Source organism: Eptatretus burgeri, chromosome 9, assembly GCF_056783735.1.
Source record: "Eptatretus burgeri isolate ZD-2024b chromosome 9, Ebu_testis_v1, whole genome shotgun sequence".
NCBI lineage: Eukaryota > Metazoa > Chordata > Myxini > Myxiniformes > Myxinidae > Eptatretus > Eptatretus burgeri.
The window spans coordinates 59,054,159-59,198,337 of NC_140969.1; the positions used below are offsets into that span (position 1 = coordinate 59,054,159).

Below are 144,179 nucleotides of genomic sequence, written 5' to 3' on the forward strand. Positions count from 1 at the left end.
AAAAGCATTGTCTGACTCATCTTTTTGTTCTGCATCACTATTCTGAAGCGAAAATTCGTGATTTTATTAAAATAGTGAGTATTTTAGCTTCAAATTCGCAAAACGCTGCATTTCACAGTAAAAATAACTTTTGTCACCTTTCCAACACTTTCACCTTTCCAACTCTTTTCAGCTTTCCAACTCTTGTCACCTTTCCAACTCTTTTCACCTTTCCAACTCTTTTCACCTTTACACCTCTTGTCACGTTTCCAATTCCTTTCACCTTTCCAACTCTTGTCACCTTTCCAACTCTTGTCACCTTTCCAACTCTTTTCACCTTTCCAACTATTTTCACCTTTCCATCTCTTGTCACCTTTCCAACTCTTTTCACCTTTCCAACTCCTGTCACCTTTCCAACTCTTGCAACCTTTCATACTCTTGTCACCTCTCCAACTCTTTTTACCTTTCCAAGTCTTGTTGCCTTTCCAACTCTTTTCACCTTTACAACTCTTTTCACCTTTTCAACTCCTGTCACCTTTCCAACTCTTGCAACCTTTCATACTCTTGTCACCTCTCCAACTCTTTTTACCTCTCCAACTCTTTTTACCTTTCCAAGTCTTGTTGCCTTTCCAACTCTTTTCACCTTTACAACTCTTTTCACCTTTTCAACTCTTGTAACCTTTCTAAGTCTTGTCACCTCTCCAACTCTTTTCACCTTTCCAAGTCTTGTTACCTTTCCAATTCTTTTCACCTTTCCAACTCTTGTCACCTTTCTAACTCTTATCACCTTTCCAACTCTTTTCACCTTTCCAACTTTTTTCACCTTTTCAACTCTTTTCACCTTTCCAACTCTTGTCACGTTTCCAACTCTTTTCACCTTTCTAACTCTTGTCACCTTTCTAACTCTTGTCACCTTTCCAACTCTTTTCAACTTTCCAACTCTTGTCACCTTTATAACTCATGTCATCTTTCCAACTTTTTTCACCTTTTCAACTCTTTTCACCTTTCCAACTCTTGTCATCTTTCCAACTCTTTTCACGTTTCCAACTCTTGTCACCTTTGCAACTCTTGTAACCTTTCTAACTCTTGTCACCTCTCCAACTCTTTTCACCTTTCCAAGTCTTGTTACCTTTCCAACTCTTTTCACCTTTCCAACTCTTGTCATCTTTCCAACTCTTTTCACGTTTCCAACTCTTGTCACCTTTGCAACTCTTGTAACCTTTCTAACCCTTGTCACCTCTCCAACTCTTTTCAACTTTCCAAGTCTTGTTACCTTTCCAACTCTTTTCACCTTTCCAACTCTTTTCAGCTTTTCAACTCTTGTCACCTTTCCAACTCTTTTCACTTTTCCAACTCTTGTCACCTTTCCAACACTTGTAACCTTTCTAACTCTTGTCACCTCTCCAACTCTTTTCACCTTTCCAAGTCTTGTTACCTTTCCAATTCTTTTCACCTTTCCAACTCTTGTCACCTTTCCAACTCTTGTCACCTTTCCAACTCTTGTCACCTCTCCAACTCTTGTCACCGTTCCAACTCTTGTCACCTTGCCAACTCTTTTCACCTTTCCCACTCTTGTCACCTTTTCTACTCTTCTCACCTTTCCAACTCTTGTCACCTTTCCAACTCTTCTCACCTTTCCAACTCTTGTCACCTTTCCAACTCTTGTCACCTTTCCAACTCTTGTCACCTTTCCAACCTGTCCACCAAGTTTCAGCCCAATCTGTGCTGCTCACAGACAGGTAGACGCACGACTGTCTCCCATTCCTCCCAAACCGTGGATTGTATTAAAATCTGCACAATACCCGTCATTTCTAAAAGAAGGATGTATGTTTGAGCCAAATGTTATCTGGAGTGATTTCAAAATGAAGGCTTGGCACACAAACACCCTTCATCTCGTGACCAATTTTGACCTTTGACCCGACTGTGAAATAGAAAATGCGACACTGGACCGATATCTGTTTAGTTTTTAGATCCTCGTGGAGGATCTCTAAGTCTTACTCACTTTGTTGTTCTTCATCTTCTTCTTGTGGACTTTTTTGTTTCACAGCCTACAGTTTTCATCGAAACTTCCTGAAACTTGGCATATATATGTAGAAATACCCTGCGCAGACACTAACGATCTCCGATTTTGAAAATTTCTCCTAGAAAAAAAGTTATGACGTCAAAATATCTCCGCTAATGGAAATCGCCTGAAAAATTATCTCCGAAACTAAGCAAGCTTTTTGAATTCTGTTTACGGGAATCGAACAGGGCATTAGCAGAGATTAATTACCGCACATATGATACATCACTATTACGTCATATCAATTTTTTGACGTCATTCTTAATTTTTGATATTTTTTGTTTCACAACCCAGAGTTTTCATCGGATCTTCGTGAAACTTGCCATGTATATGCAGAAAGCCCACGCGCAGGCAGTAACCATCTGCGATTTTGGAAATTCTTCCTAGAAAAAAAGTTGAGGGCATAATATCGCCGCTAATGGAAATCGCCTATACCATTATCTCCGAAACGAGGCAAGCTGTTTGAATTTTGTTTGTGGGAATCAAGTTGGGCATTCGCACAGATCATTTATCGCAAACCTGATACTTCACAATGACGTCATATTCGTTTTTATGACGTCATCATTAAGAGGACGAGGATCTTAGCTCATTCGACCTTGTTTTTCGAGGGGTTCCAGCAAGGTATGTTTAAGCCAGGTGTTGTCATTAGTAGTCAAAGAATAAAAACTAGGTGTGTCACAAAAACATTAATTTAGCGACCTTTTGACCTTTTGACCTTTTGACCCCGGGTATAATTCCTCAAACATCTTTAATCAGAGTATTATTTTTCTTTGCATCCCACATTTACTGAATAATTTGAATGTACTGGCAGAGTACCCTCCCGACAGGTGATCTTGTTTCATCCATGCAACATGTTCTTCCAACGCAGACCATTATTTGGGTGGTGTATAGGCAACTCATAGCTCTGTATAGAATATAAAAATAACTCGGGTTAAGTGCATCAAGGAAAAGCATACGTACTGGTTATAATTCAAAGCACCTCACAGGATTGGAAAACGTGGGGAGAGGAATACTCTACTGTAAACGGGAGAGACTTGTAATACCCTCCTCCACCTGAAGGTGGCGCTACATGATACACATTTACATTGAGAATTTACACCCCCTCTCCTCCCAAGACCAACGGTAAAGATAAAAACACCCAAACACACATAAGAAGGTCATTGGACCGGCGAAGAAGAGGATGTTCAATTGGAATGGAGAACGAATCATCATAAATGCCCAAGACCAAGAACACCACACAAATGGCTTCAAAAAGTTGATGGGACTGAGCCAATCAGACAAGTGTCGATTCTGCAAGGCAGAAACAAAAAGCATGACTCACCTCCCAGCGGGATAAAACAAACTCATGTCAGAAAAGCTGTACACACAAAGGCACAACAGGTATGTAGATCAACAATCAATGACACACATACACACACACACCATACACACATACACACGCACACACATACACACCACACACGACACACACACACACCAAACACCACACACACACACACACACACACACACACACACACACACACACACACACACACACACACACACACACACACACACACACACACACACACACACACACACACAAATAAACAAACAAACATTGGTCTGTGAATTACAAGCAAGAAAGGATGATTCTTCAAACAACTACTTCAGAATGCGCTGGCCATGACGGTATGGTTGGACAGTGTTTTTGTGTGCTGGGCATGACGGTATGGTTGGAAAGTGTTTTTGTGTGCTGGCCATGACGGTATGGTTGGAAATTGATTTTGTATGCTGGCCATGACGGTATGGTTGGAAAGTGATTTTGTGTGCTGGCCATGACGGTATGGTTGGAAAGTGATTTTGTGTGCTGGCCATGACGGTATGGTTGGAAACTGATTATGTATGTTGGCCATGAAGGTATAGTTGGAAAGTGATTTTGTGTGCTGGCCATGACGGTATAGTTGGAAAGTGTTTTTGTGTGCTGACCATGACGGTATGGTTGGAAAGTGTTTTTGTGTGCTGGCCATGATGGTATGGTTGGAAAGTGTTTTTGTGTACTGGCCATGACGGTATGCTTGGAAAGTGATTTTGTATGCTGGTCATGACGGTATGGTTGAAAAGTGATTTTGTGTGCTGGCCATGACGGTATGCTTGGAAAGTGATTTTGTATGCTGACCATGACGGTATAGTTGGAAAGTGTTTTTGTATGCTGGCCATGATGGTATAGTTGGAAAGTGTTTTTGTATGCTGGCCATGACGGTATAGTTGGAAAGTATTTTTGTATGCTGGCCATGACGGTATGGTTGGAAAGTGTTTTTGTAAGCTGGCCAAGACGGTATAGTTGGAAAGTGTTTTATGTATGCTGGCCATGACGGTATAGTTGGAAATTGTTTCGTTGCAGACCATGACGGTATTGTTGGAAAGTGACTTAGTATGCTGGCCATGACGGTATAGTTTGAAATCGCACTGAGTGACGTCGTTTGAGGCCCTTGTAACCTCCCTGTTGTTTGGAGCGTTTTTATGGATTCGTGTTCGCTTTTGGTTGAACATCGATCCATATATTCTGAATACAATGTGTAAATTGGAAGAGTAAGGCGAGAATAATCGGTCTTTGGTCCCTTCACGTGACAATTATAGGCGGCAGGCGAAACACGGAATGCTGGAGGTGAGGAATGTCCGTTTGGATGAACTGGGTTCATCAATCTCTTGTACGTGGTACACTTGGACTGCATCGCGGCTGCTGTGTCTGTGTTCTCACGGGATAGTCTCGGTTCTAGGTTCTAGATTGTCGAAGTAAGCACAGCCGCCTTTGAGCTGTCTATAGCTTGGTTCGAATCTCGACCCGGCTGTGAACCGTCATGCTGGTGTTTCCACGCGGAGCGATTCATCGACACGTGCGCCGGATGAGCCGTCTCTGCCATTACCGATTGTTGATGGACGGAAACGATCCTTTCCGGTATCTTTCGTGAAGAGAAGGCGAGCTATCGCCGGCACCCTGGAACAAATTCCAAAACCCTGCTCATCGGTGGTAAAGCCGTGTTGGTGGTAATCGGTGGTTAAGCCGTGTTGGTGGTAGTCGGTGGTAAAGCCGTGTTGGTGGTAATCGGTGGCAAAGCCGTGTTGGTGGCAAAGCCGTGTTGGTGGTAATCGGTGATAAAGCCGTGTTGGTGGTAATCGGTGATAAAGCCGTGTTGGTGGTAATCGGTGGCAAAGCCGTGTTGGTGGCAAAGCCGTGTTGGTGGTAATCGGTGATAAAGCCGTGTTGGTGGTAATCGGTGGCAAAGCAGTGTTTGTGGCAAAGCTGTGTTGGTGGTAATCGGTGGCAAAGCCGTGTTGGTGGTAATCGGTGGCAAAGCAGTGTTGGTTGTAAAGCCGTGCTGGTGGTAATCGGTGGCAAAGCCGTGCTGGTGGTAATCGGTGGCAAAGCCGTGCTGGTGGTAATCGGTGGCAAAGCCGTGCTGGTGGTAATCGGTGGCAAAGCCGTGCTGGTGGTCATCGGTGGCAGAGCAGTGCTGGTGGTAATCGGTGGCAATGCCGTGTTGGTGGTAATCGGTGGCAAAGCCGTGCTGGTGGTCATCGGTGGCAGAGCCGTGCTGGTGGTCATCGGTGGCAAAGCCGTGCTGGTGGTAATCGGTGGGAATGCCATGTTGGTGGTAATCGGTGGCAAAGCCGTGCTGGTGGTCATCGGTGGCAGAGCCGTGCTGGTGGTCATCGGTGGCAGAGCCGTGCTGGTGGTAATCGGTGGCAAAGCCGTGTTGGGGGTAATCGGTGGCAAAGCCGTGTTGGTTGTAAAGCCGTGCTGGTGGTAATCGGTGGTTAAGCCGTGTTGGTGGTAATCGGTGGTAAAGCCGTGTTGGTGGTAATCGGTGGTAAAGCCGTGTTGGTGGTAATCGGTGGTAAAGTCGTGTTGGTGGTAATCGGTGGCAAAGCCGTGCTGGTGGTAAACGGTGGCAAAGCCGTGCTGGTGGTAATCGGTGGCAAAGCCGTGCTGGTGGTCATCGGTGGCAGAGCCGTGCTGGTGGTCATCGGTGGCAAAGCCGTGCTGGTGGTAATCGGTGGCAAAGCCGTGTTGGGGGTAATCGGTGGCAAAGCCGTGTTGGTTGTAAAGCCGTGCTGGTGGTAATCGGTGGTTAAGCCGTGTTGGTGGTAATCGGTGGTAAAGCCGTGTTGGTGGTAATCGGTGGTAAAGCCGTGTTGGTGGTAATCGGTGGTAAAGTCGTGTTGGTGGTAATCGGTGGCAAAGCCGTGCTGGTGGTAAACGGTGGCAAAGCCGTGCTGGTGGTAATCGGTGGCAAAGCCGTGCTGGTGGTAATCGGTGGCAAAGCCGTGCTGGTGGTAATCGGTGGTAAAGCCATGTTGGTGGTAATCGGTGGTAAAGCCGTGTTGGTGGTAATCGGTGATAAAGCCGTGTTGGTGGTAGTCGGTGGTAAAGCCGTGTTGGTGGCAAAGCCGTGTTGGTGGTAATCGGTGATAAAGCCGTGTTGGTGGTAATCGGTGGCAAAGCAGTGTTTGTGGCAAAGCTGTGTTGGTGGTAATCGGTGGCAAAGCCGTGTTGGTGGTAATCGGTGGCAAAGCAGTGTTGGTTGTAAAGCCGTGCTGGTGGTGATCGGTGGTAAAGCCGTGTTGGTGGTAATCGGTGGCAAAGCAGTGTTGGTTGTAAAGCCGTGCTGGTGGTAATCGGTGGCAAAGCCGTGCTGGTGGTAATCGGTGGCAAAGCCGTGCTGGTGGTCATCGGTGGCAGAGCAGTGCTGGTGGTAATCGGTGGCAATGCCGTGTTGGTGGTAATCGGTGGCAAAGCCGTGCTGGTGGTCATCGGTGGCAGAGCCGTGCTGGTGGTCATCGGTGGCAAAGCCGTGCTGGTGGTAATCGGTGGGAATGCCATGTTGGTGGTAATCGGTGGCAAAGCCGTGCTGGTGGTCATCGGTGGCAGAGCCGTGCTGGTGGTCATCGGTGGCAGAGCCGTGCTGGTGGTCATCGGTGGCAAAGCCGTGCTGGTGGTAATCGGTGGCAAAGCCGTGTTGGGGGTAATCGGTGGCAAAGCCGTGTTGGTTGTAAAGCCGTGCTGGTGGTAATCGGTGGTTAAGCCGTGTTGGTGGTAATCGGTGGTAAAGCCGTGTTGGTGGTAATCGGTGGTAAAGCCGTGTTGGTGGTAATCGGTGGTAAAGTCGTGTTGGTGGTAATCGGTGGCAAAGCCGTGCTGGTGGTAAACGGTGGCAAAGCCGTGCTGGTGGTAATCGGTGGCAAAGCCGTGCTGGTGGTAATCGGTGGCAAAGCCGTGCTGGTGGTAATCGGTGGTAAAGCCGTGTTGGTGGTAATCGGTGGTAAAGCCGTGTTGGTGGTAATCGGTGATAAAGCCGTGTTGGTGGTAGTCGGTGGTAAAGCCGTGTTGGTGGCAAAGCCGTGTTGGTGGTAATCGGTGATAAAGCCGTGTTGGTGGTAATCGGTGGCAAAGCAGTGTTTGTGGCAAAGCTGTGTTGGTGGTAATCGGTGGCAAAGCCGTGTTGGTGGTAATCGGTGGCAAAGCAGTGTTGGTTGTAAAGCCGTGCTGGTGGTGATCGGTGGTAAAGCCGTGTTGGTGGTAATCGGTGGCAAAGCAGTGTTGGTTGTAAAGCCGTGCTGGTGGTAATCGGTGGCAAAGCCGTGCTGGTGGTAATCGGTGGCAAAGCCGTGCTGGTGGTCATCGGTGGCAGAGCAGTGCTGGTGGTAATCGGTGGCAATGCCGTGTTGGTGGTAATCGGTGGCAAAGCCGTGCTGGTGGTCATCGGTGGCAGAGCCGTGCTGGTGGTCATCGGTGGCAAAGCCGTGCTGGTGGTAATCGGTGGGAATGCCATGTTGGTGGTAATCGGTGGCAAAGCCGTGCTGGTGGTCATCGGTGGCAGAGCCGTGCTGGTGGTCATCGGTGGCAAAGCCGTGCTGGTGGTAATCGGTGGCAAAGCCGTGTTGGGGGTAATCGGTGGCAAAGCCGTGTTGGTTGTAAAGCCGTGCTGGTGGTAATCGGTGGTTAAGCCGTGTTGGTGGTAATCGGTGGTAAAGCCGTGTTGGTGGTAATCGGTGGTAAAGCCGTGTTGGTGGTAATCGGTGGTAAAGTCGTGTTGGTGGTAATCGGTGGCAAAGCCGTGCTGGTGGTAAACGGTGGCAAAGCCGTGCTGGTGGTAATCGGTGGCAAAGCCGTGCTGGTGGTAATCGGTGGCAAAGCCGTGCTGGTGGTAATCGGTGGTAAAGCCGTGTTGGTGGTAATCGGTGGTAAAGCCGTGTTGGTGGTAATCGGTGGTAAAGCCGTGTTGGTGGTAATCGGTGGTAAAGTCGTGTTGGTGGTAATCGGTGGCAAAGCCGTGCTGGTGGTAATCGGTGGCAAAGCCGTGCTGGTGGTAATCGGTGGCAAAGCCGTGCTGGTGGTAATCGGTGGCAAAGCCGTGCTGGTGGTAATCGGTGGCAAAGCCGTGCTGGTGGTAATCGGTGGCAAAGCCGTGCTGGTGGTAATCGGTGGCAAAGCCGTGCTGGTGGTAATCGGTGGCAAAGCCGTGCTGGTGGTCATCGGTGGCAGAGCCGTGCTGGTGGTCATCGGTGGCAGAGCCGTGCTGGTGGTCATCGGTGGCAAAGCCGTGCTGGTGGTAAGCGGTGGCAAAGCCGTGCTGGTTGTAATCGGTGGCAATGCCGTGTTGGTGGTAAGCGGTGGCAAAGCCGTGTTTGTGGCAAAGCCGTGTTGGTGGTAATCGGTGGCAAAGCAGTTGTTGCGAATTCGCGCCCGCCGGCCTGTGGACGGCCACATAACTCGGATCACGGCACGTCGCCCACCGGAGGACAATTCAGTCGTGACCCTCTCGGAACAACACCGGGAGCTAGTCACGGGTGGGCGTTTCGACCTCACCACAATCGTGCCAATCGGCCACCCGCGTAGGATAGGGTTGTTCGCCAAACTCGACCTACCTAAGTACCCACACGGATGGTAAACCGGGCGATCGTACCTCGCCGCAGGTCGACTCCGGACACGAGCCGCTTGGGCGGCTCGTTCCGTATTTTCGGGATAACCGAGCGGTGTTATCGTCGACCTTGACGGTTCAGATTATTTACCGGGCGTTTTGCACCCACTACGAACCCTTTACGTGAAGCAGGATGGAGGGTCAATAGCGAAACGGGAAAACAGTTCACACAATGCACATTTATTTCCCGGCACACGGAAAGCACATATATACAGCCAAACAGTCAAAATGCAGATATAGCAACCAAAACAAAAGCAACGACGACGCAGGGTTACTACCGACTACGCGCACACACGGCAATACTTATACAGTTCTACTTTACAGACGGCGTCAACACACATTTACTCAAAAGCAAAGGAAAGAAGCCACCCTCATAGACAAGAGGGCAGACAGGACTGTAGGCCAATTGTGCGCGTGACCTGGAGGAGCGGCCAGGTCCGCGAGACCAGGGGGGGGGGGGTCCTACCCGCATCCTCGTGACGCATTGGCGGACGAGCCACAGATGTAGCCGCGTGGCTGTGCCCCAACTCCGTGCTCCTTGGCGGGTTTCGTTGGCACGACGTTTGGAGTGGGGTGGGAACGGGGCCCCCTTTTTGCACTATCTCAGCGCAGAGGAAAGGGGGAATTGTTGATGCCCTGGGGGAGGAGAATGGCTGGCTGGCTTGGGTCCTGCGACGAGCGATCCCACACCGCGACCTCGTCGCCGACCGCCGTCCTTCTCGCCTCAGACCCGAGCTCCTTTGCCTCTTCCCGCAACTCTTCTCAGTCGACTCCAGAACCCAACTCTTTTGCCACACCGATGACTTTTGCCACCTGACTCGACTGACTTCATTCGCCTTGCGCTCGCCTACTTATAGGCTGGCAGGAGCAGCTAATAAGCAAATATCCGGATCAGGATGACCTCGGGGGCGGAGCCACGCTCGCCCATTGGTCGGAGGAAAGGGGCGTGAATCTCCCCTGATCCTCGAATTTGCATATATCGATTTCACACAGACGCGCCTGGAGGCGGGGCCAAGCCGCCCCGTGCTTGCTAATTGGATGGAGGAAAGTGGGCGTATAGCGTTCTTGATCTGAATTTTCCCTCGGAAAGGCCGCTATTTGCGCCAGCGGCTCAGTGCGTTCGGCACCAATCGCCGAACAGGCCCGAGACAGCCTGACGCTCAGTGTTCACAGGTGGTGCGGGAATGGCCGTAGAAGGAGAGAGGGGAAGGTGGTGGAGGGTTTTCGATGGTGTTTTGATGGTAATGTTGCTGTTTGGGAATGGCGGTGATGCGATGATGTGGGAGCGAGTTGTGAAGGTGAAGGTCATGGCTGTTGGCGTTGTTGTTGTTGTTGTCTGAGGGTTGGAGCGTGGTTGTAGTTGGTGACTATGGCTGGCGTGGTGGTTAAGGTGGTTGTTGTGTGATGGCGGTTGAGATGTGGTTGGTTCAAAATAAAGATAGAACAGAAAAACGGCTATCTCAAAGCGTCGCAGCCCGGATGAATCACATAAATTCCCTCTAGACAACGGGTTTGGGGCTAACTACATATGTACTTAGAGATATCTCACCTACGAGCCCTGAATGGTGGTTTGCGAATTTCCACAGCCGTAACACCTTGTTGTTGGTAATCGGTGGTAAAGCCGTCTTGGTGGTAATCGGTGGTAAAGCCGTCTTGGTGGTAATCGGTGGAAAAGCCGTGTTGGTGGTAATCGGTGGTAAAGCCGTGTTGGTGGTAATCGGTGGTAAAGCCGTGTTGGTGGTAATCGGTGGCAAAGACGTGTTGGTGGTAATCGGTGGCAAAGCACGGACACAGCAGGTGTGTGTTCAGTTAGCAAGCAGCTATCTAGCGCTTGCCAAGCCAGCCGTTCCTTAACAATTTGGATTAGAGTGTACCTGAGCCACATGACAAGCGCTCTCCAAGAAACTTGGTCAGTGAACACACCACCAGCAGCCACGTGCTGCACACTGTTTGAATGTGGTTTCCAGGAGTGTTGCATTTTGTTTTGTGAACTAACATGCATGCTTTCTCCATGACGTCATTACGTATTCATGATGCTTATTATGTCAAACTCATGGTTGTTGAACGTGGTTCGTCCTCTTTCATAGTGTTACACCTCTCAGGTGATTGGGGGGCAGGGATGGGGTCCTTTATATTGTTACGGCTGTGGAAATTCGCAAACCACCATTCAGGTCCCGTAGGTGAGATATCTCTTAAGTCCATGTGTAGTTAGCCCAAATCCATTGTCTAGAGGAACTTTATGTGATTCATTCGGGCTGCGACGCTTTGAGATAGCCGTTTTTCTGTTCTATCTTTATTTTGAACCAACCACGTCTCTACCGCCACCCTCACAACAACCACCACCATCTTCGCCACTACCCCCGCTGAAGAACGCCATCCTCCACGGTCCACACTACGACGGTTACCGCATTGGAAACCGTCGAGAACGCAGGGAGGGAAACAAGAAGGCACAACGGTGGCGCGTGGATTTTTCCTGCCTGTTTTTCGCGCCATTCTTCTCCGCGCTTGGTGTGAGGGAGGAGAAGGGGGAGGGGCAGCTCGCCGCCGATTGGTGGATGACCAGCGTGAGGCGGTCGGGGTGAGGGAACGCCCCTCTTCGAGAACCCTCTCGAAGGAGGGTGGAGCCGAAAACGGGGGCGGAGTGAAGGGCGGAGCCCCGGGGATAAAAAGTCGCACACGGATGGAGCGCTGTTGTTGCTCTTGCTCTCTTACTGTCTTCCGGCTCGCTCGTCCTCTTCTCTTCCTGGCGGCTGCTGGCCTGGTCTTTTGTGGGGCGGTCACGAGACCCCGCTGGCGGGACGGAGCATCTGCAATTTCCCACACCGCGACCTCGGGCGACAACGTTTTTCCCCCCCCCCCCTTTCTATCCGCGCTGGGATAGCGCTGGAAACTCTGTCCTTGGCGTCGAGCGGCCATCATGTGCCGGTGCGAGGCACGCCGGAGAGGACGCGCGTACCACGCCAGGGTACGGAGTCGCAGCCAGGCGCGACCACATTGACGGACGAAGGAGAGATACTCGACGGCCCAAAGGGAAGTCACCATTTCTTTTCGGGGTTTTGTCTGAATGTGTGTTGGCGCCGTGTCTGTAAGGTAGAATTGTATAAGTGTTGCCGTGTGTGCGCGTAGTCGGTAGTAACTCTGCGTCGTCATTGCTTTTATTGTTTGGGTTGCTAAATGTGCATTTTTGACTGTTTGGCTGTATATGTGTGCTCTCCATGTGTCGCGTAATAAATGTGCATTGTGTGAACTGTTTTCCCGTTTCGATTCGTTTTTTCTTTATTGACCCTCCATCCTGCTTCACGTAAAGGGTTTGTAGTGGGCTTAATACGCCCGATAATCGGAACTGTCGAGGCCGACGATAACACCGCTCGGTTATCACTGTAGCACGGAACGGACCGCTTAAGCGGTTCGTGTCCGGAGTCGGCCTGTGGCATGGTGCGATCGCCCAGTCGACCATTCGCGCAGTTACTTAGGTAGATCGAATTTGGCGAGCGACCCTATCCTCCGCGGGTGGGCAATTGGCACGATCATGGTGAGGTTAAACCCCCACCCGTGACTAGCTCCCGGCGTTGGTCCGAGAGGGTCAAGACTGAATTGTCCGTTCCGGTGGGTGAGTCGAGCGGCCGATGGCACGCCGGCGGGCGCAAATTCGCAACACTGGTGTCAGGAGTGGGATTCGAATCCCTCCCGCCTCCCAGCTAAATTCACGGGGAATCGGTTCAGGGGTGAGAGGAGCGACCCCCGATTCCCTCCAAATTACGAACAGGCCAAATTTACCCGTTACGTGAAATAAGATGGAGTCTCAAGGCGAGCGGGAGCCAGGGGTATTAGAAATGTATATGTGTAGAAATGTAGGATCCATGGCCCAGGATGGAGACCCAAGCAGGACATTGGTGTACAGGTACAAGAACTCCCCCAATCAAACCCAGAGCCCGAAATGGGTGCGGCAACGGCCGCGGTATATGACGCCTCCCCTTCCCTCCTCCGAAACCCTCCCCCGATCCCTGCTGAAACGGCTCACCCGAGTGCATCCGACATGGCCCAGCTATTCGCCATGTTGGCAGAAATACAAACAACTGCACGACAGTTGAGAAATGAAATGAGAGGCATGAACGAAAAAATGGATACGAATGCCCAACAGATGGAAAACAAAATGGATGGAGACACAAACAGAATGAAAGAGATGCAGGGTGAGATGCAGCAAATGGGCCAATGTCTGAGGGTGGGCATAATGGCGACGCCACGTGCTGGGACGAACGAACTGAAGGGGAGTGCACCGGCGGTGAAAACAAAATAATTCGGGGGACGTGTTGGGCGAGAAGTGTGAAGGTGACCGAGAGGGAAAAACTAATTGGGGTGACGGAGATGTGCACGATGGAGATAACAAGGGAAGAGACGGAAATAATAGAGACACGGGAGATAGAGGGTGAATTGGACGGGATTGAAGACGAGCACACACACAGAGTTGGTGGAGGATAATGGGGGTGAGCTGGCGGACCGTGTAGGGACCCGGTGCGAGCAGCTGGATAGCCTCCTCCAGGAACGAGGGGAGGGAGTATGCCCCCTTGAGGCGACTCACGACCAGGTGAGTTCGGTCGTGCCAGGCGAGTTCGAGGGGACGGGTGCTGCGAACGGGTGCACGTGAGCTTGGGGGGTGTAGAGCACAGATGCCAACCCTCCCGATTTCATCGGGAGGCTTCCGAAAATTCACCCAAACTCCCGCCCTTACGATCACTATCCTTATCCTCCCGAAATTTTGATATTTTTGCACTGTTCACTAATCAGAATGTACTAGTATGAGAATTGAATGAAAAGCATCGTCTGCTACGTATAGCATGTGGTAACTCCATAACGTTCGCTGCTACCAAATTGTATGTAAAAAATTGCAAATTCAAATGAGGAGCAGCGAAACATTGGGTCTGGATCTCGCTTATGCGATCATGCACTGAGATTTAGTGCATGCGGTATGTGTGCAATACAGTGCATGCGGTATGTATGCACAGTGTATATGCATGCGATACGCTCACTGCCTGCAGCTGGGCCCCGTACCAGCCCGGCGGTCGCGACCACCGTGCGGTGTTTAACAGCCGCTAGAGTTCTACGAGTCGCGCTGCAGCTGTGGAACATCGACTTCGAAGTTACTGATGCTTCAAGCCCTCGATGTTGATTACGAAATGGCAGAAAAGAAGCTTACGAAGACCAAGAAATGGTCTCAGAAGTACAAGACCGAATACAGTCTCCAATACCCGTGTATTCGAAAGTCTGAAAGAGGAATTCATCATGCGTATTGTACAGTATGCAGCGTTCATATTTCAGTTGAGCACGGAGGTCGCGATGATATTCGGAAGCACGTTGGAAGCAAATGGCACACAGACATTGCAAAGGAGAGATCTTCGAGCACGAGTACCGGTACACTTCTGAATTATTTCACCAAACAAGGGACAAGCGAGGAAGAGGATGTTACCCCAGCGGAACTTCTCTTTAGTGGATTTATTGTGGAACATAACTTGCCCATATCAGTCTCACATCATGCTGGACCTCTATTTCAAAAGATGTTTCCAGATTCAAAAGTTGCTTCAAAGTATGGATGTGCAAGAACAAAAACTTCAGCAATAATTGGTGAGTTGTCAAATGTTACTGCTTCATCTATTGCCGATATTGCTAGACTAGCTCCATTTAGCCTAGCTACAGACGGTAGCAATGACAGTGGTGAGGCCCAACTATATCCTGTCCTGATTTCGTACTATGACAACAGTGCTGGGATTGTGAAGCAAGGTTTGCTAAGTTTGCCTGCGTGCAAACAAGATTCCACTAGAGAAAACATTTTCAAACTGCTTGATCATGAGTTCAGTGACAGGAAAATTCCGTGGGGAAATTGTGTTTCCTTTTGTGCTGATAATGCCTCTGTCATGGTGGGCAAGCACAAAGGAGTCGCTGCTTATATCCACAAACAAAATCCAGAGTGCTACATCATGGGATGCCCTTGCCATATGATGCACAATACGGCCAAGAAGGCGGCTCAGGCCTTACCCATTGAATTAGATGACTTTCTCATCGATATTTACTACTACTTGGACAAAAGTAGTAAACGCGTCAAAGGAGTGAAAGCACTGCAAGAACTCTGTGATGCCCCGACACACAAGATTCTGAAGCATGTCGCAACAAGGTGGCTGTCCCTTGGTCAGTGCCTAGACAGGCTGATTGAACAGTGGGAGCCACTTCGCCTCTTCTTCAAAGAAGAAGTACGAAGAAAAATGCAACCAACTGTAGCCAAGACTCTAACAACGAGCAAGAAGGACGGCACTGTATCTACTGCCAGTACTGGCACTGCAGGATCAAGCACAAGTGGAGCAGCATTCACCACTACCACTGCAGTATCTGCTGCGAAGAAGACAGCAGGGACAGCACCAAAACCAATGCTGAGAGCAGGTAGCATCACCGGCCCTTCATCACGTTCATCTACAAAGCAGATCCCTTCAGAGTCGAGAAAGACTGTGATAGTCCCATCTACAGGCAAAGAAGGACCCAAGTTAAGTTCTGCTTTTGCCAAATCACTTGATAGAAGCTCAGCAAAACCTTCGAATCAGAGGTCTTCTTCCTTGGCTGCACCTACCTCAAGCTCTCTCCTCAAACGTAAAATTGGATCTGGTACTACGAGTCTGACCTCTTCTGCTGGCAGTAAACGCAAGTGTGATCGCCCTGCGGCTAAGTGTACAACGAGTTCTACAACTAAAAGCGCATCTTCCTCAAACACTGTGCAGGAATCTAGAGAAAAACGTGTCAACAGGATGTTCTTGTCTCCACAAACAAAACTCTGTTGTTTCTTCCTTCGATATGCTAACAAGCTTTTTGAGAAGGGGAATCTTCTGCTCCAAAGAGACGAACCCTGAATTCATCTCCTGCACGGAGAATTGAATGGTCTTCTGAAAGATATCTTCGTACGGTTTTTGAAACCATCGGTGTCATCGGTTGCTCTGGTAAATGTACCCTTCTCTGACAGAAATCATCAGAAGAATGATGAGGACCTCATGATTGGGAACGATGCCAAACTGTATATAAGGGAACAAAGGAGTCTCAAGAAATCCACCTTCACTCTGAGTGAGTCAGACATCCAAGGTTTCTTCAGTGCAGTTCGCTCATATTATGTGAAAGCCTGCAATTACATCTTCAAAACCTGGCCGCTAGATGATGAATTAGCCAAGCATGCTCAGGTGCTGGATGTTAAGCTACACCAAGAAGTGGGGTTTGACTGTGTGGAGTTTTTCATCAAGAAATTCCCGTCTGTTCAGTGGCGGTGATAGTGACATAGACAGTCTTGAGAGTGAATTCGCTCACTACCAGGCAGACGCCTCCATAGCTACAATTGCTACTGAGACAGTGAGAGTGGATGAGCAGTGGCAGCGGATTTCACAGCTCACAGATCCCTGCACTGGTGCCAAGAAGTATCCTAATTTGAGCAGTGATGAAGGGAATCTTGGTCATTCCTCATTCGAACGCATCATGTGAGCGGGCACTCAGTCTTGTACGGAAGAATCATACTGAATTTCGTTCCAATTTGAGTGTCAAAACCCTGGAAGCTCTCTTAATTGAAAAACTAGCTCATAGCACCCCTTGCTACCAGAGAGAATACAGCAAAGACATAATCAGAAGGGCTAAAAGAGCCACACAGCTGTCACTCAGCAAAGCTGCCATGGAAAAAGCAAGCAGCAGTAGTACCAGCCAGTAAGGTAAGAAAAATATTGCTTCTTTTGTGCTTTTTGTTAATCTTTGATTGTCCCCTAACTTACTAATATTAACATACATGTAACATTAAAAAGTGCACAATTTTCCCCTTTTTTGTTCAAAAAGTGGGAATTCTTAACATGTTAAATGCTCCAAAATAGGGCTCAGAGGGCACTAGAGAGCGTCTAGAACCTCAGAGCTTCCAGGGCCCTAAGGCGGGCCCTGGACCCCGCCGCAAGGGTCGAGCGCTCCACGCTCGAGATGTGCGCTTCACGCACATTATTTGGTGTCGGTTGCAAATCCTCCCTAATTCTGATTTCCAAAAGTTGGCATCTCTGTAGAGGCCCCGGAACCCCCTTTTGGCGACACGAATCCCCAGTGTGGTTGTCTCGGTGTGTGTGGTTACGAGTGTTGTCCCGGTGTGTGTGGTACAAGGTGTGAGTGCGACCCCGTGTGTGAGTGGTGTGGTGGCAAGTGTGCCGAAGGGCGTGCTTCCCAGCACGCCGTGTGTGGATGAGTCACCGCATGTGAGTGTCACCGCGTGTGTGAGTGAAAGGGTCCGTGTGAGAGAGAATGTGTATGTGAGGGAGATGACGGTCGGCATGCGGGAGCACGCAGTCGCGTCTCCGAGTGTGAGTGTAATGGAGTGGAGTGTGAGCGTCGTGACACGCAGCTGTGCGTGGGTTGAATGGCGACGGAGACTGCGACAGAGAGACAAAAGCCGGGTAGCGGCCGTAGCTATTTTGGGAACCGCGCCGGGTTCACCCAGCAGCGAGCGCGAGGTCCGTGCTGTGCAACGCGCGAGGCCACCACGTGCTCGCTTGCGGGAGTGAAGCCCGTCCGGAAACGCCCGCGGTGGATGTTGCCGATCCCGCGACGGACAAAGTTTAGGCAGGATTTCGAATTCGGACCGGACGGGTTCTCCACGCGGGCGTGTGTGTTAACCTCCAACGGGCAGACCACATGTGTTCGCGTGGGGAACCCCTCGAGACGTGGGGCTTGTGTTTTATTTTTATGCGCCGGGTGACGTCATGGCTGCGTGTTTGGTTGGAATCCGGCAGGAGGGTGAATCCCTGCCGGATGGTACCGTCCAAGAGGGACGAGGGACGCGAACAGCTGCCATGACATCACGCTAAAGGTGCGCGGCTGAATTTCCGCGCTGGTGCGCAGGTTGCGAGTTGCCGCGCTGGTGCTGCGCGAGAAAAAAACAAAAACAAGCCTTGCTTTCGGGTGAACAGGATTCCCGGGCAAGGGGTGGAAGACCCCTGGCCTGGGCACAGGATGGAACTAGTTAGGGGGAAGGGTTAGCGAAGTTAGACCGGCTTCATGGGGCAGGGGTAAGTCCTCATGGAGCCCGTGGAATGGATTAGGTAGAGGGTTTTAATTGATATTTAGGTTGGAAAAATGGGACATTTGGGGACAGTGACAGACTTTGGATGTGTAGTGGGGACGTAGCTTAGCTACGTAGTGTTAAATGGAACGTGCTGTAGTTTAAGGGACGACGTGGGAGCACGAGGTAGTTAGGGGAGGTAGTTAGAAGGATGGCAGAGTTCAGCGGTGGGTGTTGAAGAATTGATGAGTTAAGTGGAAGCATGTGCTTGGTCAGTGAGTGAGGCCAGCGGGTCTGTGTGAATGGACGAATGTGGAATGCATGGTGCGATGAGTGATTGGGGGGAGGAGTGACTCCCGCCCAAGGGACCCCGGGGTCAGTGTGGAGTGAGTTAGATGGGTTAGTCAAATTGACAAAATGGAGGTCGTTTTGTTGTTGGTGGGAGCGTAGGCTCGAGACCCATTTGGAGGGGTGCAGGAGCCCTGTTTACAGGCTGGGAGTGTGGCTGCGAAAGGTGAGTATCGCTGAGTGGGTACCCCGGGCACCAGGCTAGTCGGCCGTAGTAGGCCAAGGGCCCATGGGGGCCGGGATAGCGTAGTGGGCACGGGTGCGCCCGCATGATGCGGGGGCGCCGTTAGCCGCGTGGGCAGTGTTGTGGGCACGGGTGACCCTCGGAAAGGGGCCTGGGAAGCCAGCCTGCCACGTGAGCGTTTCAGGGGAGTCGCCAGGAGGGCACTCCCCAGTGTTTAGGGAGCTGGTAGGCTCAGAGGCAGTTGTAGTGCCCGGAGTTGCCATGGTTGGAGTATCGGCAGAGGGTAGTTCCTGCCAAGGGAGCCACGCATCCCAGCCACAAAACCATGCGAGGGCACGAGGGAAAATTCGAGGGCGAGGCCCGAAATTGTGAGGACACCAACACAGGTGACGGGAATCTTCGTTGGTAGAACCAGTAGGTTAAGCGAGAGGTGCTTTTGGAAAGCCCCGTGGTAGTTAACAGTTAAATGGTTAGGGTAGATAGGAAGTGTACACCTCCGCACCATCCATCCCTTCGCTCTTTGTGGGCCGCTGAACCCACTTTCGGTTAATAGATCGCTGAAATCTGAGGAGGCCATTCTGTGGCTTCATTGGGCCTCGACGCAGGATAGCTCTCCCTTATTCCCCTCCAGGAAGGGAACGTAGGGGTTGGGAGTTGGCTAGGATGACTATAGGTTAGCCAGACCGAGACGATAAAGGGGGTTCGGGAGACGATTTGTAGAGGGGGAAATAAAAATAAAATAAAACAAAAAAAAAAGTTGGGGCTAAATTTGGATTTTTGCAAACTAAGGGGATGGGTATGGACAGAGACAGGCAAAGGCGATAGGTTGGGAGGGAGACAGTAGAGCAAGTCTGAGCCTGCCTTCTGAGTGGCCAGCACCACCGCACTCCCTCCACACACTTGCAGGACAAGGCCTGTGCCGACCAGCTTCATCTGCCGGCTGTTTTGCTACAAGGCCTGCCGGTCAGTTCATCTGCCGGCTGTTTTGCTACAAGGTCTGTGCCGGTCAGTTCATCTGCCGTCTGTTTTGCTACAAGGCCTGTGCCGGTCAGTTCATCTGCCGTCTGTTTTGCTACAAGGCCTGTGCCGGTCAGTTCATCTGCCGGCTGTTTTGCTACAAGGCCTGTGCCGGCCAGTTCATCTACCGGCCTGTTTTGCGAAACGGCCTTGTCTTGCTTTTCCATGCCTTGTCTGCCTGCCTTTGCCTCGACCCCATGCCTGCTAGCCCTTGTTGCATTTCCCCATCCATTCATTACCATGTGCGCCAGGATCATCGCGCATGCTGCAGGGACTACCCTGTAGGCAGCCGCATCATGGGACTGCATTGGTGGTCCGTGCATCGTGTTGTCCATCCATCCATCTACACCACGGGACTGCATTGAGCAGCCCGTGCACCTTTTTGTGTTCACTGCGCTCATTTCACAGGGGACGCCGAGGACTGCATTGGTGCAGCCGGGCACATTCCCTGTCACCTGCATTTGTTTCACGAGCCAGAGACTGCGTATGAGTAGCCTGGCTCCCTGCTCTTCTTTTCCCGCAGAGTCCATCAGTCCTAGGCCATGGTTTAGTGTAAAATTACAAGGTTAAGGGTAAAATTGTAAATGAGTTGCGCCCGCTGCATATTTGTCGTAGCGCCGGCAATTTATTTAAGTCGTCTGCATGAGTGGGTTTTAGTTAGTTACTCAGCCCGTAGGTTATTTATTTTTGGAACACGAATACACTAAATGTCGCACTCAGGGATCCGAAGATAAAACGTACTTGGGGAAACTTACACATGATGGCACACAAAAATTTGACGACTCGAGACGAGTCTGTAAAAAGGGGAGGGGGTAGTGTTACAGCTGTCGAAATTCGCAGAGCACCATAAAGAATATCCCCAAGATCAGTTATATCGCTAAGTGTGTGTTCAGTTAGATTTCCCCACCGTTGTCTAAAGGGATTTATTCGTGTGGGCAGGATTGTGATCTTTGAGTTAGTCGTTATTCTTTGCAATCGTTATTTTGGACCAACCACACCACCAACCACCTTTTTACAAACACCCAACCACACCACCAATCACCTTCTCCACACCCACGCTACAACCCTCCCCGCATCGAAAACCGTCTCTGCCATGGAGAAAGAAGAAGGCGTTCCGATAACGCATGGATTTTTCCTCTTGCTTTCCTGCGCTTTGGGTCGGGGGAGGGGCGAGTGGAGGGAGAATAGAGAAGTGCTACCAGGATGATTGCTACGAAAAACCCCGACCCACGAGGGAAACGCCCCCCTTCTGGAAGTTTCCCGCAGGAGCTGGAAGGAGGGCGGGGCGAGAAGGGAAGGGGAATAAAAGGGCACGCTGGACGCAGCGTAGCGGAGCTGTGTGGAGAGAACCGAGTCTCTGTCGGGGTTCGGAGTGTGTTTGTCGGGGTTCGGAGAGTCTGGAGAAGCCAAGGAGCTGCGTGGAGAGAACCGAGTCTCTGTCGGGGTTCGGAGAGTCTGGAGAAGCCAAGGAGCTGTGTGGAGGTCTTGGCTCGTGTCAGAGTCGGGAGCTTGGAACAGTCAGTCGGTGGAGGTCCGGGCGTCGCGAAGGAGATGCGGGCTGGAGGCACAGCCCTGCTGTGTTGCGCGAACCTGCGCGTTTGTGTGGGGAGAGCCAGAGAGAGCTCGCCTGCCACGCGGAAGGCCCGAGCTCAACCGCGGCTACGCTAGCTGCCGTGGGGACGGGACGTCACGACTCGCCCCATCAAGGCACCACGAGGGTGCAGGTAACTGGCAACGGTCTCGTGGGGCCCTTTCGGTCACCAAAACTCCACGTTATAAACGCCCACAGGCCCAGTCTGACTCCCTTGTCTATGAGGGGGTCTTTCTTGCTTTTCTTTTGAATGAATGTTATGGCGCCGTTTCCCGCCAAGTAGAAACTGTTCAGTGTACATTGATAATAACTAATAGACGGTGGTAACTCTTGGTCCTTGCTCGTGTTTTGTGCCCGTCCCGTACATTGCTTGTTTGGTTGCATGACTGCATGCATGTTTTTGCATACCTGCATGGCTGTATATGTGCATGTGTGTAAATAAATGTGCTTAGTTGATTGTGAACCCGTTCGTCATGTCATTTTCCCATATTGAACCGCCGTATTGCATTTCGGAATGGTAGTTTGTTTTTGAATACCGATAAAGGAATCGGGTCCGGTGAGGTCTGGCGATAATACCCTGCTCAGTTATCCCGGAACGGAACGAACTGCTTAAGCGGTTCGTGTCCAAGCAGGCTTTCGCCGAGGTACGGTCTCTCGGTAGGTTACCCGCGTGAATACTTAGGTATATCGATATTCGGCGATTGACCCTGTCGCGCGCGGGTAGAATACGGACTAGGCCGTGGTGGGGTTAAGAACCCAGCCGCGAGAAGTTTCTGGCGTTGTTCCAGAAAGTCGTGAATGAATTGCTCGTCCGGTGGGCGTGCGGCTGCTATTAGTGAAAAGCGGTCGTTCGCACGCTGGGCGGGCGGTAGATTCGTAACTATATATATATATATATATATATATATATATATATATATATATATATATATATATATATATATATATTTTTTTTTTTTTAAATAAAAATACAAGAAATAAATATTATCTATATAATACATTATAAATAAGCATGAATATAATTTATTGGTGGTTGCGAAGAAACACAATGCAGTCAGTTAAAATCGGTTGTTAATGACAGTTTGAGGCTATTATTGGATGGACGTGCTGTGTGATGGACATGCCAACAAGGTAAAGTGTTTATCACTTAATTTATTATCATATAAAGTGGTGTATGATTAAAGTTATTCATATGTAGTAATACTTTGAATAAAAGTAATAATTAAATAAGTTTGAGTGAGGATGTTGTATTGATGTTGACGGTTTATTTTAAGGAAATTTTCGAACTGCAGGCTGGTGCCATGGTCCAGTGTTTGAGATTCTATGAGTCTGAGAAGCATTTGTAATGGCTATTTTTTAACATTTTATAGATTTTAAGTTCCTTTATATCCTTTGACATGGTACACAACACAGGATACCTCACTGGAGTCTATAATATTAGTATCATTAGCTGAAAGTATAACCGTAAATATCCAAGTGCATTCAAAACACGCAGAAATTTGGAACATCCTTGCACACTACTCAATGCCTCGTACGCCAGTCGCCCAAACCTGCGCGTGAATTATTCGGTCAGTGCATGTTTACAGAACCATCGCTCAGATGATCGCTGGCAGAGCCTGTAGGCCTAGCCTTGCGGTACAGGTTTGTCAAGCAGAGTAACCTATTAATGGTACGGCAAGTATTTTTTATAAACCTAATGTAGTTGAAAATATCCCAGTCGATCTATTCCATAATTCCATATTGTTGAAACAATGTTGATGAAACTTATACGACACTAGAGTCTAGATCGAGGCCTACTTCGTCATGTTCGTGCCTGTGAAATCTGTGTAGGGGAGACAAGGGCAATTGTAACACTTTTGTATATTCTGTCATAAACTGTCTTTAAATAGTGAACTGCTAATCACAACATACAGCATCTGACATCTGTTAACTCATTCCATACCAATATAACATTTATTTATTAATTTCACGTGTTTGCAATATTACGTAATTAGATCTACGTGCCAAGCATTATTAGGCCTGCGCTCGTTCATCCCCAAGACTTGAACAAAAATCAGATGTTTTTTTTTTTTAAACAAGTCTAACGTGTATAGATAGTGGATATCTCTGCTAGATTTTCAAACTCCCTAAAGGAATTTTCCAAGAATGGCATTGATGATTTTATTAATTCAGTAATGATTTTATGATTTTAGTAATTTCAAGTAATGTTAATTTCTTAAGAGTAATACTAGTATGTTTTTTGTTTCAGGTTGTCCAATATTCAAATTGAGTCAAATTTCACCCCAAAATGGACCTAAGAAAATGGTTGCAATCTTCAAAGGAGAGAGGGGAAAGGGAAAATACTGACCCCAGGACTACTAGTACACAGGTAAAGCCAGTCACAGAGCCCAAATCCAGCACAAGTTCCAGTGGACAGGACATGCCAACCACTGATCCTGAGCCCAGCACCGGTTCTAGTGGAGAACACATGCCAAAATCACAGAAAGGGGAAGAAAATACCAAGGGAACTCCCGGTACTGCAAATGTAAGAGAATCTGTTGTGGAAGCCCATTTTCGTTCTGATGCCCATAAAGCTGTGTTGCTTTAGAAAATATATAATAGTCTTTCAAAAACTCAGGTGATGAAAGAAACCCCAATGCGTAAGGCTATTTAAAAAACGAATGAAGAGCTAGCTAATTAGATTGGTAGTTTGTTTATTCATGTTTATGGAGAAAGCAAAAAGCTCACTTTATCTGCAAATTATTTTCCAATGAGAGTAGTGGTGAGCAGGAAGTCACAGTCTTTTAACTTTAATGATGAATCTAAGGAGGCAAAACTTTATCAAATCTTGCAGTATGTCTCACATGTTAGCCACCTGGAGATGCTAAAGTGTATTGTGGAAGCAGACAGGGCCTCGCTTTCAAAAAAGATAGAACAGTCCATAGCAATATCCCTTAGATGCGATGGGTTGGTCAGTTGACCGAACTAGACAAGTTCTTTGTGATGGTAAAGGGAGTTAGCAAAACTGGTGAAGATGAAACGGTGTTCTTAGGTGCAGCAGCAGAACCTGATATCATAGGCGCACAAGGACATTTTAATGCAGTTAAGACGCCCTGCAAAAGCACAGTTGGTGAACCCACTACAGAATATATTTTTCAAAATATGTCATCAATAGTAACTGATGAGCCAGTGTTAATACTGGAGAAAGAAATGGTCTGTGGGCATTATTTGATTCCATTGACTCTGAAATCCCAAAACTGAAAATCTGGTGTGCTGTTCATCGCACTCAGTTAGCTTGGAAGTCAGTCATGGATATAGTGTCCGAAGTAAGCCACTTGCTGCAGAAACTAAGTGGATTGTCAAGCTTTTTCACACTTCTGGTCTGAGAACTCGACAGCTGAAAGAATTAGCCAGTACAAATGATCTAGCATGTCGGTCCCTTCCAAAAGTATTTGAAGTTCGTTGGAATTCAGTACACATTTTTCCCTTGTGAATTCTGTTCTAGAATCATGGCATTCATTAGTACTTTTATATGCAACAGTCTCACGACAAACAAGCCAAAGGATTTGAAACTCTCCTGACAAACAAAACAAACCTAGAATTGCTTGCATTTATAGCTGATGTGCTGGCAGTGTTTTCAAGATTAAAGAAGAAAATACAATCTGATAATGTCCCACTGCTCGACATTAAACGAGAGGTGACACTTGTGAAGACAAGTATTAGCAGCTTCCAGAAGACGCCTCTTTTAGGGGGTTGGGTGTCTAGTCTTCAAGCACAGTCACAGCTAGTCGAACATGATGAGAGATTAAGCTAACTAGTGATGAACCAAGGCGGAGAAGAGGTCATCATCTTTTTGTTACAGACAGATGCAATTTATCAGCAATCAAGGTTGAGGTCACAGAAGCACTAAAATAATTTTTAACTCAACGGTTTGGCACTGACAATGAGTGTTTGGAAACTTTGGTTCCTTTTCTCAAATTTCAAAAGGATGCAAACCTCGAGGCAGTCCACAAACTTATGTGTCCAGATTTAGATCTTATGGCTTTGGGCATGGAGAACGATTTCACAGATTAGGGGCAATTCTCTAACCTAACCCTGTCAAAAATAATCAGCCAGCTTTTAGCTGCAGGTTGGCACTACGATAATTTGCCCAGAGTTTATGCAAGAATTTTAGCAGCAAAGCCGCATTCAGCAGATGTGGAGAGACTTATCAGCTCCAGCAATGCACTGAAAAGCATATACCGCTCAAGAATGTCATTAGAGACAGAGAATTATTATTTATACGTCCATTACAATATGCCTGCAATTGACTTGTGGGATCCACGGCCTGCTGTTCTCACCTGGCTTTCCACAAAGGCACGTCGAACAAGAGAAGTAACCAAAGCAAAGGAACAAAATTCCTATAAACGTGTATTTTCTGAAGTGCAGAAAATAAATGCTGATAGTCTTGATGCAGAATCAGATACAACTGAACCGCCATTGAAAAAAAGATGTTTTTAGATTATATGCTCGATACAACTTTGCAAATCTTGCATTTATGAAAGTTTCACTGTTTTAGCCATCTTTTACCATGTACTGTTTGACACAAAATGTAAATCAAAGTGCAATTCAGCATGTGTAAGACTAAAATATATATATATATATATATATATATATATATATATATATATATATATATATATATATATATATATATATATATATATATATATATATATATATATATATATATATATATATATATCTAGTCATATAAACAGTGTTTTAAGTTTTAACCATCTTAGTATTTGACAAAAAAATTAAAACAAAGTACTAATCAGCATACATTTGTGTATGTAAAATTAAAAATATATTTCCTATCATATAAACAGTAAATATAGGTACTTTTGCTTTTCAGTATCATGGTCATGCATTGACTTCTTTTTTTCTTTATACTTCTTGTGCATGCCCGTAGGTGCGTGCCCGTAGGTGCAAACAAAACAAAACGAAAAACTTTCAAACCGCATGCCAGAAACAACTACACAGGCCGTTCCTTCGCTCTCACGTGGCCGTACATGCAAAAAAAAACTTTCAAACCACGTGCCAGAAACAACAACCACACAGGCCGTTCCTTCGCTCTCATAAACGACGACTGGATTGGGGCATTGTGTTTAAGAAAGTACGGAAATCGAGAAAGAATACAGTAATCGTCACTATCCGGAAGTGAAGTCCTCACTCCGGAAGTTCACATATGGCAGTTACGATTATTTGCAATTTAGTTTTAATGGCCAATTATTCAATTAGCGCCAACGTATTTTGCCTTTTATCGCAAGGAAAAACACAAAGAGAAGAGGAAAGAGGAGAAAAAAAAAAGTGAAAAAAATAATTTACTTCCTGCTTCGGAGCATACCCGCACTCTGATGTTACCGAAATTTATGCACTGTCTAATATGAAAACGATCATAACTTGGGGCATTGTGTTTATCTATAAATGTGCATAACTAATCGAGAAATTATTAGAATACACAAAAAAAATGTGCAAAAAAATAATTTACTTCCTGCTTCGGAGCATACCAGCACTCTGATGTTACCGAAATTTATGCACCGTCTCATATGAAAACGATCATAACTTGGGGCATTGTGTTTATCTATAAATGCGCATAACTAATCGAGAAATTATTAGAATACATGGTCATCATTATCCGGAAGCTTGTACATTGTAACCCGTAATGGGGAACGCGGCTGCCCGTAAAAATTTAAATAAGATAAAAAAAAATTCATAAATAAATATTCAAACCGCGAGCAACAAACAAAAACCACACAGGCCGTTTCTTCACTCTCGCGTGCCCGTACGTGGGTGACGCGGAAGTTCGCATATCACCGTTATGATGACTTGCAATTTAGGTTTTAATGGCAAATTATTCAATTTGCGCCAATGTATTTTGCCTTTTCGCAATGTCCTCACAAGGAAAAACGAAAAGAGAAGAGAAGAGAGAAAAAAAATTTACTTCCTGGTTCGGAGCATACCAGCACTCTGATGTTACCGAAATTTATGCACCGTCTCGTATGAAAACGATCATAACTTGTGGCATTGTGTTTATCTATAAATGCGCATAAGAAATCGAGAAATTATTAGAATACATGGTCATCATTATCCGGAAGCCTGTACGTTGTAACCCGTAATGGGGAACGCGGCTGCACGTAAAAAAAATAAAATAAGATAAAAAAACATTCATAAATAAATATTCAAACTGCGAGCAACAAACAACAACCACACAGGCCGTTTCTTCGCTCTCGCGTGCCCTTACGTGGGTGGCGTGGAAGTTCGCATATCACAGTTATGATGACTTGCAATTTAGGTTTTAATGGCCAATTATTCAATTTGCGCCAACGTATTTTGCCTTTTCGCAATGTCCTCACAAGGAAAAACAAAAAGAGAAGAGAAGAGAGAAAAAAAATTTACTTCCTGGTTCGGAGCATACCAGCACTCTGATGTTACTGAAATTTATGCATTGTCTCGGATGAAAACGATCATAACTTGCGGCATTGTGTTTATCTATGAATGCACATAAGAAATCGAGAAATTATTAGAATACACGAAGTCATCACTCTCCGGAAGTCCGTACGTTGTAACCCGTAATGGGGAACGCGGCTGAGCTTCCCTTCCACATCGGCCACGCCCACGCAACAACGTGTATTGTCATTGGTTTGGTAAATAAATGTCAATAACTTGGGAAGCACTTGTCCGATTAATATCAAACCTTGAAAAGGCACATCCTCAGGTCCCCAGCAATATATCTGGCAAGTTTCAATTAGATCGGACCAGCGGTTGCCGAGAAACAGCGGTCACACACACACACACACACACACACACACACACACACACACACACACACACACACACACACACACACACACACACACACACACACACACACACACACACACACACACAGATTGCTGGAATTATGGATCGATGACATTGGAGTTTTTATTATAAATTTTAGAACTGCACAAATTGACTTGGAACTGCACAAGTAGGGGTCTACTGCACGTTAAAATAAACCATGGATGTTGAGTAACCTACTGATGTGGACCTGAGACCGGGGCTGTGGATCCGCCATTTGGAGACGTTCTGCGCTGAAAGGATCGAAACCTCGATGAAAAACTGTGCCCAGCTGATGATCTGAGCAGTTGGGAAATCAGTTGATTGTATATAAGTTAAGGTTATAAGTTCAAATAAAATATATTTTGTAAGTACTTACCAGGTGTGTGTGTGTGTGTGTGTGTGTGTGTGTGTGTGTGTGTGTGTGTGTGTGTGTGTGTGTGTGTGTGTGTGTGTGTGTGTCAGGGTGTCAATCACCCTTTACGAAGGCATGAAGATGTCGATATATTTGAGAGAAAACTGTTTATTATAAATCAATACGTGCGCACGGAAAACACACACCAGGCACCACAATTCTTGCTTTGAGGAACCCGGAGAGTACTCTACTCGAATGGTTGAATCACTCCTTCATATATACGCGATTTTATCTCCAGAAAATAACAATGCAAAATTCCTTCTTTCATCCCAGGAGTTAGCTGGATTACCAGCTGGCTTATGTCCTGGCGATATATATCAAACAGATAAGCAAGATCAGAGGTTTTCCTCCCAGATTCTGCTACACAATGCTCCCTTGAATCACTCATGGTTAAACCTTCCTTATCTCACACACAATGTCCCAAGCGCGGGGATCTCCATACTTTTGAAATCACCTGCATGTATGGAAAATTTCAGGTGGCTACCGAGCGTAGCGAGGCAAAAACAATAGCTGGGGTCTGGGGGCCTATGGCCCCCAGCCACGGAAATTCCTCGACCCTTGGAAATGCATTCTCAGCGATTTTAAGCAGTTGCAGAGTACAAGCAAACTGTTACCCAAATCAATGACATTTTTAGTGAAATTGTGGTACATTAAATGGAATTGTTTGTAAATGGATATCTGGAGAACTCTTTATTTGTTGATCTACTCATTGGTACATGTACCTAACGCCTTACTTCAAAAACTTATTCAAGAAAGTAGTGTTCACATACAAATGATATATAAATGAAGTCAGTTTGAAATGAAAGGTCACACGAAGCTGCTTCCAAAAATGTTAAAATTTAATGTTTGCTTACTTATTTATTTATTTTGGATTTCTTGGTTTGAACTTTGACAAAAACACCCGGCGGTGCAACCGAAAACAGCTGTATGTAAACCGCTGTCCGCAGGCCTTTATGGAGAACCCCGCAAGCAGGAATATAGTTAATTAACTGTAGGCGAGTGAAGTGTGTTCAGAAGAAACAAAGCTTTTGAGAAAAAGGTACAAATCCCAACATTCCCTCCTATTGTTACTTTAAGAAACAATGTTTATTAAATCACAATCAAGCATCTTCTTAATTCAGGCCGGCAGATAACCCAGCTTCGCGGTGCAGATAGATCACTCCCTGGGAGGAGTTCCATCCTTCGGGTTAGCTCCAGATGGTCTCCATGGTGGTCGAAAGGCTCCCCTGCACCGCTTAACCCAGGAAGAGAGAGCTACCTACCCCACTAAAGATGGAATCACATGCCAAACCCTCTGATTAACAAATCACTCAGTAAAATCTCCATCCAAAAACTGCTCAAAGTCTGAGTCTGAACTCGTACTTAACTGATGCACATCTATTTCCAGTTACATTTTAACATTTATGCCAGAATCTGCAGCATCTTTGTCCACATCCACATTTACATTTTCATCTTCCTTTCCAAACATTAAATGCAAATTATCATTCTCAAGTATAGCTGCTGCGATCAATTGAATAAGTTCCTCGTCTTTAATCACAGGTGCCTGGTGCACAAAGGTATACATATTTCAAGCAGGTGATACATCGGGAGCAAGGGTCGCGGGGGGAGGGGGGGGAGTGTACAATAGTGGTTGTGGGTGGTGTGGGGAAACTGCCACTTTTATTGGAAAGTCCCTTTCCCCAGCACCAGTTAAAAGTGTCATCTCAGGTTCGGGCTTGGTTTCGTGCTTCTTGGGTGTTGACTGCAGATCAGGTCAGGTCAGGTATGGGAGCATGCACCAGAGCAGTGCGTCGCTGCATCCACTTTCTGCCGGTACTCCAGGGGCCTCTGTCTGGTCATCCCCCAGGCAGATGCCTGGCCCATCCCCATCTCCTTGAGATGCCGATCAACCTGCTGCAACCACGAGGCATGTGGTCAGCCCATTGGCCTCCTCCACTCACGAGACTCCCTCGCTGAGAGAATCTGGTGAGCAGGATGAGCGTCAGGAAAACGAGCCACATGTCCATACAGCCGCAGCTGACGCTCACAGACTATGCAGGTAACAAATCTCATCTGAGTCTCTCTCAGCGACTGCTCGTTGGACACAAAGTCCGCCCAGTGATAGCCAAGGATTCTCTGAAGAGACCTGGTACAAAAGGAATTAAGTCTCCGTCTCAGATCCTTGGTCAGAGTTCAAGTCTCGCATCCATAGAGCAAGACTTGGAAGCACCAAGTACCTGAAGACTCGGACTTTCGTCCTCCCGCACAGGTACCGGCAGCGCCACACTCCATTATCCAGTGAATCCATGACTCCCCAGGCCCGACCCAGATGTCTATTGACCTCTGACTCACAGCCGGCAGAGACATGGATATCACTGCCAAAGTAAGTGAATGGCAGTGACTTCAGATGCCATCCTGTCATGCACTTTTGCAAGCCAGCCATAATGGCTGCTTTGATTATAGATAATATAATGAATATTCCAATTAACACAGCCAATCCTGTCAGCAGGAACCTGAGAATGGCTCCCCCCCCAATCTCCAAACAATCCCTGCAACCATGCTCCGATCTTCCATCCTGGATTGTAATCATGATATTTTGCAGCCTCCTTTCTTATGTGTCCTGCTAGGTCATGGATTTGCTCTGAATTATCCGGGATATACGTGCAACACTCTTTGCCAATCACAGCACAAGCTCCCCCTTTTTTTTCAGCGAGAATCATATCCAAGGCCATTCTATTTTGCATTGTTGTTGCCCTCAATGCTACCATCTCCGCATTAACCTTATCAAAGCCATCAGCAGTTTTGTTTCCCATTACTTCCAATGATGCTGCCATTTTAATAAGCTCTCTCCCTGCTGCCCATGCTCCATATCTGGGGAAGATTATCATTGCTGCAAATTCCCCATTTGAAATGCTCCTCTTACTTCATTGTTGAATCACCTTAGATAATGGGCCGCTGATCAAACGCATGTGCGGCACGACATAAGCCAGGAAACAAGACCCGGTCCAATTTAGTGGCAACCAAGGATAGGCTCTAAACCCACATACAAAATAAGTGCCATTGGATGCGACTTTAGGATATGTTCCATTGTCACCCTTCCGGCTATCTTCCATGTCGTTTACCTCTATGGATGAGTTACAGGCAGAATCTCCTGCATGGAATTTGCTGTTAGGATTAGTCCAAGTCAGACAAAGGAACCCAGCTTGTTTATAATACGGAGGTCTTTTCTCTAAGTTTTATAAGGGGGATACCTCGCACCTGTAAAGTCCATACATAACTCTGTACTATTTCTAGTCAAATTATAGTTGTGGTACCATGCAGCCCCACAATAATCTATTTCCCCAAATGGGATCACTGATAATGGCAAACCTGTTTTTGAGGAGTGCGGGAGGTAGGCACATACCCAGCACGAGTCTTATTGCTCAGTGTTGCATATCTGTGTGACAGGAGTAGGAGCGTATTAATTCCATGTAATCCTAACTCATGCAAATGTTCTGCATGGTTCTCAATTATTCTTTTTTTCTCTCTGCTTGATTGGCCAATTGTCTATTTGCCCTTCCACTTCCCAACTTCCTTTCCAAAGGGCAACTATGGCAACTAGAATTTGCTGTGGCACATTCATTCTTGCACACCCTCCTATTCTGTCAGGAAGGCAAGTTTGCAGTGTGAAGAGTGTATCCAAGCTGGTTTCCCTTCACACTTTACAGCAGTTGGGGTGGTCAACAATACCTGAAATGATCCTTTCCACTGAGGTTCCCAAGCTTTTTTCCTCGTGAAGTGTTTCACCAACACGTAGTCTCCCGGCTGGAAGGTATGGTACGGCTCCTCCTCCGGTTCCGGCAGCGCCTCCTTCACCCGCGTATGTATCAAGCGAGCAATCCTGGAAAGCTGTTTGCAGAATGTCAGCAAATTTTCGTCTATCATTGCAATGTCCAATTTATTCATATCAGCTGGAGCGGTTACAGGCAATCGCATTGGCCTTCCCATGAGTACTTCGTGAGGGGATAACCAACCCTGATTTTTGGTTTATGGTCGACCGCATGCTTATTAATGCCAAAGCTAATGCGTCAGGCCATTTTAACCCTGTTTACATTGTTTTCTTTGCCAACGTATTCTTCAGAATTCTGTTCTGCCTTTCTACAGCGCCCGCTGACTGTGGGTGATAGACACAGTGAAACGCTTGCTTAATTCCCAACGCCTTACACGCTGCTTGCATCACTTTCCCTGTAAAGTGTCCCCCTTGATCATGTGACATCTTATGGGGGATGCCAAATCGACAGAAAAGCTTTTCATCAAGTGCTTTACCACAGTGACCGCGTCTGCCTTCGCACATGGGTATGCTTCTACCCATTTGGTAAAAATGTATACCACTACCAAAACACTATTGAAAATGCATGATGGAGACATATTTATAAAGTCTATCTGCAGGTATACGAAAGGACCCCAAGGACTAGGATGAGGCCCTAACTTGCTTGTTTTACTTGTCTGTTGATTGTGCTGTTGACATACCAGGCAATTCCTGCAGACCTCTTCGGCTGCTTTCCCAATTCCTGGTGCATACCATGATTCTTGCACCTGTCTCACAATCCCCCTCTTGCAAACATGCCCATTCAAATGGGCCATGCATGCAAGCCACGGCAGGATCTCTACTGGTGCTATAATTTTCCCATTGTTTGTCCACAGTCCATCTCCATCCATTATTCCTCCTTTTGCCTGCCATTTATCATGGTCATTAATTGGTGCCACGGCTTGGATAGCAATGATATCCAGCAAGCTATATTGGTGTAGCTTAACATGCTCATTTGCTACATGTGCCGGCATTACCAAGGGATTGGGTTGTTCTGCAGCCGCATTTGCGGCTTTGTCTGCTTTATCATTTCCCTTATCCACGTCCGTTGTTAATTTCTGGTGAGCGCGACACTTGATGACAGCTTCCGCTTTGGGGCGCATGATGCTTGTGAGAAGTTCAGATATTAAACTGCCATTCATAATGGGTGTGCTAGGCCATGGGCCAATCACCCAAAATGGACCTCATTACCATCTCGGGTGGAAAAGGTTGACTGTACTTTTTGGAAAGATCTTTGTCTGGGCCAACTTTCTGGGTATGATTGCCACTCCAAATCGGTAGCTTTATTGTAGTTTTTTGGGAAAATAGGCATTTTTGGGTAAAATCGTATTTTTTGAAATTTCAACTGTAGAAAAAATATCTGCAACAAAACAACATATTTGAGACTTGGAATAAATAGCTATGTCAAGTACAACCATTTTGGTGTGCTTTGTGTTGTGTTTCAATCGCCGGTTATCATGGCAACAGCCATTTTAAGGTAAAAAAAAACATGGTTTTTGATAGTGAAACTTTAAAAATTCATGTCTCAGAAATGAAAAATGATTTTTGAACCATTTAAACGATAAACACATACTGATGCATCTGGGCAGTTTTTAAATTCCATAGCATGAGGGTAGGTTTAAGATAAATATATCGTTTTAGGGTAAAAACATCACATTTTGAATTGCATTTCTCAGTAAATGGAGAGAAAACTCAGTTTTTTGAGCATTTTAAATATTTCTCAATTTTATAAAGTATCAAAAGTCCATTTATCACTGTAGATGTATTAGCATACTAGGTTGGATGAGATACCAAGTTCAAATAGATTGACATTGCCATGGAAACGACCAATTTTGGGATAAAACATTTTTTGATGGTGAAAGTTTAAAAATCCATAACTTGGTAGAAATGTAATATTTTTCGAGCAATTTGAACGCAAGCTACCACCCTGACACCCTAAGGTTGTTTGTTTGTTCAATAGGTAGAATAACCTGCAGGCAGCTGTCGTGTAAGTGTCTTAGATTTACATTCCTTGATCGCTATCATCATCATCACTTTCATCATCTGCATATACAGTTACATCTGTGTCTGCTTCATCATCCTCATATTGGTTGTCACACATCTGGTTTTTACACATCTTAGTGCATTTCAGTCCGTTTCGGATGCACGTACAGTCCTTTGCATCACAGTGGCGTACACAGCTACAGCTCATGAGCTCCAAAACAGCTGATGGAGCTGGTGGACCAGTCATCCAGAGAATCTCAAGGTCACCGCTGTCATCTGTAGACCATCCACAATCTGTTGGTGGGATTACTTCAGGAGTGCATTCAAGGGATCTTCGCCATATGGCTGCTTGGTAATTTGCCCGCTTGGCATGCTGGAACAGGCAATCTCTGCATGGTGGCAATTGTGCTGAAATCATGTTGCCCCTCTTTGATGTGAAGAGCTGATAACGACACTGGTTGACTTCAACTATAGCTCTGTTAGAAACATAGAGATGGCAGGTGAATGCTTCAAGCTTTGCAAACAGTTCATTGGACATTTGCCATGACCGTCCAAGCTCACTAAAGCACTGCTGATAGTCCACGGTCTTCTTTGTAAGTTTTTTAGTGTATTCAGTTTTCTCTTTCCGGCAAATGCACTGACCGTATCGCACCCCGTAAAGGCGTGCAAGCCAATTAAGGACTTGCAGACATCTTCACCAAGGGTGTTGGCAATCTTGGTTATGTCATTGTACTTTTGCCGAGTTTTTGTTCCAACCTTCTGATACATGGGTGAACGGATGTTTTTGCTGAAACCAATGCAAAGTACCAGAATGTCCGTGTCTTCAGCAGTTATCACAATAGCGTTGCACCCATTTTCTGCTGCTCTGCCGGCATGCAGAAAGATACGAGTGTCTGCCTCTTCCTGAATAGACTTCATTTCAATGACTTCTTCCCATTGGTCCTTGACAAGCTTGAAGCATTGTTCCTCGCATGTAACGTACAGAACTTTCATTCCCAGTTTGAGTCGGTTCTCTGGCCTTTTCCATTCATCTACGACGAATCGGATGAAACAGGTTTTGTTTGACGAACTGCGCAAGAATTTCCACCATTGCCTAATGTTGTGCCCTCGACTGATATTCTTGAACTCTCGACCCTCCGTTGCTCCACGATTCGATCTTTCTGCATTGTTTATACATTGTTTGCGGTAAACGTCAAAAACTACGTCGATTTGTTGGCTATTTTCACCTTCATGAAGTGCATGAGCCAGGCAACTGTCTGCAACTTCTGCGAAAGTCTGATTGTCCCCTTTCAAGCGCTGAACTAAACTCATTCCATCGATAATGGTTGCAGACAGCCTAGGGATATTCTCGGCTACCATGCCATCATTGGTCAGCGATTTGGCGAGAGCAGCTTTGTTTGTTTTCCTCAAGGACCATGGAATGGGCCCCAGAGGGTGTCCTAAGACTTCCTGCAAATCAAGGTGACGGCTCTCAGCAGCAAGAATCATGTGGGCGAACAGTTGACTGTCAGCCTGAAGGATTACCTCTTTACCATCTGCTTTTGTCACACGCTTCTTTTTAATTAGGTTGGAGAAAGTTTTCAGGTTTTGTTTCGAGATTTTGCCATGGAAGGCTTCAACTAGAGGCGTTGCTTCTAGCCGGTTCTCCTTGAAAGTCTTGTATGATTCAGTAGCAACCTCATGCGCACTTGTCAGGTCGTTCTTTATGTCAGGAGTAGCTAGCCGTCCAGTTGAAATACTTGTAAGCTCAGGCTGGTTTATTACCTTTAATTACCCAGTTAATCTCAAGCAGATCTACCAGTGCCTTGTTATCAGCATTATCCTTTTGGATTCGTGGAGCATGTAGATCAGAGTGCGAAAACGTTTGACTTGGTTGGCGCACCATGTCACGCATCTGACGTAATGCTGTGCTGCGATACTCTCCAGTCATGTCATATCGGCTAAGGGCTTTGAATCTGAGACTAAACCCTTTCGTACCGCCGGGTGTTTTCGTGTCCTTATTGACAGTCTCTTCTATCGTCTGGTCAGCGGGAATTTTACCAAATGGATTTTGTGATCCTTGCTGGACAGAATAACCTCCATTTAGCATATGAGCGTAGATTTCTGGGTGGCTTGTTGGTAACTGGGACATATGAGCATAGTACATTGGTAAATAACGGGCATAGTTGATTTTATCGTAAGCAAATGCCCAGGGGATTGCCTCTTTAATGCAGTACATATGCAAAAGCCAATCTCCCTCTCTTGATGCACGTATCAAACCCAGAAGAATCTCCACCATGTCCAAGTACGACATCCAAAATCTGGCCAAGTCACCATTTCGTCCATCTCGCAGTGCTTGCAAGAATGCTTCAAAGAGATGTAGAATGCATTTTACACTAGGCTTATGGAGAACTGTATTGAAGGAGTCTTCGTTGATATCCTCACTCAACTCCTCGATGCAACGGAGGGCACCATCTAAGAGGTGGCAGTCAGCAGTATCATATGTGGTTGTCCACCATGGGAGAAATTCCTTCCATGCCAGTAGTAGTATTGCTTCATAAACCAGCTTGTGACGTCTAACAGCTCGGTTGTATTGTCGCCCGTCCATCACCGCCTGCACAGAGCCCTCTGCGATTAGGCCAGACTTGACAGCAAGTTTTCGCAGACCAGCATCCTGGAGTCGCTTGCCTATGACAGACAGGAAATTCATCATGGTGTGGAAGTCTCCCATGCGGAGAACAAGACCGTCAAATCTGTCTCGATGCTTCCAAACGATCTCTGCAGCCTTCGCATAGAGTGCTTGGTCGAATACGACAACCAAACCTGGAAGCTGTAATTGAACCCGGAGTCTTTGAGACTGAGTTAGTATCTCCAAAACCGTAGTCATCTCAGTTGCCGGTGCGTTAATTGTCGGCAAGTAGCTGATCTTGTTTGGACTAATGGTGGTTTCACCCCGTGTCAGGATGTTGAACCCCATCCGGTTTGGTGCTTGGCGATTCTGCAGGCGAAATAGTACCCAAATTCGATTCTTTCTCTTGGCATCCTCAACCAAATTAAGTGGATCCACCTCGAGATTTGACAGGTGCCGGACCAACTCGTTCTCCAGCATTGTACTGTGGAAGTAGTGATTCTTCTATGTCGATCGATCTTTTTTTGCTCTTCACGACGGGTGTGCTTGATTCTTTTGGTAAAGGGCCAATAAACCTGTCCTGGATGATAATGCCATTGACGCGATGGGAGGTACCACCACCACTCAGAGTCTCTTCAAATTTATCTATGTTGTCCCACATAAGAGTAGTAATCATAGAGATCAGAATGTTTTCCGGAAGAATGACGTTGTTGGTGCTGTCAGACAGCGAATGCAACTTCTGCATACACAGCGCCGTCTCTATCTGTTCCATCATGGAGTACGAAATACAGTGTCCAAGGCGGTTGAGAATTTGAATCAGCTCAACATTTCCTGTAAGACACTTTAAAACAAGAGCCATCAAAATATGCTTTGGCGGGCGCTGACAACCATTAGTGACAACATAGATCAGATATTGGCCAATCGAACAAATCTGTCTTTCGGCACAACTAGTCACATTTGACTCACCTTCTTGACCAACTATTAACATTTTCAGAAAGTGTTTCATGGCATCAGGTATATTTGCAGTTTCGGCTCCAAGCTTTGAGGGTTGCGGCGGCCATTCAGCCATTAGTTCCTGCCTTTTTATGTCACCTCGCAATAGCAGGGCGCCCCTTGATAGCTCTGCCATAGAATTACTTTATGTAGCCAGCAATGTTTCAACTTTCGTTCTAATTTCGATGATGCTGCAGGCAAGTTCGTCCCTTGTCAAGGTGTCAGGGTAAACCAAGACTCTGCGACCGTGGTTTCGGACGAAATGGAGTGACTCACCAAACTCATTCTCCAATTTTCGACGCATGTGTCTTAGTTGAGTTGCTGATCTCGTTGAAACCGTACGAGTTCATCAGTGAAATTAAATGGGATGTCAAATCAGTGAGGTGCAGAACCTTTGGATTTGGAAATGTTTCGTTCCTGATGAAGTCAAATAACTCTTCGTAAGCAGTAGTTTCAGCTGATTCATAGAGAGTTTCTGCTGATGCCTAACTGGTTGCAGCAATTCCACTGTCCGAGGTAGTCGATGCCTTTGTATACTGCTGGTAGCAGGACCTATGGTAATGTGCTTCAGCTGCAACAATCTCTCGACTGACTATGCTAAGAATCTTATTGTCCATTTTTTGCACAGCAACTTGCCTGACAGCTGTGTCCACTCGCAGCTGTTTACACTGCACAAGGGTTTCCTTAGAACGCTATCCTTTCAAATATTTTGCAACTTTATCACAAAATATGCACTTTGCCCCATACACGCGAGATGTGACAGCCCCTTGCCGAGGTGTCCCATGTCGGCTGGGTTGCTCGTGTATGTCTTTTTTCTCACGTGTTAGTCTATTGAGGTGCTTTTTGTTGGTAAACACAGAACGGCACCTGCGATGATATTTCACTGGCACAATCTCTCCCTCGGATAAACCTTTTGCAGCAGATAATGTTTGTCCATGACCTCGAATTTCTGCAGCCTTTAACAGAGTTGTCCATGAACCGAAATCTATTGGTGACACAAGATCAGTGTCGTCATCCGTGCAGTGGATAACACAGTCGGTACGTGGCCGCTTTGGGGGAGGCAATGACTCTTCCATGATCAGTCAGTCACCTGCAAAGAAAAAAAAGATGTAAAAACACTGTAATATTTAAATAGACTTCACAATGGTTTCTCCACAAAATTACCATTGCCATGGAAACGTTAGTCTAGTTCAACTTATTGATTGCCATAAGAGAGAATTCATATAAATTGTTAGCCAAAATGTACTTTTTATATATGGTACGATTGAAAAATCTTTAAAACCAAAGACTTCTCAAAATCTCTGCTTTGACAATTCTATCGAGGAATGCTATTGAATAGTTATTTGAAAGTTATTGAAACGAGATAGTTTGTTGACAACCTGCCCTATACATTGAAATAAACAACTTTCTGTGTGCATCGGGGTGGTTTTAGCCTTCAGATCTCTGAAAAATATTATTTCACTTGCAAGCTATGAATATTTCAACTTTTACCGTCAAAAAACCTGTTTACCCACAAAATTGATTGTTTCCATGGCAACGCCAATCTATTTGAACGAGGTAACTCGTACAACCTATACTAGTACATGTAAAGTGATATATAAATGCATGTAGACTTTGGATACTCTGTGAAGTTGATAAAATCAAAACACTCCTCTTATCTCAAAAAACGGGGTTTTCTGTCAGATTAGCAAGAAATGCAATTCAAAATGTGATGTTTTTACCCTAAAAGGATATATTTATCTTAAACCTACCCTCATGCTATGGAATTTAAAAACTGCCCTGATGCATCAGGATGTGTTTATCGTTTAAATGGTTCAAAAATCATTTTTCATTTCTGAGATATGAATTTTTAAAGTTTCACTATAAAAAAAAACATGTTTTTTTACCCTAAAATGGTTGTTGCCATGGTAATCGGCAATTGAAACCCAACACAAAGCACACCAAAATGGTTATATTTTACTATTTATTCCATATATTTATATATACTATTTATTCCAAGTCTCAAATATGTTGTTTTATCGCAGATATTTTTTCTACAGTTGAAATTTCAAAAAACACGATTTTACTCCAAAAATGCCTATTTTCCCAAAAAACTACAATAAAGCTACCAATTTGGAGTGGCAATCATACCCAAAAAGTTGGCCCAGACAAAGATCTTTCCAAAAAGTACAGTCAACCTTTGCCACCTGAGATGGTAATGATCACCCATCTGGCCCATGGCCTATGCCTGCAGATGTTAAAAAACCTGTCATTTTCCAAATGGCACCTTTATCATGTACCACGCCAAATACATAGTTGGAATCAGTGTATATATATATATATATATTAACTGCCTGACCAGCTGACAACTCACAAGCCCTAATAAGGGCACATAGCTCCGCCTGATGTTTAGAAGTGTGGTGGCAGACTAGCTGCTTCCCTAATTGTGTCATCAGTACAAACAGCATAACCTGCATGACCCGAACCATTCTGGCCTCGGTAAGCGGACCCGTCAACAAATAAGGTTGTCGGGATTCTCCAACTGCTGGTATTTTAGGTCCGGTCGCACTGTCGATACCACCTGGATCACTTCGGTACAATCGTGAGGATTGCCCTCTTCCTCTGTTGGTAACAAGGAAGCTGGATTGAGAATGTTACAACGCTCTACCTGAAGGTTCGGTCGGTGGAGCAAGGTCGTTTCATACTGCATCAGATGAGTATTGGTTAGGTGTTGCATCTGCTTCTGTGTCAAGTGAGATACTACGCAATGGGGAACCCTCATGATTAGAGGGTGACCCATTACGATCTCCGCCGTGCGTTTAACAGCATAACTCGCTGCAGCCATGGCTTGTAAGTAGAGTGGCAGGCCGCGTTCAACCGGGTCTAGCCTGCGGCTAAAGTATGCTATTGGGCATTGGTGATCACCGTGCTGCTGTGTTAACACCATTTGCGCAAATCCTTTATCTCATGAGAATAAAGGAAAAACGGCTTTTCGTAATCTGGAAGGCCCAGAGCCGGGGCCGTCGAGAGTGCTGCTTTCAATTTATTAAAACACTCCTCCACTTCTTCAATCCACTCGATTACATTGGGCTGATTCTTACCTACCACAACATATAGTTCCTTAGTCAGAATTGCATAATCAACAATTCACTGTCTGCAATAGGTTGCCATGCCGAGCAACTGCATCATATCCTTCTTTGTACGGGGGCAGGGTATTTTTGCAATTGAAGTTACCCTTCCCTTGTCCAACTCTCTTTTCCTGTGTGAAATGTGGTGCCCCAAATACTTAACCTTCTCCTGCACCAACTGCAGCTTGTCTCTGTTTGCTTTATGGCCTTTCTTTGCCAGGGCCTGGAGCAGCTGCAGCTGCTCCAGGCCCAGTTTTGCACGCTTCCTTATTTGGGGAACAGATCAACAAATCATCCACATATTGTAACAGCACTGAATTTCCTCTAAACACTACATCATCTAGGTCCTTATGCAATGCACGCAAGAACAACGTAGGGCTATCAGCAAAGCCCTGCAGTAGGACCGTCCATGTATATTGGTGGCCATTATACGTAAAGGCAAACAGAAATTGCGATTTCTTTGCTATCGGGAACGAAAAAAATGTGGAACGCAAATCAATTACAGTGAAATGGGTGGAGTTTGCGGGGATAGATGTTATCAGCACCTCTGCACTAGGTACCACTGGGTGAACACTTTGGATCACCTCATTTACCTCTCGCAGGTCTTGAACAAATCTCCACTTATCCTTCTGTGGCTTTTTAACCGGCAATATTGGTGTGTTACATGGACTTGAAGTTTCCACAATTACCCCTTGTTCTTTTAGTGATTTAATCACTGGTGCTATTCTGGCTTCGGCCTCCTTTCGGAGAGTATATTGGCGTACTTTTGGCCAACGCGCTCCAGGTTTGAGTTTGACCAATAAGGGTGCTGCCTCGATGATGTGACCCACGTCATTATCATGCCGGGTCCACAATTCTTGCGGAACCTCTTCTAGCAGGCTTTCTGAATCGTTCGTCTCACTTACCGTTCTCGTCAGCATCTCACGTTTGGGAGGCAATTCAATTTCCTCTACCATACCTTGTAGAACCCGTTTCTTTAAATCACAGATCCACCCTTCGTGAGTCACCAATCGATGCACTTGCCAATGTAACAGAGTTGCAGAGCAGTTCACCACTGCCCCCTGCAGGCAATAAACCATAAAGCCTAAATCTTTTGGGTGATATCCCATCGCTCAAGTTATTATGTGCGTTGTTACCTCTGACGTATACTTCGTCAATTGCCTCTGATCCTCTGTGGGTTCAACTTCCACTGCAATGCCTTCTTTCCCAATCATTAAATGGCAGACAGACAACTTATCACACTTTCCCAAATGTGGAGCTATCTTCTTTGCAATTTCAGCATCATTTCCCGTTGCATCGTAGTAAATTGGACAATGTGGAGGATCATAATAAATGCATGTCGTTACCTGTGCATGCTTTGGCTCTCTGCCAAGATCGCATCTAGGCACTTTAAAACATCACTAATCGGCTGCCTCGGCAACCTCCACCAATAAGCGACCGGGTGCGGTGTCATTAAAACCATCATTGCTAATTGTACTTTCTTTGGGGGGATGTCAATAAATACCCCTTTCTCTGTGCATGCTATCTTGCATCCTAACTTACATAGCAAGTCTCAACCTAATAAGTTCAATGGTGTGGTGGTTGTGAGAAGGAATGCATGTTTCTCCTGCAGTGGTCCACATCGTATCGGCAATTGTGCTGTTGTGTCTAATGTTTGAATCTTACCCCCTAAACCCACGACCTGTGCGCTATTTCCAGATTTCTCAATTCCTGGCAGTTCTTTAACTGCAATTGTGGAACGAGTGGCCCCCATATCAACCAAGAAGGAAAGCTCTTTGCCTGAGACGTTCAGAGTATAGGTCGGCTCCTCTGTCAGGCTCAATGTCAGCATTGCTCCTTCCCTCGAGGGTCCACTCTCATCCTGTCAATACCTTCGTGAGTTCGCAGGTGGGGGGCCTGGTTCCCGTCTTCTGTTGGGACAATTTTGTTTCCAATGCCCTCTCTTTCCACACACAAAACAAGCATCTTGTGGGGAATTGTCCCTTTTCCCTCTTCTTTCCCGACCCTTATTTTGCAATCTATTTTGGGGTCTCCATTCCGACCGTTTGCTGGGTCTTGGTGGTCACCTTCCCCTTTCCAGTGAGGAATGCCGTCGACCCTCATCCTCTCCCGACTCAGATTCCTCTTCCTCATCTAAAATTGCAGGCCTCCGGGAACGGAAAGGGGGAGGGGGGGGGGGGCTCGTGACTCTCCTGCCTTATCTTGCAATGTCATCTGAAACACTTCTTCCTTAATTTTTACCTCCTTCCCTTCCTTTTCCTCATGTCTGGCCAGACATTGATCAGCCGCAGTGCAAATAGCTGTGGGAGGGAGGGCCTGCCAACCTAGCATCACATATTTTAATTGCTTTTTCAGGGGTGGGCACAAATCCTCCATTAGGAAATTAGTCAACAAGCAATCAGGAATTTCTGCCTCTGTTGGAATTCCCCCATGCACCAAGAACCCTTGTATTCGGCGATGTTTAAAATCCCCCGCTCTTTCTCCCGCCCTTTGCTGAATGGCATACACTTTATTCCAATCCAAGGTTTTGGGTCTGAGAGCAGTCTGGATAGCATTATATAGTCTATCTCTAGCTCCCTGTCTATTCTCGTCTGTCCCCTCCACCCCTTGGCTGACCACTCCGCTTCTCTCCTAGTCTCTCTCCACACTGTCGGCGAGAGAATTGCCTGACACAAAATGCCAATATAGCGGTGTGTACATTGGTGTGTTTCTACCCATTGGGCAATCAAATCACGAATCGTCTGCGGTTCATTTTTACATTCCAAAATTCTGTCACGCATTGATCTCAGTTCATGTTCTTTAAACGGTTGACGTACTACGACAGCGGCTTGCGCATCTTGCCCTCTTCTACCTTGCGCAGCTGGTACTGCTGGCATACCTGGAACAATTTCTCGCATGGGATAAATAGGAGCGGGGATCACCGCTCCTTGAGTTATTTTACTTTCCCCAACACACATGTCGTCACAAGACTTATCTCTGATCTTAGGATATATGGACTTGTACGGCCGCTCAGACGACGGGTCGAACAGCTGATACTGTGCAGCTGACTGAGGTAGTCCCAGTGGTTGATATGCCAGGGGTTGGGGTGTCGCTGGTACTGTATCGGTGTTGAAGTACCCCTGCCCCGATGCTGCAGACACTGGGACAGATGATGAGCCATGTCCTGTTATCTGGCTCGGTGCCGGTGCTGATGCTCCTGCATCCTTCGCTCACCGCTCCGCACCTTCTAATTGACCCTGAAGCTTTAGCACCTTACCCGCCAAGGTTGCTTGCTTGGCTGTGCCTGATCTTTTAATTGCTTCCTCTTGCCATAACCCAAATCCCAGCCAATTCACTGGCGTTTTCTTATTGGAGAGTCTATGGCGTCTTAGCAACTCTTCCCGCAGATTCTGCACTACTGGGAGGTCAAACGACCCGCCCTCTGGCCACGGTGAGCCATCCACTGTCCATTTTACCCAGCAATCATTCTGTTCCACTGCTACCATGCCATGTAATTTCAACATATGGTAAGTTGGGGGTAACCCGAGGAGGTTCTTTCTTCTCCTCTCGTCTTCCCAATCTGTTTCCCATCACTATTGCTGGGCCCTTCCTGGAGTTTTCTCGGGTTTGACTAGTATAGGCAGCCTCAGCCATATGCCCTCAGCCCTCAAACTCTCCTTTCCGGACCTTAAGATAGTTACCCCTTGATATGTAACAAACAATTCTCTCTCCACACTTATCTTTACCGGTTCTTGGGCGAGGACGAGGGGCAGAAGCAGGGATGGATAAAACCTGAGGTGAGAAAGATAATATATAATTCAAACTCCCAGCACAAAGGCTAACCTTATTCAAATTGGTCACTGCAGCTTTTCTCTTTGGTCACCAAGGGTCCATCCCCACCTCTCCTCCACCTCGTCTCGCCCCTGCTCGCTGCGCCAATTGTAGGGGTGTCGATCACCCTTTACGAAGGCATGAAGACGTCGATATACTTGAGAGAAAACTGTTTATTATAAATCAATACGTGCGCATGGAAAACGCACCCCAGGAACCACAATTCTTGCTTTGAGGAACCCGGAGAGTGCTCTACTCGAATGGTTGAATCACTCCTTCATATATACGCGATTTTATCTCCAGAAAATAACAATGCAAAATTCCTTCTTTCATCCCAGGAGCCAGCTGGATTACCAGCTGGCTTATGTCCTGGCGATTATATATCAAACAGATAAGCAAGATCAAAGGTTTTCCTCCCAGATTCTGCTACACAATGCTCCCATGAATCGCTCAAGGTTATACCTTCCTTATCTCACACACAATGTCCCAAGCAGGAATATAGTTAATTAACTGCAGGTGAGTGAAGTGTGTTGGGAAGAAACAAAGCTTTTGAGAAAAAGGTACAAATCCCAACGTGTGTGTGTGTGTGTGTGTGTGTGTGTGTGTGTGTGTGTGTGTGTGTGTGTGTGTGTGTGTGTGTGTGTGTGTGTGTGTGTGTGTGTGTGTGTGTGTGTGTGTGTGTGTGTGTGTGTGTGTGTGTGTGTGTGTGTGGTTCTGGCTTCCTTCTTGGGACAACGGTGCAGCAATTGGTCTTTATTTTGATGATTGTGATTTCTGTGAGAGGGTCTTATCAAAAGGTGAATGTGTGTGGTCAGTGTTTGTGGGTGATTTCATCTCTTTCTGGAGGAAGCGATGATTAACTCTGCCTTCTGGTGAGAAAAGGAATAAGTGACGTTCAGAGTCAGGCAGTCAGTGGGGTTTTCTTAGAGAGCTCTGACCTGGGAAGAGAGACACCAGGGACGAAGTGAAAAATAGAGAGGAAAGAAGCCATGGAGCGTGAAGAAGAGAAGCAAGGAGCAGAACTGAGCTCGAGGGAAAGTCTGACTGAGAAGAAGGATGTGATTAGGTCAGTTCCTTGGTGGTATTATAGCCACCGGTACCGAGTATATTATGAGAGGGTTAATCCTCATTTCTCCTCGGAAAAACCGGACCTGGGGCCACCGCTCACAATTAACTTTGTGGCGCGGTGGGTTGCTTAACAACCACGAATGTCAATCAGTTAACCACGAGTTCCAGTGTCCACCGTCTAATTTTCCGTTTAACTTGAGGTCACGTGGCCCCTGACCAGGGAACGCGCCATCAGCGATGCACCAATCTTATCTTGATTGGATCTCAAGTAATGCGGCCGAGCATTTACCATTGTTGCACGCCGATGACAGGTTAATTAGTTTGGGAATTACCTCCTGGTCTATCTAGGTTTGGACAATGCTGCATCAATGGAAGGAAATGACAATCACGGACAGGTTGAAACGTCGAGGAATTTATTAATCAGAAAAATATCTAAACTGAAGGACTTTTTTATTTGCTTGTCGATTTAAAGAGATGAATTCAAATCAATCAAATGTTCAATCAACAAAATAATCTCAAACAAATACAGAATTCAACAAGCATTCATGGAAAAATAGACAAACAGCAGATGCTTATCACTATGCCTTATTTAACAATCACAAGACATGGGTACCCAGCAGACCATTTGGGGGAAAAAGAAATCCGGTCTCGGCTTACCAAGGCAGAAGTCGTCGTGCGTCAAATAAAATTTACCAAAATGTTTTGAGCGTGCCTTGATCTACCTCTCCAAATGAGCTCACCATTGCTTGGCTTGTTTCCGCTGACAGCCCCCTGCCTCGCCATGCACCTACCCACAAACATGCTCGAACACCAATCGACATCACGTCGCCACCGCCAGGAACCAGGAATGCCAAGAGCCAGGTATACTAATAGCCAGGTACTGAGCAGAACCAGCAGCTCACCAGCTCTGATCTAATCTGATCAAGGTCTCCCACCGACTATCAACAAGGCAATCCTGCTCTCCTTTTATAGGCGACCAGTGTGGGCGGAGCCTCAAGCACAACGTCAGTCAAATTCTCTTCTTCAGCACCCCAATTCTCTCTGTATATTATAATGTTACCGGTATGTCACCAGGTCACGAGTGGCCTCTCTCAGACCCTCTTCCCGACCTTTGACCCTGAAGCTGGTGAGCTGCGGATAACTCTGCAACCCGACGGGTTGTTAAGCAACCACAGATGCTGTCTGAGGTGACCAAATCTGGCAGGGTCCCCATATCAAACGTTGTTACCTTATCAGTGATTTAATTATCCCAGATGGGAAACCATGCTCTCAACGCCCCACCTTGTTTATTAAATTGGTATGGCCAAGCGGGAACCGTAAGAGGGCCGTCGGCTAGTTTAGCATTGCGAATCAGTGGGATCCAACCTCCTGTTTGTTTATTCCACGCTATGTCCAACCAATGAAGGAAAGCCACAATTGTGCTGGTTTGGAAACAGCAGATCTTGCATTGACAGGCACAATTTTACAAGCGATTGTAGTGTCACGTAAGAACAGTCTTACCCCGAGTACTCAAATAACCCTTTATACAACCGGCATTAAAGGAAATACAGACAGGTGCCACGTTCTTCATGGGAAATTAGACAGACTGGGGTCAGAAATAAAAAAATAAGTCGGGGCATGTTGGCGACCCCTTCCTCACCCATACGTGAGCAGACTTGGTCCCTGTGCATCTCAACGAGGTGTCGATGCAGGTGAGAGGTGTGCTGTCATGCAGTATAGTGTGGTGCTTGGCTCTGAAAAGAACTGTTGGGGGTCTTGTGTTGTTCGTTGACGCTCCGAAACAGGTGAGCCCTGAGGTGTATGCGCTCAAAGATGCAAGGTATATGGTGCATGTGCGCAAGATGTGTAAGAAGTCAGTTATACTGGCTTATTCTGCCTGTCGCATTGGGGAGCACCCTCCTTCACGCCTTTGCTTTCCGCTAGGAGCTCCTGTCCCACTTGGCGCTTTGTGCTCTGCTCAGAAGTGCTTTGCGAACCGTGAGTAGTGCTCGTCCCACTTGGCGTTCACTCGTCCTGTCTGACACTCCGGAAGTACCTTCAATCCAGCCAGGTCTCCTCCCCTCAGGGTTGGACTCACTCTGCCCCAGACTCTGGCTGCTCCAGATCTGCATGAAAACTCTCTGGTGTGCAAATTATTTTACAACCACTCCGTCCCAGGTTTTTATTGTCCCATGCACAGTGTCTCCTATCATGTCCGCTTTTGGCAACCGACCCGATTGGCTGAGGCGTGCTGCGATCCAGCGGCTGGGATTGGTTACCGTGTAAAGAAGCACCTCTTTTGATCCGCATTGGCTGGGATGCTGGAACGGCGAAGAACCACGACCATTACAACACTAATCCATCCATTAGGACCATACTCTGTGCAGAGCGTTGGTGCCGCCGAAGCAGTCTCCTTGGCTATTGGGAACAATCCTGGACGGGTCGCCACTCCGACACAGTATACCAGCATGCTGGCACTCATTTTGCTGACCTCGGAAGGATGACAGGCAGAGTCAACCCCACCTGGTGTTAATTCAACAGCTGAGCGGGATTTGAACTCAGGACCCTGGGATCCCAAGCCCACTACCTTAACCATTAAGCCAACACCAGGCATTACAACACTAATGTGGTGATTTATCTGGCCGAAATACTGCTGAGGTGACGTGTTTGAGAATGAAGCATGAGAACGGGGGTTCGAGTCCGGGTGTTGAAAACTAAGGGTTTGAGAATGGATGTTTGAAAATGGCGGTTCAATGTGGATTTGGAAATTGAATGTTTGGGAATGAGGTTTGAAGGAAACTGAAGGTTTGGGAATGAGGAAGAGAACAATGGAGAAGGTTCTACCAACAATCCCAACGCATCTTCCTTTCCCCTGATTTGAGGGGATGGTAACCTAACTAAGCAATCACGATGGTAATCTCGAAACTCCAGGGTTCTTTTATGTGTTGGATGTAACTTCCCAGGTTTTTTTTCATAACCGCAACAATATGCATCATGTAGCACTGTTCCAGGTGAGTGTGCATATTACGAGCCATCCTGTCCATAATTCTAGGGGGAATTGACTTGTCCGTGAGGACTGATTCTTTGCTAGTAAGAGTAACAATATGTACATGCAATGTGATCTTGCATACTCCTCTTCATCTCACCCAGGCAGGTTCATATCACTGAATTGGCATAAACAAAGGAATTCATCTTATTTGCTTCTTACTGCATTTGCAGTTCTTATCCATCATATGCAGGCATTATAATATTTTAAATGGTGAGTGATTTGGCGAAATCATGATTAATACCATATGGACTGCAATTTTCACACTATGTACCGACCCTTTCCAGAATGCAGAACGAGCATCAAGGTCAGCACGCAAGCTTCCTTGCCGTCCAGGCATCGTTTTTGAGGCTGGGGCACGTCTGGAAGCACAGGACTACTTGCACAAATGGTAAAGTGATTCACGAAGTCCATGACCAAAATGATAGGTACAGCTTACTTTTTTGTGCAAAGCTGTAAGAAATCTCGTCATCTAGTTCCATCAAGTCGTGTTCAACTTCTGGTGACATTTATGATCAGATTTATCCAAGCATCCTGAATCCCACACTGCTTTTCAAAGCTCAGGTAGAACGAATATTAAATATGTATTGGCCTTTTTTGTTGTGGCTTTATCACATTAATTTGTTCTTTATCTTCCCCCTTGCCCCCTTCCTCTTTTCTGTTTTTTTTTTTTTAACAGGTACCCTTCACGCATAGAAAAAGTGGATCTGGAACAAGGGAAGATTCTGATTCACTTTGAGCGCTGGAATCACCGTTACGATGAGTGGTTGAGCTGTGGAAGTCCTCGGCTGCGGCCTCTGCAGCGCACATCTCTACGTCGAGAAGGGCTGCGGGAAGAGCAGTTGCCAGTAAGAAACATCACATCAAAAAATCTAGAGATATATTTTTTTGTAATGCATTGCAAGGCAATTATCCCCACACTTTTTGAAAAAAAAAAAAAAAAGGAGGGGATATTGTAATCGTCTCCGTCCGTCTGTCTGTCCGTCACACGATTTTCTCAACAGTTGGGCAGAAATTCAACAAATTTGGTACTTGTAATCACCAAATGGCACAAAAGTGCAGGAGCAGTATCATTTTGGCCCTGCCCCTGGGGTGTGATCAAAATGTCAAATTCCAAAAAATGCAATTATGGGCACATTTTAAAATATATTTTTAATGAAACTTTGTACATGCAATCGACATGGTGGCATCTTGTTAAGTTTGTCTCTGGAGTATGCTCCCCTTCCATCCCTTCCTTCTCTTTAAATGGCTCCATAGCAGGCTCTGCTCATGAGAAGGCCAAATACCTCAATTCTGTTTGCTTGCAAATCTTGCCTTCAATCCCTCACTCTCGGTACCCATCCATTCCTGTCGTACCCAGCTGTTCCGGTGCTCTGTGTCTTTTGCACCTGAGAAGGTGGAGGTTTTTTTTCAAACCTTGACTCTGACTCTGCTGCTGAACTGGATGGCATCAGCTCGCATGTCCTAAAAACCTGCTCTGCTGCTCTTGCCCACCCACTCTCTCTGCCCTTTTCACCCTGTCATTTGTGTTAGGTCATCTATCTGCTTGGAAATCCACCAACATCACTGCATTACATAAAACATTGCAAAAACGGATCCCCTCAACTACAGACCTACCAGCTTACTTACAATCAGCAAAGTCATGGAATCTCTCATTGTGGTTGATGTGAAATCCTTCCTATTGTCCAACAACCTCATCTCAGATCGCCAATTTGGTTTCAGACCATGTCACTTTACCTTGAACATGCTGCTTCGACTCACCCAACAATGGATGGAGGTTATCTATATCAGACCTGAGTTCAGAGCCATCTCTGGCCATATCTCGTGCTTTTGATACAGTCTGGCATCCTGCCCTGCTCGCCAAACTGTCTGCTTATGGCATCCAAGGCCAACTCCACACATGGCTGACTTCCTCAATGCTCATAGCCAACGTGTGGCACTCAACGGAATCCTTTCATCTCCTCACCCTGTCAAAGCCGGAGTGCCCCAAAGCAGTGTTCTTTGCCCAGTCCTATTCCTGATCTTCATCAATGATCTCAATGATTCTCTCTGGAAAATCCTCTTTATCTATTTGCTGATGACTCCACCCTCTGCATGGCATCCCTCATCCTTCAGACATGCAGCCCACAGCCACTTCCTTCTCTCCAGACCTAGAAAATATCACAAGCTGGTCAAACACTTGGAATATGTCTTTTGATCCTGACAAATCTCACACTCTCAACATCTCTCTCTCTCTCTGAAACGACTGTCTGTCAACCCCCCCCCCCCCACCCCATCTACTTTCTTAATCCTCTCAAGGAGGTTCAGTCATTCAAACTCCTGGGTCTCACGATCAGCCATGATCTTTCTTGGGCAAACCACATTTCAATATTGTCCTCCAAAGCCAGCCGCCAACTGGGCATCCTCCATCGTACAGTCCTTTCTTGGCACACCTGAATTCATATCCACCTACAAGGCCTTCATCCGCACATTGATGCTGTACTCATCTCACATCTTTCTCAGCATGACGCTGTGGAAACCAAGGCCTTCAAGGTCATTGGAACCTCCCATGCTGAAAGTAAATCTATCACTTCACCATTTTTTTTTTTTTGTATACCTTGGTCGAGGCTCGTATGAGAGCAAACACACAACTCGCAGCAAGGAGGCATGAGACAAGAGGGGCGGGAGTGGAAGGGACAAAACAGTGGGGAACAGAAGGTGAACTGTGCAGAAAGGTCGGTGGTCTCTGTCTTCTACCGCCGCCTTTCTAGTCTTGCACCCTCTGCTCTTTCTGTGCTTTGTTCCCCATCCCATTTGCCCCCCAAACCCCAGGTTTCTGGAGGACTCACATGGTCCACCATCAATCCTCTTCTGAAACAACTACCTAAATACAGGATCACTACTCACCTCCACTCATTCGTTCCTCTTTTTTCCCTCCTGTGGAATCAACTTCCACATCCTCTCCAATCTCTAGTCTTCCTTCCAGGTCTTCAAGACAGCTGTTCACCACCATCTCAGATTGTCCCCAATACAAAACCATGATATTTTCTCCCCTGTTAACCACACCCATATTCCTCCTCATACTTTTCCAGTTTTTCCTCCCTGGAGTTTCCTTCTCCATGCGTGCGTGCTTTGCGTCCCGTTTTTGTCTGTTACGTCCTGATCTGTTTGGTGTGTATCTCTTCCACGAGCCTCGACTGTTCACGAAAAAAATTTAATTCCAAAGTTTTTATATTTGGTCCTTCCTGCTGGAACTTTTTGCCATCTTTCACCTGTGTTTTCGGTGGGAAGGTGATGGTGTGCCATCGACTTTGCTGTAGTTATTAATTACATTTATGTCCCATTGGACCCCACGTATTCATGGTTGATAAAATGTAACTTGCTTTGCATATTCGCGGGCGTTTTTTTTCACATTTTCATGTGTGTATTTGTGTGGGTTTTTTCATGTTTTCACGGTTTCATGGCTTTTTTTTTTGCATTTTTGCGGGGTTTTTTGCACAGCCTTATTCGTGTTTTTTATTAGGATTTTTTTCTTTTCTTTTATGAATCACGAACTGCCGGGAACCTATCCCAATTTTCCCTATAGAAACAATGACCCGACATTCGCGGCATTTTCCTGGAACGTATCCCCTGTGAAATAGCGGGGTCCGACAGTACTTCAAACAGATTACGACTTCATATTGATTATAGGTGAACCAGCTTGATTCCAAAATGTCATGTACACTACAACATGGAGGGAGAAATAAATGACCAAAATATTATGAGAATGAGACTGCAAAGAACCAGACTTGCTTACATAGCCGGTTAGGTACGGTTTGAAAACAAAGTTGCCCAGGTTCCTTTATTATTCCTTTACTGCAGTGACTTATTCCACGTAATTTCCTTGTTTTTGAAATGCTTGCTTCCTTCAGACCACAATCATGATTTTAAAAATTATTTTTGCACTGTGACAGGAGTTCAAGGTGGGTGAGGAGGTATTGGCTCGATGGATTGACTGTCGCTACTATCCGGCAAAAGTTGCATCGCTGTGTAGAGAAGGTAATAGATCGGCCTGTCGGACTCGTAACATGTAATGAAATTTGCTGTTTACAATTCTTGTTTTGTCATGCTAATGTTGAACTGTTTGTTTTATTTTGATGTTCTTAGGCACTTACACTGTGTGCTTTTATGACGGAGTCACCAAGTCTGTGAAGGGGATGAATGTTAAGCCGATGCCAGATGATCTACGTGGCCAGGTCTAGTGTGCCCCTATTTTTTATTGTATTCTGTTTTTACAAATAGCAGTTTGTTTGGTTGTGGTGACCTACAGTCATGGCCAAAAATATTGGGACCCTTGCACTTTTTTTCAAATAATGCACCATTTCTTCCAGAAAATTGTTGAAATTATAAAATATATTGGTATCCACATATGTATTTCTTTGGTTTACAGTGGAACAAAATAAAAGCTGAAAAAATTACTAAATCTTAGCTTATTCCACACAGAAATCCTAAAATGGCTCGGACAATATTATTGGCACCTTTTTAGAAGTTGTGAGAAATAATTGTATTTCAAGCAGGTGGAGTAAAGAAGTTTCACTCCTTTACTTTGGAATTGAACTCACCTTTGGTGAGTTGCAGGTGCCTGCAATATAAAAATCACTCATTCATCCAGTTTGAATGGAGAAATGGAGTCATTCTGCTGTTTTATGTCACTGTGTGTCCTGCAATGAGCATGGAAAAAAGAAAGAAAACCAGAGAATTGTCTGAGGGGTCAGACACAAGATGGTAGCCAAGCATGGACAACCTCAAGGCTACAAGTCCATATTCAGAGACCTTGATGTTCCTGTGTTCACCGTACACAATGTTATCAGGAAGTTTAAGGCCCATGACACTCCAGCCAACCTACCTGGACGTGGCCGCAAGAGAAAACTTGATCGAAGATTGTGGCGAAGGATTGTTTGAATGGTGGAGAAAGCACATCGATCAACTGCCAAACAGATTCAAGCTGTCCTTCAGACACAATGGGTGACAGTTTCAACTCCGTACCATCTGTCGCCAACTCAATAAAAGGGGGTTCTATGGTTGGAGACCCAGGAGGACCCCACTGTTGAGAGGGAGATGTAAGAAAGCTTGACTGGAGTTTGCCACAAATCACCTGCACAAGCAAAAATCCTTCTGGGAGAATATCCTGTGGACAGATTAGACGAAATTAGAGCTTTTTGGTAAAGCTAATCATCTCTATGTTCATAGAAAACCAAAAAAAGCCTTCAAAGAAAAGAACACCTTCCCTACAGTCAAACATGGAGGAGGTTCAGTGATGTTTTGGGGTTGCTGTGCTGCCTCTGGCACTGAGTGCTTTGAATGTGTGAATGGCATAATGAACTCAGGAGATTCCCAAGGCATTTTGGAGCGCAATATTCGACCCGTGTCAGAAAGCTAGGTCTCCGTCGAAGGTTATGGGTCTTGCAGCAGGACAATGACCCCAAACGCACTTCAATAATTTTGTCAATGCCATTTATTTTATTTTCTGATTTAAAAGGACATAAGTTCTGAATCTAAAACAAAGGTTCTGCAATATTAACAGTGAAATAAAGAATTGTGTGGACCAAATACTTTTGTCAATTTTAGCTTATTTTAAGAGAAAATTGTGAGTTATTTGAAAAAGGGACAAGGGTGCCAATATTTTTGGCCACGACTGTACTGGTTATCAGATGTGAAATTTCCATTATAATTTGTCAAAGATAACTCCCCCCCCCTAACAATAACCTTATTTGCTAAAGCTAGTACATTATATGGAAAAGGTAATCTTTTTTGTCAAAAGGAAAACTATACAAAAAAGAACATACTGAAACACATATGAGAGCATGCAAGATTTCAACTGATATTGCACAGGTGTTGAATGGGAGCAGATTTGATCACATGCATTTGCAGAGTCGTTCTGTAATTGGTGCTTGAAGAATTGCCTCATTTGGCTGGGAAATCTCAACAACGGGGAGTACACACACGAATCATTTTGTACTACACAAACAACTTCAATCCGTGTTACCAATACAGGCTAAGAGTTGATGCTGCACCTAATTCTGTTCAGTTAGTCTTGAAGCCAAAAGGCAATGACTGCTCCATAATTAACACCACATAAAACATTGCTTCACCAGAACGGCACTTGGTAGAGTGCATGCCATGTCACAGCACTCGGTGAACAGTTTACGTTTTTCTATATTCCACTGCACGTATGCAAAATTTTGTGGAGATTGGCCTGGCCAAGCCATTTCCAGTTCTATAAGGTTCAGGCTCTACATTCCCACAGAAAACTTACGTGCGATTTAAAATAATTATTTTAGAATTTCTGAATGTAGTTTTGTTTCATTTTTGCTCAATTCCCCTCACACAGGATGTAATGAAAATATCTGTTGCACCATTCATCTCAAGGTGGAATGTCATTCTCATTAATGAGGAATATTAAACTGCATTTTACCTTAAACTGGGTATAGTAGATAGTTGTTCAAATGGTTTTTAAAATATTTTTAACAAAAAAAATGAACTTTTTGCGTTACATTAAAAATAAAATAATAAAACGTACTTTCACTTTCCCTTTTTAAAGACTGCATTTGTCACAAGGCGAAACTTCCGGCCTAAAAGCTTACTTTCTATTATAAACAAAATCATGGAATCTATCATTGCAGTTGACTTCCAATTCTTCCTTTTCTGCAACGGCCTGATCTCAGAGCATCATTTTCGGTTTCAGACCCAGTCACTCTTTCCTGGACATGCTGCTTCAGCTCTCCCAACAGTGGATGGATGCCATCAACCTTAGACTTAATATCAGGGCCGTCGCTCTAAAGTCTAGACCTATCTCGAGCATTCGGTACACTCTGGCAATCCTGCCTTGCTCTCCAAACTCTATGGCATCCAAGGCCAACTCCACACATGGCTTACTCATTCATTCAGCAAGTTGCTCTCAATGGGTTCCTTTCATCTCCTCAATCTTTTGAGAATGGAGTGCCCCAAGGCAGTGTCTTGGGCCTAGTATCGCACTTCATTTTCAGCAATCTTTCCGATACTTTGGACAATCCTGCTTATCTCTTTGCTCGTGTGAGACCCTCTGTCATAACATCTCTCATCCTTCAGATAGGCAAGCAGTCGCCTCTTTCCTCTCTGCAGACCATGATAAAATCAGAAGCTGATTCACAACTTGGAATATGACTTTCCCCAGGCCTTCCAGGGCTAACATGGTCTGCCAGCAACCCCATAACTGTAAAACTCCCAGAATCCAGAATTATCACTCACCTCCACTCAATTTTTCCCTTTTTTTTTTGTTTTTTTTCCCCCCCGCCTGTGGAACCGACTTCTTCACTCTCCTCAATCTCAATTCTCCCTCCAGGGCTTCAAGACAGCTGTACCACCATCTCAGATCATCCCCCATCCAAAACAATGATCTTTTTTACCCCCGTTAACCCTCACCAACCTCACCTCTTTCCAAGTTTATAGTTTGTTTTTTTTCCTTCCTCATACCTGCTGTGTTGGTGTGTCCCGCATCTTTCTTCTGTTCCTTTTGTTCTGCTATGTCCTGATCCATGAGCCTTGACATTGTAGTTCCTCCATAAGCCTTCACATTGCATACAAAGAAAAAAAAAATCTCACTCACTCTGTCTCTGAAAAGACCGTCTGGTGAAATTTCGATATATTTTCCTGACAAACTTCTTGAAGACGTTGATTCACTCAAACCTTTGGGCCTCAACATCAGCCATGATTTTTCCTGGGCAAACAATATCGAAGTTTGTTTCCAAAGTAAGCTGCCGACTGGGCATCCTGCATCATGCCAAGTCGATTTTCTTGGAAAATTTGAGCTTTTATCAGCTTGTAAGGCCTTCCCCAGCTCTATGGAGCACCCCCTTCCCTTTGGGTTGGTGCCCCTGCCTCACACCTTGCACTTATTGATGCTGTGAAAACCAAGTCCCTCAACATCATGGGAATCCTCCCTGATGTACCTGAATCTCTGGGCCAGTTGTTATTGCATGGTGAGTGGCAGACCGATTGTGACCTCTCTGGTTTTGCACACACTGCCCTTTGTTTTCTCGCTCCCTCTCAGGTTCCTGCTGGGCCCACCATCTGCCAGTAACCCACTTCTGATGAAATTCTCAAAATCCAGGCTCATTTCTCCCCTCCTTTCATTTCTTCCTCTTTTCTCTCACCTGTGGAACTAATGTCCTCAGTCTGTTCAATCCCATTCTTCCTTCCAGGACTTCCATGCTGCTGTTCACAACCAGCTCGGGTCATCCCCCATTTTTACTCATGATAGTTTATATTCTCAGTTACCCTCCACAAGCATACCACCGTTCTTTCTTTCCTGATCAATTTCTTTCTCTTTCTCTCTTTCTCTCTCTCTTGTTTTTTCTGTGTTTTACCTTTTGTCCAGCTTGTTTATCCCCTGTGCCCCCACCCCCCTTCCTCCCCACCCCCCCTTTCCTCCCCTTGATCTCATTCTTCTCCACATCCAAGCATCCCTCTGTTGTATCTCTCTACCCTGCACTTGGTGTGTTCTTCGTTCTGTGTTCTTGTTCTTCCACGAGCCTCCACTTTCTATACAAGAACCAAAAAAAGGTCAACATGGTATATGGGATTGAACTTGATGCCACAGTATCATAAGGTGTTCTCAGACTACAACATTAAAAAGACTGCCTGGTTTTTATCTGAAAAACAACAGGGTGGGTATATTTTTGTCATGTGAAAGCCAAGATAACAACTCCACTATTAATGTATAAAAACTGACTTTGAACATATACCATATATCTGCTGCCTATGTATTTCATGTGATGTAGGATTTGAGCACTCTAGTGAAGAGTGTGGGCCGTGAGGCCTCCAGCGAACTGGGGAGCAAGGAGCATGGTGGATGTGTGGACGACGATGAGCAGGAAGAGGAACAGGAGCAAGAACAGGAACAGGAGCGGAAGCCAGAGCAAGAACAGGAGCAGGAGCAGGAACCAACTGAGGAAAGTGACATCAGCCTGCATCAAGCACCTCTCTTTGAGCACCCAAATAGTGGTATGTGGCCAAAGTGTCAAGCATTTTACTATGATTTGATAGAAAGTTTGCACATAATGCCAAGCTTTGGGGAGCAGCTTGCATTGTGTAGTTTGTAAATGCTTGCTCTCGGAAACTTGCATTGATTATTGATGAAATTATAGAGATAAAATATATTACACATAACAATTCTGTTTATTGTTTTTTTTTTATTATTCTAATCTGACACACTTCAATGACAAATTCTCTTCTTGAGGAGGAGCCACAATTGAAACTAGAATGGCACTTGGTAAAGTGCATACCTCCGCCAAGCTGACCAGTTTGTTTTGTATTTCACTCGTAGGCCGGATCTGCATCCTTAACCAAAATCGAATCGGCTTGTTCTTTTCAACTACCCAACTCATCCACCAAGTTTTGTTATTATTTTTCCACAACTTTTTGAAATATCATGCAATATGTTGTTTTTGGCCCTATCTCTCAATGGTGAAGAATCACTTAAAAAAAAAATTCTCTCAGATCTCGATCCAGATCTGGTTCTTCACCAAAATCAAATCAATTTGTCCTCATCACGCACCCAAACTGTCCACCAAGTTGTTGTTTTTTGTATGAATCCGGCCATAACTTTTTGAGATATCGTGCTATATACTGTCGTTTTTTTTTTTTTTTTGGTCAATGAAGGTGAAAATGAAGAATCACTTTAATAATGGTGAAGAATCACTTTTAAAATCTAGTATCCATATCCACATCTTCACCAAAGTCGAATAAAATCCTCATTGTCATGCACCCAACCTGTCCACCAAATTTCGACTGAATCCATCCATAACTTTTTGAGATATCCTCCTCGCAGACAGACAAACAGACAAGGGTGAAAACATAACTTCCATTCACCTTTGGTGACGGAGGTAAAGAGAGATTTTGGTGATGGAACCCAAACGGTTTCCCTTTTTATGCATCCGTTGACGAAGTCGCCGGAGGTATTATGTTTTCGGGTTGTATGTGCTAATTTTAGTCCATCCGTGTTAATTTTCTCTCTTTTTCTCTGTAACTGCTAATCTGATTGACACAATTTTCACAATAGATGCGAAGGGATGGATGGTGCGAAGGGGTACATCTCCTAACTATCCTAGCATTTATTACACCTGAAACTACTCCGGGGCTTTCCAAAAACGCCTCACACTTTTAAACTATCGGTTATAAAAACCATGATTCCCGTCGCCTGTGTTGGTGTCCATTATAAATTTGGGCCTTGCCCTCAAATTTTCATTCGTGCCCTCGCACAATTTCCTGGCTGGGCAGCGTGGCTCAACTGGCAGGAACTCCCCCTCTGCCGAACTCTAACCATGGCACCCCCAGGCCCACAGGCTGCCTCCGAGCCTCTGAGCTCCTACAATGCGGGGGGTTGCCTCCCTACAATGCCTCCCTACAATGCGGGGGGTTGCCATCTCTGGCATTGCCCCCCTTCGATGCCCACGTGGCGTGTTGATGCCCCGGGTCCCTTTCCGAGGGTTGCCCGTGCCCACTACACTGCCCCCATGGCATTCTGGCGCTACGGGTCCCGTTTCCGACGGGTCGCCCGTGCCCACTACACTATCCTGGCCCCTCTTGGTCCCTTGGCCTACTCTGGCTGACTAGTCCGGTGCCCGGGGTGCCCACTAAACAAAACTCACCTTTCCACATCCATGCTCCCAGCCGGTCCATGAACTCCTGCACCCCTCCAAACGGGTTTCGTGCCTTCTCTCAACACCAACAAAACGACCTCCTGTTAGTAAATTTGAATAACCCACGAGCTAACATTAATCTGACCCTGTGGTCACTTGGGTGGGAATCACTCCTCCCCCCAACCAGTCATTCGCACCATGCATACTACATTCGCTCCACTCGCACACTTGGGCCCACTGTCCTACACTCATTCCTCACACACTTTCCATTTCACAACTCACACCAACACTCTATACTACCATCCTTTCTAATTAAATTCCCTAACTAACTCGTGCTCCCTCGTCATCCCTTAAATCAATGCACATTCCTTTTACTCTACGTAGCTAAACTACGTCTCCACTACACATTTCCAGTCTGTCCATGTCTCCGAAAATCCAAAAAAATTCCCATTTCCTAAATCTATACTGAAATCCCTCCAACTAATCCATTCCACGGGCTCCATGAGGAACAACCCATGTCCCCATGAAGACGGTCTAACTATCGCAAACCCATCCCCCTAACTAGTACTTCCTGTGCCCCCGAACAGGGGGGGTCTTCCACCCCCTGCCTGGGGCTCGTGTCTACTCGAAGTGGCGAGGCTTGCTTTTTTTTTTCCTGCGTACACCAGTGCGGCAATTCACAACCTGCCCGTGACGTCATGGCAGCTGTTCGCGCACCTCGTCCCCTTGGACGGTAACATCCGGCAGGGATTCCCTTCTGCCGGATTTCAACCATGCAGCCACGACGTCACTGCGCATCCCAAAGCAAGCCCCGCATTCGAGGGGTTCCCCACACGACCACATGTGCTCTGCCCATCCGTAACCCGTGCCGCGGAATCCCCGATGACGTCACTCGCACCCCGAACCTGCACGATTTCTCTCGCAAGCCGGGGTACGCATAACGCTTCGGGGAGCCGCTTCGCATGCTCTGCGAACAGAACGTGCGACGCAGTCCACATGGAACTTTACAAACACACTCGCCCGGAGAACCCGTCCGAATCAAATTCACAATCCAGCCTACCATTTGTTCGTCCGCAGGATCGACTACATGCACCGTGTGCGTTTCCGGACCGGATTTCACTCGCGCAGGCGCGCACATGGCGGCCTCGTGCGAAGCACGGTAAGGACCCCGCGCGCGCTGCTGTGCCAATCCGGCACAGTCCTCAAAACCACTACGGCCGCTACACGGCCTTTGTCCCTCGTCAGGCACCGTCTTTGTCACACTCTCACGCGCACATTCTCACATGCCCTGACGCTCACACACTCCACCATGGCACTCGGACACGCGGTTGTGCCCTCTTGCATACCAACTGCCATTTCTCTTTCATACCGTGACCTCACGCACGCGGTTTCTTTCATACATGGCGCTTCTCCCTTAAACACCTTTTCACTCACGCATCGTGCTTCTTCCATACACGGGGTTTCACTCGCACATGGGGAATCGCTTACACACGCCATAACACTTGCACACGGGGTTTCACTCGCACAATGCGTGCTTTCCAGCACGCATTTTGCCACACTCGTAACCACACACACCGGGACGACCACGCTGGGGATTTGCGCTACCTCAAGCGCTCCCGGGGTCTCCATACCCCCCAAGCTCCGCGTGCACCCATTCACAGCACTCGCCCCCTCTACCTCACAAAGCTCGACCAGACTCACCTCGTCGCGATCCGCCTCAAGGGGGCACAGTCCCTCCCCTCGTTCCTGAAGGAGGCCATCCTGCTGCTTGCATCGGGTCCCAACACATTCCACCAGCTCACCCCCATTGTCCTCCACTACCTCCATGTGTGTGTGTTCATCAATAGTTTCGTCCACCTCACCCCCTGTCTCCTCTATCTCCGGTGTCTCTGTTATTTCTATTTCCTTCGTCATCTTTATTATGTCCCTCGTTTCTACGTGTCTCGCCATACACGTCTTAGTCACCCCATTTAATTTTTCCCTCTCTGTCACCGTCACTTTCTCCGTCGCCTCCACGAGTCGCGCCCAACATGTCTCCCTTATTATTGTGACCTCGCCCATCTCCATTGCGGGTCCGACACAATCCACACTCCCCCCAAGCTCGTTCGCTCCAACACGTGGCGCCGCCATGATTCCTCTTATGCCCGTCCCTATTGCCTTCAATTCCCCCTTTGTTTCCTGCTGGAGATTAAATCTCATGCTCTGCATTTCACCCCTCAGTGTCTGCATATTTGCATCCATTTTATTTTCCATTCCATCCATTTTGTCATTCGTGGCTTGTATATCGCCCCTCATCTCTTGCATCATCCGCATCAACATTTCCCCCACCCGGTTGATTTCAGCCGACCCCGACGAAGCTGAATCGCCTCGGTCGGCCGCGGCTTCGCTGGGGACCGGGGAGGGAATTTGACGGAAGTGGGGGGGGGAGGTGTCAAAAGCCGGCGCCCCCTCCTGGCTTCGGGCTCTTCATTTATTTGCGGGGAAGGTTCAACCTGCATAACTGAGTCCTGCACGGTGAATTCGTCCTGGGCCTCTGGTTCCATTAACTCTACATCCACCTCACTACCCACCTGGCTCAACTCGCCTTGGCTGAACATTTTGCGTGCTGGGAATAAAATGTAAAATGCTCGTAATTTGGGGACACGGGGGTGGGGGGGGGGTTGCTCCGTATACCCCTGATACGACTCCGTGAATTTTGCTACGGAGGCGGAGGGGTTCGTATCTCCATTCCTGACAACCACTGTTACAGCGCCGGCGCATCGGCAGCGAACCGACCGCTCTGAACGGTGAATTCGTCCTGGGCCTCTGGTTCCATTAACTCCACATCCACCTCACCACCCACCTGGCTCAACTCGCCTTGGCTGAACATTTTGCGTGCTGGGAATAAATAACTGTGCCCCCTCTACCTCGCAAGGCTCGATCGGACTCACCTTGTCACGATCCGCCTCAAGGGGGACACAGTCCCTCCCCTCGTTCCTGAAGGAGGCCATCCTGCTGCTTGCATCGGGTCCCAACACATTCCACCAGCTCGCCCCCATTGTCCTCCACTACCTCCATGTGTGTGTGTGTTCGTCAATAGTTTCGTCCACCTCACCCCCTGTCTCCTCTATCTCCGGTGTCTCTGTTATTTCTATTTCCTTCATCATCTTTATTATGTCCCTCGTTCCTACGTGTCTCACCATACACGTCTTAGTCACCCCATTTAATTTTTCCCTCTCTGTCACCGTCACTTTCTCCATCACCTCCACGAGTCTCGCCCAACATGTCTCCCTTTTTATTGTGACCTTGCCCGTCTCCATTGTGGGACCAACACAATCCACACTCCCCCCGAGCTCGTTCGCTCCAACACGTGGCGCCGCCATGATTCCTCTTATGCCCGTCCCTATTGCCTTCAATTCCCTCTTTCTTTCCTGCTGGAGATTAAATCGCATGCTCTGCATTTCACTCCTCAGTGTCTGCATATGTGCATCCATCTTGTTTTCATTCCATCCATTTTGTAATTCGTGGCTTGTATACCGCCCCTCATCGCTTGCATCATCCGCATCAGCATTTCCCCCACCCGGTTGATTTCAGACGAAGCTGAATCGCCTCGGTCGGCCGCGGCTTCGCTGGGGACCGGAGAGGGAATTTGACGGAGGGGGGGGGGTGTCAAAAGTCGGCGCCCCCTCCGTTCTCTCTTCGGGCTCTTCATTTATTTGCGGGGAAAGTTCAACCTGCATAACGGAGTCCTGCACAGTGAATTCGTCCTGGGCCTCTGGTTCCATTAACTCTACATCCACCTCACTACCCACCTGGCTCAACTCGCCTTGGCTGAACATTTTGCGTGCTGGGAATAAAATTTAAAATGCTCGTAATTTGGGGACACGAAGGGGGAGGGGTTGCTCCGTATACCCCTGATCCGACTCCGTGAATTTTGCTACAGAGGCGGAGGGGTTCATATCTCCACTCCTGACAACCACTGTTACAGCGCCAGTGTGTCGGCCGCGAACCAACCGCTCTGAACGGAGCTGCAAGTCGAGTCGGCCTGAACGATTGCCCGGAATATAGATCGCCGCCCGGATAAGTCCGAGTCGATGGGTCCTTGTACAAGAACCGAAATACGCCAATGAGCAGACCACGTGGGGTAGGGTCGATTGCCAATCTTCAATTTACCTAAATACCCACGTCATCCAACTACCAGGGTATTCCACCCTCGACGGAACTCGTATAGAACAAGCCGCTGAGGCGATCCTGTCCCATGCGCGATTCCGAGCGGCTTAATCGCCGAGAACCATCGGTCCAAATTTCCCCCTTTTACGGCAAACCAATGGCTTACTAACTCCCAACACACGAAATGCTGTCAATGAAAGAATCGACGCGACGAGCTGAAAACATTTAACAATTAGGGTATTTATTAATAATAATGGGGAACTTGGGAAGCACATAAGAGCAGAACTATACCGACTATACGAAATGCAATGCAAACATTTACAGCACACAAAGCACTTAACAATTTCCTACTTATTAGACGGGGCCCACGGACACACATATGCGCGCGCATGCACGCGCACACACACACACACACACACACACACACACACACACACACACACACACACACACACACACACACACACACACACACACACACCCAAAAAATGGTGGCTGAGGCCTTTAATAACAGGCTCTAGCTCGGAGGACAGGTGAGCTGAAACCCAGGATCTATCTCGAACCTCTCCACCTCATGTGGTCTTTAAGTTGTTGGGACCCAGGCTCCAGCGAGAGCGAGCTGGACCCAATCGCCGTGAGCCACGATCCTTCCCGAGCTCCAGCGAATCCTTCCCGAGCTTCTCAACACGTGCTGGTGAGACGAGGCTCCGATCCTTCCCGTCGATGCGCCGCTTCCCCGAGGAACCACCTCCAAGATGAGTCGCACCAAGCTGGGAACCAAACGGAGAACGAAGAGCTCCACGAACCAAGAAGGAGAAGAACCACCACCAGTAGCTCGAGCCGAGCAACCGGCTCAACCCTCTTCCAAACGATGCAGCTCTCCAAAAAGTCTCCACCCGAGCCAAGCCGAGGCCGAAGCTCCCTGAGCCACAAACCCACTTGAACCAAGCAGGACCTGAAGGCCTGCTGAACAACCAAAGCAGAAAGCCTTCACAAGGCCTCCTCCCTAACCCAAGCCAAGCAGGACTCGACGGCCTGCTGAACAACCACTCAGCAGAAGCAAAAAGCTTCCGAAAGCCTCAACCCTAACCCGAGCCAAACAGGACCCGACGGCCTGCTGAACGAACATTCCACCCGAACAAAGAAAGGATCTCCTCTTTATCCTTCTCCGCCCCCTCCCACGTGCCTGGCGTGACTCATGCCCTCGTGATCCATCCCCCGCTCGACCACGGTTGGGAGGGAGTTGTTGACGTCATGAATCACGGGACGGAAGGGCTCTTCTTCCTCTTCGCAGAAGAGAGGGAGGGACGTCTCCATTGTTTTGTGATCGCTCCCGAACTATTGAATTGAATAACACGGCGCACTTAATCGATTTCTAAACATTTAAACAATGGAAGGTGCGCTATCTAGGGAATAAGCACTTATCGACATAGCTGACTAAAGGAACCTGAATGTTGTGTGCAATCGAATTCCCAAATTCGTAACAATATTTCTTGGTGATGTAATTTACCCAGCTTGTCGTGTCTTTTTCTCCATTGGTCTAGCATCGTCCGCGCGTGTTGTTAGGCGGGAAGTTCTACCGCACGTGATTTGCTCTTGTTAGCCAGCGTACACTCACTGCATCACTCGGCAGTAATCTGAGTGTTTGCTGAGGGCATGAGCCGCCTTAATGCTGTCCTCAAAGCGAAAGATAACATGGTGAAGTGGTGAAAACCCTGCCAGGATTGGCGGCGGTACCAATCGGTGCTCATGGTCGATTAACAACCCACCCATCCATGGAGTTATCCATGGCTGGTGGCCTCAGGACTGGGCGTTCAAGAGGAATCCGAGCACTTTCTCAAGCAGCGAACCTTGAACACTGGGCCGTAGCAATTTGTCACGTCTAATTTCTTCTTGCAGAAATTACAAGACAAAGTTTCTTGTCAGCACCAACATCTTCATTTGATGTCTTCACCAACATCAAGGCTGTTAAAATTTATTGTCTTGAATTAACATCAAGGGAATTCCTATACTTTGTCATGTGCTTGTATGTTTCATTTGCCCTCCATTCTCTTTACAATAGTACCGAGGGCAAAAGTGAAGAAACTTGAATAGTTCGAATGCACAAACGTTTTAGAAGTGCCAATTTCTTCATTGTTTTGTCTGTCTGATTATGATGTCTCTGTGTTATTGCATTTTGTGTTTTCAGGTGAAACGGCATCAAGTCTACCATGCCAATCAAAAGAAAGCAAAACACCTGAGGTTGGTCATTGTTCTCAATCTGGCTCGGTTTATTAGATTTGTTAAATCACTTATTTTCTTTACATGTTCTGACCTACAGACCATGACGAGCACCTGTGCATCATCTGAAACAAATCCTATGAGTCCCTCTCTACTTCATAGTGAGCAGGCGAAGCCCACAAGGACACTTCCACCGAGAAAGGCAACCCGCATAGGTACTGTTGAAACTGCAGGTCCCTCTTTATAAACAATCAAGTCTTATGATGTATTGATTCTTCATCCAACCTTCAGTTCAATGCTTTAGGTGTGTGTGTGTGTGTGTGTGTGTGTGTGTGTGTGTGTGTGTGTGTGTGTGTGTGTGTGTGTGTGTGTGTGTGTGTGTGTGTGTGTGTGATATATATAGATATATATATATATATATATATATATATATATATATATATATATATATATATATATATATATATATATTGTGGAGTTGGCCTTGGTTCGAATCCCGCTCCTGTCAGCAGTTGTAGGGGAGCTGGGGCTCCATTCCCACTCGCTAAATTCGTGGTAGCCAGGCAGCCAACACCGACCAACCTCCTTGGACGGTCGAGCGGTCCTTATTTCTAGGAGGCGGACATGCTGATTGACATGGATTCTTTAATAAAACACAAATACTTATAAGGATAACAACGAACAAATTAAAATAAAAAACTCCGACGATCGAGGCCTCACACACAGACACAAACACAGACAAAGGGTAACAATGAAAATAAAAACCCCCTTCCAAAGAACTGGTACTCTGCCTGGCTCTCATCGATTTGGTGCTGGGAAGATTCGGCCGGCACGTGCACCCACCAAACAAAATGGCGCCGTCTCCCACTGAGACCGGGAGGAAAGCGCCTCCACCATCCACTGGGAAGTGCAGGCAGGATCGCGCCTCGCCTATTGCAGCCTTCGAAACTTCAAATGCACAAATCGTGCCACACCACCTCGATCAGCTATAGACGTGCTCCATTCTGCTCAATCTGCTCCAGGCATGCACCCTCACCAAGCACATACATTTCGCCTTTTCCAAACACACACACACACACACACACACACACACACACACACACACACACACACACACACACACACACACACACACACACACTTCACCTTCTCCAAGCACACCCTCCACGCCTTCCGCCAAGCACACTCTTCGTGCATTTTCGCCAAACACCCTCTCCGCACCTTTCCGCCAAGCACACCCTGCAGTAGTAATCTCCTCTCTTATCCACTATCCTCGGCGCGTGACCTCCTCGCCTCCAAGCCCGGGAAGGCGAGGCTTCTCCTTTTGTTGTTTCAGGGACTCTGTTCCTAGCTTATGGTCATACTTGGAAGATAAAAACGTAGGGAAAATCACAGAGGGTAATCACATGCAGCGGAATTTATTTTTTTATTCCCAAAGCTCATTGACACCGCACCACCCCTCGTGTGGTGACACGTAACACTTAAGCTGACAGTTTCCCTGACTTGTATACATCGAGGTGCTTCTTCCCATCCACAGACCATGCTGCACTATGCAATCCTATCTGGACTATTAATTCATTTCATCTATCCCCAAAACCATAACATGAATATATATATATATATATATATATATATATATATATATATATATATATATATATATATATATATATATGTACACACACACAGCTCTGGAAAAAAAAAAAGACCACTCCAAAAAAAATTTGAATCCTCATCTCTACATGTATGGCAGCCATTCCATTCCAGTGTCTATTGAATTCCAACACAGGCACACCTCATTCTACTTAGTAAGGTACTGATTAGGGGATCACCTGAACCAAATCTTATTTAACAAGGAAAAGTATAAAAACCACTGCTGTGGTCATCACTATCCTCTTGCAATAGGACCAGCTGGATGGCAAAACAGTGCTAGTAGTCCCTCAAAAGTAATTGGAATCAAAAAAAACTATTGATCATGCCAAAAGAGTTGAAAATAAAAGTTTTGAGTGAGGAAAAGTTCAATTTCAAAAAAGTTCAACGGGTTCAATTCTGGCTTTACTGGCAGAGGGATACAGTGAGTGTCATGTTGCTTCCATCCTTAAAATTTCAAAGATGGCGGTTCATAAGAACAGGGTCAAGCAGCAGACATTGGGGACAACAAGCTACAGACTGGCAGAGGGTGAAAACGACTTTACACTGACCGGGATGACCGCCAACTCATTCGAATGTCACTCAACAACCGGAGGATGACATCAAGTGACCTACAATAAGAATGGCAAACGGGGTGAAGTGCACGGCGAGGACGGTTCGAAACAGGCTCCGAGGGGCAGGGCTGAAGTCTAGAAAAGCTATAAAAAAGCCCTTCATCAATGAGAAGCAAAGAGCCAGGCTGTGGTTTGCAAAAGACCATAAGGATTGGACCGTAGAGGACTGGAGTAAAGTCATCTTCTCTGATGAGTCCAATTTTCAGCTTTTCCCAACACCTGGTTGTCTAAAGGTTGGACAGAGGCCTGGAGAGGCCTACAAACCACAGTGTCTCGCACCCACTGTGAAATTTTGTGGAGGATCGGTGATGATCTGGGGGTGCTTCAGCAAGGCCGGAATCGGGCAGATTTGTCTTTGTAAAAGACTCATGAATCAAGCCATGTACAAGGTTGTCCTGGAAGAACACTTGCTTCCTTCTGCTCTGACAATGTTCCCCAACTCTGAGGATTGGTTTTTCCAGCAGGACAATGCTCCATGCCACACAGCGAGGTCAATCAAGGTGTGGATGGAGGACCATCAGATCAAGACCCTGTCATGGCCAGCCCAATCTCCAAACCTGAACCCCATTGAAAACCTTTAGAATGTGATCAAGAGGAAGATGGATGGTCACAAGCCATCAAACAAAGCCGAGATGCTTGAATTTTTGTGCCAGGAGTGGCATAATGTCACCCAACAGCAATGTGAAAGAATGGTGGAGAGCATGCCAAGACGCATGAAAGCTGTGATTGAAAATCAGGGTTATTCCACAAAAAATTGATTTCTGAACTCTTCCGAAGTTAAAACATTAGTATTGTGTTGTTGAAAAATGAATATGAACTTGTTTTGTTTGTTCTATTTGAGGTCTGAAAACACTGAGTCTTTGTTGTTATTTTGAACAGTTGTCATTTTCTGCAAATAAATGCTCTAAATGACAATATTTTAATTCGGAATTTGGGAGAAATGTTGTCAGTAGTTTATAGAATAAAACAAAAGTGTTCATTTTATTCAAACACATACCTATAAATAGTAAATCCGGAAAAACTGATAATTTTGCAGTGGTCTCAATTTTTTCCAGAGAGATATATATATATATATATATATATATATATATATATATATATATATATATATAAAGTTACGAATTCTCGCCCGCCGGCGTGTGAACAGCCGCGCTTAGCCGAATCTCGGCCGTACGCCCACCGGACGGACAATTCAGTCGCGGCTTTCCAGAGCAACGCCGAAAACCAGCCGCGGGTGTATTCTTAACCACACCACAACCTTGTCCACACTCCACCCACGCTACAGGGTCAATCGCCGAACTGTCGATATACCTAATTATTCGCGCGGGTAGATTACCGAGAGATTGTACCTCAATGGGGCCGCTGGGAGATGAGCCGCTTAATGCAGCTCGCTCCGTTTTGGGATAACCGAGCAGGGTGTTATCGCGACTCCCTTTGGACCCAATCGCTTTACCGGCTATTTAAAAACCAACTATATTCCGAGGGCAAGATGGCAGTTCAATTGGGGAAAGAGGACACAATGAACGAGTGACATTTGAACAAGCACATTTATTACACACTTATGCAGTCAGGTATTCATGCAAGAAAAGCATGTATTCGAGCATGCACATATGCAATTATACAGCCAACAAAAACAATGCAAAGGAACTATGACCGTTTATTTATTATGTGCAGTCACTTATCACAGTTCTACTTAATGGACTCGGCGCTACAACTTTCATACAAAGAAAAGCAAGGAAAAACCACCTCAAAGACAACGGGGTAGACTGGACTCCTTGGGATCTTTATACTACGGAGCCGTGTAGACCGCAGAGGCTCCGCGAGACCGGGCTGGCTACCTCAACCTCGCTGGGGCGACCTGCGCCGTCCCGTCTCCACAACCCACGGTAAGGCACAACTCTGCGAGCGGCCACGACCTCCAGACCTGCAGACAGAGACCTTGACCCTCTCGACCTCCAAAAGGACGTCCTTCTCCTCAGCTCCAAAAAAGACCTCGAGAGAGACTCCCAACAACAGACAGACCTTCTCAGTTCGTCCTTTATACCCACGCGTGCATCGTCCCTCCCTACTTCCAGCACGCGCGGGAAACTTCCAGAAGTTCGGGGTTGTTGCCGCCAAGGGAGTGTGGCGCCAGGGCCGTTATCCACCCAAAATCAGGCCCCTCCTTTACTTCAACTTAGAACCCTGGCCCGATTCACTCCTCCCCCGTCCCGGCGCGTGGAAAAGCAAGAAAAAGGGGGAGGGGAAATCCTTGCGTTATCGGAACTTCTCTCCTCGGCGCTGTGGTTCTGCCCGCACTCTGCGGGGGCAACAGGTTTTCCTACCTTTGCCTTTGTTTCCTTTGGTGTTGAGTATCCGTGGTGTAAATGTTATCCGATGTGGAGAGGTTTGTGGTGTGGTTGTTGAGGTAGTGGTGTGGTCATTGAAATGTGGGTCTGGAGAAGGTGGTTGTGGTTGTTGTGGAGAAGGTGAGGCTGGCGTTCATGGTGGTCATGAGGGTGGTGTGGTTGGGCATTTGACGAGAAGGTGGTGGTGGTGATCGTGGTTGTTGTGGGGTGGTGGCTGTTCGTTGTCTGTGAGGATGTTGGCGGTTGACGAGAAGGTGGTGGTGGTGATCGTGGTTGTTGTGGGTTGGTGGCTGTTCGTTGTCTGTGGGGATGTTGGCGGTTGACGAGAAGGTGGTGGTGGTGATCGTGGTTGTTGTGGTTGGTGGTGCTTTGTGGTGGTAGTAATTGCGGTTGGTCCAAAATAACGATAGTAAAAGAAAAACACTATCTCAAAGATCACAGCCCTGATCACACGAATAAAACCCATTAGACAATGGTGGGGAAATCTATCTGAACACAGACTTATCGGCATAACTGAACTAAGGACCTAGATGGTGCTCTGCAAATTTCCACAGCCGTAACAATATACAGTAATCCCCAGCTATATCGCGGTTCACCTATCGCGCCCCCGGTTCATCGCGGATTTTCCCTTGGAACCTCACTAATTTTTTCTGTGGATTCCCCGGTATATCGCGGTAATAATATATAAAATATATATTATTTAAGCAATAAATTATAACGCGTGGTGCTCGACCAGTCACACAATGCACGAGACAAAGTTTCGCTTGTGAACTTCGAATATTTTCTTCGTTTTTTCTCCAAGCCCTATGATGCCGCCCAAACGCCCTGCACCTTCGAAGGCTTCTGGCAAGGAACCGAAGCGCCAGAGGAATGTCCTGACGCTCCAGGAGAAGGTTAAGGTGCTAGATATGCTTCGGGAAGGAAAAAGGTTTGCCGCAGTTAGACGCCATTATGGTTTGAATGAATCGACCATACGCTACGTCCTTCATCAAGAAGGACGAAGCCAACATCAGGAGCCTATCAAACCCAATCGTGTTTATACACCGCACAGCGTTTAATATTCACTCGATTATAAATCAAACCCAATCGTGTTTATACACCGCCCAGCGTTTAATATTCACTCGATATAAATCAAACCCAATCGTGTTAATACACCGCACAGCGTTTAACATTTGCAATATAGAAATCAAACCCAATCGTGTTTATACACCGTGTTTATAAAAAAAATAGGCATTTTTTGGGAGGCATCCATCCATCGCGGATTTTCACTTATCGCGGGGGGTGGGGTTTGGAACTTAACCCCCACGATAAATACATATATAGAATATACATACATATACAGGGTGTCCGGAAATGAATATACCAAAAAGAACTTTGAATCGTTTTATTGTTATCCGAGATAGACATAAATTTGATATTAGAACATGCAATTTATTTGTAAGTTTTTTTGTTGTGAATATTGATTGTTATCTTCTTTCTGTTTCAGGAGAAACCCCATTTTCAGATATAATGACAAGTCCTCAAGAGAAAGCAAAAATTGTGAAATTTGTACATGAATGTGGTTCAATCATCAAAGCCCAAAGGCGTTTTCGGCATGAAATGAACAAACCGGCACCTGAAAGACACTCCGTATGAAGATGGGTGGATCAGTTTGAGGCTACAGGATCTGTCCTGAAGGAGAAATCTGCTGGAAGGCCAAGAAAGTCAAATGAAAGGGTGAATGCTGTTGTGGTGGCATTTACTAACAGTCCAAAGAAGTCAATTAGGAGAGCATCACTTGAGTTAAACATTCCGAAAAGTTCTATTCATGATATCCTTCATTGATAATTGAGGTGCAAATGTTATAAAATATATACGGTTCATAAACTTTCCGAAGAGGATTATGAAACACGAGTAAATGTTTGTCAAAATTTAATTGAACGGATAGAATTGGATGAACATTTTTTTTTTGTCAAACTTCATTTTTAGTGATGAGGCTACCTACATTTCACACATCAAGAAAAGTTAATCGTCACAATTGTAGGATATGGAGAGAAGAAAATCCACATGAATTGTATGAACACAAAAGGGATTTACCAAAAGTAAATATCTGGTTTGCCATGTCTCGTTCTCACATCTATGGACCCCATTTCTTTGATGAACGCACTGTCGCCAGCATTTTGTACCTCATCATGCCACGGGAGTTCTTTATTCCGCAACTCCAAGAAAATCCCGACTTGTTACAAAGAGATATCTTTCAACAGGATGGAGCACCACCTCACTTTGCTCGAATTTGTTGAAGTGTTTTTAAATCAAACTTTGCCAGACCATTGGATTGGTCAAGGAGGACCTATGAAATGGACTGCTCTTTCATTTGACTTAGCACCTTTTGAATTTTATCTCTAATGCTTAAAAAAAAAGTAAAGTCTACACTAGCAAACCAAGGGAGCTTGAAGAAATTAAACATTGTATTGTTGATTCTGTGTCATCCATCGCTCCAGCTGTGTTGGAAAATGTTTTCTCAGAATTTGAACACCAAATTAGGTTGTTTATTGTGATTGATGGACGACATGGAGAAGTTTATTAACAATTCGAGAATATCTAAACAATACTAAACTCAAGGAGTTGGCGCCAATAAAAAATTAAATAACCTAAGATGTTCAAGTCTAATGTATGTATTCATGTCAAATTTTTGTTATTGTCTCGAATAACAATAAAACTATTCAATGTTCTTTTTGGTATATCCATTTTCAGACACCCTTGTATATTACATGTGTGTATATGTTCGTTAGTTATTTTGTTAAGAATGTTCGCATGAGCCCAGCAGCAGCCAGAATCGGGTGTATAGAAAGCTCATTTTCACCCTAGCCCCTCGTGTCTGTCTCTTATACCACTTTGTCCCTCTGCAATTAATGTACTTGATCCTTTCCCATCATATTTTCTCACCTCCACATGTGGCCGCAACAACATTATGGTAGGTCTGCATGTGCAAGGTCAGACACAACTATGCTAACTTGATTATTTGACTTGTGCTACTTTAGCAGGTGGCGTGGATATGCTGGTACTATGTGTATGAGGTTCGATACCTGAAACCAACATGGCTGAAGCATGTGTGTGTGATGCTCAGGGAGGTGGGGGGAACCTCATTGTGGTCGTGAAAAGCTTCGCCATGGGGAGGGGATGTGGGGGAGAGTGCGCCCTCGGAGCATAGAAAACCCAGCAGGGAGAAATGCTGTGGCCAGTACTAGCTGGGGTGAGTACTGCCAGGAGTCAGGCCAGTAACTGCACATCAGTCAGTCGACACCCAGCCGGGGCAGTCTGTCAGCCTGACAGCCATGGTGAGTGAGTCGCAGTCAGTCGGGTTGGTCGAGTCTGTCCTAGCCGAGGAGTTGGCACCAAGTCAGGGTTCGTGCAGTCGCAGTCTGTCGTTGGTAAGAGTGTGAAGTGCGCCAAGTTTCAGAAGTGGACGAGCGACAAAAGCTTTGGACCCCACCACATGAGAACAGCCCCAATCAGCTTGCCCACCATGTGCCACCCCTCCCTCCAGCCCCTGGAAAAGGAAAGGCCACAAAAGCCTCTGACTACATTTCTGTTTCACTCTTTCATTCTCTCATGCCTCTGAAAGAGTATGCGTGTTAAGTCCGTCTTTGAGATAAAGTGCATTGTGCTGATTGGGTCTTTCCTTCTTGTTTTTCTTCACTGATTAATTTATTGCTGTGCTCCATATATATATATATATATATATATATATACATATACACACATCACATCTTCTTCTTCCTCTTTCGGCTTGCTCCCATTAGGGGTCGCCACAGCGGACCAACTGTCTCCATTTCGCTCTATCCTCCACATCTTCCATTGACACTCCAACCACCCGCATGTCCGCCCTCACCGCATCCATGAACCTCTTCTTTGGCCTTCCTCTTCTCCTCCTGCTTGGCGGCTCCATCTTCAACATCCTTCTCCCGATATACTCCGTTTCCCTCCTGTGCACATGTCCAAACCATCTCAATCTCGCCTCTCTCACTTTGTCTCCAAACCGTCCTACCTGCGCTGTCCCTCTAATATACTCATTTCTTATCCTATCCATCCTCGTCACTCCCAACGAGAATCGCAGCATCTTTAACTCTGCCACCTCCAGCTCAGCTTCCTGTCTTTTTGTTAGCGCCACCGCCTCCAAACCATACAACATCGCTGGTCTCACTACCGTCTTGTATACTTTCCCCTTCACTCTTGTAGCTACCCTTCTGTCACAAATCACTCCTGCAACTCTTCTCCACCCACTCCATCCTGCCTGCACTCTCTTTTTCACTTCTCTCCCACACTCTCCGTTACTTTGGACAGTTGATCCCAAGTATTTAAACCAATCCACCTTCATATATATATATATATATATATATATATATATATATATATATATATATATATATATATATATATATATATATATGTATTTTTTTTTAACAAAGCCTGGTGTTGGCGCAGTGGTTAGGGCAGCGGCTTGGGATCCAAAAGGTCCTGAGTTCAAGCCCCGTTGGACTAATGAATTAATACACCAGGAGGTTGACTCAGCCTGTCATCCTTCCGAGGTCGGCGAAGTGAGTACCAGTGTACTGGGCCCGGTGTATGCCCAGGTTACAATAGGTGTACCATATCCTTGTGTAGTAAGAGGCGACCAAGGTTGCGTCAGGAAGGGCATCTGGCGTAAAACCTGTGCCAAATCACTATGCGGATCATTACGGATCATCTGCTGTGGCGACCCCTAATGGGAGCAGCCGAAAGAAGAAGATATATATGTATTTTTATGCCTGTTAATTTATAAAGCATTGTCACTGTGTTATTTGAGCTGTGGAATCACAATCTGACGTAACCACATTAGCATTGAATCCTCGCAAAGTTTCTGTGCACTGGCCAAATTATTTAATTATTCAACCATGTTGCACTGCAAAGAACGCCTCAGCTCTGGAATCCTGGGAGTGGATCTTCAGCAGTCTTGGGTGCACGTTCGGGAGACTGTGTCCGCTACAATATATGATTGTTATATTTTTGGGGATGAAGTCAGCTGCAAGAATGAAGCCGTAAACCCCCGTTCGTGTTCTTATAGATTATTGGACTTTACCACCATGTAATTAGGACATGTGGATAGGAATATGTCATCCTGTTTGTTTGTACACCGCTGAGATCGTGTTGTAAATTGTAGGGTCTGGAAATGTTTTGGGTGTCTTGTTCCTTCGTTCTCAAGTGTTGAACTGGGTTAGAGCCAGATGAGAGAGAAGCTTTTCAACCCCCTCCCTTCGTGCCACTGGGAAGATGAAGAAGCTCCGCCCTCCCACATGGCCACCCCTGAATGGTGATGAGCAAAGTGACACAGAATTGGACCATGCTGTCCGATGTGCACAATGCCCATTTCGTCTGGGCCGGTGCCACCAATTAGGTCACAAGGCTCTCTCTAGGCATGAGGTGGCCCGTGGTTGGTGAGGAGGGCTGTCATGCATGCCTCAATGGTGGGTGAATGTGGATGTTCTCATGGCTGAATGGGAGACTGATCAAGGACGATTAGAGCAAGTCCGAAAGAGAGGCACTCCTGTTGGCTGTGTGGCTCGCTGAGCTCATGGCATGTTCTGCTTTATGAGCTGCTGCTGCTACTGTGGTACATTGGTGCCCACCTGCTCTTTTTTTAATCTCGTGTGTGTGTGTGTGTGTGTGTGTGTGTGTGTGTGTGTGTGTGTGTGTGTGTGTGTGTGTGTGTGTGTGTGTGTGTGTGTGTCCTTAGCGGGTTTTTAGTTTTACTCTGTTAAATGTAATTGCTTATTCACTCACCTCTAGGACTTCCATCCTTGCCATTTGTGCTAAATAATGTGTTTGTTAATTTCCCACCTTAACCTAATCTTGATCTATATGTATGCACATGCGGCATTTACAATGTTTTCAAACTTAGGTATCAATAAGTTGGCAGACTTCTTTATGTAGGGATAGCCCAGCCACTCCATTGTCTCAATACAACATACTGTAAATCCTCAAAAAAAAATCTACTAAGATATAACTTGTAAACCTATAAGTTACCTTCCAGTCATCTGAAAATGATTTCCCATCCAATAGCACTCATTTAACTTTGGGACATCATCGTTGAGCAAGAAAAAAATGAGACCCAAAAATGCCCTTTTTGTCATTCTTATTATTATTTTCTGACAGACAAACTCAAAATTGGTTTAAGTTACGAACTTGGTTTAAACATGAATCAACCATTTTGTAGTGGGAAGGTGCAAACTGATCGAAATTTTAATAGCTGGAAAGGATTCCACAAAAAGTACACAAAACTGCATTCCTTTGCAAAGGAATAGGAAGGGAGCTCTCCCCTCTCCCCCACCAAAACAGGCAGTCACGGGGCCAATTGACAACAACACACACATTTCTCTAAAGTACTTACTATTTAGAATGTTAGATTGCACATAAAGTATATACAATACCATTACAATATGAGCACATCTATAAAATTTGTAGTACAACATTATTTTGTAAATCAGTACTGTAGTAGAACATAGTTAATAATGGCACTCTTTTCACATACTCTTGGCAAAATGCTTTAGAACCAGAAATTACCATTACATCAATTTACCCACTAAATTAGCTTCAACAAAGATTGTTCTCCACTTCAAATTTCCCTGCTTTACCCGTATCATTCCACCCAAAAGATGGATGAGGGTGGGAGAAGAGGGGGGGGAGGATGGGGGAATGCTCATGTTTAATACAACACAAATCGTAAGAATAAAAAAAAATCTGTGCAATAAAAATGAAATTCTCCAACATGTAAACACGTTTCTACAAAACAAAAAACAATTGGTAAAGAAACAAACGGGTTACAAAAACATTTTAAAAAATAAGTGCAAAAGGATATAGGGATGTAACTCCAAAAAATATGTAAACAAGGTGGAGATGGTTACAAGAAATAATCATGTCAAACTCTGTGTATGTGTTTTTTGGCTCACCTGGACTTTATTCAGGTGAACTTATGTGATCGAACAGTGTCCGCAGGTGAGCGAGTCAGTGAGTCCATAAACACTTCAGTCATTATTGCTTGAACCAATTCACAATTTTGACGAAACTTGGCCACCCGCTTCATATCTGATTCCTCACGAAGGCCTATCGAACACATCAAAATCCGTGCTCATTAAGGGGTTCTACCGGGTGAGGTTTGACACACCTCCCCTCCCCCCCCAAAAAAAATAGGTATTTGCTCTCTTCTATGAAACTACACCCACTCTTTGATGATGACTTCCTCCACTCTTGTAGCAAATGTGGGGCTCTTAACGGAATCCTTTATTTTCCTCTCCCTGTCAAAGCTGGAGTGCCCCAAGGCAGTGTTCTGGACCCAGTCATATTCCTGATCTTCATAAATGATCTCCCTGACTGAAAAATCCTCTCTATCTCTTTTCTGATGACTTCACCCTCTGTCGTACCATCTGTCATCCCTCAGACCGGCAAGCAGCAACTTCTTCGCTGACTGCAGATTTGGGTAAAATCACAAACTGGTCCAACACATGGAACATGTCTTTCAATCCTGACAAATCTCACATTCTCACTATGTCTCTCCGAAAGGACCGTTTGGACCCCCCCTCCCCCATCGACTTTCTCAAAAATCCTCTGGAAGAAGTTCCTTCTTTCAAGCTTATAGGTCTCACTATCTGCCATGATCTTTCCTGGGAAAGCCACATTTCTAACCTGGCCTCCAAAGCCAGTTGCCGACTGGGAATCCTCCTTCGTGCAAAGTCCTTCCTCGGCCCACCTGAGCTCCTGACCACATACAAAGCTTTTGTCCGCAGCCAGATGGAGTACTGCTCTCCCCTCTGGGCTGGTGCTCCTGCTTCCCACCTTTCTCGGCTTCACGCTGTGGAAACCAAGGCATTTAGGATCATTGGTATCTCCCACGGTGTGGCTGAGTCTTTGGGCCTCTCACTCTCTTCCCACAGGCAGGTCAGTGGTCTTTCTGTCTTCTACTGTCTCCTCATTGTCTTCTACTGTCTCGCCCCCCCCCCCCGATCTGTCTCGCCCACCCCCCACCATTTTTCTGCAGTGCACTCAAGGTCTGCCAACAACCCCCTTCTGGTAAAACTACCAAAATCACGAATCACTGCTCACCTTCACTCTTTCATCCCTCTTTTTTCCCGCCTTTGGAATAAACTCCCTCACTCTCTTCAATCCCATTCTTCCCTCCAGGCCTTCAAAACAGCTGTTCACCACCACCTCTTATCCTCCCCCATCCAAATCCTCGATCTTTTGTACCCCCGTTAATCCACCCCAAACCCACCTCCTTCAAATTCCCTGCTTTCCTTCCTGAAACTCCCTGGAGTGTCCATCTTGTGTACCCCATGTTCCCCACCCCATCCCTCTCCCTTCCACAGATCTCTTCATGTCTCTGTTCCCCACTGTTTTGTCCTTCCCACTCCTGCCCCTCTTGTCTCATGCCCCCCCCCCCTTGCTATGCGTCGTGTGTTAGCTCTCATACGAGCCTCGACAATGTATACAAAAATAAAAAAAATTTTAAACAAAAAAAACCAGCGTGAGGTGAAGGGAAGGCAGCATACTGTGGCGTTGCTGGGGAATAAGTGCTTTCAATTGTTGATTGTCAAAATGAACTTGTTGCTGTTGCAGACTTTGGTTTCTTTAATTTCGCATTCTCAACCGTTAGTCCATGGGCCCAGGCCAGAAATTCCACTTGTCGGTACCATCTAAGGAAACCAATCCTACTTATGATTTTTGAATTGGTGTGTATATATATATATATATATATATATATATATATATATATATATATATATATATATATATATATATATATATATATATATCATATTTTGATGTGATAACCATTGCAGACTGGCAGCTTATTGGTAGTTATCATCTCTGGAATGTACCCACCCTCCGCAAAATGAAAGCGAAAAGGCAAACAAATCTGGATATCCTGAGCTGTTATTGAATGATATTACCTTCATGGGATGTGTCAATAGTCCATTGTGTGATTTTCCCCCAAAACGTCAATATCTCAGAATGGTAAAAATGCAAAATACATACACTAAGCTGCTCTTCTGGAATGGTTATCACATATTGAAATAATCATATAGTCCCTACCAATAACTTAGTAGCCCTAAAGTTTGGTTTCCCAGATGGTACCGATATATGCCTGGGCCCATGGACTACGTCACTAATTGGTGCTCTCTCTGATGTTTGGTTTTCAAATGTTTTAGCATATTTGACATATTACAATGATGAGCAATGTCGATTGAACAAAGTGAGAATGCAGCTTTCGGACTGTCTTCTTTAACCTTCCCCAAATAGTTCCATATTGCATTTCTGGACCTTTGGAACGATATATTGTCAAAATTGAACCAATGTATTACCTACCCATCCATCAACAAAGCAGTCAGCATGCTTTACCGGCCAACTCTAAATACCTTGCTATTCATTGAAAAAGAACACACCCTTAGGGTGTGTTTAGTTTGCAGGTGACTTGCTTTTGCTGCTATATTGTAAATGGGACACCCAGATGGCATGCTCCTTTTCAATTAATGCATTACCAGGCCATGTGTAACCGGAACATGCACAAGAGTGACGAAAAAATGATTATTTCTCAGAAGTAGGAATTACTTGGAATCGACATCGATTCCCATTCACCACTCTATTCCTTTCGATTCCATGGTTGGAATCGAGTACTTTGGAATCTATTCCACCCATCACTATTAAGCACTCAAGCAAGCACGACAACAAAATGGTTGATAAGGAACGGCTGGCTGGGCAAGCGAGTAGCGATCGCTTATAACAAACACCACACGTAGACTCCCAGAATGTCAAACAATGTGCGAATTCGACAAATGAACACTTTTTTTTTTCTTTTCTTTTTTTCTTTTATTTTTTTTGTTAGCAGTCGGAAGTGCTGCTCAAGTCAATTCCTTAGTTTAAATTTTGAAATTCGGCTTAGGTTAAGAGGTTCTAGAGCTTATCGCATGTGTAGAAATTAAATAAAGGCACAAACACTGTCATCTTTGGGCATCTATAAGCATTGCAATTTTTTTTGATCCATCTATTGGGCATCCAGCGATTTGTTTGGGCATCCAGAAATTTGTTTGTTTGAAAATCAGACATTTGATGATGTGAATTTGAGTGAAAAAAGCGAAAAAAAAAAAATGAGTGCTTTATCCTTAATAAACCATTGTAGCCTGTTCCAAGTCAAGGCGTTGTTGAGGAGGCCCCCCCAAAAAGGCAAATTAAGATTCCTGTGAGGGAGAGCAGGCTGACCAAGGATGACACCTGATAAAGGATATAATTAAATAAGGCCATTAATGATCTTCAAAAGGGGTGTTTTACATTAACCCAAACACCCAGTTTTTTCATTCATGCACTCCCTTGGGGTCCCCTGAGTATGCATGCAAAGTTTGGGACCGCTCGGTTTTATGGTTTTGGAGTTATGGAGGAGACACTCTTACTGACACATGCTGACATTTATTATTTTAGATAATCATATATTCTTGAACAATATAGAATACAAATCACCTTCTTGGCACTTTCAAAACCCTTCTGTTTAACAGTACTTGGTCAAAATATTACAGCATTTTACATAATCTCAATCAATCAAATCTGCTGCTCGCAGACCTTGCCCATATCCTTTTTACTAGAGACTATCAATAAGGTGTTTGATGAACTCTAGTTTTTCTTTGTTTTTATTTCTTTGAAGCAAGGAGGGGAAATAGTATATTGTTGAGGAAGTAGAAAGTGCAATATTTCACAAGAAAGAAGCAAAACGAGAAAAACGGAGACAAAAGGGACACAGATTTTTTTTCACAACAGCTGTCCACTTCCAAAATCCTCTACTTTAGCAGGATTTGGGCAAAATGTTATGCCGACTTAACCAACCTAATTTGCCGCGCGATCTGAAGGCAGAGTAACAGCAAGATTTAGACAAAAATGGTTGTGCATAGCGATGCAACCACAGAGTTAACTTCGTCCAAAAGATGTTCGTTTGGTGCATCATTTTTTTTTCAAAGATTGTTCCAAATTCGTCAGTTTCTCGAACAAGAATTGGTGGAAAGTTCAGCTCTACTGTTCCATTTTACCCATCAACTTTGTCTGAATGCCATTGCGCCTGTTATTCAAAGTTCATGAACAAAGCTAATTAAGATTGTGCTCAGAAACGCAAAGCAAGAGCTGAAAAAAACATTCTCGTGTCCTTTTTCTCAAGTCTGCGTGGGGTAAGGTGTTAGATGAATACTTTAGTTTGTATTTGGGTTTTGTTGTTCTTTGTTTCGTTTTCATTTTTGGTTTTGTTTTTTGGTTTGTTCACTTGCAGTGAACAATAACTGAGCTCACTCCTGCAGGTTTGCTTCGGCTAAAACATGCAGGGTACACATTGGATGCACGAGGTTCCTGCGTAGACACTGACGTTTCTCCAGATGATGCATTGCTTGCAGGTAAGCAAACTATATGCTCAGAGAGCTGCTGTATATTTCATAAAAATTTAAGTTTTATTTCGTCATAATAATTATCATATTTGTGTAGTTCTCCATGTGGAATGAGTTTTGTCCATTGAATAGCAATTGTGGGAGTGGGGAAAGTCCTGCTTTAGCAGAGGTCTGGTAGGAGGTTAAGAGGCTTCATGTGCAAATCCAGATTTAAGAAAAACAATCATTTGTACCGTTTTCTATTTGTGTTTTTAATGATAGTCAGTTATATTAAAGGGGTCAGTGGGTGGTTTTGGGGATATTGGATACTGTAGTTGTCTGAAGAATTGTTTTTTTTTTCCTTTGTGCAATATTTATAGTTTGATGGTGTGTTTTGTTGGGCTATTGCTATTGTTTTTGTCATAGTTTATGATTTGAATTGCATTTGGAAACTAGAACGACACTTGGTAGAGCACATACCTCCTCCAGCCTGAACAGTTTACATTTTGTGTTCCATTGATGGGCATCACCCAACTCATCTCGTCCAAGTTTTTTTTCATAACTCGTCCATAACTTTTTGAAATATCATGCTATATATAGTTTATGGCCCCATCTCTGAATGGTGACAAATCGCTTTAAAAATAGAAAAAATCTTAGTATCCGGATCCAGACCCAGATCTTTACCAAAATCTAATCAATTTGTCCTTGTCAAACACCCAATCCGTCCACCAAGTTTCATCTGAATCCATCCATAAATTTTTGAGATATCGTTTTTGGCCATATCTCTCAATGGAAAACAATCACTTTTTAAAAAATTCCATATCCGGACCTTCACCAAAATCGAATCAATTCTTCCTTGGCGCACACTCATCCTGTCCACCAAATTTTGTCTGAATCCGTCGGACATCTTGAGATATCCTGGAGACAAAGACAAACAAGGGTGAAAACATAACCTCCATCCACCTTCAGTGATGGAGGTAATGAATTGTGCAATATTCGATCTTATCCAAAGATTGGAAACTGTGTTTGCCAGTACAATTTTCCATTTTTTGTGAACAAATAAAACATTTCAGTTTCATTTCAATGACGTCCATGGAAAGTAGTTATTCGTTATAATGAGATTCCACTGTATATATATAGATTTCATTACCCTGTTACTTCCAAGAAGCAAGTAATATATCTGCCAGAGTCATTTGAACTGTGACATCGGTAGGGCACACACGAGAAATTTGCCAACATGAGATAAGAGATTGAGATATACCCCGGTATAAAAATAGGTGTACCAGATCCCTGTGTCACAAGAGGCGACCAGGGTTGTGTCAGGAAGGGCATCCGGTGTAAAAAATGTGCCAAATCACTATGCGGATCATATGGATGATCCGCTGTGGCGACCCCGAATGGGAGCAGCCGAAAGAAGAAGAAGAAGAACAAGAAGAAGAGATAAGAGATTGAGATAAAGTTGTCCCCTGCAAACTCGAGGAGGTGTAATTGCCTCCCTTTTGTCCATTTATTGCAGCAATCCATCTCCATCTGTGCTCAGTAACCGCAGAAACGCAAGTGAAACTTTATCTTCTCTGGTTACAAATTGAAACCACAAGGCCAACAATTATTAGGCACAGTGCTGCATTGGACTACTTTACAGACTGCCCAGCAAAATGCTGAGCTAAAGTTAGCCACATGATGGATGAACTGCAGTGGGCCAAAAACATTAACGGAGTTGAAATTTATTTTTACCTTTTATTTATTGTGCATTTTCCTTTACTGATGTCATGACAGAGCAATAGTGTACTTATGGTATACTATGAATTGTTACTTGAAAAGCATAACAATATAATGATAAAAAATTAATATTATTATTGTTATTGTTGTTATAAACTACTGCCATGATGTAATTGTATGATCTTTAGTTTTCTTTTTTTTTTCTCAATTTGCTCTCTTCATTCCTACATACATTTTTCAAACTAGCAAATACTACCTGTCATTCGCTGACGGGAATACTAAAAGACGGAGGGGGGGGGAGAAAGAGGAGGGTGAGAGAGAGAGTTATCAGGTCAGGCCAGATTGGATCTGTGACTTGCTATAGGTACCATGTAAACCTGTACTAACCTGTTTCATGTTCGGGTTGTCGGCGATTAAACCGTCTCCCCCAACCAGGTTTCCTGGTGAAGAGAGTGTATGATATGGACACCCAGCAGGATTAAAAACAAAACTTGTCAAAGGGTGAAGGAGCTCCTTGTGAGACAACGGCCATACATATCTAGTGCCCAACTGTGTCTGCAGCCGTCCTCCTGGATGTAGTTGGGTTACTTTTTTTAGGAGGTTGGTGGCAGGATTTGCACTCTGGCCACAGTAAAACCCTACACTGCAAAACACAAAAACGCAAAGAAATCTGAAAACCCACTCCATGGGAGTACCTCCTGTGCAGCTGCCATCTGCAGGGCAGCTCACCGGATGACGGGATTGGGGCAAAGCCTTCGGGACCCCCCCCACCCCCCACTCTTTGATGATGGGAGGAAAACCTCGTGGTAACCTTCCCAGGTCAGATTGCGGTAGTGTCTGTCGGGGTGGTGCTGAGGTGTCGTGCACCAGACGGCAGTCTCCTTGGGTTAACCTGAGGTGGTCCCTTCGGGTTGGTGCCTGGAATGTCCTATCCCTATGAGAGGATGATCACCTGTCTCTGTTATCATCTGAGCTCAAGTGTTTGAACATCAGCATTGCATCACTCTCTAAGGTTGGGAGACCGTATAGTGGTGAGATCATTGCGGGTGGTTCCACCTACTATTGGTCTGGTCGCCCTGATGGTTACCATGTCCAAGGAGTTGCTGTAGCTGTGTCCAATAAACTGACTCCAATGATAATTGAGGTAACACCGGTCAACGAGCATATTATGAGACTAAGGATTCGTAACTGCTTGGGTGTCATTTTCCTGGTCTCTGTATATGCTCCAACTGAGGCGATTGATCTCACCATGAAGGATGCATTCTATGCCACGCTCGAGTCTGTGGTTGTTCAGTGCCCCAGGCGAGATACTCTTCTAGTCTTGGGGGATTTCAATGCATCTACAAGAACTGATCGGGATGGTGATGAGAAATGTGTTGGTCCCCATGGGTCTGGAACTGTGAATCAGAATAGTACCAAGTTACTTGACTTTGCAAGAAGTCATGGACTGAGGGTGGCTGGTTCATGGTTTCAGCACCCACAAGCTCATCGTTGGACTTGGTATTCCAACACTGGTGGTGTGGCAAAGGAGATTGACCATGTGCTCATTGATGGTTGCTGGAGGATGATCCACAACTGCAGGGTCTACCGGTGTGTTCAGTTCCTCAATACCGACTACAGGCTTGTGGTCGCAACTAAGAAGTTGCAGCTTAAATCCGGGAGAATGGTACAATCCCAGCCGAAGCTGGATGTTGGCAAAGTAAAGGATGAGAGGGTAGCTGAGGAGTTTGCAAACAGGCTGAGTGGGGAATTGGGGAATCCTGAAGAGTTGTAGAGTGCTTTCAACACCACCCTCCTTGATGTTGATCTCTGCAATGTGTTTGATTCATTGAATCAGGATGCCCTCTGGAGGATTCATGGTCTTTGTTGGGGTACCACCAAAACTGATCAATCTGATGTCTGAACTACACTCTGGTACTGAGAGTGCTGGGAGATGTGGTGATACCATTTCCAACTTATTTCCAGTTTTTACTGGAGTTTGTCAGGGGTGTGTACTGGCCCCCACACTTTTCAGCACTTGTATGGACTGGATTCTGGGGAAGATGTCTGAGAGATCAAGCTGTGGTGTATCGTTTGGGAATGTCAAGATCTCTGACCTTGATTTTGCAGATGATGCAGTCATCTTTGTGGAGACTCTAGATATCCTTTTGGGGCCCCTCAAGGTGTTGATTGAGGAGTCGGAGCCGCTGGGATTACGGATTTCCTGGGTCAAAACTAAGATCCAGGCTTTCATTGACATCGTGGAAGCTGCTATCTTATCTGTACGTGTTTGTGGTGAGGATGTTGAGGTCGTAGAGAGATTCACTTACATTGGCAGTGATATTCTTGTCTCTACTGACTATGAGCCAGAGGTCAATAGACATCTGGGTCAGGCCTGGGGAGTCGTGGATTCACTGGATCATGGGGTGTGGAGCTGCCGGTACCTGTGCGGGAGGACGAAAATCCGAATTTTCAGGTCATTGGTGCTTTCAGTCTTGCTGTACGGATGTGAGACTTGGACTCTGACCAGGGATTTAAGACAGAGACTGAATTCTGTTCGTACCAGGTCTCTTCGTCAAATCCTTGGCTGTTGCTGGTTGGACTTTGTGTCCAACGAGCGGTTGCTAAGAGTGACTAAAATGAGATTTGTTGCCTGCATAGTCCGTGAGCCTCAACTGTGGCTGTGTGGACATGTGGCACGTTTTCCTGATGCTGATCCTGCTCACCAGATTCTCTCAGCGAGGAAGCCTCGTGAGTGGAGGAGGCCAATGGGCCGACCACGTGCCTCCTGGTTCTAGCAGGTTGATCGGCATCTGAAAGAGATGGGGATGGGCCAGGCATCTGCCTGGGGGATGGCCAGACCAACGCCCCTGTAGTACCAGCGGAAAGTTGTTGCCTTGACTCGCAGCTCCATTGCATGCTCCCATACCTGACCTGACCTGACCTCAGAGAAAGAGGGGTGGGGAAGGGAGAAAGAGGAGTGAGTGTGAGGAAGTGGAGGGGAAAATAAAGAGGAAGGTTGGAGGAACGGAAGGAAATGTGAGGGCAGGGGAAGGCAACCCATTGCGAATCGCTTGCCAAGCCAGCGTGGTCATATTACATAAACACCGTCTGAAGTGTCGAGCAATGTTTGAATTGGACACATGAACACTTTTTTAGCAGTCGGAACTGCTGCTGAGGTAAATTAAGAAGGTGAAATTTTGGAATTTGACTTGCATGAAGAAATTCTCGAGGCTATTGTATTTGCGGAAATGAATATGCCATGAACACTGGCGTATCTGGACGTTTATAAACATTGCAATATATCCAGCGATTCATAGGTACGATGAGACATTCGATGCTATGAGTGAGGAAAGTTGGCAAAAATAATTTGAGTGCTTTATTGTTACGAAATCATTGTGCCTGTTTCAAGTCGAGGCATTGTTGAGCAGGACAAATAAAATGGCAATTAATACCCCAGCGAGGGAGAGCAGGCTGACCAGAGATGAGCCTTAACAAAGGATATAATTAATTAAGGCCATTCATTATTTTCAAAAGGGGTGTTTACATTAACTCAAACACCCAGTTTTCATTCATGCACTCCCTTGGTATGCATGCAATTTTTTTCAGGCTGTTCGGTTTCATGGTTTTGGAGTTATGGAGGAGACACCCACTGACTGACTGACACATTGATTGACTGACACACACTGACATTTATTATTTTAGACTTCAATTGGAGATTTTAGACTGAATGGGATTTTTAATGATGTCAAAGATGCCATATGTTGCCTTTCCTTTAGAAATTGTTGCCATTGAATAAATTGCCTTTGCCAGCTTATTCATTTGTCTTGGTGTAGTGGAGAGACTTTCAATTCTCTTGAAGAAGGACTTTTCCTGAGGTTAGCTTTTAGGCCTTCGGACATGTCTTTGGGAGTTTCAGTGGGATTCCAGCCTGGAGAATCCAGTCCTGCTGTACGGATGTGAGACTTGGACTCTGACCAGGGATCTGAGATGGAAACTTGATTCCTTTCGTACCAGGTCTCTTCGGAGAATCCTTGGTTATCGCTGGTCAGATTGCAGCAGATGCTTCAAGATAAACTGTTCAAATAAATAGAACGGGCGTTTTAATCCCTCCTTTAACTCTATATGGCGACATCTTCCAGTTGGAGGACCTTAAAAATCCCATGGTGTCATCCGCAAAGAGTAGGTGAGCTGTTGTCGGCATCTTGAACAAATTTAAAATTCGTACCCCACCGTCAGAGGGAATTGAATCAGTGGCATAGTTGTGCCATCAGGAAATTATGCAACCAGCAGCTATGTCCATCCATCCATTAGGACCATACTCTGTGCAGAGCGTTGGTGCCGCCGAAGCAGTCTCCTTGGCTATTGGGAACAATCCTGGACGGGTCGCCACTCCGACACAGTATACCAGCATGCTGGCACTCATTTTGCCGACCTCGGAAGGATGACAGGCAGAGTCAACCCCACCTGGTGTTAATTCAACAGATAAGCGGGATTTGAACTCAGGACCCTAGGATCCCAAGCCCACTACCTTAACCATTAAGCCAACACCAGGCATAGCAGCTATGTGCTGCATACAATAGAAGAACACTTTGCGGTTATGTAAAACATGTCTTTACCTGTAATTGTTGAAGACTTAATACTTTTGTTTGAATCGATTTGCTTCATCTTACTTTATTTGCCCATGATTTTTAATAACGAATACTTTGCTTTCTTTTTTGCTTCCCTTTACCCTTCTGTTTGCTTATTTATCTGTAAAACTGTTCGCATCTTTGCAAGGACGTTCGTGTGATTCACCTGATGGGAATACCGTTCCAACGGCATTACAGCCAGCCGGTTCTGTTCCAACAACAAGATCTGGCTTTAGTTCTACCTCTGAGCTTTGCGGAGATCCACCGGCACAGCTCCAGCCTCCAAGTAAGTCTAGTTTGGCCATTGAAAATTTCAAAGAAGTTCTGAAGGAAGGATTGAAAAAGATAATGGCTGGGTAGGTAAAAGGAAAGTGATTTAAGATGATAGATAATGTGAAATAATATTTGGTCCAGCAATAATAAATTGAGTGCGGAGCAGTTTGAGCGTGTTCTTCTTGTGGTCTTTGTATGTATACATCTATGTATGCAATTACGTATGTATGTTCCTTTAGGCTCAGACACTACAAAGAAAGCAGAGCAAGTGCCTTCAGAGCAAAGGATCGTTCAGGGTAACACACTTGCTTTCAGGAATGACGTCCATCACCTGTTTGTCTCATTAATACTTATTTGAAATGCCATTTAATAATGTCTCCATATTTTATTGCAATTTCAGGTAAAAGAAAAGAGCGAGAGAAATGTTTGAGCAAGGAAAAGGAGTTTGTGAAATTGAAAAAGAAGAAGAAGAAGAAGAAGAGGGGTAGGAGAGGTATTTTGAGAAAACTCAAATTTATTTATGTATTTATTTATTTATTGAGTGTGTGTTTGCGTTGGAGGGATTCGTTGAGACAGACTGCAATGAGCCGGAGGTCAACGACCTCCACGGATGCTGAAACGATGTTTATAGTTATTGCGTTCTTTGCCATTTATGTTCCTCCAAGGATCACCCAATTAATAACCAAAATTGGTGGTGTTCACACAGAAAGGCAAAAAGGAGGGAGGCGTTTCTTAGAATTAAAAGGGGTTCATCTGCAATTAAATATGAGGGATAAGGAAAGACAGAACATTCAATAAATACATGGAACAAATTTGGCGGTCGACAGACAAAAACGGAGATGATTGGACATGCACTCTCTTTATACAGGAGAAATATGGCCTAACCCCCAAATGTGGCACCAGATACCGAACTCTCACAAGAACCAAAGGGACAGTTCAGGTCATGTGTTGTGGCAGGAGCAATGAGCGACGATTGTGGATGCAGCAATGCGTCTCTCCAAAAGCTCATTCATGTTGGGGCAATGAAACAGAGATGTTATCTCTGCAGAGGTCCAACTGCAACTGCCATGTGCAAGTGATTCCACGGCCCTTTCCACCTCTGGGACCGCCTTCATGCATGACGGGTCCCTCTCGCCTACTTCCAGTGGGTGGCGCTACATTTTTGGCCTTCCCGCTTAAGTACTTTAACTTTAAAAGTTGGCTCCCCCCTCTAAAACCTGGTGGTTCCTTGTTATGTCTGTCTCTGGAATATGTTCCCCCTCCATCCCTTCCCTCTCTTCAAATGGCACCACAGATAAATCTGCTCGTGAGAAGGCAGAATGCCTCAATTCTGTTTGCTTCCAAATCCTGTGCCCCCAATCCATTACTCTCTCCAACCATCCTGCAGAGTTGCACCCAACTGCTCCTGGACTCTTTATCATTTGCACCTGAGAATGTGGAGAAGTTTCTGATAACCCTCGACTGATCCTGCAACAGGACTGGACGGCATCAGCTTATGTGTCCTAAAAACCTGCTCTGCTGGTCTTGCACATCCTCCCTCTGCCCTTTCCACCCTATCATTTGCCCAAGGTCATCTTCCATCTTCTTGGAAATCAGCCAACATCACTGCATGACATAAAAAGGTGCAAAAACTGATCCCTTTAACTGCAGACCAATTAGCTTACTTCCAACCATTCGCAAGGTCATGGAATCCATCATCGCAGCTGATATGAAATCACTCCTTTATTCCAACGGCCTCAATTCAGATCACCTATTTGGATTCAAGTGAGGCCACTCCACCTTGGAGATTCTGCTCCAACTCTCCCAACAATGAACGGAGGCCCTCAGTGTCAGACGCGATCAGGGCCCTCTCTCTCTCTCCATATCTCGAGCTTTCAATACAGTCTGGAATCCTGCCCTGCTCAACAAACTCTGCTTAAGGAATCCAAGGCCCACTCCACACATGGCTTACTGACCTCCTCTACTCTCGTAGAAAACATGTGGCTCTCAACGGAATCCTTTCATCTCATCTCCTTGTTAAGGCTGGAATTCCCAAAGGTAGTGTTCTTGGTCCAGTCTTAATCCTAATCTTCATAAATTATCTCTCTGACTCTCTCGAAAATCCCCTTTCTCTATTTCCTGATGACTCTACCCTCTGCCGTGACATCCATCATCCTTCAGGTAGGTAGGCAACAGCCTTTTCACACACAGTCCACCATCAGTCTTCTGGTGAAACTCCCAAAATCTAGGGCCACTGCTCACCTCCCCTCATTTGCTCCTCCTTCCCCCCACCTGTGGAACCAACTTCGACATTCTTTTCATTCTCATTCTTCCCTCCAAATCTTCAAAAGAGTTGTTCAAAACCATGAACTTTTCTACCCCCTTTATCCACCATCCCCCAAACCCACTTCACTCCTGAGAGCTTGCTTCTGTATCCATCTGGCGCACCCCATGAATTTTGTGAATTAATTTATTTTTGGTTCCTTTTTGACAACATTCAAATTGTTTTTGGGTGCCCTTCTTATTGATAACAACAGCAAGAAGAAGAAAATATATCAGACCCTCACCAGGACTTTTTTTTGTGGTGTTTGTGTAGTTTTGTGTTGTGTTTGTGTACTGGTGTGTTACATACTTAATAAGAGACATAATTAGAACTGCCACTTTATAACTGCTGGCAGTGATGATCGGGTACCTAGACGTCCCGCTTTGCAACCCCACTTTGATCGGATACCTGACCAGCACCCATGACCTTTATTATTATTCAATTGAATTTAGAATGGGATTTAAATGAAATCAATTCAAATCAAATGGAAGACCAAATAGGTGCAGTCCTGCATTGGAGTAATCAGAAGGAACCCAAACAAGGAAAAAGAAAAAATGAAGTCATCAGGAGGAACCTGGATAGGATTCGCATTTCATCTGCTTCTCCTTTACCCTCAAACCCATCCAGGCACAGCCAAGTGAGTCTTATTCAAAAAAATAATTTAAAAAGAACCCAGATCAAAAGATTAAATGATTCTGGCTGCCATACCAGGCATCCAATCAGGTTGAAATTGAAAATGCATATTCCTCATCACCACTAGATCATATTTGTGACGTTTCACGCCGATCGATGAAGCGGTTCAAGAGAAAGGATTTTTTTTTTCAAGGTTTTCACTCAATCTAATATGGCTGCCAGACCATGTGACATCAATTATTTGTGAACACCTTGGTATACCCAAGGCTTGCGGAACATGTGTGTGGAGTTTTCCCTCGATCTGTCCAGCCATTCTGGAGAAGAATACTTTGAAAGGTTTGAGGGTAAATCCAATATAGCCATCAAACCATGTGACCTATGACATCATAAGTGTGACCGTTTAGTTCCTCATGGATAGGCGGTCGGTCATACATGCAAAATTTCGCCTCAACCTGTTCAGTCATTTCAGAGAAGATTTTGAAGGTTTCAAAAAACACAAAAAACAACATGGCTGCCAAACCATGTGGCTGATGACATCATCATTTAATTTTTTTTTCTGTAGACCAATTTATCCCGAGATGACCCTCAAAATTTTTCATACTGATCGAACGTCAGATGTAGCGTTCTACATATGCAATTATGATGTCATAACGAAGGCACTTAAGATGTGAAAAAATAAAAATCAACCTATTCCCCACGTGGAGTACTTGACATGTCCCAAGTTTCAATTTTTTCCTTAGTGCGGTTTTGAAGACAGAGGTCCAAAGTTTTTACTTTTTTTTTTCCAACATGGCTGCCACACCATTGTGCATGAGTCGTCGCTCCTGTGGTGAAAATTTTGTGTCGATCCGTGTGAGGAGACACACGGTTGCAGAGAAAAACACTCACGTTCTGTGCACACACACACACACACACACACACACACACACACACACACACACACACACACACACACCCACACACACACACACACACACACACACACACACACACACCCACACCCACACACACACACACACACAAACACACACACCCAAATGCAATACCCTCTCCTCTGGCGAGGGTAATAAGAAGGTTTAATAAATAATCTACTCCTGTTACACCCTCATCTTTTTCAGACTTTAAGAAAACCCTCCAGTAGCCTGAAAAAGCATTCACCCCCTACCATTAATACCACATCTGGATAAATTTCGAATTATGTAGAAACCATTTTTCCAAATGAACTTTACTAAAGGGATCAAACTAAACACCGCTATAGTTGAAGGAGGTTACAGTTACATGTCAGGAATCCCTGCAAAAAACATGTACAAATCAGAATTCACTGGTTGTAAAAGTATTCAACCCCTGGGGTCAGTACTTGATGGAATCACCTTTTTCAGCAATGCTTGCTATGAGAGTTTTTGGGTAGCTGTAGGTCTCTCCGAGCTTTGCACGGTGAGATGGTGAAATCTTTGCCCATTCTTCACGTGAAAATTGTTCTCGTTCTGCCAAGCTTGATGGGGATCGTCTGTACTGCAATCTTCAAGTCTTGCCACAAAGAACATTTATTTTTCTTATTATTTTCATTGTTGCTAATGTGCTGTTGTTATTGTTACTTCCGCCACCAAAGGTGGCCGGAAGTTACGTTCTCACCTCTGTGTGACTGTCTGTTTGTTTGGCTGTGAACAGGTTATCTCAAAAGGTTATGGACGGATTCGGACGAAATTTGGTGGACAGGATGGGTCAGACAAAATTCGGGCAAGGACGAATTGATTCGATTTTGATGAAGATCCGTATCCGGATACGATAATTTTGTTTTTTAAGTGATTCTTCGCTTCAGAGACATGGCCAAAAATGCAATACATATCGCACGATCGCTCAGATGACAAATCTTGTTGGGTAGGTGACAAGAACCAACTTATTAGATTTTGGTTAAGGTCTGGTCACAGATCCTGCCTATCAGTGGGATACAAATCGTAAACTATTCAGCCTGGCGGAGGTATGTGCTCCACCGAGTGTCGTTCTAGTTTATTTTTGAAATGATGAGCACTTTGTGGCCTTCAACATCAAGCACCCTATGGATGGATTAAACTGGTATGTCTGACCAAAATGTTATTTTGCTGCGGCTATATTTCATTGACGTGCACATTGTTCAACACCATGGTTTGTTTCTCTGGTATATTGACCATCGGAATGGTGTTTCTTGTCATCAGACAGCTTGGATGGTGGCTCGACTAACGATTCCTGTGAGAGTGAAGTCCTGAGGGTCGATACCGCAAACCTGGAAGCCGAGTCGTCCGCGGAGGATGAGGGATCGGGAGGTGCTGGAGGAAGTGAGGTTGTACGCTGCTCGTGTGGAATCAATGAGGAGACTGGATTCATGATTCAGGTTCTCATCGCAACACTGAACATGGAATGTGTTTTCGGGAGTTTGAGAGAGTACGACTGGTTTGCAATAGTGATTAATCCGACAGGCAGCGCAATATTACAAATTGGGTTCTTGTCGGGGAAGTGAAGTCGAAACTGCTCGTCATTCTGGGAAGGGCAATGGTTCTCAAACATGAAAGAGCTCAATGGTTCCATCCAGTTGTACAAGTTTTTATTTATTTATTTTTCTCCTCTTTAAAATATATCGTCACACACCTCCTGGTGGTGGTTTATGGTCACCCAGAGGTCGTAGCTCATTTTCCGGATCGTACAGACAGTCATAAATCCATGAAAATCTTTTTCTGCCTCCACTGATGAAGTTGCGCAGGAATTGTGTTTTCGGATTGTCCGTACATCCATCCATACTAATCGTGTCTGTTTTCTCTGCAACAGCTCATCCGATTGACAAATTTTCACCATAGGTGACTACCCATGGAGAATGTTTTAATGATAATTATGTCATAGGTCACGTGGTGTGCTAGCCATGTTGGAAAAAAGGAAAAACTTTGGACCTCTATCGCCGAAACCGCTCCATGGAAAAATAATTGAAACTTGGCACATGTCAAGTACTCCACAAGGGAAACAAGTTTGATTTTTTTTTTTGATGAAGTCATAGGTGGCTTTGTTGTGACGTCATAATTGCATACGTCGAACACTTTATCCGATCAGTATGAATTTTTGAGGGTCATCTGGGGCTAAATTGAATGGGGGGAAAAAATCGATGACTTCATCGGTCCGTGGTTCGGCAGCCGTTTTTTTATTAACATAAACACCTTCATAAATCTTCTCCGAAATGGCCAAACAGATCGAGGCGAAACTTTACAGGTATGATCGCCTATCCATGAGGAACAAAAAGTTCTCCACCTATGACGTCATAGGTGACATGCTTTGGCAGCTATGATTTTTCTTTTGAATGATATACCTTCAAAATTTATTCTCCAGAAAGGCTTGACAGATAGAGGGGAATCTTCACCCACATGTTCCCCAAGACTTGGGGATACCAGAACGTTCACAAATAATTAATAGGTCACTTGATTTGGCAGCCATATTAGATTGAACAAAAATCTTTCAAAAATGTTTCTCTTGAACCGCTTCATCAATTGACGTGATGCATCACAATTATGATCGAGTAGTCACGGGGAGTATATGCCAGCCACCTTAACCGTTAAGCCAACAACAGGCTTACATTTCTGTCATTAACTTGTGGCAGCTGTCATGATGACATTTAATATAACGACAGGTTTTGTTGATTTTAAATAATTTATGAACCGTTGTGGATTTTTGGAAAAAAAAAAAAGATTTAATAAAAACTCATTGTTCCATATATAATACATGCATTCACATAAGGTTTTCAAAAAACACTTTCAAGGTCGATAATTGGTAAAAACAATAGTTTTTCAGGTATTACTTCATTATCGGTATTCCTAGGAAGCACTCTGCGGTTGTCAATGTGTCACAAGTTGATTGTTATAGAAGAGGACGGCCACTGGTGTTGATGTGTGGAAGAATTAGGCCACTGAATATGGAAGAATTAGGTGGAAAAACATTATTTTGTGCAGCTTGTAAGGTTTCCCACCGAAGAGAGAAAAAGGGTTTGGAGATTTTTTTCAAATTGTTTCCCGATGGAGTCGATGGAATCAAAAAAAAAAAAAGATGCAGGAAGTTTCAATTGGAGAATTTCACTCCAATAAAAACACACCAACCATTGGATCTGGCAGAGAGACATTGAAGATCTGGCAAGAACTGACAACCATGGAGAGAAAAACCGACTGAAACCACATTCAATGTTAGTGGTTATGTCGAGCTGCAAACAAAATATTTTAATATTTTAAGAAGCGCCAAGATCAGCCATTACAGGTGGGTCACCACCTTACCATTATTACCATAAAGTGTGCTACTGTGCAGTTGGTACTCTACCGGTCTAAATTTTTAGAACACCCCCATTTTTCCAGTTTTTGCTGAAATTTAAGCAGTTTAATGTTTCAATGTACTCTGAAATGAAAGCATAGAACAAATAAACAATATTAGATAAAAAAAGAAATCACGGAATCGTTTTGTTGAACAAAATTTAATCTAAATTTTTGACTCGTCAAAGTAGCCACCTTTTGCAGATATAACAGCCGAACATACTCGTGGCATTCTTTCTGCAATGGAAACCAAATATTGTTCGGAAAGTTCTTCCCAACGCTGTTGCAGAAGTTCCCACAAATGTGTTCCACTTGTAGGTTGCTTTACTTTCACCCTTCTGTCCAGTTCATCCCAAACCAGCTCGATGGGGTTTAAGTCTGGAGATTGTGCTGCCATTCCATGATTTGAAGCCTACCGTCTTGTTCTTTTCTTCTAAGGTAGTTCTGATATATCCTGGAGGTATGTTTTGGGTCATTATCTTGCTGTAGGATGACCCCCTGACCAACTAGGCAGAGACCAGAGGGTATTGCATGGCACTGCAAAATGCTGTGGTAGCCCTTTTGGTTCAGGGTGCCAGTCACTCTGTGCAATTCGCTCACTCTGGATTCAGCAATAGAGCCCCAGATAATCACACTTCCTCCTCCATGTTTGACAGTTGGTGTCGCACACTGAGGAACCATCTTTTCGCCTACCCGACGGCGTACAAAAAACCCTGCGTGATGAACCGAAGATTTCAAATTTTGATTCATTGGTCAACAAGACCTTCTTCCAGTTTTCATTAGTCCATTGGCGGTGCTTCATGGCCCAGGAAAGCCTCTTTTTCTTATTTTACCATCTTAGCAATGGCTTTCTTACTGCCACTTGACCTGTCAAACCTGCAGCTCGAAGTCTTCTCTTCACAGTTAAAACTGAGACTTCCTTACTTCGACCAGTGTTAAGCTGTGCTTGAAGCTGCTGTCCTTTGAGCCGCCTATCATGCAAGCTGTTGACTCTCAGAAACTTGTCTTCTGATTGTGTTGTGGCTTTGGGTCTGCCAGACCTCTTCCTCTCAGAGTTTCCTCCAGTTTCCAAGTGCCTTTTGATGGTGTAGGAAACTGTACTGACTGACACTTTGGCCCCTTTACAATTTCTCGAAAGGAAATACCTCCACTTTTAAGGGTTATAATGGTCTGTCTGTCTTCCTTTGTTAATTGTCTTTTTCTTGCCATCATGATAGCAATATACTACTTCCTGCAGTGCAATATTGTCCAAATAATGCTTCAGATGGTGTAGCAACACAGTCTGTTTCAACACTGCTTTTATACAGACAGAGGGTTTGTAACTAATCAACAAAAGTTGGGACACCTGTAGCAATTGTTTGCATCAACTTTCAAGGCTTAATTTACTTCCATTGCTGCAGAACAGCTGCAGTTGCTAACCCAATACTTGTTCCCTGAAAAGGGCCTTTTTAGCAACTCTGAAATTTACATTATTTTTCAATTTTTGGTAACCTAAACTTTTTTTGTTTTTTATCCTCTGGCAGTTTACCGCTTAGCTTTGTACCATATCAGGTTATTCACTGGACTTGAGCTGTTTAAATTTCAGTAAACCTGGAAAAATGGGGGTGTTCTTAAACTTTTGACCGGTAGAGTATATCTTTCATTTTGAATAACGAGGCATGTATAGTGGTTTCATTAATTTTGTCCACAGCATGTGACTGCTGTTTTTGCATCATTGCTGCTGGAGTGTGGCTGTACTGCTGATGATGTTACTCCTGTCGATTAGAGCAGGAATTTGTTCAGGGTGTCGGAGATTGCTCGCCTACTTTTCACGAAGGACACAGTGGAATCTTTAACATCCACAAACTCATGTCGCTAGACAGGGCATCCACTTTAGTATCTTTCCGAGGGATGTTTTATCCATACCGCTGGCATGTTCCTGAGCTGGAACCTTGGCTCGAGATTGTTGCTGGTATCAGCAGGTCATGTAATGCCCTATCACTTTAACTTTTGAGCTGAATCAAAATGCTTCTGCTTCTGTTGTTTTTTGTTGTTTTTTTAAAAAACTCCTATGACTATATGATGTACTATCCTCTGACTGTCCATTCTTGCAAACCATCCCCCAAAAATGGCTCATTCACCCTTTTAAACATGAAGCACATTGGCCTGAAGAAATCCATACATGCCACGTTCTTGCTGCAGATGTCGGTGTTAAAAGTGAATGTATGAAATTGCCTCAATTGTTCTTGCTCTGTTCGTTTTTGATGCTGTAGTGTGAATCGTGCTGTAGCTGGCAACACAGTGAGTGCATGGGATTCTCTGAGGATAATGTTCCTGACAAGTTCTTCTGCCACGAATGCCGGGACCCACAGGGTGAGCCATGTGTTTTGCAGTTTGTAGAGTTGTGACGATGTTTCTTTACATATTTGTGGGGTTTTTTTTCTTCATTAAAACATGGTCTTGAAGATTTTAACATGTCCTGCTTTTTGGTTGGTTTTAGGACAGCATTGGAGCTCCAAGTTTGCTTTTGATCCAGGCTGGCTGTGGGAAGGCAGCCTCACCGGGTTAACGTGTCTTGGTCATGGTTGCTGGGGTCGACAAGCCGCAGGACGTGCTGCCCTGCAGCACCTACTCGCTGAGTTGTTACATGTGCGGAATGCTCTACGTACCTTACAACTTCATTTACACATTGCTCAGTAAGTACATTGCGGTTTCTGCACCTTTTAGAATGTTACTATTTCAGAAGTGTTGAATAAATGTGTGAGCCCACCTGCTGCGGCAAGCACTTGTAAGAGAGAGGTGTGTTCTTCATGATCAGATTGAAAGGAAACTTGTAATCTGTTTTAATTAAATATATGCTACATCGGTAGAACAAAATCATCATCATTCTGCTTGTTTGATTCTTGAAGTGTTGTACATTATTTTCCTGCAATTTAGAGAAACTATCTGACATTTGATGATAACTTTTATTTTCATTGCCCTTTGAAGGACTCAAGACCATCCTGATTTGAAGCTCTGGTCATCCCCTTGGACAGTATCACCTTCCATCTTGAATCCTCAACTGCTCGAACTGCCGGTTGATTCAGTAGTCAGAGGTTTCCATGCGTTGGACCTACCATATCGAGTGCAGAGTGAGAGCGAGTACATCCGAAGTGAACATTGCTACCAGAAACCGGTGGATACCGGCCTGCTTCCCGAAAGCCGCAGACTGTGGCTGCAGCAGTTTTGCACGGGTTTAAACTATTCTTGGTGCCAAGAGGAGGAAAGAGCAGCCCCATATGCTTCCCACAATCAGGTTTGTTTTGGGGTAAATGTAAAACGATTTTTTTTTCTTTTAAGCTCCATGGAGAAACCTGTGCATAAATTGTACAATGGATGTAGCATTGGATTAACAGTGGTGCACTTTAATACAAATGACAAGGGCATGAAAGGACTGATCCTTTGACCTAATTGATGCACTCAACTACTAGAGGATATGCGCTTCAAAGCTTGGGCCTCTCATGAGGAAAATCCCAAACCAATCCAACAAACAGACATGCTGAACTAAATTTCCTGTGTAAGAGTAATCGAGAGATAAACTGATTGCATTTTGGTTTTAACAGGTCAAAGGTCATGTGCCCTTTGAAAATCGCTTTGCAGACCATAACTTGAGTTAGAAGCATTTGATGGTGTATCTCTTATATTTATCCCTTTCTTCCTTTTCTCTCTCGCTTTCTCTCCATATCCATCGGTGCATTCACAGCAAATTATATACTTTTTTTTTAAAAATTTAAGATTAGTGTTGCATTTTTTTTAATTTTGTTTTGTATACATAGTTAAGGCTCGTGAAAGAGCTAGTCTGCTAGTGTATCAGGACACAGCAGGACAAAAGGAGCAGTTGAAATAGGGGGGGACCAAGAAGGCTAAGACAGTGAGGCGGACAAATAATGGTTGTTCTGAAGAATTGGTGGCAGGAGAGGATGCATGGGGTGGATAAGATGGTTATAGAAGGAAACTCTCAGGAGGAAAAACTGAAAATTTGGAAGGAGGAGGGATTGGATGGTGAGTGGTGGGGATCAAGGAGGACATTATCAGAATTGAGGGTCTGTTGCATAAATTTTAAAAAGCACTCGTCATAATGCCGATGTTCCTTGGACAATGTTATTCCTAAAATAACATCCATTCTGTCTTTGCACACTTTTCTCTGGTTAAATGTTTACATGGATTTGTTTTTTGTTATTATTATTATTGTATAAGATATAAAAATATTTTGATGCAAATTTTATGCAATATCGTCCATGCTGAGAAAGTTACACAGGAAATGACATCATTCCCGGTGAATGTATTCTGGGTGAAACCAAAATGGTCATGTTTGCTGTGGAACAGAGGTGCATCATGTAGTTCCTTGTGAAGAACGTCAAACGACCTGAGAATCACACGAGACTGTCTGCGCAGTTTGGTGATTGCATGTCTTTCGCTTGATTGTTTGTTAAAATGGTGCAGGGAGTTGAACAATGGCTGTGGATTGACGAGTGACGCTGAGCATTCTCACCTGCAATTGACTGACACATGACGACACATGTTATTGGAAAAAATAATCGATTGTCTGTGTTGGAAGTGTGGAAGCAACTCATTCTCACTTGCAATTCAAGAAGGTGAGTACCAAAATGACTGTTTCGTGAAAAGGTACCTTTTTGAGCCATCAAAACAGAATTCCTGGAATGTTATCGAAGGAAGAATTATTTCTTGAAGAATAAATTGTGACATGTCATTAGACTTGTGTCCATCGTTTGGTGACAGTTGAAGCAAGCGAACACAGAGTGGAAGCTTTCTTGGTCCCCACCACCTGAAAAAAAAAGTATTTACACAGGTGTTAGCGGATTCAAAAAATCTAATATCATCATAATATAATATAATCATAATATTGTTGCGGGACGGGGGTCGGGTGAGAAGACCACCAGTAGTACTGCAGCATAGCAAACCAATTGTTCGACTTTTCATAAAAGCACCAAAATTGGTACATATGTTGACTAATGTATTCTGGATATGGAGCCACTCGAGATTTTGCCTTGGTTAGCTTTGGCGGCCATTTTGGAAAATGGCCGCCATTCTACTTTAACAACATGGGATATCTGTCATTGTTATTCTCTTTGTAGGTTTCTCAGATGTGATAAATACTCCATGTGATGTGCATTTACAAAGTAAAACAATACAAATATCATTTGTGTTGATTTATTATATTTCCAACCATTGTATTGGGGAAAAATGGTCATTTTTATGGGAAAATCCATTTTCGCACACAGCGTCAGTGACAGGTTCAGTAGTATTTCGTTGTGGTGGTGGTGGTAGTGGTGGAAGTGGTGTTATAATTGGTAATATTGGCTACATGTGGCCCATGCTGCAGAACATGACCACCGTCGGATTCAAGTTCGAACCGTAGACCCCCACGTCGTCGTCTTGGCGGTGATGGTAGCCCAGGCACTACCATGCGTGGATGAGCTCTGGATTGCCTTTGGGACGGGCAAGAACTACCACAACATCCCTGCCCATGAAATAGCTGCCTCCCTCGGTCCACAGAAGGCACGTGCCCTCCCTGTCTTCCACGCCATGACCGGATGTGACACTGTATCAGCATTCGTGGGGCATGGGAAGAAATCTGCCTGGGCCACATGGAACTCGTTTCCAGAACTGACAAATTCTCGTGACCCTGACCACCACGCCAGTCAACATCCAGGATGACACAATGCACTGCATTGAAAGGTTTGTGGTGCTCCTCTATGACCGCACCAGTCCATATACGGATGTCAACGAGGCCAGAAAGAAACTCTTCGCCAACTCCGTCCAGCGCATCCCACCTACCTACGATGCTTTGGAACAGCATGTGAAGAGATCAGTCTTCCAGGGTGGCGATGTCTGGGGGCAGGTCTTGGTCCCTCAACCCGTGCTTCCATCAGCAACAAGCTGGGGCTGGCGGCAAACAGAGGATGGGTCCTACGAACCGCTCTGGACCACACTCCCTGAAGCTTCAAAAAGCTGCTTCGAGCTGGTGTTGTGCGGCTGCAAAAAAGGCTGCAGAAACCGCTGCAAATGCAAGAAGGCTAATCTGCAATGCACTGGACTGTGTGCTTGTGAAGGAGAATGCCAGTAGACAGACGCAGTAGACACAGACTGAGATATCGGCCTAGCTTAGAATGTGCAAATGCAAAGTCACATTTCTTGTAAAAGTGTTGACTTCTTGATCCAGAGCCAGTTAAGTACACTTGAGCTCAGAAACTCATATTGTACTTGACTGATGTATGCGTGTACCATGTGTCCTGGTAGAATGGTAGTAGACAGTAAACCGTCGCCGCTTCAAAGTGAAGTGTGCAATAATTTGACTACATTTTCTGAGTTTGTCATTATCATGATTATCAGTTCCCTTTTCAAAATAGATAAAGTATGTAATCTATAATGCAATTTTTGTTGATTCCAAACCCATTGAATGTGATGAATATCATTTGACTGTTGTTCTCCAGGCAATAATGGGTACTTTTCAACGCAAAGTTTCAGGAAGACAGCAATTTACAAATCAAATAATGGCTTTTTTACCGGAAGTACTGGCTCATAATATTTGAATATGCCTTTTCATGATCAATTTACTGAATTTTACACTTTCCTTATATCTACCACCAATACAATAAGAAAATAAGAGCATATAGCCAATTTCGCTAAAGTAGAATGGTGGCCATTTTGGAAAATGGTCGCCGAAGCTGACCAAGGCACAATCTCGGGTGGCTCCATATATAGAATTGTTCGCAATACATTATTCTACATGTGTACCAATTTTGGTGCTTTATGCAAATTTGAACAATTGATCTGAAATATCAGACTACGCTGCAGGACTACAGGGGGGAGGGGGGGGGGGGAAGCGATGTCGGTTCCCATCAGACTCCCTGGAATTGTAGGCCGTTGCACACGGAAAATTCCGTGACGCGGCTCGTTTCTTAACCGACCGTGGACGCCAATAACTCAAACGCGTGACCAAGGGTCCTCCCGTCTATGGGTTAATCAGGTTACCGAATTAATCACGAGATTTAATTACCGGGGAACACGCCCTCGGTACGCCTTGTCCGAACCGGAATGGATCACTTTACCAGATCGGATGCAGCCGAGCGACACTGCCAAGGACGCACCGGCTAAAAGGAACGAGTTGTTGGGAATAAAGTCCCGGCTAAGTTAGGATTCGGACCATGCTGGATCAATGAAAAACCACAAAAACAAGCTGGGAACATTTCTAATAATAATTTATTAACAATGGGCGAGGAATGGTATGTGGTACAATCAAGATTTATTGGGGTGTGTTGTGCAGAGATAAGGGGGAGAGGTGTGGTGCAGCAAATAAACAAGCAACTTACAAATGCGGACACAGAGCAGACTTAACACGAAAATAACAACAATAATAATGGTAACAATAATGATCTTCTGCAGTCTTACTTAAGCAGACAGGCGCCAGAAAACACACACACACACACACACACACACACACACACACACACACACACACACACACACACACACACACACACAAAACCCGATGAAGAGAAAGTATTGAAACAAGAAGAGAGAGGAGTTGAGGCTACGATCTCGGTACATTTGTACATCAATACGTTGAACACGCCACCAATATGTTTCGGGAGGGGGGGGTGCTCCGTGGTGTGGTATCCGACAGCTAGCGCGTCGTCTGGCTTCAGCAGCGCGTGTGGAGACCGTGTTCGTGAAGGAGGGCTTGAGTGGAGAAGGGGCAAAGTCCAGAGTGCGTGGATGGAGTCGTAGGTGGGACCAGGGAGGCGGGTGGGGTCAATGTCATGTGGGCAGAGACAAGGAGGCGGAGTCCAGTCAGCAGGAGGTGGGTGGTGGCGATGTCGACGAGGGCGAGGCGAGAGAGAGAAAGGCGGAGGGACCGCTCCGACCTTTATAGGACTTACAGCGTGGGGCGGGGGGGGCACCACGAAGCGAAGCGTCATTACCTGAATCGGGCGCTCCAATTGGTCCCGACCCCTCACGCGGCCCGCTAAATTTGGCCGGAAACCGCACCACTTCGTTTCCGGCAAGGTCATCTCAGATAGCGAAAATATTCCGCTCTGACCCCACGACATGACACGAATTGCCCACACCGAAATTGGCGCGCGAATCGTCCCGCAAAAACCCCTGGGCCATGCCCTGGCTAATGGCTGAGGGTCCCGCATGCCCGCTCGGGCGTCCGACCAGCGCTGATCAATACGCTGCTCCACGTGCGCCAACGTCGCCTGCACTGCACAAAATTCCCCTGCTCGATTGCAGCTTTGCTGGCCGTAGAGACGAGAAGACATTCACCATCTGTGCGGAATCCGCTGCCTCCCGTGAGGGCCAAAGGTATCTTGTTATGGATAAATCCATACATGTTTTGTGCAGAAGGCGCAGATCCGCCATGGCCCACGTTGTCGGTGCTTGTGTTCGCCCGGTTCTGCTAACGTGTGCCCGGGGCGAACACTAATATGTATCAGGTATTTGGTTGAAAAGGAACGCACCGCTTTTACTTCAGGAGACCGTGTGATCCTGCCCAGCGTGGCGTGGAGTCTCCTTTATCGGCCTCCGTACACGTTTCGTGCAGCATGGACATCGTGCTGGCTGTGTTTCCTGTGTTGTGAAAAACACCATTCGTGCAGCCTCCTAAGAGATATTCATTTGTATGCCTTCTTTAATGCAACCGGCAATCTTCCCCCGATCATCGGAAGCTCGAATCGATAATCCCGGACTGCCAAGTGTACTCTATGACTCGCCGCACACGTTGGGTTGAGGGCTCACTTGGGAACGAGGGCTCTGCGCTGTTCATGCTTGCACGTCATAGTTTCCTCGCAGCGGCGCCACACGCGCAGCGCGCCACACGCCTGATGAGGGCCCATCTCACAGCGAAGGCGCACGTGGCTCAGATTTACCTCAGGAATAGTCAGCAAAGAAGAGTAGGGACGAAATGAAGAAAAAATGATATAATCAAACCGAGTTTTGAGATCATCGCAACGCACGTCCCTGTTGTTCCGCTAGACAAAAGAGAAGGGACTATCTACACGTATAATAATGGAATAACTGTCTTGGGACCACTATTTGTTGGATGCATGCGGTTCCGAGAACCGCAACAATATAATGGGCGAAAGCCTGGAACTTCGAATACACTTTTCTCCGAACATATTCTGTTCATACTTCCGAAATCTTCACATGACGTGTTTCATGTATTTACGCAGGTGATAGTGTTGTGGTGCCGGGTATCGGCGGCGAGCACGACTGCGAAAGGGAGCAGTAGAGTCGGCTCCACCAAACACACCGGAATTTAGGTCGTGACCTTCAGATAAGTCCGGAAGGCACTGGTCCCTTACAGGACCGTGGTTACCAATACTTCGACCGCATGGGGTAGGGTTAATTGCCTAATTTCAATATACCTAAATACCCACGCAGTCGAACTACCGGGAACCACACCCTTGGCCGACTCTGTCCGAACCGAGTCGCAGGTAATGACTCGGATCCAGCGTAACCGAGCGGAGTTACCAGAGCCGGACCAAATGAACAATTTACCCTTGCTATCTCTCAATACACAGCGTGCCAAGCCAATGAAAGAAACACAGAAACGAGCTGGAACATTTAACAAAAGGGATTTATTTGTAACAATAATCGGGGAGGGAGATACAGAGCAGAGTTGTCACAAATAAAAGAAATGTAATATGAAAAGAAAACACTTAAACAGCTCTACTTAACAGATGGGGCCCATGGACACACACACACACACACACACACACACACACACACACACACACACACACACACACACACACACACACACACACACACACACGAAAGAAAAAGAAAAGAAACGTGGGTCTATCTCGGTCAAGCTGGGCCAGGGTACCTATCCGCTTCGTGCGGCCACACCGACTCCGAACCACTGGTGGGACTCGAACCCATGACCCGAAGTCCACGGATTAGGATCCTGGCTGCTCAACTACCAGACCTGCTTTCCAAAGGACCGCAGACCGCTCCAACTACGACCACGACCGTCTGCAGAACCCTCCGCAGTTGCCACGATCACACAGTCTCCCGGAAAACTGGTCCAGACCGAGCCAATCTCCGACCATCTTCCGCAATCACCACGATCCTCCGAACTGTCGTCCTCTCTGCTTTCTTGAGGAGGGAGGGGCTCCTTCTCCCCGCCACTCGCCTCCTGATTGGACTGGGTTCTCAGGTGACTCGTGGCGGCCTCCCGATTGGCTGGGGTGCGCGTGGTGCTCGCCCTCCGCTCATTGGCTGGAGGAAACTCTCTCTGCCCCTCCTCGGAGCGGAGCTTCGACCCGAGGCGACGCCCACATCCTCAGTCAAAAACACGTGTGTAATGGTGACCGGTCGAGTGCGGGAAGGTGGCGTTGTTGTCGTGAATGTAGTAGTAGTAGCTGTAGTTGTTGGTGTTGAAGAAGCGAAGATGGGCGTTGTTGTCGTTGTTGGTGGTGTAAAAATCCTAACTATAAAATAATTCACAGTGCACATACAATTTCTTCTTCTTCCTCTTTCGGCTTGCTCCCGTTCGGGGTCGCCACAGCGGACCAACCGTCTCCATTTCGCTCTATCCTCCACATCTTCCATTGACACTCCAACCACCCGCATGTCCGCCCTCACCGCATCCATGAACCTCTTCTTTGGCCTTCCTCTTCTCCTCCTGCCTGGCGGCTCCATCTTCAACATCCTTCTCCTGATATACTCCGTTTCCCTCCTGTGCACATGTCCAAACCATCTCAATCTCGCCTCTCTCACTTTGTCTCCAAACCGTCCTACCTGCGCTGTCCCTCTAATATACTCATTTCTTATCCTATCCATCCTCGTCACTCCCAATGAGAATCGCAGCATCTTCAACTCTGCCACCTCCAGCTCCGCTTCCTGTCTTTTTGTTAGCGCCACCGCCTCCAAACCATACAACATAGCTGGTCTCGCTACCGTCTTGTATACTTTCCCCTTCACTCTTGCAGCTCCCCTTCTGTGACAAATCACTCCTGCAACTCTTCTCCACCCACTCCATCCTGCCTGCACTCTCTTTTTCACTTCTCTCCCACACTCTCCGTTACTTTGGACAGTTGATCCCAAGTATTTAAACCAATCCACCTTCCCCACCTCAACTCCTTGCAACCGCACCATACCACCACCACCCTCCCTCTCATTTACGCACATGTACTCCGTCTTACTCCCACTGACTATCATTCCCCTTCTCTCCAGTGCGTACCTCCACCTCTCAAGGCTCGATTCAGCCTGCTCCCTACTCTCCCTACAGATCATGATGTCATCCACGAACATCATAGTCCATGGAGACTCCAGTCTGATCTCGTCCATCAACCTGTCCATCACCAATGCAAACAGGAAAGGGCTCAGAGTCGATCCTTGGTGCAATCCCACTTTAACCTTAAACCGGTCCATCATTCCTACCGCACACCTCACCGCTGTCACACTGTCCTCATACATATCCTGCACGATCCTCACATACTTCTCCAACACTCCTGACTTCCTCATACAATACCACAACTCCTCTCTTGGCACCCTATCATCAGCTTTCTCTAAATACACAAACACACAATGTAACTCTTTCTGGCCTTCCCTATACTTCTCCATCAACATTCTCAAAGTAAACATCGCATCAGTGGTGCTCTTTCCTGGCATAAACCCATATTGCTGCTCACAGATCGTCACCTCTCCTCTCAACCTAGCTTCCACGACTCTTTCCCACAACTTCATGGTGTGGCTTAACAACTTTATCCCTCTGTAATTTCCACAGCTCTGCACATCACCCTTATTCTTGAAAATCGGAACCAGTCCACTTAATTTCCACTACTCCGGCATCCTCTCACTTTCCAAGATTTTATTAAACAATCTGGTAAACAACCCCACTGCCATCTCTCCTAAGCACTTCCATGCCTCCACTGGTATATCATCTGGGCCAACCGCCCGCCTTTCCACTTTTCATCTTCTTCATAGCAGTCCTCACTTCATCCTTACTGATCCACCCCACTTCCAGATTCACTATCTCCACATGTTCCAACCTTCTCTCTCTCTCATTTTCTTCATTCATCAGCTCCTCAAAGTACTCCATCCACCTTCTCAACACACTCTCCTCGCTCGTCAGCACATTCCCATTTGCGTCCTTTATCACCCTAACCTGCAGCACATCCTTCCCAGCTCGGTCCCTCTGTCTTGCCAATCGGTATAAATCCTTTTCCCCTTCTTTTGTATCCAACTTCTCATACAGCTCGTCATATGCCTTTTCCTTGGCCTTTGCCACCTCTCTTTTTGCTTTTCGACGCCACTCCTTGTACTCCTGCCGACTTTCTTCATCTCTCTGACTATCCCACTTCTTTTTCGCCAACCCCTTCTTCCTTATACTTTCCTGTACTTCCTCATTCCACCACCAAGTCTCCTTATCTTCCTTCCTCTGTCCAGATGTCACACCAAGTACCTTCCTAGCTATCTCCCTCACAACTTCTGCTGTCGTTGCCCAATCATCCCACCCATCTTTACCACCATCCAACGCCTGTCTCACCTCCTCCCTAAATTTCACGCAACAGTCTTCCTCCTTCAGCTTCCACCATCTGGTCCTTGGTTCAGCCCTCACTCTCTTCCTCAACCTCACCTCTAAAGTCATCCTACAGACCACCAATCGATGCTGTCGAGCTACACTCTCCCCTGCCACAACCTTACAGTCACTAATCTCTTTCAGGTTGCATCTCCTGCTTAAGATGTAATCCATCTGTGTGCACTTTCCTCCACTCTTGTATGTCACCCTGTGTTCCTCCTTCTTCTTGAAATACGTGTTTACCACTGCCATTTCCATTCTTTTTGCAAACTCTACCACCATTTGCCCTTCCACATTTCTCTTGTTGAGACCGTACCTCCCCATCACCTCCTCATCCTCTTTATTCCCTTCCCCAACATGTCCATTGAAATCTGCTCCAATCACCACTCTTTCATCCTTGGATACACTCTCCACCACTTCATCAAACTCACTCCAGAAATCTTCTTTATACTCCATCTCACACCCCATATGTGGGGCATATGCACTGATGACATTCATCATCACCCCTTCAATTTCCAACTTCACACTCATCACTCGGTCAGACACCCTCCTCACCTCCAATACCCTCTTGACATGATCTTCCTTCAGTATTATCCCGACACCATTTCTCCTCCCATCCACACCATGGTAGAACAGTTTGAAACCACCTCCAATGCTCCTCGCCTTACTCCCCATCCACTTGGTCTCTTGTACACACAGTATGTCCACCTTTCTTCTCTCCATCATATCAGCCAACTCTCGCCCTTTGCCAGTCATCGTCCCAACATTCAGAGTTCCAACTCTCACCTCCACACTTCTACCCTTCCCCCTCTCCCACTGCCTCCAGACTCGCCTTCCCCGTCTCCTTCTCCTCCTTCGCCCAGCAGTAGCACAATTTCCACTGGTACCCTGCTGACCACCGGTACCGGTGGCGGTCGTTGGTAACCCGGGCCTCGACCGATCCGGTATGGAAATTCGTTTTGTTGTCCGCATAATGATTTGGCATAGGTTTTTACGCCGGATGCCCTTCCTGACGCAACCCTGGTCGCCTCTTACGACACACAGGGATATGGTACACCTATTCTAACCAGGGCATACACCGGGCCCAGCACAACTGGTGCTCATTTGTGCACATACAATTGTACAATCAGTGCACATACAATTTATCACCCATTAAAGATAGGACGGGACCCTACCTAGAAACACATACTTACCCATATAACTGATCTAAAGGACCTGGCTGTTGAGTGCTCATGGCTGCTAGATTCGTAACAATAGGAGATTCAAAAAATCGAATATAGATAGAATTTTCAGAGGGAATTGATGACGTCACAATCAGCAACATTCGGTGGCAAACCGACAGCCGGGTCCCAGATGACGTGCTTTACTCAACTAAGTCCATGAGTTCAGGACGTTTGTTCAACTCAGTATTTGCGACTTTTATCCTTCCATGTTGTTAATCTGTTGATGAAGGTAATATAGAAACGATGAATATGTCAAATCGTTCGTGTTACTCATCCGGCACTGTGTCAAGGCCAACAATCTAAAGCGACCGGTCTCAAACGCAACCATGGGCACTCGGGTGCTTCATAACAGGGGGTAAAAAATAAAAGTATGAATATTCATGCTCCCTGGGTGTGCCTTTGTTCCATTTGACAGTAGAAACATACACACCAAGCATGAAGCAGATTGGAGGATGTTTAGTGGTTCCTCAAGTTGGCAAAATATTGTTGAAATTTGCCAAACTGTAACTGACAACTTGCTGTCAAATGTGCACAACGCAGTACACTTCACAATTAATATGGTTGTTTGATATTTTCATTGGAATTTACATACCTTCCTTTTTCAGATTGTGTCATGGCAGCTGCAAGCACCACAAGGAGTTCTTTGTCAGTATGGTTGGTTGGCAAACCTACAGCAGATATTCACTGTGCTGGCTTGCCAACTAACGGAGCAGTTCTGTGCAATTTCTTATACCACCACACGGAGCATGGAAGTACTATTAAGGAAAGTGCAAAACGGACCATTGAGACTGTTTCGGCATTTTGGGAAAAGGCCCGGATTCCCATCCAGCAACTGGCCAAATGTCAGGAAAGGGCGATGAAGCTTTACCATCTATATCAAGAGCTGAAAAAGAATCGTCAAAAACCACAGCAGTCATATAGGATGAAAGAAGAGTTTTTCCAAGGAGACCCAGATGAGCTTTTTGACATTGCAGTGCAAAATGCCCTCTCCATAATGGACAATGAACAGGACATTGTGCCAACTTGAGGAACCCCTAAATATGGAATTTTGTTCATTTTTGACCTATAAGTTCTTATGGGGTATTGGAACAAAGGCAAAATCGGGGAGCAGCAAAAATCAAACTTTCATTTTTTTGGAACACCCTAATGGGCACCCAGACATGCCACCAATATGAACTGAGCTGTTGAATGTGGTGCAAAACTTCCAAACTAGCTACCGTAACCGAGCATTGTGATCCGTCCTGTCCCCATACCCGTCGTAGATGGGTATCTGCTAGTGTATATGAAACATGACATGCCCAGACACGGGATAGAACCCAGGTTCTCTGGAAAACCATACCAGTGCACTGCCATCTGAGCTATCTGGATGACCCACTGGCTGAAGACGCAATTATACCACTCTCTTTCCCCTGCTGCTTCTGGGGCACTCGCTGCCAACCATAGGAGCAGCAAAGGCCTGTCTACGAGAGGGTCTTTTCGGTTGTTTCTCTGAAATAAGCTCGTAGAGTGGGTCCCAGTGTCCGACCATACGTACACACATCCGTTAATATTTGATTGAAACATCTCACAAACTACCCAACCATATGGATCAAATTTGGTATGCTGCATCAGGACAGCAAGGTCTGATGTGGTTGTGCTCCCAATCCAGATGCACCCCCTATAAAGGGGTTAAAACAGGGGTTTTTGACCCAAATTTTGGTATTTTATTTTGAAATCTTATCAGAAACCACCAGACAGATCCTGACAAAACTCTCGATGAGGCATCGGGACCATGCCTTAACATTAAGTTGTGCTCCCCTGGAAATGGGGCCACAGGCCCCCTCCCCGAATCCCTCATTTTCAGAAAAACCTCTTCCTCTCCACAATTGCCTGAGTGATACGGACCAAATTTGGCACAATGCATCAGGACAGCAAGGTCTCATGGGGTTATGCTCCCCATCTGGATCCTCCCATTTAAAGGAGGTAAAAGTTGTAGTTTTACTTCCCATGACCGTACCAAGTCTGAAAGGGGGGCCATTGCCCCTTCCCCCTAATCCCTCATTTTCACCCCGCCTGTTGGGGAAATAACCGTCAGTCACCAACAGTGCGATTTTCTTATATTGGCACATTTACATCCCACCAATCAGTGTTGCTCTCTGCCATTAATCATTCCTGGGATTGAAAGTAAATGAATAAAGTTTGCATAAAAAAAATATTGTGTGAACTAACCCGTGCCATGTTCCAACAGTTTACCAAGTGAGCAGAGTGTTGTTTATCGATTACAGACTTCATAGGAGCCAAACATAACTCGGTGTTGCATTCTGAATTGATGTTATGTGATTTTTTTTCTAGGAAGCTTGCAGAAAAGGCACACCATCTTCTTTGCAAGGTGTTTCAAAATTTGGAACATCGGGGGAACAGTCGATTTCTTCGTGCAACACAGATGAGTCAAGTCCTGAGAGACCAGCAAGCCAGCTCAAAATGTCAGTCCTGAGGGGTCTGAATAAGGAATCTGAGCTTGAAAGTCACGAGGGAGAGTCACGGCAGGGGTGCAGCATCTCGGCACAGGAGATTCAACCCAAAGATGCGGGCACGAAAAACCTTCAGGAAAGCGTTTGTCAGCAGAACCTTCTTAAGCAAATTGAAATGCTACAAGAAATGGTGGCAAGAAGGATGGACTTCATTGCAGAACAGCTCACAGGTAATTATTACTTCTTCTCCTTTTTCTTTCCTATGCAGCATAAGGCTGTGGGGTAGCATCACTGGCTGAGGGTGTGGCTGTGTCACCTATTGCACCGCCCTCTGCAGGTTAGGACTGGAATTTGTAATTTGTTAATGGTTCCATCAATAGGTCGCCTGCTCTTCGCAAAGGACACTGTGGGATCTTTCAACGTACATCAATTAATGGTGGCAGATGGGACACCAGTTTAACGTCCCTCTGAGAGAAAGCACAAGCATTGAATCAACCTGGCTGTGAAACAGTGGGATGAGTGTTTATAGCTGTGTCTCAATTTGAACCCAGGCTTGATGGTTTAGAGGCCAGTATGCGTACCTCTACGCCATCATGTCAGCCACAGCTAATTACTCAAGACCTGTCTTTGAAACTATTTGTTCATGCGTTGGTGTGCTTGGATCTGAACTGCTCAGTATAATCAACTGATAATCATGAGGTGGCTTTCATGGTATTTCTTTAGCACATGCAAATTTTTACCAAATGCATCTTTTGTTTTTGATCACTATTGTGCGAGGGAAATGGAAGGAAACCTGCACATAAAAGGAGGTGCTATGGCTAAATACACTCGTGCTTTAACTAAGAAGTTAAAAACGTATTAAAACTCTTTTTTTTTCCATTAAGTTGATCTACCAATTTACTTATCAATTGTGAACAAACCAATACTATTAACTTCATCTGAGTTATTATCTGCAGGTAGGGAATTTGGCGAGGCCGCTCGCACTCAATACTTACTCATATAGACAGGACAGCCGGCTTTGCATAACTATCAGAAGGTCGGCGGGCTAGGATATGAGCTGCGCCCCCTGCTAGCTCCTACATTGAAACTGTTTTTGGTTAAATTTGATCCTGTCGTTGATTGAACCCTGCTTAATGGCAAGCACAGTATAGACGACAAATATGTTGACGACGTGTTCTCATGCTGTCTTGTCAGCACTCGAGGAGCTGTTTGGAGCAGAACAGCAAGACGAAGCAGATGTTCTCGGCGTGACCAAGGACACTGTTCGGCAGATGATGATCGAGCTGCAGAAGGTACAGCAAATTGCAGCGCTTTGCATGTGATTTTGAAGTCTCACTTTTCATTCCCGGTCCTCAGCCGAAATGAAATGCAAAACTTTAACGATACGGATTGTGCTGCATCGATTACGAGTCATTAACGATTGACAGTTTAACTAACATCATGTATCCATTTGAAAGATGTGCAATCATGGATTTATGGTGGTGTTTCCGCTTTGATTTCCTTGTGGAACAGGTTTCGGCAATGATTTGTCTGGCTGAATATTTGAATAAAATAATATTTTCCTTGTATGTTTGTTCATTTATTCAAGTATTTCCCCTTTGTGGTTCAGTCTTCGGAGGTAAAATGCAAACTTATGGGGAGTATCGCCAGCCATATATTTTTGGGTGATGATGCTAGGAAATTGCTGAATTGTTAAGGACTCTTGAAAGTATTGAAGGAGGCCCAGAAGTAAGGGTTCGTTCGCTTGTTTCTTCCTATGCAGCACAAGGCTGTGGGGTAGCATCATTGGTTGAGGGCGCATCGTTCATAAGCAGCACAAGGCTGTGGGGTAGCAGCATTTCCTGGAGCCTGGCTGTGCTGCTGATGCAATGCCTTCTACTGGTTTGGGCAGGAATTTGTAATTTGTTCATGGTGCCAGCGATACTTTGCCTAATCTTCATGAAGGACACCATGGGATCTTTAATATCCACCATTGAAGAATGCTGGCAGACAGGACCCACAGTTTAACGTCCATCCAAGGGACAGCACACACATTGATGAATCACCATGCCTGAGAAACACTGGGATGACAGTCTATAGTTGGGTCAAGATTAGAACCCATGCTAGACAGCTTAGAGGCGAGTGTGCGTACCTCTAGGCCATCCTTTTCAGGCCAGAGGTGGAGTGAGAAAATGTCGAACGACTAATGAGACTATATTGGTTTGTTTATTGAAAAAAAAAATTCAATTGTTAAGCAAGTTTTCTCACTTGGGTATCTGCAACCATTTAATGCCACTACGAGTGTTAATGTGATCCCGACGCAAAATATGAGACGTCTAGTCATCTACCTTTTCCCTCATTGGATATGGAACAATTATGTAGTCGCATTCAATCACAGATACAAGGTTTTCCTCAGTAAAGGGTTGCATAAACAGCTGTCATGATCGAGTGGCAAAGATCCGTTTGCAGTGTTATATTTTCTGAGTCTCAAAGAAGCCTTTATTTGTGTCCGAATAACAGGCAGTTTTCTTTCCAACTTAAAGGTCAATAAATTTTACCAGCTGTGGATCGATCCCGGACAAGCCACCAAATGTTGCCCCAAGGTTCTTCAATCGATTGATGTCTAACCCGGGAGTCATAGTCGGCTGTCATCCAAACTAGATTGATATTAACAGAGAAATAAAAGCCAAAGCAACACACTACACCATTGTTGCACTGTAACAGGACTTTCCCTTCCTCCTTTAAGTACCTTCCTTCACAATCTTTGTACTCTCCTTGATAAACTTTTGAGAAAGCCCCAACTACTAGAAATCAGTCATTTAACTCTGGATGGTTCCATACCCTGATGTCACTAGAAGATAACCAAAAACTCCTGATCTCTACAATGGACTCTAAATATATCTTTTGAAGTTAACATTAGTCATCTTTTACTTTATTCTATTTTTTCACAGCTATTATCGAGCCTCAAACGTGATAAAATCCGAAATATATGTAATTTGTTCCAAACAAATCATCAGCGGACCAGCATGAAATGGTCTACAAAACAACAAGTTGTGTACAAAATGTGGAGCTCATTCAGCCTGTGATGGTGGAAATGTCCATTCAAAGCAACATTCCATCATCCACCTGCACAGCTTGAAGCTCCATAACAATGAAATCCTATCCTTAGTTTTCAAAGCTATTGTGAGGAATACAAGTTTTCTTGTACAGTCTTTCAACTCCACAACTATGAAGACAAGGTTGTACATACAGGTCGTGGACAAAAAAAATGGAAACACCAATTTTAAAGTCACTTAATAGGGCATTGGGGGGCCACCACATGTGGCCAGTACGGCATGTGTGTGCCGTGGCATAGAGTCCACCAGCGTCTGGAATTCTACAGGAAGGATGAAGGCACCATTCTTCCACGAGAAAGTCAATCAAGTCACACCTATTTGATGGAAATGGAAAAAGCTGTCTCAGGCATCCTTACAGAATATCTCATTGATGCTCTATTGGTGACTGAGAAGGCCATGTCATGCTCAAACCATTGGGTGACCACATGTACTCTGTGTATGAGGTATTGGAGGGGGGGGGGTCTCCTCTTGCAGAATTGCTATTATAGGCATTATTATAGGCAACTACCCAAGGGCTAGGTCAAAAGAAGTGGTGCCAGGAGTGGGATTCTAGCCCAAATCGGTAAACGAGAAGATATTGATATGAACAAGTTCGAAGTTCAAATTGGGGAAATGGTGAAAACAATGCGGGAAGATTTGCTAAAGAGGATGATAAAACCCACCCTTCATCCAGCGGCGGATGTATGTATGATGTTGGCTTAATGGTTAGAGTGATGGGCTTGGGATCCTCACATCCTGAGTTTTGAATCCTGCTTGGCTGTTGAGTTAATACCAGGTGGGGTTTATTCTGCCTGTCATCCTTCCAAGGTCAGCAAAATGAGTGCCAGCTTGCTGGTATCCAGTGTCGGTGGCGACCTGTCCAGGATTGTGCAAGGAGACTGCTTAGGCAGCACCACCACTCTGCACAGAGTGTGGTCCCAATGGATGGATGGATGGATGGATGGACATGGGTTTTCAGATTGGACAGTGGTATCCATGGAAAGGGTAACTGAGTCCAGCCAGCTGAAGGGTGCTGAAAATTTTTCTCCCAGCCATCCATTCGGTCATAGTAGGCCAGGGGCAAGCAATGGTAATGAGTGCATGTCAGCTCTGCCGATGGACATCGGCCAGCAGATAAGTGCCATTCTGGTCAAGATGGATGCTTGCAAAGCTGAAATACTTGAGAAGATGGATGGATGCTCAGAGAGACAAAATAACTGCAAGCATGGACGCTCAGAGAGACGAATTAAGTAGAATGAGGAATATTTTCGGTGTTCATAGAGTCAAAATAAAGAGAAGATAGATAATCAAAATGAGATATTACAGGAGCAGCTGAATACTTGGGACAATACCACAAAGGGAGAGGAGATGGAACCAAAAGTTTCTGTTCATCTTGATGGTGATGTGGCTGGTTCTGTTGAGACCATGCTGGGGCTGACTGACTCATGCGAAGTTGGGTTGGACTTGCTACACTTTGACATTGGGGATGTTGCTGAACATGGTTGAGCGGATTTGGCAGACCCAATGTTTGAACCATTTGCAGGATATGTACGGGAGGAGAGAGACGGTGACATTGACGTGCCAAGCACCGAGCAAGTGACTAGTTCGGAGGCATTCGAGGGTGAGCTTCCTGATGTGAACTCTGGAGAGAGAATTGGCCAATTTTAAAAAGTGCAAGGCGGTTGAGTAGGCAGAGACGGACCTCAAAACGAAGAGCAGGATGCTTGTCAAATGAACCAGTGCGCAAGTGATGTTTTTGAAATGAATTCACAGGACCAATCTCAGAGTTCAGATTTTGATGATGGTTGTGAAAGCCAATGACTCACTGTTTATGAATCTTGTGGAAGTGATGCGAAGGCAGAAGGTTGTGAAGAGTTTGGTGCTTCTCGCAGTTGTAACGGAGATGGTTCAGCTGTGGTTGAGAATTGATCTACAGAAATGTTTTTTGATAATTGTACGGAAGGGAGTGACACATTGGATACTGCAAAGGAAAATGACATTGAAGTTGTGAAGGTGCATGGAACTGAAGATAATCCAGAGTGGAAATTTTGAGAAAAATGAGGAGCAGATTGAGGATGAGGGTGGTTTTGAGGAAGAACATGGAACTGCCAAGGCAGAAGCAGATCGTGAGGATGAAGAACTGTCTTCAGATGAAATGACACCGGAAAATCACCCAAACGCAGAGATTGATGAATGACTGCAGGGCAACCTTATGTAGTCATTGAAAAAGGAGGCAAATAGTAGAGACTCAGATCGTCCAGATGGTGCGGTCGAAATTGGTTCTCATGCGGAGAGCAAAGTTGTTTGTGATTGCGAGCATAGATCAAATGGTGAATCAGTGCCAAGATCGGAACTCAATAAAAATAGAGCCTTACTCAAGGAAAAGAGGAAGAGGAGGATCAATTTTCATGACTCTTCATCAACCTCTGACGAGTCAGAAAACAATTCCAAAAATAGTGATGGTGAACAGAAAAAGTCATCTGATAGGTCAGATAAGAAGCCGAAAGATAACAATCAGACAAATTATAAAGTCAGAAAGAAAAAGAGTATTTGCAGGGTTCATGGTTTTGCAGGCAAAAACCCACGTTATTATAAAGTCAGGAAGAAAAACAAAGAAGATGTGGGGATAGGTGTATCGGGAGAGGTTGTCGTCCTTGTTCTCCATTCCCCCCCATCCCCTCCTCTAGATTCCATGGAAACTGAAAGATCCCTCAAGGTGTCGCTCTCATCTTCACCTCAAGCTGAGAGAAAGACAGAGAGAGGGGGATGCAAGCTGGTGACCTTGCTTGCTGTCACTTGAATCCTGTCGAGTGTTGACCATCAAGACCCAACAGTTTTCTGTTGTTGTTGTTTACTTTTTGAATTGTGCCATGGGGAAATAATGTGATGGAGGGTTATAGACCCTTTGTTTTGAATTTTGTGTAAGTACGTTTTCTGTGTTCTACGATTAAGTTGGGGTAGAGTCGGTGACTTGGCCTTTGTCTAACGTGAGATGATATGGCAGAGTCTGGACGGCTCTAAAAAAGGATGGTGGCTGTGTTATGTTCACAGAGGGTGTATTGCAATGGTTTTGCCATGGTTGCTGTGGTTTTCAAGATGGGTTTCTTTCTTCCTTATTATTTTTTTTGTTGTTTTGATTCTTCTGCTGCGAGACCTTCCTTCCCCTTCTGCCTTGTATTCCCCCTTCGAGGCCTCACGCGGTCTCGTGCGGCAGAACTGTGTGGATTTTTTGGGTAGGGACAGTAAAAATAAAAAAGTTGTGAAGAAGAAAAGAAAGAAAGAGTGCGCGCGATGGGCGTAAAAGGCTGGCGAGAGAGTGAGAGGAAAAAGTGGGGACGAACGCAGAACATGCGGTCTGGCTTGTGATGAGGAAACTGGGCCTGTAAGATCTCTGAAGATTTGAGTGATCCCTACGAGGACCGCCTGTTGGAGGCACCTTCTGTGCTGAAGACACTGGGGTAGAGGAGAGCCTCACTGGTGCACGTGGATCGGAGAGGGAGCAGAAGCATTTCCTCCTGAGTATCACCTGAGCCAACCTGGAGCAACGTGTGGCTTCAAGGTGTTGCAGGAATTGCTCCGGTTCATTTGTTGGTGAAGTTTGAGAGCACATCCAGAGAGAGGGAAGGGCGGTGGTGAGGCATCATCCTTGTGGCCTGTGGTTGGGGCAAGGCCGCCGGAACGTCAACTCAAACAGGTCTGCATTATTTCCCCCTACCCCCCTCACACCTTTCTCCTTTACCCATTATTTTCTTTATATCTTAGCAAATATTCCTTTGTGATTTTATTCCCCTCTTTTGGATTAGCTTGGGATATCTGATGGGCCGTTGAATTGTTGTCCATATTGTCTTGGTGCCTGTCTGTCCTTTCATTTCTTCATTGTTACCACTGCATATGTGGGATATTTTTTTATTTATTAACATGATTTATCCATTGCTTGGTGGTACACCCTGTGTTTTCTTTATCCTGAGTGAAAAATTTGCATTCCACTATTTTCAATTTGCATTGCATTACTAGATTTGCTTACAATACTGTGTGTTGAAGAGTGGGGGGTGTGAATTGGCATCAGCAGTAGGATGTTAACTTCGCTCAGTCACATCTGACTGCTTATACGGCGTGACCGCACACGGGGTACGTATTGGTCTCCCGAGCACATCAATCAGGACCACCGGAGCAATAGGCGGTACCCCGAGCCCTCTACCCAAGGTTAGCTCGTAACACAAATAAAGCAAAGGAAATGTTTGAGAATGGTGAAACCGGGGTGTGTTCCATTACCAAGCAGCTTACGCACAAGCAAACACTCCAACAAACTGGTTAAGGAATCATGCACCGTGAAGGTGAAATGTAGGCTTGCCAACACCCACCATCAATGGCCAGGAGAGCAGGATGCATGTCAGAGACATGGAGGAAAAAAGAGAGTATGACCAAGAGCAAGAGCTTTATCAACAGCCATCAGCTCCGGTCCACTCCCATCCCCTCTCTGCAGAAGTTCCTGCACCGAGGCGTTTTACGAGACACACACCTTCAGCTGCGAGTGAATGGCTGACATAAACCAATCACCGCGTCTCCACTGGTACACACTGTGCACACCATATATGGTCTCACCCTGGGAGTTCAACCAATCATGGACTAGGAACAGTCCAAGATCTTCCTCCCACATGCTGACAGACAGCTGAGCAGGGCCATCTACCCCTGCATACAGCCCTCTCCCCACTAAGATGGGGGGTAAACGTACAGTACGTACCGCTCTCTAAGGTTTCCCGACTTTGTCCAGTTCACCATAATGGAACAAAAGGGATTAGACACCTTGCTATTCTAAATCAGATAACACCAGTCACATCATGGGCAACACTGATCACTGCTTACCCCTCACATACACACACATATGGCCTCAAACGAACTCCTGCCCCATGCCCCACAATTTCAGTGAAAGACAAATATACTGAAAACATTAGGTGGAATTCCATTTTTTGCATCAACAGCAATGGGGAAGGTACAATAACAGCAGGTAAGTTTACTCCTTGTGTGCCCTCCACTTACTCCTTGTGTGCCCTCCACCCCCAAATGTTTCCTTCCTCCATTGTTGTCATTGTGCAGCCTCACTTTTTGAACTCCTCTTGTGTAATTTCTCAACCTTGTGCTCAACCCATGCTTGAAATTTGCATTTATGCCCATATACAGGCTCGAAGACTTTCTCTTGGGAAGGTGAGCATAGGATCGCTATCATTCAAAAGGTTTTACGGTGAATTGTGTGGCCCCATGGATGGATGGATGGATGGATGGAAGGTCAGCTCTGCAATGCAGCATATCTTCTGAGTTCATAGCACAGCAGGAGTTTCCATCTGATCCCATCTGATTCTACCAAGAAATGAACCCAGTACAACACGGTTCACGAGGGAGTACACGACTGTATTGTGAAGCACACCAGGTGGTTCCTTAGAGTTGGAATCCCTTTCTGAGAGTTCATTGATTATTGTGGGCTGGCAGGACGAACACAGGTGCGTTCACTCACCTCTCACCTGTATAACCTCAGTTTGAATGTCGACCCAATCGATTCAATCGATCGATCTTCTCAAGCTCTTTCTTTTCTTTTCTTTTTTTCACTCACAATTGTTTTCTATCTATAATTCCAGCAATGTGTCTGTGTGTCTGTGTGTCTGTGTGTCTGTGTGTCTGTGACCGCTGTTTCTCGAGAACCACTGGTCCTATCTAATTGTAACTTGCCAGATATATTGCTGCGGTCCTGAGGATGTGCCTTTTCAAGGTTTGATATTAATTGGGCAAGTGCTTCCCCAGTTATGGCCATTTATTTACCAACCAATGACATGACACGTTGCTGCGGCCATTTATTTACCAACCAATGACATGACACGTTGCTGCGGCCATTTATTTACCAACCAATGACATGACACGATGCTGCGTAGGCGTGGCTGCGTAGACCGTTGCGCGGCTGACCGACAATGACGTCACGGGCCGTGCCAGTTACATGGCAGCGAATGTCATGGCAAGCAAAGCCAGGGAGGTAAACTTGATTTTAATTTGGATTTTAATTAACTCTGTGTGTGGAAGTGTGGTTGTCGTGAGAACGTGAGAGCGAAGGAACTGCCTGTGTGGTTGTCGTTTCTGGCTCGCGGTTTGAAAGTTTTTTTTGGGGGTTTTTTTTTTGCACATACGGCCACGCACCAACAGGCATGCAATAGTATTTTCTAATTCCCAATTGTCTTGATGGAGTGCACATCTGGTGTGCCACCATTTCTTTCTTCCAATCATTTCATATTTCTGCATTCTGTCACTACCTGTGTGTTTCTTCTTCTCACTCGCTCTGTATTCCTGAAATTCGATGACACTCATCCAGTGTGAACGTTTACTTGCACATTACACTTCGTTTTGTCGCGGTTGCTGCGATGTGTTTCAAGGTTAAATCAATCCTGTCTGATTGTCTGCTTATTCTGATGCATTGGAAGGATGACAAATGAATCATTCAGGATACAGGATAATATTCCTCTTTGATGTGGAGCAAGACAGCTTGATGGGAAAACTGACACATTACGGTGCGTGCGTCGCGCTCGATGGAAACAAAATGGCTTCTAATTGCAAGTTGTGACTCCATGTTCATTTGTTTGCAGCACAAGACTCTGGAGCAGCATCATTGGCTGAGAGTGCAGCTGTTTCGCTGATGCAGTGCCCTCTGCTGGTTCGAGCAGGAATTTGTAAAAAAAAAAAAAATTCATGGCGCCGGTGACAGCTCGCCTACTCTTGGCGAAGGACACCGTGGGATCTTTGTCGTCCATGCGAGGGACGACGTCACACACCTTAACGAACCACTCTACCTGTGAAGCAGCGGGATGACAGTTTATAGCTGTGTCGGAATTCGAACCCAGGCTGGACAGCTGAGAGCGAGTGTGAGACTGTGAGTACCTCTGTACTAGACCTGTCATTGCTCCGAGTGTTTTGGAACTGTAATTGCCACTCAGGTGTCCCAGGTGTTAACCAATTAAAAAAAATACATGATTCCATCATTTTTCTGCGGTTAATATCAACACAATTTTATTTTAAAGGTTTAAAAAAGGAGGAGAAATGACGAAAACCACAATCGATATTCATTTAAATAGACGGAAAATACTATGTGACCATTCCATAGGTGTGAGGGTCGTTCAGACTTGTGTCTACCTGGGAACAATGAAGCCACGCCCCTCCTTCTTTGGCCACGCCCCTCCTTTGGTGTGTTTGTTCAACTAGTACTGTTCACCCACTCGTACTGGAGTGGCAGGAAGAGTCATTGTTATTATCCTTTCTGGGATATATTGATGACAGTAGCTCTCGTGTCAGGCCTCACGAACGTCGGGGTATGTTCAGTTACCAAGTTTCTTGTGGATCGCTCACCAATTGGCTCATGTACTCAAGCAAGCACTTCATTTAAAACCGTTGATTAATTGTGAACAGCTGCCTTGGCAAGTGATACATCGCTGCTTGGTAACTGAACCCTCTACCCTCTACCCTCTACCCTCTACCCTCTACCCTCTACCCTCTACCCTCTACCCTCTACCCTCTACCCTCTACCCTCTACCCCCTCTCCCCCCTCTCCCCCCTCTCCCCTCCCCTCTCGTTTTGTGTAAAACAGCAGTGACTGTTTATAAAGGTGATCATACAGTAAATGTCTGTGGTTTATAACATTTTTTTACTTCTGGTAAGAGTACCACGCAAAACGCCACGATAAGCTGTATATACATGTTAACACGACGTTTGTTCAGACTTTAAGGGGGGGGGGGGTATTATTACCCGTCCCTCACGTAGGAGATGGGGTTTTGCAATTGTGTGTGTGTGTGTGTGTGTGTGTGTGTGTGTGTGTGTGTGTGTGTGTGTGTGTGTGTGTGTGTGTGTGTGGGTGTGTGTGTGTGTGTGTGTGTGTGTGTGTACGTGTGTACGTGTGTACTTTTTTTTTTACGATTTTAGCTTTCGTCATTAAATTTTCAAATGAGAATATGGAGTAGACAAATTAATAATTTGGTCAAAAGATCAAAGTCCAGCATCACATAAAATCTTCAATTTTCATCCAGTTGACTTGAACTTTTAATAATTTGCATATTGGGTAACTGAATTGGTTTACCAATCAAAAGCAAGAAGCCAATTGTTTTGGGGGATTTTTAGATCAAAGGTCAAGGTTACATAAAATCCTTAATTTTCATCCAATTGACCTGAAATTTGAGCAGGATTTGCATTTTTGGGTCATTGAAGCCGATTGCTTTTGCGTCAAGTGGTCAAGGTCGCCAAAAATCGTCAATTTATTATTATGGTTATTATTATTATTATTATTATTGTTTTTTAAGCTCTTTCCATCATGTTTGGCATACAGAAGTCTGAATACAAAGCAAACAGATGGGCTGTGAATTTTCAGACTCTTTCTAGTTACTCCTGTGTTTTTGAAGCAGCAAAATGCCACAATTAGCGATCTTAACACAGATTTTACCCAAGGTAGAAACCCCTTGGAGAGGGGGGCAAATGAAGTCGCTGCAACCTCCATCGTGTGACCCTTAATCCTCCTGTCAAGATTGGTTGAAATTGGATAGGAGTGACCAAATGTATTATAGGCAGACAGACAGACACCCAATTGCGAATTTGAGAATGATGACTCAAAATTGATTCTATTCATGCTTATAAATGTCTGAGTACTCAACTCTGAGCTGTTTCATCATTTAAAAAGAGCCAAATGTCATTGGTAAACCGAGGTTGTTTGGTCAAGAGGAAGGAACAATGTCAGGATAACTTCAAAGTTTTAAATTGCTGATTTGAATTGTGATTTTAACAGCCTTCGAGGCTGTGTGAAGATTATTTTGAAAAAGTTGTTGGAAAGTTTCGTTTTGGAGGATTGCTCAAGGATGTATGCCTGGTGTTGGCTTAATGGTTAGGGTGGTGGGCTTTGGATCCTAGGGTCCTGAGTTCAAATCCCGCTCAGCTGTTGAATAAATACCAGATGGGGTTAGCTCGACCTGTCCTTCCGAGGTCGGCAAAATGAGTGTCAGCATTCTGGAATACTGTGTCGGAGTGGTGACCCGTCCAGGATTGTACCCAATAGCCAAGGAGACTGCTTAAGCAGCAACAACACTCTGCACAGATTATGAGCCCAATCTCCTCCTCCTCCTTCTCTTCAAGGATGTGGGAAATTAGGAGAACTCACGTGTGCTCAATGGTAAGCTGAATGAAGGGAAGGCGAAAGCACAGAGAGAGAAAAACAGCACAAAAGTTGAGATCTGAAGGGATTGTCTGCCTTTATGGAATATGAAGCATCAAGTTGAGTTACTGAACAGAGTAGTGAACAGTCTCGACATTCTTGTCGTAGCTGATAAACGCTCCTAACCTTGGGTGATTGAACCTTTTCCCAGATTTTTTTGTCCTTCCCCTGGCCTTAGTCTCCCCCCCCCCACACACACACACACATTAATTCAAAACCCCCCCTCGCCCCCACCAATTCATTCAAATGAAGCCTCATGGAGGACTCAGGATGCTGATAAAACGTTCCACAACACGGTCAAAGATGGCTGTGGGTTTGTTACCGAAAATTGTGCAGTCGAGTTTCCCACATTTGGTGAAATTACAAGTGTCAACTCACCCGGGGTGCAATGGGTAGTCCTCGTCCTGAGAACACCACCTTTATGATCACCTGTTTATCTCCCGTCAGGTAACCTTTGTGTGGAATTACCGAATTTGGTTCTTACGTTATGAGATTTAACGATTCATGACATCAATGCACAAAAACTAATCGAGCCCTTTTAAAATTTCCATGCACATGCTGAGATAATTAGCTAATTAACTCAATCTAATCTGTTTGTATGTCCATCGCATATTTTGTCATCTCACGAGCTTTTTCATAAACCTCTTAATTGCCCTCACCAGAGTATTGCAACTCAAAGACCTTTAAAAACTCTCAGACCCCAAAGACCCTGATCACCCTCTAAAATCCGGAGTCCCTTAAATACCTTTTAAGACCCCTTAGACCCCTTAGACCATAAGACCCCCAAGAACCGGAAGATCCTTCGACCCTTTAAAACCCTAAGACCCCCATTATCACCCAGGCAATCACAAGCAGTAGTATTAAATATCGATAATTAATTATAGATTTTAGAAATGGGCTTGCTTTTACAATCTTGGGGGAACAGAAGCATTTGTTCGCCAAATGGTGACATTTTTAGAAGGGAAGTGATGACGTAGAAACACCTTATGTAGTTGCTAAGGAGATGCTTGATCGACTCTATTTTCGTCCTTTGTGGTGACGACTCGCCCGGATTTCAAATTGACATTTTGAAGTGTTTCAAGTGTCCATTCAATGAAGCACATTGAACAGGACAGAGCTTCATGCTGAGGGATAAAATGGCAATATGCAGAGTATATATTCCTGGCCGAGTGATGACGTCTTCATCAAGATATCATATGCGTCCATCTATTTATTATGTATGCCAAATATGGATTAATTATGACTCATCCCCCCATTTCCAGATGCCCCAGACATGGCCTTTACCCTGTCTTGCCCTTACTCCTTTCTCCTCTGTAGCTCATTCCCCTTTTCTTTGTACTCCTCACGCACTCCCCTCATATATTGTTGTAATCGTGGGTACAAACTTCTCCAAACATAAATATCACCGTCCAACTAAAATAACGTAATTCTCTGTCCATGTGTGGATGTATGAATGTAAGTATGATCATTATTGAATCGAAAACGGCTGGGCTAATCTCCATCAATTTTTGCAAATATGGTTGGAGTTACCCATTGTTAGGTGATGGGCACAAAATAATCCCATCCCCCCCCCCCACCAGCTCCCCTGCCCCGCCGACAGTAGGGACATGACGAGATTTTTTTTCTGAACACGGAGAACACGGAGTTTTTTTTTTCGCTCCCGGAGGGAATGGATGCTACTATTACTAAAAGAAGAAGCGTCCATCAGTCTGTCACACGAAGAAGAAGCGGATCCTCAAGCTTTAATGAAGTAGTTTATGCTCTCTTAGAATAACTAGTAATCGGCATCCACAACCACCCTTGACCATGTTGCGGAATGTTGGCCGAGGCCCTCACTTTTTTTTTTCTGCCACCCTCACTTTGTCAACTTTATTCGCTTCCAAATTAGTTTTCTCCGCTATGGCTTAAGTGATTGCCACAAAAATTTGAACACACGAGTGCCTGGTTGTGGATTTTTTTTTTTTTTAACAGTTGCATGCATTCCAAAAAGCCTGTTTTCTTTAGGCAAGGGTTGCAGGGTTTGACGTATCAGGAATAAACGCCCCCGAGCTCGCTTTGTTCACCCTCGGCTGAATAAATTTTTTAAAATCATACCGTTGGAAAGCTAATCATTGATTGCTTTGGTCGGAAGGCTAATAATCCATTTCTTTGGAACAAAACATGTCCGTTTAATGATGAAGATGCCCGTTTTAAAAGCTCATCTTTTCGTGTTGAAGACAAAGATGCGGGATTGGGAGCGGAAGGCAAGCGGTTCCAATGGTAACATTTATTATTCTATGACAGCAGGAACCTTTAATCAGGCCATGAAAGGCGCACACAAAATGAAATACAATAACACCTCTCGAAACAAGAGGAAAATACAAAAAAAGTACCTGGAAGGAGCACACAAACAACAAAAACAACAACCACAGCCATTACGAGAGCAGCAGCAACAACTGTTATAACCTAGAAGGGCACTCGGTAGAGCGTATACCTCCGTCCCATAATGTCTGATCCACGAGCACATATCGGGCCCAATACATTTTTGAGATGGCGTGCTTTTAATCGATTGAACCCGATCTCTCAATGGTGAAGAATCACTTAAAAAATTATCAAATCCAGATCTTCACCAAAATCTAATCAGTTTGTCATTGTCATACACCAAACCTGTCTACAAAATTTCATCCGAATCCGTCCACAACTTTTTTGAGATATCCTGTGCACAAACAAACAAACAGACAGACAGACAGAAAGGGGTGAAAATATAACTTCCTTCACCTTTGGTGGTGGACGTAATGACATTTTGTGGTGAGTTTCACTTCATTTTACATCCTCATCAAGACTCACATACACATGAAATCTATTTGTGAAGTGCAGCATGTTGTCTTTTGATTAAACCCTAACAGCGAAGCGACGGATAGGCACGGCAATGTCGGCTGTAAAGAAATGCTGATTTGAAACGGTCAATGTTTTCTTCGAGAACACACACCCGAATCTCACAAAAAATTACTTTGTTGCACAACTCAGCTTCTTTCTGCACCGAGTCATGTTCCCAGTGGGAACGGCTATTTACTAGTGTTACTAAATGCCGTTTGTTTGTTTTGTCTGCCTGCTTGATTTTCTGGATGATCTTTATCAAACAAAAAGGAAAACTCTGCACTCTTCTCCAATGTGAGCCAAGAAAGAATGGATTACATTTTGGTTCATCTCTACGGTTGAATGTTGAAGGACTTGGGTTCGAGTAGAAAATTTTCAACCATAAATCAAAAAGGTAAAGATGAGGAAGGTGAAACTCGACATGAAGTTTCATTCTGGATTTCCTCAAATAAGTCTTCTTCATCGGCGATGTCAAAAATGAAATTAACAATGAGGTTACGTCATATATTGTTCTCCGTTCTATAATATTAATAATGAGGTTACGTCATATATTGTTCTTCGTTCTATAATATGAAGAATGCAAAGCCACAGAAAGTTGAAACTTGCATTGATTGACCCTCATACTCAAAGTGTCTAAAATCACCAATTGGTTATTCCCTTCAAAATGACTTGAATGAGATCTTCAATAAGCCAATGCTTGAAATTGATGTATCTTTACCTCATGAAAATGCCATTAATTGGGGTCATGCTGATCCAAAGTAGCAAGTCTGGATGTAATCAGCCCAGAACTGCAGTAGTCACATGACAAACAAACACCGGTCTGTGAATTATAGTCGGGATTATAAACATCAGTATTCTGTTTCTACATGACCTAGTTTTATTAACCTTCGCCATCGGAGATGGATGGAGGTTACTGTTTTCACGCCTTTCTGTTTGTTTGTTTGTTTGTTTGTGAACAGTATTATGGGAAAACTCCTCAACGGATTTTGTCGAAACTTGGTGGGGGGTTAGGTCTGGTCCAAGGATCATGCAATTAGATTTTGGACTTGGTCCAAAATGCAATATGGCCGCTATGGCGGCCAATTTGAAAAAGTATTTGAATTTTTTTTTTTTGCATTTCTACATGTTTTAAGTGATTTCCAACCCCCACCCCCCACCCCAAAATTAAAAAAAATTGTTAGAGAAAAAGAATTTGTTGCAACTTTTTTTTCAACAAAATTTCTATTTACTTTTTTTGCATTTCTACAAGTTTTAAGTGATTTCCAACCCCCCACCCCCCCAAAAAAAAATTGTTAGAGAAAAAAAAAATTTGCAAATTTTTTTTTTCAACAAAATTTCGATTTTTTTTTTTTTGCATTTCTACATGTTATAACTGATTTCCAACAAAAAAAAACATGCCAAAATTATAATTGCCGCTAATTTTGGAACTCCAGGTGGATATACCCACATAAAATCAATTTCTGTCTTAAGGAATCTAGTTATGACGAATGAATTGAGTATGTGAAAGTTAAAAGTAAAAGGGAAAGTTGCAAACTATAACTCTGTGAGCACTGTTGACGTCAAATTGAATGAATAGGATATCAGGTTCACTTGAGTGACCTAGCAGTATTGGCGGCAGAGGTTTTGCACTCTACCGAGTGCTCCCCCTCTAGTTAATGTCTTGATTCGCGTGAGAATTTTTTTTTTTTAATCAAACTCGCAGTTTCGAGGTGAGGCGGACCCTTGGACCATAAATTAATATTGGGAAACTAAAAACAAAGGAAAGGCATGCAAACATTTTCAGTGGAATAAAGAGAGGGGTTAAACATTTACATCTATATATTAGCAGAAATCTCTCTCTGTGGGTCTATTCCTTATGCACAGCTACATCTTTAAAGCTACAAACTCCATAACTTACTTTGGGTACAGATACAACTTTCTGCAGGAAGTAACATTGGTTATATGACCATGGCCTCAGAGACCGTTTCGAGGCCGTAAATTGAGGTCAAGATGACCAATATAGCAATTTTTGGCAAACAGGATGACCAATCGGTCTCACGTTGAATATGAGCTTCTTCATTCTCATTCCAGGGCTTCAAGGCAGCAGTTCACCACCATCTCAGATCACCCCCCCCCATGTAAAAACATGATCTTTTTTACCCCTGTTAACACGCTGCTCCCAAACCTGCCCAGACCTGACCTGTTAACCCTCCCCAAGCCCATCTCTTTCCAAGTTTCCAGTTTTTCCTTCCTGAGAGTTTGTGGCTATATGCATCTTTTTCACCCCTGGTGTCCTTCCCAAGCCCTCATTTTCCCCACAGTGCTTATTTCTTCAAGTCTCCCTCTTTTGTCCCTCATCCCTATTAGTGTGTTTCCCCCTCTTTTTTACCTGACACATGTCACAGGTCTGCAAGAGCTTCGCGTTGCTGTTGTTGTTGTGGTTGTTGAGATTTGATTTTTGAAATGTGCATCTATTGGTCAGACAGCTACGGGACCACACCCACATCTGTCGCTTGACTCCACCCACTATTAGCACCCATACTAAATGATATAACCACCATCTTGGTTTTTTGGTGGGCCTAACACACTAGGCTTGTAGGCCTCTGTTGATTATACACTGTCCGGGTTTGTTGCGTCAGATTTCCATTGGCTTTGTTTTGGTCGAGTGTTACTCACAATGAGGCACCCTGAAAAAAATCTAATCATGTGTCGAATAAAAATGATTAGTAAGGTTTAATCAAGAACATAGCGCCTCGTTAACAAAACAGCGAAACATAATTTTTGAAGGGCCCCATATGGGGTTAAACAATCCATAACCGTGTGACGAATCAGCTCATTGTTATAACCGTTCTGTTATAATTGTGACGAATCAACTATTTTAAGAGTGCTTTCGGTGCATGTTTCCCAATCAGCCCGTTACCGGATTTTTCTACTTTCTCCCTCCTCTGTCTACTTTCTCCCTTCGCCCTACTGTTGGTGTTTTCCCCCTTTCTCCTATTGTTCCCTTTGTTATATGTCATAGCTCTTCCATGAACCAAGAACACATATAAAAAAAAACCTTGAAAAAGAGCATTATAGGACAGCAGTTCATCGAGAAACATAGACCCATCATGTAGTAAGGTGATGGAGAATCGTGAAGGCTTTATGAAGCTTTGATGAAAGGAGGACAGAAATGATAAATCCACATTGGTTAGGTCCATCAGGAATAGCTCCTGAGCACAACCCAATTTCCCTGCCTGATGCAGGATGCATCTGGAAATGGCAAATTGTTTGCAGACAAAAGGCCACAATATGACACTTCACATTGACAATACCTTAGCCACCTTCAGATATTGGAGATCAAGTCTTTGTGGTCTCAGTCATTGCTTTGACAAGAAATAGCAAGCAACACAATTCTGAATTTCATCCACCAATGCAGTGGGTGTTTGCAAGGCAAAAATCTTCTGTCACAAAATAGAGGTAACCAGGTGATTTATCACAAGTACTCCACCTTGATAAGGTAGTTGACACAGTAGGCCTTTCCATTTCTGCAAACGCAGTTTAACGCAAGTTTGAGCAACCCTTCTAAGTTGAAACTCACAAAGATACCTGGAACAAGGAAAATGCCCAAGACTTGAATTCCATTTCTCCTCCAAGCAATGTTGTCAGGGAGAGAACAGGGAAGAGGGTGGGAGAATGGGGAGCAGAAGTTGAAGGTTCAAACCAGATAAGAGCACTTCTGTCTTACCCAAATATATTTTAGCTGATGAAGCTTTCCCAGGGTGATCTAAATAGTGCATCATCACAGCAACATCACCTGGATGGTTGATACAAACACAGACAACAGCATAAGCTATAGTCATGATAGTTGCAGGGGTGGTGGAGGCGAGGGGTGGGTGTTGTTAAGCTAAAAAAATAAAAAATTCAGACAAAGACTTGGGAAAAGCAGTTAAAAAAAGGTTCAAGAGACAAGGTGTAGAAAGCAACTGAGAGTGAAAAACCCTGCTTTATCCCTCTTTCCACACAAAAAGGGGGTATAAGCTCATTATAGATATGAAAAAGACAAGAAATGTTGACATAAAGTTGGCGTTGAAAAGGCTAGTTAATCTAAAAAATAAAACCCAAAACATTGCAAGGCTTCAAAGAGATGCTTACAAGTGAGAAGCATAATCAAAAGATTTCTCCTGATCCAAAATAAAAGAAGATCCACACTTTCATGATAAGTATCACACACATCTATTCAATCATGAATGACAGATATATCATGGATATTGCGACCAGGAACACTGGCTGAAAAAAAATGCAAAAGGTCCTTTAACGAGGGGGAGAGATGCAAGGTAATGGCCTCAGAGAATATTTTGTATTCCTTGCACAACAGTATTGGCCAGCAGTGTGAGGTGAGTAAAGGATTGCCTTTTTGGGGGATCAAAGTGAGTACAGCTCTTCCATAACTCAAAGGGAGTTCACCATTCCGCAAGCTCTCTTGGAAGACAAAAAGTAATTCAGATGCAGTCGAGTTCCTAAAAGGTTCTATAAACGGTTCACATTTTCATATGAAAGTCGCCCGTTACAATTACCGTACTTGTAAATGTAGGAGATGGTTGCAGATGAATCTTTGCCTGATACTGTGGACTCTTTACAGCCAAACCACGAGTGACTGAAACGTTTTGCCATCTTTTGCTGTCCTACATGAAGTTTAGAGATATTGTTGGATGTCTTCCTCTTCCTCAAAAACAGTATACAAGAGTAAATCCATTCCACATGTTTGAAGCATTGCTGTCTAAATCCTTAGAAACAGACGATGAGTTGTCTGAAACAGTAGCAGAGGTAGAGTCCATAATAGTGAGGGGTGGGGTGATGGGGATGTTGATATACAGTATCAGTATACGAGCCAGTCTGTTCAGTTGTAAAAGATGTGGTCTGAGGACAGGAACGTTTCCGCTGAACAAACTAATCACAGACTAAACATCTTCATTTCTGTTGAGGCATACACATGATAATAACAAATAACTATAAATGTTAAATTACCCACCATACTCTCTCTCTGTACCTCAAATATTGAAACAAGCTAGAATGACACTCAGAAGAGCACAAACCTCTGCCAGCCTGAACAGTTCACGTTTTCTATCCAATGATAGGCCGGATCTGTATCTGAACCTGAACCAAAATCTAATTGGCTTGTTCTCATCACCTAACCAACTCATCCACATAGTTTTGCCATAACTAGTCCAAACCTTTTTTTTTCAATATCATGCTATATTTCGTTTTTGGTTCCATCTCTCAATGGTGAAGAATCACTTAAAACACTCTGATCCGGATATTCACCAAAGTCGACACAATTCTTCCTTGTCACATAACCAACATGTCCACCAAGTTTCATCCAAATGAGTCCTCAACACTTTGAGATATCGTGCTATATCATTTTTAGCTCTATCTCTCAATGGTGAAGAATCACTTAAAAATTCTAGTAGTCGGATCCGGATCCCGATCTTCATCACAATTTCATCAGTTTGTCCTTGTCACACACCCTACCTGTCCACAAAATTTCATCCAAATCCGTCCACAACTTTTTGAGATATCCTGTTCACAGACAGACAGACAGGAGTGAACACATAACCTATGGCTACATTCAGTGGCAGAGGTAACTCGAGAGTTCATAGAACACCTTACCCCACGCAGTCTTGAGAAAAAGGACGTGGGAAGATTCATTTAAACTCTTGCTTTGGGTTTCCGAGCACACTCTATAGTTTCATATGAGCTGCGATTTTGGCTGAATTTCGATATTCCCCAACGCTGAGAGCACGAGCGACAAATTTGATTGGCCGAGATGGCGTAAAATGGCGTAATATTTTGTCCAAGTACTGCTAAACTGGAGATTATTGTAAGTGGCAAGAAGATGAATTGTGTTCTGCAATGTTCAAGTATATAATTCAATTGAAATAAAATTAAAATTTTAAAGTGTAAAAAAAACGACAACAAAAAAACTACTTTTTTCAGAAGTTTTCCACCGTTGATGCACTGTCTTTTACACCACCTTATTTAACATGTACAATTAATTCTTCATGCCTGTTGTTTGTGTCTTTTATGATGGCATCACAAACAGTAAGTCTCCTGTTTGGAATGATTTAAAATTTTATTTGACTGCCAGACAGGCAGACAGACTAAAACAATTAACTTGCTCTTCTGTACGCATGCACACTCAGGATGAGATTATGTACAATTTGCCCAATTCGGCACCAAAGTACTGCTAAACTGCAGGTTCGTGTTTTGATTCATGCTCCACATAGTTCAAAATATATAATTCAATTGGAATTAAGTAGTTCCTCTTAAAATAGTATCCTACACTTAAATCCTAATATTAATTTGCAATTGGTTACTGGCTTTGACACAATTCAAATTTTTGTTACATATCCTAGGCATCAAAAAGCTACATATATCAAACAAACAGTTTCAAATGGAGCACCTGGCCACCATTAGAGCATTTAAATTGCATCATATGTGGCCAGATTGTCAGGTCAGGCCAGATTAAATCTGTGACTTGCTCCAGGTATCATGTAAACCTGTACTAACCTGTTCCATGGTCGGGTTGTCGGCGACTAAACCGTCTCCCCCACCAGGTTTTTTTGGTGAGGAGGGTGTTTGGATATGGACACCCAGCAGGATTAAAAACAAAACCTGTCAAAGGGTGGAGGAGCTCCTTGTGAGCCAACGGTCATCCATATCTAATGCCCAACTGTGTTTGCGGACGTCCTCCTGCAGTTGAGTTACTTTTTATTAGGAGGTTGGTGGCAGGATTTGCACTCCAGCCACCGTAAAATCATTTATGCCGCAAAACACAAAAACGCAAAGAAATCTGAAAACCCACTCCGTGGGAGTACCTCCTGTGCAGCTTCCCTTCGCAGGCAGCTCACTGGATAATGGGATTGGAGCAAAGCCTTCGGGACCCCCAATCTTTGATGATAGGAGGGAAACCACAGGGTAACATTCCCGGGTCAGACTGCGGGAGTATGTGTCAGAGTGGTGCTGAGGTGTCATACACCAGACGGCAGTCTCTTTGGGTTAACCTGAGGCGGTCCCTTCGGGTGGGTGCCTGGAATGTCCTATCCCTAAGAGACGATGATCACCTGTATCTGTTATAATCTGAGCTCAAGCATTTGGACATCGGTATTGCAGCACTCTCTGAGGTTCGGAGACCGGATTGCGGCGAGATAATGGTGGGTGGTTACACCTACTATTGGTCTGGTCGCTCTGATGGTTACCATTCCCAAGGAGTTGCTGTAGCTGTGTCCAATAAGCTGACTCCAATGATAATTGAGGTAACACCGGTCAACGAGCATATTATGAGACTAAGGATCCGTCACTCCTTTGGTGTCATTTCCCTGGTCTCTGTTTATGCTCCGACTGAGGCGAGTGATCTCACCGTGAAGGATACATTCTACGCCACGCTCGAGTCTGTGGTTGATCAGTGCCCCAGATGAGATACACTTCTAGTCTTGGGGGATTTCAATGCATCGACTGGAACTGAAAGGGATGGTTATGAGACATGTGTTGGTCCCCATGGGTCAGGAACTATGAAGCAGAATAGCACTAATCTCCTTGACTTTGCAAGAAGTTATGGACTTCGGGTGGCCGGTAAATGGTTTCAGCACCCACAAGCACATCGCTGGACTTGGTATTCTAATGCTGGCGGTGTGGCAAAGGAGATTGACCATGTGCTTGTTGATGGTCGCTGGAGGATGATCCAAAACTGCAGGGTCTATGCTTTCATCAAAAATTGATCAAGATTAACCAAATCACAACTATACAAGAGAAAATGTAAAACGTATCCTTGTAAGAGATGTCTCAACTCCTTTCACACAAAAGAACGATTAAATCAACATTCGAAATACTCTATTGTAGTAATCATAAATCAACCGAAATCAATTTACCAAAAGCAGGTTTAAACATATCATTCAAAGATTTTAACAAATCTATAAAACATCCATTTGTGACATATGCTGATTTTGAAAGTATCCTTGAAAAGATAGATACTGTTATGTTTCTCCAAATCCAAATAAATCATACACAAATAAATATCAAAAACATACTCCTTGTGGTTTCTGTTATGATATCAAATCATCTGTTGGTGATGAATACAAGTTAGAACTTTATAGAGGAGAAGATGCCTCAGAAGAGTTTGTAAGACGATTGGAAAAAGACTGTATAAGACTAAGAGAAATAATGGTTTAAACCTATAAACCAATGCCATTAACAAATGGAGAGAAAAAGGAATTTAGAAAGAACAGTTCCTGTCATATTTGTGAGGAGAAAATTGAGGGAGAGGTCAAAGTTAAGGATCATTGTCATCTTACTGGGAAATATAAAGGTCCAGCTCATTCCCATTGTAATCTTAATTACAAGCCCCCAAACTTTATTCCTGTCTTTCTTCACAACAACGCTCACTATGACACACATCTATTTATAAATGAACTTTCAAAGACATCTGGAGATATTTCTGCCATTCCTAACACAGATCAAAAATACATCTCATTCACAAAAACAATTCATACATCCCCATAACCTATATCAGATTTCTTGACACATACAAGTTTATGGCAAGTCCATTATCTAACTTAGTATCAAATATTAAAAACTTACCGAATCTTAAATCACATTTCTCAAATCAAGAAGAGATTGATCTCTTCTCACAAAACGGAATATATCCGTATGACTACATGGATTCATTTGAGAAGTTCAAAGAAACACAACATCCTTCAAGGGAAAGTTTTTATAGCAAGTTGAATTTTTTATATCAAGTGGAATATATAGCAAGTTGAAAAACTCATATTTCTGATAGAGATTATACACAAGCTAAAAAGGTTTGGGAGAAGTTTAATATAAAGAATCTTGAAGAATATGATTTGTATCTTTAAACTGATGTATTGTTATTGACTAATGTGTTTGAAACTTTTAGAACAGCCTGTCATAATAAAAATTCTAATGGATTAGACCCCGCTCACTATTACACAGCCCTGGGTTTGGCATGGAGTTCTATGTTAAAAATGACAAGACAGAATTTGGAATTAATCAGTGATATAGATATGCTTTTAATGATAGAGAAGGCTAAAAGAGGAGGAATATCTCAACTATGTTCCAAGAGATATGCTAAAGCAAATAACAAATATGTTCCTGATTATAATAAGAATGAGGACAACTCTTACCTAATGTATTATGATGCTAACAATTTGTATGGGTGGGCTATGTCTCAATCTTTACCTAATAGAAAACTTAAATGGGTTAAAGAAAAACATTATGAAAAAGTTTTACAAGACATTGTTGTCTCCTCTCATAAAGAATTGGATGAAGCTGAAGTTGGATATTGTTTTGAGGTTGATTTAAAATATCCAGAAGAATTTCAAAACAAACATAAAGACCTACCTTATGCCCCTGATAAAGAAAGTCCAAGAAAATAATGGTTAAGTGATTACCAACAGTCATTTAATATTAAAGGTAAATTGACAGAAAAACTACTTACTACATTAAATGATAAAGAAAGTTATGTTTTGCATCAAAGGAACTTGAGACAATATTTAGCTGGGTTGAAAGTGAGGAAAATTCATCGGATTTTGAAATTTAAACAAAGTCATTGGTTAAAGAAGTATATTGATTTTAATACAAAAAGGAGAACAGAAGCAAAAACAGATTTTGAGAAGGACTTTAAGAAATTAATGAATCATGCTGTATTTGGAAAGACTATGGAAAATGTTAGGAATCGACAAAACATAAGACTTGCTACATCTTGGAAACAGGCTTCAAAGTTAATTAATAAACCAAGTTTTGAGCGAGCGGAGGTGTTTTCAGAGAACTTTTGTGCTATTCATTTGAAAAAAAGAGAGTATTGAAATGGATAAACCTATTTATATGGGAACAACAATTCTTGACTTGTCAAAGTTGTTAATGTATGACTATTACTAAAATAATTTAAAATCAAAGTATAAGGATAATGTGTCATTGTTATATATGGATACAGATAGTTTTATATTAGAAATTAAGACAAGTGATGTATATGAGCATATGATTGATAACATTGATATATATATATATATATATATATATATATATATATATATATATATATATATATATATATATATATATATATATCTTCTTCTTCTTTCGGCTGCTCCCGTTAGGGGTCGCCACAGCGGATCATCCGTATGATCCGCATAGTGATTTGGCACATGTTTTATGCCGGATGCCCTTCCTGACGCAACCCTGGTCGCCTCTTACGACACAGGGATATGGTATACCTATTTTAACCGGGGTATACACCGGCCCAGTATACTGGTACTCATTTCGCCGACCTCGGAAGGATGACAGGCTGAGTCAACCCCCTGGTGTATTAATTCAGTGGCCCAACGGGGCTTGAACTCAGGACCTTTTGAATCCCAAGCCGCTGCCCTTACCACTGCGCCAACACCAGGGATATATATATATATATATATATATATATATATATATATATATATATATATATATATATATATATATATATATATATATATATATATATATATATATATATATATATATATATATATATATATATATATATATATATATATATATATATATATATATATATATATATATATATATATATATATATATATATATGATACAAATAATTATAAGTCAGGTGATGTGTTGTTTTCATCAAATAATAAAAAGGTTATTGGTAAGTTTAAAGACGAATTGTTTGGAAAGGTCATGAGTGAATTTATAGGATTGAGATCAAAGTGTAATGCTTTCACGTATATTGATAATAATAACATTGAAAGGTGTGATAAGAAGCTATAGGGAATAAAGAAAAATATAATCAAGGAAACAATAAACTTTAAACATAATTACAACTGTTTAACCTTAAAGTAGGAAGAGTACAGAAAAATGAATACAATAAGAAGTTATAAACATCAATTTTACTAGTGAGTGCCCGTACGTGCGTGCCCGTACGTGTGTGCCCGTACGTGGCTGTACGTGCAAAAAAACATTAAAAAAAACTTTCAAACCGCGTGCCAGAAACAACAAACACACAGGCCGTTCCTTCGTTCTCGCGCGCCCGTACGTGCATGGCCGTCCGTGCGTGGCCATACGTGCGTGGCCGTACGTGCAAAAAAAACAACTTTCAAACAACCATACAGGCTGTTCCTTCGCTCTTGTAAATGACGACTGGATTGGGGCATTGTGTTTATCTATAAATGCGCATAAGAAATTGAGAAATTATTAGAATACAGTAAGTCATCACTATCCGGAAGTCCGTACGTTGTAACCTGTAATGGGGAATGCGCTCTAACTTGGCCATAACTTGGGTACCACTTGTCCGATTAATCTCAAACCTTGAAAAGGCAAACAGAGATTGCTGGAATTATAGATAGAAGATAGGTACTGTGGGTGCAAAACGCCAAGCAACATGTCCTGTCATTGGTAACTGAGGATCTCTTCCCCAACAGCCATGCCTACGCAGCAACGTCTCCTGTCATTGGTAAATAAATGGCGCCCTTTCCCCCATCGGCCACGCCTACGCAGCAACGTGTCCTGTCATTGGTTTGGTAAATAAATGGCCATAACTTGGGAACCACTTGTCTGATTAATATCAAACCTTGAAAGGCACATACTCCGGTCCCCAGCAATATATGTGGCAAGTTTCAATTAGATCGGACCAGTACTTGTCGAGAAACAGCGGTCACAGACAGACACACACACACACAGATTGCTGGAATTGTAGATAGATACAGAAGAGATAAATCAGAAAGCATTAGGAACTTTTGATGATAAAAGATATATTTTAGAGAATGGAATCAATAGTCTCCCTTATGGTTATAAGTATAAGTGTTAAGATATTGGGTTCGGAATTTTAACAGGCTTCCTTCATCTTTTTACGGATTTATAAATGATTGAACCAGGCAATAACCAAACCAAAGATTGGAGATGTTATAAGCCTTGGTATTTAAATGGGAAACATAAAGAATGTGAGAAATATCAAATAAGTCTTATTGAAGAAATAACCGGGGTTATTCTCATGTGACGTACATGAAATGTTGGCACAGGCTTGTCATAAATGATTGTCATGTTCAGCTTGACATCGCTCAGGACTCATGTTGGCATGGGCTTGTCACTTCCGAGTTTTATTTTTGTCATGTTCAGCTTGACACACTCAGTACTCATGTTGGTATGGGTTTGTCATTGCTGAGCTGCATGACTGTCGCGTTTAGCTTGCAGACATCCCTCAGGACTCATGTTGGCACAGGCTTGTTGCTTTTGAGTTTCGTCTTTATCACGTTCAGCTTGACATTGCTTAGGACTCATGTTGGCATGGGCTTGTCATCGATCAAGACTCATGGTGGCCAGAGAGGGTTCTGATGGTAAGGGGTTATAAAGGGTAAATCTAAAGTTATAAATGGCTCTGAAGGGTTCCAAAGGGTAAATTTAAAGGGTTCTCAAATGTAAATAGAAAGGGTAACTATAAAGGGTTGTGAAGTGTAATTCTAAAGATTTCTTAGGTAATCTAAAGGGTAATTCTGAATGTTTCTAAAGGGTTTTGAAGAGCTTATAAAGGGTAATTCGAAAGGATTCTAAAGGGTAAATTCCAAAGTTCTAAAGTGTTATAAAATGTAAATTTAAAGGAATATAAAGGTTAATTCAAAAGGGTTCTAAGGGAATCTAAAGGGTAATTCCAAGGGGTCTAAAGGGAATTATAAAGTTTTATAAAAGGTTCTAAAGGGTACTAATAAAGGGTAATTCTACAGGGTTCTAAGCGGTTCTAAAGGGAGATGATAAAGGGTTATTCTAAGGGGTTATAAAGGATAATTCTAAGGGGTTCTAAAGGGTAATTATAAAAGGTAATTCTAAGGGGTTATAAAGGGTAATTATAAAGGGGTTATGCCTGGTGTTGGCTTAATGGTTAAGGTAGTGGGCTTGGGATCCTAGGGTCCTGAGTTCAAATCCCGCTCAGCTGTTGAATTAACACCAGGTGGGGTTGACTCTGCCTGTCATCCTTCCGAGGTCGGCAAAATGAGTGCCAGCATGCTGGTATACTGTGTCGGAGTGGCGACCCGTCCAGGATTGTTCCCAATAGCCAAGGAGACTGCTTCGGCGGCACCAACGCTCTGCACAGAGTATGGTCCTAATGGATGGATAAAGGGGTTCTAAAGGGTAATTATAATGAGTAATTTGAAGGGGTCTAAAGGGTAATTCTAAGGGGTTATAAAGGGTAATTCTAAGGGGTTCTAAAGGGTAATTATAACGTTTTCTAAAGGGCAATTATAAGGGGTAATTCTAAGGGGTCTAAAGAGTAATTATAAAGGGTAATTCTAAGGGGTTCTAAAGGGTAATTATAAAGTTTTCCAAAGAGTGTTTCAAAAGGGTTCTAAAGGGTAATTTTAAGGGTTCGAAAGGGTAATTATGTAGGGTAATTCTAAGGGGTTATAAAGGGTAATTATAAAGGCTAATTCTAAGGGGTCTAAAGCGTAATTCTTCTTCTTCTTTCGGCTGCTCCCGATAGGGGTCGCCACAGCGGATCATCCGTATGATTCGCATAGTGATTTGGCACATGTTTAACGCCGGATGCCCTTCCTGACGCAACCCTGGTCGCCTCTTATGACACAGGGATATGGTATACCTATTTTAACCGGGGTATACACCGGCCCAGTATACTGGTTCTCATTTCGCCGACCTCGGAAGGATGACAGGCTGAGTCAACCCCCTGGTGTATTAATTCAGTGGACCAACGGGGCTTGAACTCAGGACCTTTTGGATCCCAAGCCGCTGCCCTAACCACTGCGCCAACACCAGGCTATAGGTCTAAAGCGTAATTATAAAGGGTAATTCTAAGGGGTTATAAAGGGTAATTATAAAGGGTAATTCTCAGGGGTTCTAACGGGTAATTATAAAGTTTTCCAAAGAGTAATTCGAAAGGGTTCTGAAGGGTAATTATAAAGGGTAATTATAAAGGGTAATTCTAATGTGTTATAAAGGGTAATTTTAAGGGGTTTAAAGGGTAATTATAAAGGGTAATTCTAAGGGGTTATATAGGGTAATTATAGAGGGTAATTCTTTGAGGTTTCAAGGGTAATTCTAAGGGGTTCTAAAGGGTGATTATAAAGGGTAATTCCAAGGGGTTCTAAAGGGTAATTATAAAGGCTAATTCTAAAGAGTTCGAAAGGGTAAATTTTAAAGTTCTGAAGGGTCATATGTCTTTATCTAATGTTCATTAGAGTATGGGACTTGAAAATTCACATTAACCCTTTGAACCCTGAGCTCCAAGGACTTTCGGCTCCCCCACCCTGGTCAGGTCAGGTCAGGTATGGGAGCATGTGCCAGAACAGCACGTCGCTGCGTCCACTTTCTGCCGGTACTCCAGGGGCCTCCGTCTGGCCATCCCCCAGGCAGATGCCAGGCCCATCCCCATCTCCTTGAGATGATGGTCAACCTGTTGCAACCATGAGGCACGTGGTCGATGCACTGGCCTCCTCCACTCATGAGACTCCCTCGCTGAGAGAATCTGGTGAGCAGGATCAGAGTCAGGAAAACGAGCCACATGTCCATACAGCCGCAACTGACGCTCACGGACTATGCAGGTAACAAATCTCATCCGAGTCTCTCTCAGCAACCGCTCGTTGGACACAAAATCCAACCAGCGATAGCCAAGGATTCTCCGAAGAGACCTGGTACCAAAGGAATTAAGTCTCCGTCTCAGATCCTTGGTCAGAGTCCAAGTCTCGCACCCTTAGAGCAAGACTGGAAGTACCAAGGACCTGAAGACTCGGACTTTCGTCCTCCCGCACAGGTACGGGCAGTGCCACACCCCATGATCCAGTGAATCCATGACTCCCCAGGCCCGACCCAGACGTCTATTGACCTCTGACTCGCAGCCAGCAGAGACATGAATATCACTGCCAAGGTAAGTGAATCTATCCACGACCTCAACATCCACACCACAAACAGACACAGACAGGACAGCAGCATCCAAGATATCACCGAAAGCCTGGATCTTAGTTTTGACCCAAGAAACCCGTAATCCCAATGGCTCCGACTCCTCATTCAGCACCTCGAGGGCCCCCAAGAGGATGTCTAAAGTCTCCTCAAAGATGACTGCATCATCTGCAAAGTCAAGGTCCGAGATCTTGACATTCCCAAATGACGCACCGCAACTTGATCTCTCCGACATCCTCCCTAGAATCCAGTCCATACAAGTGCTGAAAAGTGTGGGGGCAAGTACACATCCCTGACGAACTCCAGTAACAACTGGAAATAAGTCAGAGATGGTACCACCACACTTCACAGCACTCTCAGTACCAGAGTAGAGTTCAGACATCAGATCGATCAGTTTTGGTGGCACCCCACGAAGACCAAGAATCCTCCAGAGGACATCCCGATTCACTGAATCGAACGCTTTACAGAGATCAACATAGGCTGTAAGCAGCCCCTGCCGAAACTCTCGTCTGCGTTCGGTGAGGACACGAAGTGCAAGGATACGGTCAATCGTTGACCTCTTTGGTGTAAAGCCTGACTGCTCTGGACGCTGGTGCTCAAGCAGATGGTGGCGAACCCTATCGAGAATTATCCGAGCAAAGACCTTGCCCGGCACTGAGAGCAGCGTCACCCCTCGGTAGTTGTTGCAGTCTTGGCGATCACCCTTCCCTTTCCAGAGAGGGACAACAAGGCCCCTCTTCCAGTCAGTTGGGATGATGCCTGTGTTCCAGGCAGAGCACAAAACTGCATGCAACGACACGAGTGCAGCATTTCCACCAGCCTTGAGAAGTTCGGCATGGATGCCACAGATCCCTGGAGCTTTGCCCCGTTTCAACTGGTTCACCGCAGCCCGTGTTTCCACAAGCGTAGGTGGACCACAGTTGATTCGAGGGTCAGCAACAGGGATTGTAACACCCTTGACGTCCAACTCGACAGTTGGGGGATCAGCCTGGTACAACCGCTCAAAGTAACCGGCCCAGCGGGCCTTCACTTCAGACTCCTCTGTCAAGAGCCTACCCACCCTGGACTCCCTCAAAAAAAAAAGTCCAGCCACTCGGGTACATGGAGGTTTGAATAGCAGCCAGCAAACTGGCCACTTCGGTATATGAAAGTTTGAATAGTAGCTGGTAAAATGGCCACCTGGGTTCAAACGGCTATTCTTTTAACTGCTGAACACCAAGCAAGCAGCACATCTTCAATATGACTCAGCCCTCAACCAGGGTTTGAACCCCCAACCTCCCAAACTCAGAACAGCCACTCTAACCATTATACCACCAAGTTTGGTATCCACAAGCTTGAGCTCAAGTCAATGTATGTTAGAAAAACAATGCAAAATAGGAGGTTTAATTATATATCACAGATCACAGTACTCTTAATGTGGCAGGCTTGGGATCCTAGGGTCCCGAGTTCAAATCCTGATACCGTTGAATTAATACCAGGTGGGGGTGACTCAGCCTGTCATCCTTCCAAGGTCAGCAGAATGAGTACCAGCTTACTTGGATGATTGAGCTATTTGAGTATCCTGCGTCGGAGTGGCGACCTGTCCAGGATTGTGCCCAGTAGCCCAGGAGACTGCTTCGGCACCACCAACATGCTGTACAGAGTGTGGTCCCAATGGATGAACGGAGTACTCTTAATAATGAACAATTTCAGTAACTTTTAAACATTATTAAACCAGTAACATTCCAATCCTTATGAACACACAAATTTACATTTGGCACAGTAGGAGGAGGAGGCCATTCGGCCCATCATGCCTGTGCTGCAGCAACTCCAGATAGCCATAACCTATCCACACACAACCGAAGCAACCTTGCACAGGTGTTGCCAATATCCCCATACCTTCTATCTCCAATGGATCCAGGTACAGCACCTGTCGAACTCACATTTAAACTTATACACCTCCTCTGGTGCCACTGCCACTACCTTTCAGGGGAGACCATTCCGCACATTAACCTGCACTCTGACTGAAAGACCTCTGCCTTCCTACTTTCCTCACTCATCTTTCCCTTCAGCTGGCCATGACCCCACCTGAGCATGATCCTCAGAGCCAACACACTC

The 144,179-nt window shown here is 44.8% G+C and overlaps 2 protein-coding genes across 11 annotated transcripts in view; both read left to right on the forward strand.

Annotated features, from left to right (window-relative positions):
* Nucleotides 1-4,411: 4,411 nt before the first annotated feature.
* On the forward strand, nt 4,412-113,564 carry LOC147020176 (PHD finger protein 20-like protein 1). 10 transcript variants are annotated; one of them, XM_085895258.1, is made up of 19 exons: nt 4,412-4,690; nt 23,446-23,721; nt 49,163-49,266; nt 49,555-49,723; nt 52,808-52,892; nt 53,001-53,089; nt 57,653-57,875; nt 65,850-65,902; nt 65,982-66,096; nt 81,839-81,931; nt 88,379-88,516; nt 88,743-88,799; nt 88,904-88,996; nt 93,631-93,806; nt 98,004-98,103; nt 98,231-98,426; nt 98,719-99,025; nt 111,880-112,228; nt 113,193-113,564. In XM_085895258.1, the coding sequence occupies exons 2-19, from the start codon at nt 23,485-23,487 to the stop codon at nt 113,318-113,320; spliced, it is 2,712 nt and encodes a 903-aa protein (XP_085751384.1). In that variant the 5' UTR covers nt 4,412-4,690; nt 23,446-23,484; the 3' UTR covers nt 113,321-113,564. The 10 variants fall into 10 exon arrangements, with proteins under 10 accessions (XP_085751384.1, XP_085751390.1, XP_085751391.1 ...); XM_085895264.1 differs by having other exon boundaries at nt 88,904-88,987; XM_085895261.1 differs by lacking the exon at nt 4,412-4,690 and adding an exon at nt 4,715-4,733.
* An 8,116-nt stretch (nt 113,565-121,680) lies between these two features.
* Nucleotides 121,681-144,179, forward strand: part of LOC147020177 (neurensin-1-like) — a 64,187-nt gene continuing 41,688 nt past the window's right edge. The window contains exon 1 of the mRNA XM_085895275.1: nt 121,681-121,979. The gene's annotated coding sequence lies outside the window, so the exon portion shown is untranslated. The remainder of the gene's footprint in view (nt 121,980-144,179) is intronic.

Excerpts from the sequence above, each read along its gene's own strand:
- LOC147020176 (XM_085895258.1), top strand. The coding sequence starts at position 23,485 with ATGGACCTAAGAAAATGGTTGCAATCTTCAAAGGAGAGAGGGGAAAGG. Across the intron at positions 93,807-98,003 it reads AGACTGGATTCATGATTCAG|TGTGAATCGTGCTGTAGCTG; the intron begins GTTCTCATCGCA and ends TTGATGCTGTAG. Across the intron at positions 112,229-113,192 it reads CATTGCAGAACAGCTCACAG|CACTCGAGGAGCTGTTTGGA; the intron begins GTAATTATTACT and ends CTGTCTTGTCAG.